This window comes from Trematomus bernacchii, unplaced genomic scaffold (assembly GCF_902827165.1).
Source record: "Trematomus bernacchii unplaced genomic scaffold, fTreBer1.1, whole genome shotgun sequence".
In the NCBI taxonomy this organism is placed as follows: domain Eukaryota; kingdom Metazoa; phylum Chordata; class Actinopteri; order Perciformes; family Nototheniidae; genus Trematomus; species Trematomus bernacchii.
The window spans coordinates 131,410-275,588 of NW_022987695.1; the positions used below are offsets into that span (position 1 = coordinate 131,410).

General features: G+C 39.6%; 4 protein-coding genes across 28 annotated transcripts in view; 3 read left to right on the forward strand and 1 right to left on the reverse strand.

The window, feature by feature from the left end:
- znf512 (zinc finger protein 512) overlaps positions 1-320 on the reverse strand; it is a 17,569-nt gene extending 17,249 nt beyond the window's left edge. For all 3 annotated transcript variants that reach the window (XM_034138406.1, XM_034138407.1, XM_034138405.1), the window contains exon 1: positions 133-320. The gene's annotated coding sequence lies outside the window, so the exon portion shown is untranslated. The remainder of the gene's footprint in view (positions 1-132) is intronic.
- A 1,919-nt stretch (positions 321-2,239) lies between these two features.
- LOC117489241 lies at positions 2,240-74,374 on the forward strand. 18 transcript variants are annotated; one of them, XR_004556591.1, is made up of 21 exons: positions 2,240-2,351; positions 2,541-2,569; positions 4,609-4,800; positions 5,545-5,747; positions 6,128-6,146; positions 6,837-6,920; positions 8,215-8,244; positions 17,545-17,747; positions 18,128-18,146; positions 19,823-19,916; positions 20,678-20,705; positions 31,548-31,563; positions 34,013-34,042; positions 37,388-37,579; positions 38,389-38,591; positions 38,972-38,990; positions 52,019-52,121; positions 52,884-52,899; positions 54,954-54,983; positions 67,798-67,978; positions 73,720-74,374. XR_004556591.1 is itself a non-coding variant. In XM_034138419.1 (20 exons), exons 1-20 carry the CDS (start codon positions 2,311-2,313, stop codon positions 73,741-73,743), a joined length of 1,575 nt encoding a protein of 524 aa, XP_033994310.1. In that variant the 5' UTR covers positions 2,240-2,310; the 3' UTR covers positions 73,744-74,374. The 18 variants fall into 18 exon arrangements, 13 of the variants coding, with proteins under 13 accessions (XP_033994310.1, XP_033994306.1, XP_033994308.1 ...); XR_004556590.1 differs by lacking the exon at positions 54,954-54,983 and adding an exon at positions 66,308-66,337 and having other exon boundaries at positions 67,798-67,982; XR_004556589.1 differs by lacking the exon at positions 54,954-54,983 and adding an exon at positions 66,308-66,337.
- Positions 74,375-79,516: 5,142 nt separating this feature from the next.
- LOC117489245 lies at positions 79,517-118,683 on the forward strand. Of its 2 annotated transcripts, none has more exons than XM_034138435.1 (13): positions 79,517-79,613; positions 79,803-79,831; positions 81,501-81,692; positions 82,463-82,665; positions 87,083-87,101; positions 87,337-87,528; positions 88,245-88,447; positions 97,672-97,690; positions 99,359-99,461; positions 100,224-100,239; positions 115,193-115,222; positions 116,679-116,801; positions 118,041-118,683. In XM_034138435.1, exons 1-12 carry the CDS (start codon positions 79,576-79,578, stop codon positions 116,733-116,735), a joined length of 1,101 nt encoding a protein of 366 aa, XP_033994326.1. In that variant the 5' UTR covers positions 79,517-79,575; the 3' UTR covers positions 116,736-116,801; positions 118,041-118,683. The 2 variants fall into 2 exon arrangements, with proteins under 2 accessions (XP_033994326.1, XP_033994325.1); XM_034138434.1 differs by having other exon boundaries at positions 79,523-79,688.
- A 1,652-nt stretch (positions 118,684-120,335) lies between these two features.
- The window catches only part of LOC117489247, a 24,117-nt gene continuing 273 nt past the window's right edge, over positions 120,336-144,179 (forward strand). Inside the window, exons 1-9 of one of the 5 annotated variants that reach the window (XM_034138438.1) lie at positions 120,336-120,458; positions 120,648-120,676; positions 122,330-122,521; positions 123,284-123,486; positions 123,867-123,885; positions 125,557-125,659; positions 126,422-126,437; positions 128,492-128,521; positions 134,986-135,370. In XM_034138438.1, the coding sequence (XP_033994329.1) occupies positions 120,421-120,458; positions 120,648-120,676; positions 122,330-122,521; positions 123,284-123,486; positions 123,867-123,885; positions 125,557-125,659; positions 126,422-126,437; positions 128,492-128,521; positions 134,986-135,132 (777 nt within the window). In that variant the 5' untranslated portion in view covers positions 120,336-120,420 and the 3' untranslated portion in view covers positions 135,133-135,370. Of the gene's footprint in view, positions 120,534-120,647; positions 120,677-122,329; positions 122,522-123,283; positions 123,487-123,866; positions 123,886-125,556; positions 125,660-126,421; positions 126,438-128,491; positions 128,522-134,985; positions 135,371-138,174; positions 138,250-144,179 lie in introns of those variants that run through there. The other 4 variants (XM_034138437.1, XM_034138439.1, XM_034138440.1 and 1 more) reach the window with 4 other exon arrangements.

Sequence of the window (144,179 nt, forward strand, 5' to 3'; positions counted from 1 at the left end):
GAAAAGATAAAATAAAACAAAAACATGTTTCTTTTTCGGGATGCATGAAACAGCTGAAGCATACAGTGTTTTTCCCGCACACCATAACCTGCTCTTCGTGGTTTTTCTTCACCAAATGAGAGGAGATCTTACCGTCCTACAGCTCTTTCCTCTGCAGAGCCTCCATGTCTGAGTCCGGCCTCCTCGGAAGCCTTTTCCCCGGCTTTGACACCCTCAGGACGGCTAAGCTGCACAGCGAGGCCCGGTCCTGGAGCTACACAGAGTCTGGAGAAACAAACATGTACAGTATCTGCATGTGGAGCATAATTCACCACTCTGTATTTGTGTTTGTGAGCGGAACGCCCTCCTGCTGGAGAACAAATAAGACCCGCATCTGCTGCTGCCTTCACGGGCTGTGGGAAATACCGCGATTTACAGGATCAGTGGTAAAAAATAAAAATAATTACTCCGATCTTCCATTAAGTAAAAGTACCAATATCACTTTATATAAATATTTAGTTACAAGCAAAACAATTCATGCCTGATCTCAAGTTAGATTAAAAGATTCATGATTCAATGGTTGTATTGTCATTATGCACAAAGCTACAGTGTAGAAATGGCAATGCAAGTATTATGACCAATCCAACATATATAATAAAATACAAAAATACAAATTAAAAAGTAGTCCAAAAAGTATATATATATTAAAGTACAACAGTAACTTATTATACTAAAAACTCGTGTTGCAGAATGACCCATTTTAGTATCTCTATTTTTGTCAGTGTATTATTATTATTGATGCATTAATGTGTTCATCACAGCTGGTTTTGAAATTAAATTATATGCATGATAATCTTTAGATGATTGTATAAAAAATATGAATCTGCAAGGAATTTAAAAACGAGTATTATCGGATACATGTCATTGAAGCAACACAATGTTTGCCCCTGAGATGTAATGCACAGGAAGTAAAGGCTGATCAAATGGAAATATTTAAGTTGTAGGAGTTTACGAACAGACCTTGAATGCAGCATTAGAGGGGGCGTGTCCTCTTGACAGCAACCTGCCTCTGCTGATAGGCTGCATCAGGGGAGTGGGATATAAGTAGACATTTAATACAAATAATGAAAAGCTTAAAATGAAATCAAGTTTGAGGGTCAAGCTGTAAGACTGAGTAGGTTTAAATGTAAAAGGACAAATAATTAAAGTTGCATTTTTATATATTTATGTATTATTACATTAAACACGATTTAATTCCTGTACATTATTTAATTGTACTTTCTGTGTTTAGCTCATCTTATTCTATTTTACATGTATATAGTTGACTTTTGATTATAATGATTGATCTTTAAAGAGTTATCAAAGCTGGTAAAGGTGCAGCTAGTTTGAATGACTTTGTATACTGCAGGGTAGCTTGTGAATTTACTCCAGGTGGAACTAAAGTCTGATTTAACACTTGATTAGATTTCACATCATTCATCCAGATCTGTAAAGTAACTAAAAGTATTAAATACATGTAGTGGAGTACAAGTACAAAGTAGCATAAAGGGAAATATTCAAGTACAGGTATCTCAAAGTTGTACTTAAGTACTGTACTTTAGTACATCTACTAGTTACTTCCCTCTTCTGCTACTTTGTACTTTTACTCCACTACATGTATTTAATACCTTTAGTGACTTTACAGATATGGATGAATGATGTGAAATATAATCAAGTGTTAAATCAGACTTTAGTTCCACCTGGAGTAAATTCACAAGCTACCCTGCAGTATACAAAGTCATTCAAACTAGCTGCACCTTGACCAGCTTTGATAGCACCTTATCTCTGAGTACTTCTACTTTTACTCAAGTACAAGATCTGAGTACTTCTACTTGAACTCAAGATCTGAGTACTTCTTTAACTCAAGATCTGAGTACTTCTACTTTTACTCAAGTACAAGATCTGAGTACTTCTACTCTAACTCAAATACAAGATGTGACTACTTCTACTTTTACTCAAGTACAAGATCTAGGAAACCCTGCAGAAAGCAGCGTTAACACAGAGTAGAGGGAACATTACAGTGTGGTATTTCACAAAATTCAACCTATAAACACACAGATCAGATGGACACAGACTATAATATTTTTAATTGTCCATAAATACCAAACAGATGAAAGTCTATAATCACTTTGGGAGTAGGCCTACTTCTACTTTAACTCAAGTACAAGACCTGAGTACTTCCCACCTCTGTCACATGTTATCTGGATGAACTCAGTGTCTCCTCTCCTCTTCATGCAGCGGTCACCAAAGAGCACGTAGCCGCAGAAAGGGAAAGTGAAAGAGCAGAGCAACATGCAAGAGTCAGGCCAGAGAAGAAGCTATCAGTCTGTTCAGTAAGTACTCTTCTTTTAAGGCTGCTGCATATCTACCATGAAACTGGGTAACTCTGCAGGTTATACAAATCTAAGGTAATTTTAATTAAGTCTCATGGACTAACGCACGCTTTTTTAAGAGACAGAGGAGAGTGTTTGTGACGCATGTTTGAAGTGTGTGTACTAAAGGTTTCCATTTATCTTCCTCAGAAACATGGACGGCCAGGGACAGACAAAGGGTAAGAAGTGTCTTTAGAAATGAACTACATGTACACATTTACTCATCATTTTTGCAACTTTGTACACATTTCAGAGGTGACCTATTTTTTTACGACATTTTTAATGACTTTACAGATTACAATTCGTCCTTCCTGTCTAAAGAAAAGCATGTGTCTCTAAATGTGATGACTTTACATGTCAATTTATCCGTCAAATGTAAGGATTAGCAGGATATACAGCCTGTGTTATACATTATAACAGTAACACCCTAAGAGGGGCCATTTTACTGCAAGATGAATACTTTCACTTTCAAAATTCAAAGCTTGCTGCTAATACTCACACACAGCTTTAAATATAAGATGTAATTTAGTTTCAGGGTGTGGGCACTTTAACTTGAAGGACCTATGTGTAGAACAGGGCGGAATTATTGTCAGAAATTGAATATAATATTTACACAATCACATGATTATGAAAAAGGTTGTGCTTTTATCTTGCTGGACTACATTTATAACCATCATAACGTTGTGTTTGCTACGAAGCTTCTCCCCAATATTCATAATTCCAATGGAAACCCTCAATTGGCTTTTTTTGAGGCTTTTTTCTTCTTGGTTGGCATCGAAAAATGATACTAATTCTTGCAGCACTTAGTTGCAATCTGCATTTTCACCACTAGATGTCACTAAAGCTGGTCCTTTAAGTCAGTGGTTCCCAACCCTAGAGGTGCTTGAGGGTATTGCAGGGGATAGAAGAAAGATTAGGGGTGCAATATACCGTATTTCCTCACAAAAAAACATTTTAAAAATCAATTTTCTTAAGCCTGGTGTCCCTCACCCAGAACTATCAAAGCTTATAGAAGAAAAGCAAGTGTCAAGTGTCTCAATAAAAGCTCTTAACATAGATGTTGAAACTGCTAGAAGTGAGTCTTAATATTATTATTTTTCACTCACAATAAGTGTAAATGTCAAGTTTAAATGCATTTGTATTAAGGGTGAGTTATACAAGTGATTTTCATCTAAGGAGCAGTTGGGTTAAATACAATAACAAAAGGTTTAACATAAGAAACATAAAAAAAAAACACATGTTGAATTACTGTAAATTGATATTTCAACGTATATTTTTTACTTTTTTAATGCTTTTCTTTTTATATTTTGAGATGTTTACATTTTAGAATTGTTTGTTTCTACCCTTTTAATTTATCTTATGTGCAACGCCTTGTCTTTTATGCTGCTGCCACGCAAACATTTCTCAAATTGGGATCAAGAGAGTACATCTTATCTTATTTAATAGATAAGTGATTCTTATAGAATGGCGAGCAGCGCAAGGGGAACACGAGACAAAAAAGTTGGCTCTAATGGCGCATTAGAGCCCGTTTTTGGTTGCGTTTCCACTTGGCGTAGTACCGGCTAGTGGTACTATTTCACAGTTTTTCTGGCCCCATAAATTCGAGGTTCTTAGCGGGCAAACAACCAGGCTGTGTCGGACTGAGTATGCTAAACTAGAGAGAGAGAATCGCTGGCAAGGGGGCTACAACTACAACAAGATGAACATTTTTGACTGTGATTTAATTGTAATACACATTTCAAAATGATGCCGAAGTAACAACATACTGATACCGGTTAGTAAAAACCATGAATTAATGCTTTGACAAGTCTGCAGACAGACGGCAGGCGAAAAACCTTTTAAAATGCGTGTTTTCTGAATGGAGATCGGCTAAGCTAACGCAGTATATGCTCCGACCGTCCACACTCACAACAACGGCCTATTAACTGATCAAATGCAGTGAGATAGGAGTTGGTTGTTGTGATAAACCAACAGAGACAATTATACAACTGGATCTCTAGTCGTTAATAATGACATAGAGGTAAAAACAGAACAAAAGCAAGCATATTGGTCCGTTATATTATGGGAAGATGTGAAAACTTTACTTCTGTATTTTTACAATGGAGTCTGGTGGCTTTTGAGACTTTTAAGTCACACTTTTGGACACGGTTCTTCTGCATCTGGGTTTGTGGTATGAAGCTAAACAAAATTACTCAAAACAAATCTTCTCTGTGTTTAGTGCCGGGGAGGAAATTCCATGTCTCCGTGGCAGGATGTACCAACGGTGCTCATCAGACCTATGTTAATGACCTCAAAGGGATGGGTCAAATCGAGGTGGTCTCTCCTGAACAAAGTGACTACTTGGTGCTTTTCTGTCCCATCGCGTCTCGAGTTGGAAAAGACATCGGAGAGGCAATGGACAAAATCCCAGGTAGGAAATGTCTAGGACGATGATTGGCCGATTTCCCACTGGTTATTCAAAGGTACACAGGGAAATGTTAAAAAACGTTGTGTTATCTGTTAGAAGAATCTCACTCGTCACCGGCTTGAGCTTCAATATTAGGATCCATGTATTTATTATCCTCTCAGGAATGGAAGTAGTCAAAACAAAAAGAGAATTTGTTGGTATCTTTGTCAAAATGTCACAATTCTGACTTTTGGTCAAAATATCAAAATTCTGACTTTTTCTCAAAATTCTGACTTTTTCTCAAAAATCTCAAAATTCGGACTTTTCTCAAAATGTTAATAATCACTGGTCACCGGCTTGAGCTTCAATAATCAGGATCCATGTGTTTGTGATCCTCTCCAGAATGGAAGTAGTCATCTCATACAGAGCATCAACTAGTTCCTGAGCAGTGTCCTTCACATGCTGATATACAAGAGAGGGAGTTACACAGTCACAAGATGGAGGAATATAAAGCAGTATTCAATGTTTACTTCAGATTAGCTCCACGTCAGAAATGATCATGCTTGTCATATGTCTATCTCCATAGAGGCTGAATCATCATGTTAATCACATAGCTATCATATGCCTCAAACAGTCCTGATGCTCTTCTAGGTAATCATACATCCTGTCATGTCCACAGCTACAGTTGGGATACCTTTGTTATCACGTGTACTCTGATATTGGAAGAGTACCTTCAGTATTTTCCCAACATTATCTCTGTGCTCACAGGTGGGAAACCAATCGTTCTGGTGGTGATGCATCACACCTACGACAAAGATCATTTTGTGCCTGAAAGCAGGAGACTCGTGGAAAACCCGGATGTCATCGTCACCGTAGACGTTCTGTTCCATGAGAGCAAAATGCTGATCTGCAACCGCAATGACACGGCCTGGTTTCAGGTCAAGGATGTTCTTGGAGTTTCCCCTGCACAGGTAATTCATTTCACACACAATCAGTGTGAAGAGAACTGATCATGTGACTTTAAAGGGCTAGTTTGGATGTTTAGAAGTGGGGTTGTATGAGGTGTTTATCTATAGGCATTGTATCAGTTACAGTAGATGGCGGAGCGCACCTCAAAAAAGGGAAACCCAACGGAAATAATGAAAGATAATTCTAAGTGTACGGTATATTTGGAATATCTTCAGTGCTTAACCTTGCCATAAGCTCTAACTATACCTTATAAATACCTCAATAAACCCCAACCAATAACATTCAAACTATCCCTTCAAGAGGTTAGGAATCATTGCTGTGGTTTACCTCTGAATGGATGAATTTCTTCTGAATGACACTCGTTTTTTTTCTTCTCTTTCAGGACAGCAGCTGGCTATCTTGTAAGTATGGCTTTAATAATAACCTTCTATTTTCAGATGACAGTTTTCCAATATCTACATTAATAAGCCATTGCCATGTGAAAACCTTCTGTCTATAGTGGCTGTGAAGTGATATTTACCTAGTAGTACTCACGTGTAAAAAAGAGAAGCTATTAGGAGGTTAAAACCGGTGTTTTTTAAAGTTAGAATCCATTTAGTAACATATTATATCATAATACCCAAAATATCCTAATTCGTATTTTCTTAAGAAGCTGCAAATCAATTTGTATCTTGACGCTGAACTGCAGATCAACAATTGATAAAACTAAACTAATGAATGTTGCTCACTCTAGGATCAAATTCTAAACGTGCCGTACAGTTATTTGACTATTATATGATGCTAACGATTAGCTGGTTTAAAAACCCCAACAAAAAGCAATGTGGGTAGGTGTGTTGAAACGTAGTGTGGTGACTATTGCCACTCAATATCACAGAGGGATTGGCTGAACTGGGTAAACTAGTTGGACGCGTGTGATCTCCATTGCTTTCAATACCATTCATTTTCCAACAAACACGGTCAAAAAACTGTTTGCTCTTCCCAGTCCCAGATCACCCACCTGTACCAGGGACATCAATTATATCCTGTGGCCCCATTACGCCATCTAGTGTGCAAAATATAACAAATAACATATGTTTATGTTTATCTTTAAGGGACGTGTGTGCTGCAGAGGGTTGGACGTTGTTTTATGTCGTTGTGTTCCTGGACACTTCATCTCATATTGGCTACAGTATTGAGTAAGTATGTCGCTTTGGATAAAAGCGTCTAACAAGTAACATGTAATGTATGTTTATTTAGGATCCCCATTAGCTTTTGCTCTTGACAAAAGCTACTCTTCCTGGGGTCCGACACTTAAAACAATACAACAATACTCAACAGCATTCAAGACATAAGTCCTGACATCATTAACAACATCACCAACATCATGAACAATCTCATCCACTTTCAACATCAAACTCAGCCAAGGATGAGTGCACAAGACACCCACTAGTACAAAGCATGAAATTAAATTAAATTAGGGTTCACAGTTCACAAGGGGTACATGCTCATTAGTAGATGGCACTTCAATCTCTTCTTGAAAGAGGCTCTGGACTCTATGTCAGCAAGGTAGTTTGGCAATGAGTTCCATTGTAGCTCTCTAAGTCACAGAAGAGTTCAGAAGATGTGTCCTGGGTGTAGGTGCCAGCAGATGGCCTGATGTAGCTTGTCTAGTCTGATGGTCATGCTCGTCTCTTGTGTAAAATATTTGATCATAAAAATACAGTGTTTTTTTTGCCAAATTGGACATTTCTGAGAAAAGTGATAACACGAGATTGCAGACGTTTCTCAACCAGAAGCCGTGATAGATTTCTATGCATAACTCCAATATGAGTGTAATGGCTGCAACACGTAGTATAGATTCAAGATTCAAGGGTTTTATTATCACGTGCACAGCAGCTACAGTGTAGCTATGGCAATGCAAATCTTAGGTTCCTCCAACAATGCAACATATTATATATACAGGACATAAGACAAAAAAATATATATAATAAAAAACTTGAAATAGTGCAAATGAAACGGAGTACAATCAATTTGAATAAAATAGTGCAGGTGAAAGAAGAGAATGTAAGGTTAAACATTGTACAGAGAAATGCAATTAACTATAACTACTAACATATAGTTAATACCTATGGGTTTTATGAAATGGCACGTTAACTTCTATTTGTTCTTGAAATTACTCATGAAGACGTCATATTCTTCATTATATGATATTTTAAGATTGAGGTACTACAGTTTTACTAACGCTGGTGGTGGCCATCATTTGTATCGGAAAAGTAGGAACATGTGATTCCTAGCAAGATGCCAACCAGGCTTTAAAAAAAAAAAGTATATTGAAAATGACTAAATGGACAAATGGCCAAAGCTGTAAAAAAACAGATTGTAAAAAAGTGTATTTTATTTCCTTTGTAATAAGAAAAAACCCATGTGATCTAAATCATGTTGTGCACGCTGTTGATATGAGATGACTGATTGATCTTTTCTTTCTTTCAGACATCGGAGAGGCAATGGACAAAATCTCAGGTAGGAAATGTCTAGGACGATGATTGGCCGATTTCCCACTGGTACAGGGAAATGTTTAAAAAAACGTTGTGTTATCTGTTAGAAAAATCTCTTGAGCTTCAATATCAGGATCCATGTATTTATTATCCTCTCAAGAATGGAGGTAGTCAAAACAAAAAAAGAGAATATGTTGGTATTTTTGTCAAAATCTCAAAATTCGGACTTTTTCAAAATTCTGACTTTTTTCTCAAAGTTCTGACTTTTTCTCAAAATTCTGACTTTTTCTCAAAATTCTGACTTTTTCTCAAAAATCTCAAAATTATGACTTTTCTCAAAAATCTCAAAATTATGACTTTTTCTCAAAATGTTAATAATCACTGGTCACCGGCTTGAGCTTCAATCTCAGGATACATGTGTTTGTGATCCTCTCAAGAATGGAAGTAGTCATCACATACAGAGCATCAACTAGTTCCTGAACAGGGGGGGGGGGTGCTAGGTGGAGCCTCGCAGTGGCGAAACCGTGCCGCGCCACACTAATTGCGCCAGTCTGCGTGATCCGCCTGTAGGGAGGCACGGCCCTGATCTCACGTATCTACTATAATGCATAGCTGATTGTGTTTTATATATAAAATATGAATCTGCAAGGAATTTAAAAAGGAGTATTATCTGATACATGTAATTGAAGCAACACAATGTTTGCCCCTGAGATGTAATGCACAGGAAGTAAAGGCTGATGAAATGGAAATATTTAAGTTGTAGGAGTTTACGAGCAGACTTTGAATGCAGCATTAGGGGGGGTGCGTCCTTCTAGGTTGGCATTGAAACATGATACTAATTCTTGCAGCACTTAGTTGCAATCTGCATTTTCACCACTGGATTTCACTAAAGCTGGTTCTTTAAGTCAGTGGTTCCCAACCCTAGAGGTGCTTGAGGGTATTGCAGGGGATAGGAAGAAAGATTAGGGGTGCAATATACAGTATTTCCTCACAACAACAAAAAAATTAAAATCATTCATAAGCTTTTCTTAAGAAGCTGCAAATCAATTTGTATCTTGACGCTGAACTGCAGATCAACAATTGATAAAACTAAACTAATGAATGTTGCTCACTCTAGGATCAAATTCTAAACGTGCCGTACAGTTATTTGACTATTATATGATGCTAATGATTAGCTGGTTTAAAAACCCCAACAAAAAGCAATGTGGGTAGGTGTGTTGAAACGTAGTGTGGTGACTATTGCCACTCAATATCACAGAGGGAATGGCTGAACTGGGTAAACTAGTTGGACGCGTGTGATCTCCATTGCTTTCAATACCATTTATTTTCCAACAAACACGGTCAAAAAACTGTTTGCTCTTCCCATTCCCAGATCACCCACCTGAACCAGGGACATCAATTATATCCTGTGGCCCCATTACGCCATCTAGTGTTCAAAATATAACAAATAACATATGTTTATGTTTATGCTTAAGGGATGCCTGCGGTGCAGAGGTTTATGTTTTGGTGCGGTTTCATCAGTTCGTGTGTGACGTCGTGCGGTTGGTGCATGAAGTTGTGTGGTTGGTGCATGAAGTTGTGCGGTGGTGCATGACGTTATGGTCCAAGACACTTCACCCCAGATCGGCTACAGTATCGAGTAAGTAAGTCGCTTTGGATAAAAGTGTCTAACAAGTGACATGTAATGTATGTTTATTTAGGATCCCCATTAGCTTTTGCTCTTGACAAAAGCTACTCTTCCTGGGGTCCGACACTTAAAACAATACAACAATACTACTCAACACAACAACATTCAAGACATAAGTCCTGACATCATTAACAACACCAACATCATCAACAATCTCATCCACTTTCAACATCAAACTCAGCCAAGGATGAGTGCACAAGACACCCACCAGTACAAAGCATGAAATAAAATTAAATTAGGGTTCACAGCTCACAAGGGGTACATGCTCATTAGTAGATGGCACTTCAATCTCTTCTTGAAAGAGGCTCTGGACTCTATGTCAGCAAGGTAGTTTGGCAATGAGTTCCATTGTAGCTCTCTAAGTCACAGAAGAGTTCAGAAGATGTGTCCTGGGTTTAGGTGCCAGTAGATGGCCTGATGTAGCTTGTCTAGTCTTATGGTCATGCTCGTCTCTTGTGTAAACTATTTGATCATAATTGGACATTTTCCAATTTTTCATTTCTCAACCAGAAGCCATGATAGATTTCTATGCATAACTCCAATATGAGTGTAATGGCTGCAACACGTAGTATAGATTCAAGATTCAAGGGTTTTATTATCACATGCACAGCAGCTACAGTGTAGTTATGGCAATGCAAAGCTTAGGTTCCTCCAACAATGCAACATATTATATATACAGGACATAAGACAACATTTTTTATAATAATACAAAAATAAAAATAGTGCAAATGAAACAAAGTACGATACATTTGAATAAAATAGTGCAGGTGAAAGAAAAGATTGTAAGGTTAAATAGTGTACAGTGAAATAAAATAATATAACTACTAACATATAGGTAATACCTGTGGGTTTCATGAAATTACACGTTAACTTCTATTTGTTCTTGAAATGACTCATATTCTTCATTATATGATATTTTTAGATTGAGGTACTATAGTTTTACTAACGCTGGTGGTGGCCATCTTTTGTATCAGAAAAAATTATGAACATGTGACTCCTAGCAAGATGCCAACCAGGCTTTAAAAAATATATATATTGAAAATGACTGAATGGACAAATGGCCAAAGCTGTAAAAAAACAGATTGTAAAAAAGTGTATTTTATTTCCTTTGTAATAAGAAAAAACCCATGTGATCTAAATCATGTTGTGCTTGCTGTTGATATGAGATGACTGATTGATCTTTTCTTTCTTTCAGACTGGAGGATTATTGGACGAATTGTTGTTGTTGTTGTTGTTGTTGTCAAAATCATGTCGCATACACAGAAGTAAGAAGACCTCAGGGGTTTATTATTCCAATAAATGCATTTTGAAGGGACAAAAGTGCATGTGCAATGCATTTGCAATCAACGGGAAATGAAGGATGCTATTAAACTATTAACATAGATGCTTTTGAGCTGAAGCTTTGGATCACTGATGTTTTATCTAAGGTGCATTAGAGAAGAATAGATGGAAGAATAACAAACCTGCTTTAAGTAAATGACACTTACAAATTCAAATGAAATTCAAGTTAAACTTATAAGACAAACCTGCCATTCGTTGAAAAGTCTTTAAAGTCTACAGTATTATTAATAAAGTTCCTCCTGGCACTGAAGAAATCTTTTAAACAGAGATTTTAATGTAGGTGAATGGGTACAAACGTGTTAAATGAGAATGTTAATTCAGTGTGCTTTTGAGATATACAGATTTGTTAACATAATGTTTAAATGTGTGCCGTAGAGAAGTGTGTGATCAAATCTTATCAAGTTTAACATATCCTAAAATATCTGTAAAACCCTGCTGCAGCTGCTTTGTGCTCATTAAAACATCAACATAATAAATACAAATCAATCAATCACAGTGTCTGTGTACATGTGTCTCATTGTGGATGAACATGTTTCCAGGGCCGTCCCTGGCCAACATGAGGCCCCACGCAAAGATATATGATGAGGCCCTCTGTTTCGCGGGCGTCGACGGGGGACGGGGGACGGGGGACGGGGGACGGGGGACGGGGGACGGGCGTCGGCGTGCTAGGTGGAGCCTCGCAGTGGCGAAACCGTGCCGCGCCACACTAATTGCGCCAGTCTGCGTGATCGGCCTGTAGGGAGGCACGGCCCTGATCTCACGTATCTACTATAATGCAAAGCTGATTGTGTTTTATATATAAAATATGAATCTGCAAGGAATTTAAAAACGAGTATTATCTGATACATGTAATTGAAGCAACACAATGTTTGCCCCTGAGATGTAATGCACAGGAAGTAAAGGCTGATGAAATGGAAATATTTAAGTTGTAGGAGTTTACGAGCAGACTTTGAATGCAGCATTAGGGGGGGCGCGTCCTCCTGACAGCCTGCCTCTGAGAGCTGATAGGCTGCATCAGGGGAGTGGGATATAAGTAGACATTTAATACAAATAATGAAAAGCTTAAAGTGGACCTATCATGCTATATTTAAATGATATATTGTAGGGCCATACCTATATAAGGTATATTTATACGTTTCTGTTTTCAAAATACCAAACAGATCATGCATTTTAGCCATGCCTCATTTCGCTCTATGTGCTGTTTGCTGTCTACGGGGCTGATTCTGTGACTGCAGCTGACCACGCCCCCCTGCAGGAGAGGGGAGCCGTGCTCTGATCAAGTCAAGAGGGGGAGAAAAAGAGATCTCCGTCCTCCGTGTTTTATTATATAGAGTCGTTATTCATTTGTTTTAAAGCTCAATAAATAACAAAGAAGACCTTTGACCGGCACTTTTCTAATTTTGTCCGGAAGATTTCAACTTTAACGGACATCTTGACAGGCGAAAGAAACTGAAACTGAAACTGCCGCACGGTCCCCTCGTTCCTTGGAAGAGGCGGAGAGGTGGGTGTTTGTTATCTGCTGGTGGACTAACCGGAGAGAATTACAGTGCTTGCCTCGACGGGGAGGGATTGCATTGAATTAAAGCAGCGGGAGCAAACGCTTGCCTCGGGGAGGGAGAAAAAAAGCCACAGCGGAGAATAAACAGAAGGGTAACCATGGTAACTATGGGCGGGAAGTCTTCTTCGCTGCTTTTGTGGCAGACTACAGCGCCACTTACAGGCCTGGCATATGTACTACAGCGTCTCCAGCGCTTTCGAGCGGCAATGGCCGGCCGTGGCCCAACCCCACATTCCCCTGATAGGTGGCCCAATAGCCGTAGCGCCACTTCTGTGACGACATAGAAGTGTTCAAATCTGGATCAGTTTTTATCAGATCCGTTGCAGCCCCTTTTTTAGAGATTTGGGTATGGAGGAAAATAGAGAGGGTTGTGTTTTCTGACACTTGGTGAGTTCCCTGGAACACCGGGGACACATATTCATGTATACAAGACGTACAAAAGTGCATTTTGCATGATAGGTCCCCTTTAAATTAAATCAAGTTTGAGGGTCAAGCTGTAAGTCTGAGTAGATTTAAATGTAAAAGGACGAATAATTAAAGTTGCATTTAAGATCTTCATTCCTGTACATTATTTAATTTTCTCATCTTATTCTATTTGACATGTACAGTTTATTTCACCTTTGATTATAATGATTGATCATGAAAGTGTTCTCAAAGCTGGTAAAGGTGCTGATAGTTTGAATGACTTTGTATACTGCAGGGTAGCTTGTGAATTTACTCCAGGTGGAACTAAAGTCTGATTTAACACTTGATTATATTTCACATCATTCATCCACATCTGTAAAGTAACTAAAGGTATTAAATACCATTTACCTCTGAATTGTAGAGGAGTAGAAGTACAAAGTAGCATTAAGGGAAATACTCAAGTATAGTACAAGTACCTCAAATGTGTACTTAAGTACTGTACTTGAGTAAATACTTTTAAACCTTTAGTTGCTTTAGTGATCTGGATGAATGATGTGAAATATAATCAGCTCTTAAATCAGACTTTAGTTCCACCTGGAGTAAATTCACAAGCTACCCTGCAGTATACAAAGTCATTCAAACTAGCTGCACCTTTACCAGCTTTGAGAACACTTTCATGATCAATCATTATAAAACATATCATATATATTATTCTGAAATGGACCAATCTGCACAATGAGTACTTTTACTGTCGCTACTTCAACTATATTTTGATGATAATACTTTTCTACTTTTACTTGAGTAACATTTTGAATGCAGGACTTTTAGTTGTAACAGAGTATTCCTACTCTGGTAGATCTGAGTACTTATACTCAAGTCAAATATCTGAGTACTTCTAGCCTTCTTTTACTCAAGTACAAGATCTGAGTACTTCTACTCTAACTCAAATACAAGATGTAACTACTTCTACTCTAACTCAAGTACAAGATCTGAGTACTTCTACTCTAACTCAAATACAAGATGTGACTACTTATACTTTTACTCAAGTACAAGATCTAGGAAACCCTGCAGAAAGCAGCGTTAACACAGAGTAGAGGGAACATTACAGTGTGGTATTTCACAAAATGCAACCTATAAACACACAGATCAGATGGACACAGACTATAATATTTTTAATTGTCCATAAATACCAAATAGATGAAAGTCGATAATCACTTTGGGAGTACTTCTACTTTAACTCAAGTACAAGACCTGAGTACTTCCCACCTCTGTCACATGTTATGAGAGGAGACACAGTGTCTCCTCTCCTCTTCCTGCAGCGGTCACCAGAGAGCGCGTAGCCGCAGAAAGGGAAAGTGAAAGTGCAGAGCAACATGCAAGAGTCAGGCCAGATAAACTATCAGTCTGTTCAGTAAGTACTCTTCTTTTAAGGCTGCTGCATATCTACCATGAAACTGGATAACTCTGCAGATTATACAATTCTAAGGTAATTTTAATTAAGTCTCAAGGACCAACGCACGCTTTTTTAAGAGACAGAGAAGAGTGTTTGTGACGCATGTTTGAAGTGTGTGTACTAAAGGTTTCCATTTATCTTCCTCAGAAACATGGACGGCCAGGGACAGAGACAGGGTAAGAAGTGTCTTTAGAAATGAACTACATGTACACATTTACTCATCATTTTTGCAACTTTATACACATTTCAGAGGTGACCTATTTTTTTACGACATTTTTAATGACTTTACAGATTACAATTCGTCCTTCCTGTCTAAAGAAAAGCATGTGTCTCTAAATGTGATGACTTTACATGTCAATTTATCCGCGTCAAATGTAAGGATTAGCAGGATATACAGCCTGTGTTATATAACAGTAACACCCTAAGAGGGGCCATTTTACTGCACAATGAATACTTTCACTTTCAAAATTCAAAGCTCAGTTGCTGCTAATACTCACACACAGCTTTAAATATACGACTTTAATTTAGTTTCAGGGTGTGGGCACTTTAACTTGAAGGACCTATGTGTAGAACAGGGCGGAATTATTGTCAGAAATGGAATATAATATTTACACAATCACATGATTATGAAGAAGGTTGTGCTTTTATCTTGCTGGACTAAACTTATAACCATCATAACGTTGTGCTTGCTACGAAGCTTCTCCCCAATATTCATAATTCCAATGGAAACCCTCAATTGGCTTTTTTTTAGGCTTTTTTCTTCTTGGTTGGCATCGAAAAATGATAATAATTCTTGCAGATCATAGTTGTAATCTGCATTTTCACCACTAGATGTCACTAAAGCTACACACTGGTCCTTTCAGTCAGTGGTTCCCAACCCTAGAGGTGCTTAAGGGTATTGCAGGGGATAGGAAGAAAGATTAGGGATTGAAATATACAGTATTTCCACACAAAAAAACATTTTAAAATCAATTTTCATAAGCCTGGTGTCCCGCCCCCAGAACTATCAAAGCTTATGAAAGACAAGCAAGTGTCAAGTGTCTCAATAAAAGCTCTTAACATAGATGTTGAAACTGCTAGAAGTGAGTCTTAATATTATTATTTTCACTCACAATAAGTGTAAATGTCAAGTTTAAATGCATTTGTATTAAGGGTGAGGTATACAAGTGATTTTCATCTAAGGAGCAGTTGGGTTAAATACAATAACAAAACGTTTAACATAAGAAACATTAAAAAAACACACATGTTGAATTACTGTAAATTGATATTTCAACATGTATATATATATATTTTTTAATGCTTTTCTTTTTCTATTTTGAGATGTTTACATTTTAGAATTGTTTATTTCTACCCTTTTAATTTCTCTTATGTGCAACGCCTTGTCTTTTATGCTGCTGCCACGCAAACATCTCCCAAATTGGGATCAAGAGAGTACATCTTATCTTATTTAATCAAAATAACAGTGATTCTTATAGAATAGTGACCAGCGCAAGGAGAACACGAGACAAAAAAGTTCGCTTTAAGTGAACAAAATAAGTACTTTTCCACCATGGTGGACAAGACTGCAATATTCCAGTATTATAGACACTACACTACATTTAGTCATTAAAATAAAGCTGCTTTGCTAATATTTCTGATACTTTTTTAATGGTTTAACTGATCAAATGTAGTGAAACAATTATACAACTGGATCTCTGGTCGTTATTAATGACAGAGAGGTAAAAACAGAACAAAAGCAAGCATATTGGTCCGTTATATTATGGTGGTGGTTTTTGGGAAGATGTGAAAACTTTACTTCTGTATTTTTACAATGGAGTCTGGTGGCTTTTGAAACTTCAGTCACACTTTTGGACACGGTTCTTCTGCATCTGGGTTTGTGGTATGAAGCAAAAAAAAAGGACTCAATACAAATCTTCTCTGTGTTTAGTGCCGGGGAGGAAATTCCATGTCTCCGTGGCAGGATGTACCAACGGTGCTCATGAGACCTATGTTAATGACCTCAAAGGGTCGGGTCAAATCGAGGTGATCTCTCCTGAACAAAGTGACTACTTGGTGCTTTTCTGTCCCATCGCGTCTCGAGTTGGAACAGACATCGGAGAGGCAATGGACAAAATCCCAGGTAGGAAATGTCTAGGACGATGATTGGCCGATTTCCCACTGGTTATTCAAAGGTACACAGGGAAATGTTAAAAAACGTTGTGTTATCTGTTAGAAGAATCTCACTCGTCACCGGCTTGAGCTTCAATATCAGGATCCATGTATTTATTATCCTCTCAGGAATGGAAGTAGTCAAAACAAAAAGAGAATTTGTTGGTATTTTTGTCAAAATTCTGACTTTTGGTCAAAATCTCAAAATTCTGACTTTTTCTCAAAAATCTCAAATTTTGACTTTTTTTCCAAAATCTGACTTTTTCTCAAAAATCTCAAAATTCTGACTTTTCTCAAAATGTTAATAATCACTGGTCACCGGCTTGAGCTTCAATCTCAGGATCCATGTATTTGTGATCCTCTCCAGAATGGAAGTAGTCATCACATACAGAGCATCAACTAGTTCCTGAACAGTGTCCTTCACATGCTGATATCCAAGAGAGGGAGTTACACAGTCACAAGATGGAGGAATATAAAGCAGTATTCAATGTTTACTTCAGATTAGCTCCACGTCAGAAATGATCATGCTTGTCATATGTCTATCTCCATAGAGGCTGAATCATCATGTTAATCACATAGCTATCATATGCCTCAAACAGTCCTGATGCTCTTCTAGGTAATCATACATCCTGTCATGTCCACAGCTACAGTTGGGATACCTTTGTTATCATGTGTACTCTGGTATTGGAAGAGTACCTTCAGTATTTTCCCAACATTATCTCTGTGCTCACAGGTGGGAAACCAATCGTTCTGGTGGTGATGCATCACACCTACGACAAAGATCATTTTGTGCCTGAAAGCAGGAGACTCGTGGAAAACCCGGATGTCATCGTCGCCGTAGACGTTCTGTTCCATGAGAGCAACATGCTGATCTGCAACCGCAATGACACGGCCTGGTTTCAGGTCAAGGATGTTCTTGGAGTTTCCCCTGGACCGGTAATCCATTTCACACACAATCAATAAGAAGAAAACTGATCATGTGACTTTAAAGGGCTTGTTTGGATGTTTAGAAGTGGGGTTGTATGAGGTGTTTATCTATAGGCATTGTATCAGTTACAGTAGATGGCGGAGCGCACCCCAAAAAAGGGAAACCCAACGTAAATAATGAAAGATAATTCTAAGTGTACGGTATATTTGGAATATCTTCAGTGCTTAACCTTGCCATAAGCTCTAACTATACCTTATAAATACCTCAATAAACCCCAACCAATAACATTCAAACTATCCCTTCAAGAGGTTAGGAATCATTGCTGTGGTTTACCTCTGAATGGATGAATTTCTTCTGAATGACACTCGTTTTTGTTCTTCTCTTTCAGGTCTTCAGCTGGCTATCTTGTAAGTATGGCTTTAATAATAACCTTCTATTTTCAGATGACAGTTTTCCAATATCTACATTAATAAGCCATTGCCATGTGAAAACCTTCTGTCTATAGTGGCTGTGAAGTGATATTTACCTAATAGTACTCACGTGTAAAAAAGAGAAGCTATTTGGAGGTTAAAACCGGTGTTTTTTAAAGTTAGAATCCATTTAGTAACATATTATATCATAATACCCAAAATATCCTAATTCGTATTTTCTTAAGAAGCTGCAAATCAATTTGTATCTTGACGCTGAACTGCAGATCAACAATTGATAAAACTAAACTAATGAATGTTGCTCACTCTAGGATCAAATTCTAAACGTGCCGTACAGTTATTTGACTATTATATGATGCTAACGATTAGCTGGTTTAAAAACCCCAACAAAAAGCAATGTGGGTAGGTGTGTTGAAACGTAGTGTGGTGACTATTGCCACTCAATATCACAGAGGGAATGGCTGAACTGGGTAAACTAGTTGGACGCGTGTAATCTCCATTGCTTTCAATACCATTTATTTTCCAACAAACACGGTCAAAAAACTGTTTGCTCTTCCCAGTCCCAGATCACCCACCTGTACCAGGGACATCAATTATATCCTGTGGCCCCATTACGCCATCTAGTGTGCAAAATATAACAAATAACATATGTTTATGTTTATGGTTATTTAGGATCCCCATTAGCTTTTGCTCTTGACAAAAGCTACTCTTCCTGGGGTCCGACACTTAAAACAATACAACAATACTCAACACAACAACATTCAAGACATAAGTCCTGACATCATTAACAACATCACACACATCATGAACAATCTCATCCACTTTCAACATCAATCTCAGCCAAGGATGAGTGCACAAGACACCCACCAGTACAAAGCATGAAATTAAATTAAATTAGGGTTCACAGTTCACAAGGGGTACATGCTCATTAGTAGATGGCACTTCAATCTCTTCTTGAAAGAGGCTCTGGACTCTATGTCAGCAAGGTAGTTTGGCAATGAGTTCCATTGTAGCTCTATAAGTCACAGAAGAGTTCAGAAGATGTGTCCTGGGTGTAGGTGCCAGTAGATGGCCTGATGTAGCTTGTCTAGTCTGATGGTCATGCTCGTCTCTTGTGTAAACTATTTGATCATAATTGGACATTTTCCAATTTTTCATTTCTCAACCAGAAGCCAAGATAGATTTCTATGCATAACTCCAATATGAGTGTAATGGCTGCAACACGTAGTATAGATTCAAGATTCAAGGGTTTTATTATCACGTGCACAGCAGCTACAGTGTAGTTATGGCAATGCAAAGCTTAGGTTCCTCCTAGGGTTTTATGAAATGACACGTTAACTTCTATTTGTTCTTGAAATGACTCATATTCTTCATTATATGATAATTTAAGATTGAGGTACTATAGTTTTACTTTTCCCTTCTGGCAACGCTGGTGGTGACCATCTTTTGTATCGGAAATGTAACTCCAAGCAAGATGCCAACCAAACTTTAAAAAATACATATATATATATTGAAAATAACTGAATGGACAAATGGCCAAAGCTGTAAAAAAGAGTATTTTATTTCCTTTGTAATAAGAAAAAACCTCCATGTGATCTAATTCATGTTGTGTTTGCTGTTGATGAGATGACTGATTGATCTTTTCTTTCTTTCAGACTGGAGGAAATACCGAAAGATGATTATTATTACAGTAATTGTTGTTGGAGGTGTCATTGTGTCCGTGGAAGCGTCAGTGCACTATCCACAGAAGTAAGAAGACCTCAGGGGTTTATTATTCCAATAAATGCATTTTGAAGGGACTAAAGTGCATGTGCAATGCATGTGCAATCAACGGGAAATGAAGGATGCTATTCAACTATTAACATAGATGCTTTTGAGCTGAAGCTTTGGATCACTGATGTTTTATCTAAGGTGCATTAGAGAAGAATAGATGGAAGAATAACAAACCTGCTTTAAGTAAATGACACTTACAAATTCACACAAAATTCAAGTTAAACTTATAAGACAAACCTGCCATTCGTTGAAAAGTCTTTAAAGTCGACTCTCCAGTATTATTGATAAAGTTCCTCCTGTCAAAATTGACACGGCCTGGTTTCAGGTCAAGGATGTTCTTTTGGTTTCCCCTGGACCGGTAATCCATTTCACACACAATCAATGTGAAGAGAACTGATCATGTGACTTTAAAGGGCTAGTTTGGATGTTTAGAAGTGGGGTTGTATGAGGTGTTTATCTATAGGCATTGTATCAGTTACAGTAGATGGCGGAGCGCACCCCAAAAAGGGAAACCCAACGTAAATAATGAAAGATAATTCTAAGTGTACGGTATATTTGGAATATCTTCAGTGCTTAACCTTGCCATAAGCTCTAACTATACCTTATAAATACCTCAATAAACCCCAACCAATAACATTCAAACTATCCCTTCAAGAGGTTAGGAATCATTGCTGTGGTTTACCTCTGAATGGATGAATTTCTTCTGAATGACACTCGTTTTTTTTCTTCTCTTTCAGGTCAGCAGCTGTTGCAGTTGTTGCTGTTGTAAGTATGGCTTTAATAATAACGTGCCGTACAGTTATTTGACTATTATATGATGCTTGTTCTACGACATTAAATACATCAGCAGTGACCCCACTGGGGATTTTTGAAGAGTTTACGTGTCTGAAAAACGATGGTTGTTAACAAGTGGCTGAATAGGACTACAGAAGTTGTGGAGGCCGTTGTACGTCATTACGCCGAACACGTGAACACTCCTCTAAGTTTGTTTGCCCTGTTCTGCTTGAAAGCAAGTACCTGCCTCCTGCAAACTGTTCAAACAAACGCTTCAACTTGAACCATTTTGAATCTGTATTTTTGAATATGGATCTTAAGTTGGCGTGACGTCGGCAAAATGCTAACTCACTTCTGGGTTTTAGGACTCGTCACTGCACCACTCTATTAGCTGGTTTAAAAACCCCAACAAAAAGCAATGTGGGTAGGTGTGTTGAAACGTAGTGTGGTGACTATTGCCACTCAATATCACAGAGGGAATGGCTGAACTGGGTAAACTAGTTGGACGCGTGTAATCTCCATTGCTTTCAATACCATTCATTTTCCAACAAACACGGTCAAAAAACAGTTTGCTCTTCCCAGTCCCAGATCACCCACCTGTACCAGGGACATCAATTATATCCTGTGGCCCCATTACGCCACCTAGTGTTCAAAATATAACAAATAACATATGTTTATCTTTAACGGAGGCGTGTGGTGCAGTGGGTTGTGCGTTGGTGCATGTCGTTGTGTCCCTGAGACACTTCACCCCAGATTGCTCCTGTGGGGATTGGCCACAGCATTGAGTAAGTAAGTCGCTTTGGATAAAAGCGTCTAACAAATAACATGTAATCTATGTTTATTTAGGATCCCCATTAGCTTTTGCTCTTGACAAAAGCTACTCTTCCTGGGGTCCGACACTTAAAACAATACAACAATACTCAACAACATTCAAGACATAAGTCCTGACATCATTAACATCACACACATCATGAACAATCTCATCCACTTTCAACATCAAACTCAGCCAAGGATGAGTGCACAAGACACCCACCAGTACAAAGCATGACATTAAATTAAATTAGGGTTCACAGTTCACAAGGGGCAACCTGGTCTCACCAGAGTGCGTGACTCCACCACGACTCCTTAACACCGCATTGCGTGGTGGAGTCACGAACTTTGCTACATTTACGTGTCTGCACCACGCAAACAACCCCAATGTAAAGTGAATGAGGCTCCTTTGTCGTGGTGCACACACACATTTCTACAACGTCCAGCAGTGAGCTTTTATTCTATAAAACGTTTTTAAAATCTACTTTATAGCTTGTAGTAACTCACAGGAGGCTTCTTTTATTTTATTTGTATTCATAATAATTTTTATTTTTCGTCAGAATGTATTATGGTGCATTATTCACCAATGTTTGTTCTCAAAAAACAGTGCATTGTGTGTAATACAACTGTGATTTTTATTAAATTAGTTCGTTTTTAAGGAAGGCCAGAGCTTCAGCTGTGTCAAAGAGATTGTTCCCTTTAGTTAACGTTATTTAAAAGATAATTATATTCCTATTTGATCAAGTCCACTTTATTGTATTACGGACCCAAAGAGCGATGAGCGTCCATTCCCATTGGATAACAGAGCATTTTACACCCGGAAGTAAGTATTCTCCTTACTGTCCATTGATTTTATTTACAGTGATATCTGCACTACTCATCGACTCAAAAACACCAGATTATCCTTGTTAATTACACAACATTGATTGGTTTAAATTGTGTACAATGCTTTTGTATTTTCCCCTTTCGATTCGGAGAAACAAATATTTTTTCGGAGTGTGTGGATGGCAGAAGACACTACACTACCCAGAATCTTCAGCTATGGGACTACACCATGTGCTTAGAACGTGTCCTATCCCCCCCCCCCCCCCCCCCCCCTTAGGTCACAGGCTCCTCCAACAGTGCAACACAATAAAACAGATAGGCTCCACAGAACAAATAGTGCAAGTAAATACAAAAAGAAAAATAGTAAAATAGTAAAAAGTGAAATAGTGCAATAAGAGTCTATATACAAGTGATTGGAATATGATATATTAGATAAATAATTTCTAAGTAGCAGCCAGATGAATGGTATGGATGTTGTTTCTAAGTTCAGGTGTTTAATAGTCTTATGGCCTGTGGGATGAAACTGTCCCTGAGTCTGGTGGTTTTAGTCCGGATGCTGCGGTACCGCCTGCCAGACGGCAGCAGACAGAACAGTTTGTGGGGTGATGGGGGTCTTTTATAATCCTGAGGGCTTTCTTTAAGGTTAACCTGGTATTTTTACTCCACTACATTTATTTTAGTTACTTTACAGATTTGGATTAATGATGTGAAATATGAACAACCCTTAAATCAGACTTTAGTTACACCTGAGTAAAATTCAGTGAATTCAGCCAACAATCAGGCGAGATATTTGGTAGTGGGTGCTTGAGAAGACTAAATATTTATCTGCAGATCCCTATAAAGCATATTCATTACTCGTTATTCTCTACTAATAGTTAATTAAAAACTGTATATAATGGCTATTTTGCACATCCCTTTCAAGATTTCAAGATTTTCTAAGGTTTATTGACATATCATATACACAACTACGGTGTAGTTATGCAATGAATGAAACACTTGGGTCACAGGTTCATCAACAGTGCATTACAAGACATCTATCGATATCTGTGTACCTCCACCATTAAACATATTCTGCACATTTCTTATACTATCTACATACATCTTATAAGAGTATAATTAATATGTATAATATCAGTTAAAATAAGTGCTTCAACATAGTTAACATTGCAGGAAAGTTGATTGTCAAGTTCCAAAACAAACCATGCAATATATTAGACGTTAAGTACTTTGTCAGGCTTAATATCTGTAGATACCCCCAAAGCTTTTTTCTTATTTAAAAGAAGACCTTAACCTAAAGTATTCTTTAATGTTTAAATAAAGCCTTATTAGTTTGTCTGTTTTGCACATCCTCCTATCAGGCACTAAACTGTTTTATTGTAGAGATCACTTACAGTATCTTCTTGATATTTTCTATTCTATATTATTTATATCATTGACCTTCCACTTTCCCACTATATTAAGAGTATGTACTCTTAATATTTAAATGTTTTCATCAAATATAACACATTCAAAAGTGCTTTACAAAAATGAAAGACATTAAGAAAAAGGCATTTTAAAACAGTCATTAAAAAGCAACACCTGCATTGCATTACTCTAAACGTGTAATAACGTGCTTTAACCAGTAGGAGGTGCGGGTTAAAAAGCTGTCAAGTTTACAGTGTTAACAAAATAAAATATACTGCTGTTTCTGGTTTAGTTTACGACGGATATATTCTGTTATTGTTTTGATATTTGTAATACAAAAGCGATGTAAAAAAAACCACAGCAACACAGAAAAGATGGTCTTAACATGACCCAGCGGTCTAGTAGTTAATAAAAAACAATAATATCAAAACAAATTATTACTACTAACTTTATTGTGAAATTAAAATAGAACGGTAAAAGAATAGTTTCCGGTCCATTCTGAGGCCCGATCTCTGTAGATAAATAAAGAACTACGACAGATGTGTAATGTTTAATGCAGCCAAACCATTCATTACAATGCATTCATGTGATGACTTTCAAAGAGTAAAGCAAGCACTGCTGAATAAAGTATGATTTGATCTTTTACGAAACGTTTTTTTCATTGGAATGCAGTTGGAGGTCAACCAATCACAGAGCTTGAGGTAAAGCGGAACAATAGCTGAGGATTCTGGGTAGTGTAGTGTCTTCTGCCATCCACACACTCCGAAAAAATATTTGTTTCTCCGAATCGAAAGGGGAAAATACAAAAGCATTGTTCACAATTTAAACCAATCAATGTTGTGTAATTAACAAGGATAATCTGGTGTTTTTGAGTCGATGAGTAGTGCAGATATCACTGTAAATAAAATCAATGGACAGTAAGGAGAATACTTACTTCCGGGTGTAAAATGCTCCGTTATCCAATGGGAATGGACGCTCAGCTCTTTGGGTCCGTAATACAATAAAGGGTACTTGATCAAATAGGAATATAATTATCTTTTAAATAACGTTAACTAAAGGGAATAATCTCTTTGACACAGCTGAAGCTCTGGCCTTCCTTAAAAACGAACTAATTTAATAAAAATCACAGTTGTATTACACACAATGCACTGTTTTTTGAGAACAAACATTGGTGAATAATGCACCATAATACATTCTGACGAAAAATAAAAATTATTATGAATACAAATAAAATAAAAGAAGCCTCCTGTGAGTTACTACAAGCTATAAAGTAGATTTTAAAAACGTTTTATAGAATAAAAGCTCACTGCTGGACGTTGTAGAAATGCGTGTGTGCACCACGACAAAGGAGCCTCATTCACTTTACATTGGGGTTGTTTGCGTGGTGCAGACACGTAAATGTAGCAAAGTTCGTGACTCCACCACGCAATGCGGTGTTAAAGGGCCCATGTCATGGCCATTTCCACTGATCATAATTACATTGTTGAGGTATACTAAAATAGATTTATACTGTGCAATTTTCCAACTCACATTGGTTTCGCATACAGCATCTCTGTCAAGCATGTGTATTCAGCAGTATTCACTCTCTCCACTAAACGACTCGTTGGAGCTCTTGCCCCCCCTCCCTGTGAGCCTAGTGTGCTCCGATTGGTCAGCTCGGCCACTCTGTTCTGATTAGTCAACCACCAGAGAGGCTCCGCCCGCTTTTTTCGGGGAACATCAGTGTAATACTGGCGTCAGTACAGCTGATATTTTATACGCTAACTAACCGAACTGAACCTACAACTGTTGTTATAGAAGAGTGTGACGGCCCCAGGGCCTTTGTGCAGGTGTGTTGCAGGGCTTACGGTGGGGTGGAGCTGAAGAGGGTAATCAGCGCGATCACGGACACCTCCGTAGCCGGTGCTATTAATCCCAGCGGCCCGGCGATTCTCTCCCCGACCACCTATAGTTTTGTAAACTCGTGTATGTCTCCTTGCTTTTCCGTTGTGGCCTACGAGCCGGTCATAACAAAGAGTACGTTATTTTTACCTGTAATAAACTACGACTGTTTGATGAGAAATCAAATCATGGTTTGCTATATATGAATGATATGTTATAGGAGCAAATAATTCAGGGAAGAAAGGATAGGCCTACTAAGTATTTCCATTAAACTTTATTTTTAGAAATGTACAAAATGAACATAAATATACATATATACACGGTATATCATCCATTCCTCCTCGCATCTTGCCTGGGGCAGCCGGTGCCTTTTAGCACGAGGCCTCAGTAGTAGTAGAAGTCCCGTCCCCGTCATGGATTGTCCGCCAGGATCTGGCTGGACGAAATCAAATGCAAATCACAAAATATTAGAGAAACTTAGTTGTTTTAGATTCGTTAGTAGTAGTTGTGGTAGGAGTGTAATGAACAGCTTGCCTGCTAATATGCTAACCTAGCTTTGTTTACCTTGGTAGCTAACACGATATGAACGTTAGCTTGGAGGAAAGGCAACTATAATGCAGTGTAATAAAACTACTATGAACAAAAGCCAGTGGTTCATATTAGGCTAGCAATAACGTGTTTATAATTGCAATCGTATACGGGTATTCTGCTACGTTCGGTCATACAATGTACCTTGCATGAATACATTGTTTTGCGCTAGCATACAGCTAGCCTCGTTAGCTATACATGCAGTATATGTACTGTCACAATGTACGGTAAATCACCCGGAGTATACTGTATGAGTATTCCGTGTGTGTGACTGCAGACATTCTCCTGCCATGACAAACATGTAAGGCCATCTGCTGACATTGTAGTTGATATATTTAAACGCTAGCAACGTAGCATAACAAAAATGTTTTTCCGACCAAACCTAGCTCTAGCTCCGTGGGTTATATCGGTAGCATACACGCTACGCCAGCTATAATGTAATTACGTTTCGCGACTGACCGCACGGCAAATCACCCGGAGTATACTGTCAATAGGTATTTTGTGTGTCAATGCAGACATTCTCCTGCTATGAGATACATGTATGCAAGGCCATCTGCTGATATTAGAGTTGATATATGGAAACGCTAGCAACTTAGTTAGCACAGTTAGCACTGTGTCAATGGCTTAGCAGTCCAACACACAGTGGCGTTTTTATATGTACAAAAGTGGTGGGGCACAAAAAACTTAGATGTCTATATATAAGCTTCTGCAGTGACGTGCAGTGAGGTTCATGGCTGGTGAGGCACTGGCACTGACTCTTCAGGTTTACAAATATTATATTTTGACCTAAACCAAAATATAATATTATTTTCAAAAGCTTTTTTTGTCTGATGCTTCGATTAATTTTAAACAGACAGTTCAACAAAAGGATACCCAAAAAATGTCATTTTATCATTTAAATATTGAATTGTTCTCTCTTAGTAAGATCCCATTTTCAATAAAATGGCGGTCTTACCTTGACTTGAAGATGAAGTCCATTTGCCTATCCTTCTGGACAAACATTTCTATTACTTTTTTGTAAAAGTCCTCCTTATGTTCTTGTAGTTTCAAAAGTCTATCATAAATCTAATCCATAGATTTATGATAAAAAAATTATATAAGTAGGGTAGACATGTGGATATTATCCGGCTAATCAAAACGTGCATTTATCAAACAGGTACGTTTCCCACAGATCTTATTTCGAGCTATTTTCTAAAATCCTCTGGAGAAATCTCATTGCTTTTTTGTGCTTACTTCCTGGTTTTAGGACGCGTCACTGCAGCTCTCTCGTCTCCTCTTCAAGCACCACACTTTTCGCGGCACACGTACTTACAGCCAATCAGCTCTGAATGATTTGAGATGACGTATGGTGGGGATGGTAGCTCCATGCCCCTCTGGTCATTATTTTTTTGCCACACACATTTCATTACAAAACACTCTGAGCATGCGCAGTGAAGTTTTTACAGTCACCGTTGACTTCACAGCGAGAGGAAGGGGCATAATCAGGTTTTGTCCCACATGGCTCTAAACAGCTCAATAGGCACACACTGTGACTGTAGACACACTAATTAGAAGAACACAGACTAAAACAGCAATGTACAGACGAATCAGATGATTAAACATGATCTTAAAATATATTTTATATTTTTTTTTATTTATTTTTTTGCATTTTTGTAATCATTATTTGTAATACTTTCTGCTGACACTAGATGGGGCTGTGCCCCACCTGCCCCTAATGACCAGTCGCCACTGCCAACACAGTTTACACATTTAAACAGTCTTGTTTGATAAATACACAAATAACAATGCAAACTTACAGGTTGTGTACCCGAATCTTCCCCTGCTCCAAACGGTCCAAACAAGCTGTGCATATCCGGCCTCAAACTGGGCAATGTTTTGGAAGCTTTCGTCTGTGAAATGCCGGTTCTTCGAACCTCTGAAGGAACAGTGTTAAAAAGAAATTTCAACCACTGACTTCGTCGTGGTTCTTCCGTCGGTAGGACAAACAGCTCAGATTTCTCCTCACATTTCAGGAAACAGGTCCTTGGCAGTGGCATGACTGGATGATTGTGAACTGAACCAGAGCTTCCAACAGTAAATGTTAGGCTGGCAGAGGGTGCGGCCAGCGCCGCTGGGTGTGGCCATAGCTCTTCGGGATTGGTCCATTTCGTTCCGGGTACCGCATGACATCAGGCCGTACCCGTAAGACTCAAATGGGCAGTGACGTATCTCCAACGAGGCGTTTTGGGGAGGTATTTTCTGTGTTAGAGTTTTACTCGCTACAGGGTGTACTTTGAGGGTTTTGACTCTGCACACCGTTTACATGCATAAAAACCTTCATAACACACAAGGGGACGGGTAATAACCGGAAAAGCATGACATGGGAGCTTTAAGGAGTCGTGGTAGAGTCACGCATTCTGGTGAGACCAGGTTGACAAGGGGTACATGCTCATTAGTAGATGGCACTTCAATCTCTTCTTGAAAGAGGCTCTGGACTCTATGTCAGCAAGGTAGTTTGGCAATGAGTTCCATTGTAGCTCTATAAGTCACAGAAGAGTTCAGAAGATGTGTCCTGGGTGTAGGTGCCAGTAGATGGCCTGATGTAGCTTGTCTAGTCTTATGGTCATGCTCGTCTCTTGTGTAAACTATTTGATCATAAAAATACAGTGTTTTTTTTGCCAAATTGGACATTTCTGAGAAAAGGGATAACACCAGATTGCAGACGTTTCTCAACCGGAAGCCATGATAGATTTCTATGCATAACTCCAATATGAGTGTAATGGCTGCAACACGTAGTATAGATTCAAGATTCAAGGGTTTTATTATCACATGCACAGCAGCTACAGCAGGCATGGGCAAACTAAGGCCCGCGGGCCATATACGGCCCGTTGGGCTTTTTAATCCGGCCCGCCGAATATTGGTACAAAATTGTCCAAATTATAGTAAAGACCGCATTCATTTAGCCTTTTTCCTGCAATACCCAGCATTTCAGTTGATCCCACTAGATGGCGCACTCTAGACACAAATTACCTTTTGCTGGAGTCGGCAACCCACCAAATACGTCATGCTTACATTGGAGGGGGTCAGTTCACGGTTAGTAGTACAGCGAATACAAATTGTAACAAGCAGTAGCGCTGAAAAAGGGGACTAGAATGCGACCACACACTTACGCACACTTATATAAAGTCAGGCAACACTAACCAGCTTAGTGTGATTCTGTTTATTTTGTGTAGAAAACGGCTTATGCCACAATATGATAGCAACAAGTAGTCGAGATAGTCTGATTAGCTTCGGTTGCTATGCTAACATCACCTGTAGAATGCCAGAGAAACTTTCATAACAGCGTTGTGATGCCAAACAGCGTCAATTCATACTGAAACACATTCACTGATGGGGATGGGGGATATGTATCAGCTGCTTGTGTGACAGTCGGACAGTGAATACTTCACAGCGGCCGCTGCCTTGAATTAACAGTAGAATACACTCCGGTGCACGAGCAGCACTGCAGCGGGCGGTAATACCGGCGCTGAATCACATTAATAAACAATGTACCACGGCACTCTGGAGAAAGTAAGGTTGGAGAAGTAGTTATTTAATCTAATCTGGCTTCGTATGATTAAAAACGACCCGACGCAGTCCTCTATTGATGTTGTTGTGAGCGGTGTTGCGGAGAAAATCAGCGACGTAAAACTCTGTGTGGGTCATAAGAAGGCACGTAAACGATTACGTCATGACGCAAACGATGACGCAATGACGCAATAACTCACCTTTGAACCTAATTCACCTTTGAACCTGCATCTGTAACAATGAGTGGACCAAAGAAAAGAAAAGTCGACAATGAGTGCCGAGTGTTTAATAAGGAGTGGACAGCTAAATATTTTTTCACCGATCTGCTACTGGCCCAGCCCGTCTGTTACATTTTAAAACTCATAGTGGCCCCCGAGCCAAAAAGTTTGCCCACCCCTGAGCTACAGTGTAGTTATGGCAATGCAAAGCTTAAGTTCCTCCAACAATGAAATAGTGCAAATGAAACTGAGTTTCAATTTGAATAAAATAGTGCAGGTGAAAGAAGAGAATGTAAAGTTAAATATTGTACAGTGAAATGCAATTAACTATAACTACTAACATATAGTTAATACCTATGGGTTTTATGAAATGGCACGTTAACTTCGATATGTTCTTGAAATGACTCATGTTCTTCATTATATGATATTTTAAGATTGAGGTACTATAGTTTTACTTCTCCCTTCTGGCAACGCTGGTGGTGGCCATCTTTTGTATCGGAAACAATTATGAACATGTGACTCCTAGCAAGATGCCAACCAGGCTTTAAAAAATATATATATTGAAAATGACTAAATGGACAAATGGCCAAAGCTGTAAAAAAACAGATTGTAAAAAAGTGTATTTTATTTCCTTTGTAATAAGAAAAAACCCATGTGATCTAAATCATGTTGTGCTTGCTGTTGATATGAGATGACTGATTGATCTTTTGTTTCTTTCAGACTGGAGGATTATTGGAGGAATTGTTGTTGTAGTTGTTGTAGTAATCATTGTGTCTGTGGCAGTGCACTATGCACAGAAGTAAGAAGACCTCTGGGGTTTATTATTCCAATAAATGCATTTTGAAGGGACTAAAGTGCATGTGCAATGCATGTGCAATCAACGGGAAATGAAGGATGCTATTCAACTATTAACATAGATGCTTTTGAGCTGAAGCTTTGGATCACTGATGTTTTATCTAAGGTGCATTAGAGAAGAATAGATGGAAGAATAACAAACCTGATTTAAGTAAATGACACTTACAAATTCACACAAAATTCAAGTTAAACTTATAAGACAAACCTGCCATTCGTTGAAAAGTCTTTAAAGTCGGCTCTCCAGTATTATTGATAAAGTTCCTCCTGTCCAAATTGACACGGCCTGGTTTCAGGTCAAGGGGGTTCTTTTGGTTTCCCCTGGACCGGTAATCCATTTCACACACAATCAATGTGAAGAGAACTGATCATGTGACTTTAAAGGGCTAGTTTGGATGTTTAGAAGTGGGGTTGTATGAGGTGTTTATCTATAGGCATTGTATCAGTTACAGTAGATGGCGGAGCGCACCCCAAAAAAGGGAAACCCAACGTAAATAATGAAAGATAATTCTAAGTGTACGGTATATTTGGAATATCTTCAGTGCTTAACCTTGCCATAAGCTCTAACTATACCTTATAAATACCTCAATAAACCCCAACCAATAACATTCAAACTATCCCTTCAAGAGGTTAGGAATCATTGCTGTGGTTTACCTCTGAATGGATGAATTTCTTCTGAATGACACTCGTTTTTTTTCTTCTCTTTCAGGCCATCAGCCTATATTGTAAGTATGGCTTTAATAATAACCTTCTATTTTCAGATGACAGTTTTCCAATATCTACATAAATAAGCCATTGCCATGTGAAAACCTTCTGTCTATAGTGGCTGTGAAGTGATATTTACCTAGTAGTACTCACGTGTAAAAAAAAGAAGCTGTTAGGAGGTTAAAACCGGGGTTTTTTAAAGTTAGAATGCATTTAGTAACATATTATATCATAATACCCAAAATATCCTAATTCGTATTTTCTTAAGAAGCTGCAAATCAATTTGTATCTTGACGCTGAACTGCAGATCAACAATTGATAAAACTAAACTAATGAATGTTGCTCACTCTAGGATCAAATTCTAAACGTGCCGTACAGTTATTTGACTATTATATGATGCTAACGATTAGCTGGTTTAAAAACCCCAACAAAAAGCAATGTGGGTAGGTGTGTTGAAACGTAGTGTGGTGACTATTGCCACTCAATATCACAGAGGGAATGGCTGAACTGGGTAAACTAGTTGGACGCGTGTGATCTCCATTGCTTTCAATACCATTTATTTTCCAACAAACACGGTCAAAAAACTGTTTGCTCTTCCCAGTCCCTGATCACCCACCTGAACCAGGGACATCAATTATATCCTGTGGCCCCATTACGCCATCTAGTGTTCAAAATATAACAAATAACATATGTTTATGTTTATGTTTATTTAGGATGCCCGTTAGCTTTTGCTCTTGAAGAAAGCTACTCTTCCTGGGGTCCGACACTTAAAACAATACAACAATACTCAACACAACAACATTCAAGACATAAGTCCTGACATCATTAACAACATCACACACATCATGAACAATCTCATCCACTTTCAACATCAAACTCAGCCAAGGATGAGTGCACAAGACACCCACCAGTACAAAGCATGAAATTAAATTAAATTAGGGTTCACAGTTCACAAGGGGTACATGGTCATTAGTAGATGGCCCTTCAATCTCTTCTTGAAAGAGGCTCTGGACTCTATGTCAGCAAGGTAGTTTGGCAATGAGTTCCATTGTAGCTCTATAAGTCACAGAAGAGTTCAGAAGATGTGTCCTGGGTGTAGGTGCCAGTAGATGGCCTGATGTAGCTTGTCTAGTCTTATGGTCATGCTCGTCTCTTGTGTAAACTATTTGATCATAAAAATACAGTGTTTTTTTGCCAAATTGGACATTTCTGAGAAAAGTGATAACACGAGATTGCAGACGTTTCTCAACCAGAAGCCATGATAGATTTCTATGCATAACTCCAATATGAGTGTAATGGCTGCAACACGTAGTATAGATTCAAGATTCAAGGGTTTTATTATCACGTGCACAGCAGCTACAGTGTAGTTATGGCAATGCAAATCTTAGGTTCCTCCAACAATGCAACATATTATATATACAGGACATAAGACAAAAAAATATATATAATAAAAAACTTGAAATAGTGCAAATGAAACAGAGTACAATCAATTTTAATAAAATAGTGCAGGTGAAAGAAGAGAATGTAAGGTTAAACATTGTACAGAGAAATGCAATTAACTATAACTACTAACATATAGTTAAAACCTATGGGTTTTATGAAATGGCACGTTAACTTCTATTTGTTCTTGAAATTACTCAAGAAGACGTCATATTCTTCATTATATGATATTTTAAGATTGAGGTACTACAGTTTTACTTACGCTGGTGGTGGCCATCATTTGTATCGGAAAAGTAGGAACATGTGATTCCTAGCAAGATGCCAACCAGGCTTTAAAAAATATATATATTGAAAATGACTGAATGAACAAATGGCCAAAGCTGTAAAACAACAGATTGTAAAAAAGTGTATTTTATTTCCTTTGTAATAAGAAAAAACCCATGTGATCTAAATCAGTAGTTCTCAAAAGTTCCCACTTTTGGGTCGCGGACCCGTTTCGAGTGGGTCGCGGATGTGTGAGTGAAGAAACAAAAGTTGGAAATGAAAAATTGGAATTTATTTATTTTTTGGGGGGAAAAAGTCAAACTTTTATTTTGAAGGCCCGATTTTCTTCTCAGAGTGTACCAGAATGCGTAATTTATGTTAGTATTTCTAAAAATCTCCTGGGGGAGAATCCCCCCAGACCCCTCTGCTGGGGTTGGGTTTCAGCATGTGTGCCTTTTTATATAGTTCAGCTTTGATTCCATCATCTCATTAAACCTTTTTTAAAAGCATACTTTAGTTCTGTGAAGGGATATAAGGGATATATGCACTGTACTTCACTTTTATTAATATTGTATGCTCAAAAGCGTATATATTACAGCACGATTTTTTGTTGAATAGATTTGAGTGCTTCAAAATGTTGGGTCGCGATGTATTGACCAAGTAAAAAGTGGGTCCCGAGGCCTGACCAGTTGAGAACCACTGATCTAAATCATGTTGTGCTTGCTGTTGATATGAGATGACTGATTGATCTTTTCTTTCTTTCAGACATCAGAGAGGCAATGGACAAAATCTCAGGTAGGAAATGTCTAGGACGATGATTGGCCGATTTCCCACTGGTACAGGGAAATGTTTAAAAAAACGTTGTGTTATCTGTTAGAAAAATCTCTTGAGCTTCAATATCAGGATCCATGTATTTATTATCCTCTCAAGAATGGAGGTAGTCAAAACAAAAAAAGAGAATTTGTTGGTATTTTTGTCAAAATCTCAAAATTCTGACTTTTTCAAAATTCGAACTTTTTTCTCAAAATTATGACTTTTTCTCAAAATTATGACTTTTCTCAAAAATCTCAAAATGATGACTTTTTCTCAAAATGTTAATAATCACTGGTCACCGGCTTGAGCTTCAATCTCAGGATACATGTGTTTGTGATCCTCTCAAGAATGGAAGTAGTCATCACATACAGAGCATCAACTAGTTCCTGAACAGGGGGGGGGGGGGTGCGAGGTGGAGCCTCGCAGTGGCGAAACCGTGCCGCGCCACACTAATTGCGCCAGTCTGCGTGATCCGCCTGTAGGCAGGCACGGCCCTGATCTCACGTATCTACTATAATGCATAGCTGATTGTGTTTTATATATAAAATATGAATCTGCAAGGAATTTAAAAACGAGTATTATCTGATACATGTAATTGAAGCAACACAATGTTTGCCCCTGAGATGTAATGCACAGGAAGTAAAGGCTGATAAAATGGAAATATTTAAGTTGTAGGAGTTTACGAGCAGACTTTGAATGCAGCATTAGGGGGGGCGCGTCCTTCTAGGTTGGCATTGAAACATGATACTAATTCTTGCAGCACTTAGTTGCAATCTGCATTTTCACCAATGGATGTCACTAAAGCTGGTTCTTTAAGTCAGTGGTTCCCAACCCTAGAGGTGCGTGAGGGTATTGCAGGGGATAGGAAGAAAGATTAGGGGTGCAATATACAGTATTTCCTCACAACAACAAAAACATTAAAATCATTCATAAGCCTGGTGTCCCTCACCCAGAACTATCAAAGCTTATAGAAGAAAAGCAAGTGTCAAGTGCCTCAATAAAAGCACTTAACATAGATGTTGAAACTGCTAGAAGTGAGTCTTAATATTATTATTTTTCACTCACAATAAGTGTAAATGTCAAATTTAAATGCATTTGTATTAAGGGTGAGTTATACAAGTGATTTTCATCTAAGGAGCTGTTGGGTTAAATACAATTACAAAAGGTATATAAGAACATAAAAAAAAACATGTTGAATTATTGTAAATTGGTATCTCAACATGTATATTTTTAATTTTTTGTAATGCTTTTCTTTTTCTATTTTGAGATGTTTACATTTTTTAATTCTTTATTTCTACCCTTTTAATTTCTCTTATGTGCAACGCCTTGTCTTTTATGCTGCTGCCACGCAAAAATGTCAGATAAGTGATTCTTATAGAGCGCAAGGGGAATATGAGAAAAACAAGTTGGCTTTAAGTGAACAAAATAAGTACTTTTCCACCATGGTGTTCTTTCAAGACTGCGATATTCCAGTATTATAGACACTACACTACATTTAGTCATTAAAATAAAGCTGCTTTACTGATATTTCTGATACTTTTTTAATGGTTTAACGCAGGGGTTCCCAACCCCCGGTCCGCGGACCGGTACCGGGCCGTGGAGGTGTTACTGCCGGGCCGCGAAATAGCTGTGAGTTTATTGTAATATTTGCAGAATTATAAATATATAAAAATATTTTATCATAATATTTTTTTCAAAAAGTGTTTAATTTTCGCACCTATGCCACCAGTCATATTATTTCATCCAGTAGCTAGTTAATCTTTCACCAGAAAACTGTTGAAAATGGCTTTTATGATGTTCCGAGGGATTCGGCGGCTCAGCCTAAGGTCTCAGCCTCTTGTGCGCACGAGCATGTTACCGGTGCGCCAAGTAGGAAGAGGAGCGCACAGGAGACAACCGTTTGATTGCAGACTGTTATGTTTATGTGGGGAAATGGTGGTGCATACATTATTTGAGATAGATTTCAAACTCGGACTTAATTTTAAGGACATGTCGGCCAGGGGTGTAGAGCTATTTGTTTAAGCACCGGATTGGCAAAACAGGAGAGTAAACCAGTCTGCCTTGATCTATGAATTAATGTCCGGGACTCTCACGGTATCTGCTGCCCGCAGCTGTTTTATAGAAGGAAACCCTCCTTCACTTCATGACATGGCTGCAGCATCAGGAGGCAGCGGGACGTATACTCGGTAAAGAGCTGTGCCTTTTTACGCACCGCCTTCGCTGTGTTTAACTTAATCAGAACAGTTTAAGAGTGACTGCAGGCTGCTACGTGTTAACCACACACACATCTACACACATCGAACTGCCCGATTACTCCCCCTTTTATTAGTTTTATGAAGGAGATGTCCAGTCAGTCACCAAGGCGCATGATGTGTGTGTGTATGTGCTCTGCTCAGCTCAGCTCTGTGTGTTTGTGTCTGTCCGACACCGGCATATATGCGGCTGTTCCCAAAATAAATTTGTTTAAACTTAATCTCGATGTAGTGCTAAATGCTGTCGGGAGTGCACCGGAACGAACGACACTATCATAATATCTTCTGAAAACAAATGCCAGTGACACACACACACACACACACACACACACACACACACACACACACACACACACACACACACACACACACACACACACACACACACACACACACACACACACACACACACACACACAGGCGACCGGACATCTCCTTCATAATGCGCCTTCTCCTCGTTTTCTCAGCATTCACTGGATTATCCGTAAATCAATCAAACAAAACCAAAAAGTTGATTTATTATTTATTTATAAAAACTGAAAAACATCGGTTTTTTGGTTTTCCGAAAAACCAAAAAACAACACCGGTTCTTTTTTAAACTTTGTTAATATGTTTTGGATGCATAGTGTTCTAGTATTTGTTCAGGCTGTTACATACAATTAGCCTCTGTTGCTACCTGCTGGTGGTGAGTAAATATTAAAATCAGTTAAAATTGACAACCGGTCCGCGATTTTTTTTTAATGTCCGGTCCTTGGCACAATAAACGTTGGGAACCCCTGGTTTAACGGATAAAATGCAGTGAGATAGGAGTTGGTTATTGTGATAAACCAACATACACCTTTACAACTGGATCTCTGGTCGTTAATAATGACATAGAGGTAAAAACAGAACAAAAGCAAGCATATTGGTCCGTTATATTATGGGAAGATGTGAAAACTTTACTTCTGTATTTTTGCAATGGAGTCTGGTGGCTTTTGAAACTTTAAGTCACACTTTTGGACACGGTTCTTCTGCATCTGGGTTTGTGGTATGAAGCTAAACAAAATTACTCAAAACAAATCTTCTCTGTGTTTAGTGCCGGGGAAGAAATTCCATGTCTCCGTGGCAGGATGTACCAACGGTGCTCATGAGACCTATGTTAATGACCTCAAAGGGATGGGTCAAATCGAGGTGATCTCTCCTGAACAAAGTGACTACTTGGTGCTTTTCTGTCCCATCGCGTCTCGAGTTGGAACAGACATCGGAGAGGCAATGGACAAAATCCCAGGTAGGAAATGTCTAGGACGATGATTGGCCAATTTCTCACTGGTTATTCAAAGGTACACAGGGAAATGTTAAAAAACGTTGTGTTATCTGTTAGAAAAATCTCACTCGTCACCGGCTTGAGCTTCAATATCAGAATCCATGTATTTATTATCCTCTCAAGAATGGAAGTAGTCAAAACAAAAAGAGAATTTGTTGGTATTTTTGTCAAAATGTCAAAATTCGGACTTTTGGTCAAAATATCAAAATACTGACTTTTTCTAAAAATTCGGACTTTTTCTCAAAATTCTGACTTTTTCTCAAAAATGTCAAAATCTGACTTTTTTTTCCAAAATCTGACTTTTCTCAAATATCTCAAAATTCGGACTTTTCTCAAAATGTTAATAATCACTGGTCACCGGCTTGAGCTTCAATAATCAGGATCCATGCGCTTGTGATCCTCTCCAGAATGGAAGTAGTCATCACATACAGAGCATCAACTAGTTCCTGAACAGTGTCCTTCACATGCTGATATCCAAGAGAGGGAGTTACACAGTCACAAGATGGAGGAATATAAAGCAGTCTTCAATGTTTAGTTCAGATTAGCTCCACGTCAGAAATGATCATGCTTGTCATATGTCTATCTCCATAGAGGCTGAATCATCATGTTAATCACATAGCTATCATATGCCTCAAACAGTCCTGATGCTCTTCTAGGTAATCATACATCCTGTCATGTACACAGCTACAGTTGGGATACCTTTGTTATCATGTGTACTCTGATATTGGAAGAGTACCTTCAGTATTTTCCCAACATTATCTCTGTGCTCACAGGTGGGAAACCAATCGTTCTGGTGGTGATGCATCACACCTACGACAAAGATCATTTTGTGCCTGAAAGCAGGAGACTCGTGGAAAACCCGGATGTCATCGTCACCGTAGACGTTCTGTTCCATCAGAGCAAAATGCTGATCTGCAACCGCAATGACATGGCCTGGTTTCAGGTCAAGGATGTTCTTGGAGTTTCCCCTGGACCGGTAATCCATTTCACACACAATCAATAAGAAGAAAACTGATCATGTGACTTTAAAGGGCTAGTTTGGATGTTTAGAAGTGGGGTTGTATGAGGTGTTTATCTATAGGCATTGTATCAGTTACAGTAGATGGCGGAGCGCACCTCAAAAAAGGGAAACCCAACGGAAATAATTAAAGATAATTCTAAGTGTACGGTATATTTGGAATATCTTCAGTGCTTAACCTTGCCATAAGCTCTAACTATACCTTATAAATACCTCAATAAACCCCAACCAATAACATTCAAACTATCCCTTCAAGAGGTTAGGAATCATTGCTGTGGTTTACCTCTGAATGGATGAATTTCTTCTGAATGACACTCGTTTTTGTTCTTCCCCTTCAGGTCAGCAGCTGGCGACCTTGTAAGTATGGCTTTAATAATAACCTTCTATTTATTTAACATATTATATCATAATACCCAAAATATCCTAATTCGTATTTTCTTAAGAAGCTGCAAATCAATTTGTATCTTGACGCTGAACTGCAGATCAACAATTGATAAAACTAAACTAATGAATGTTGCTCACTCTAGGATCAAATTCTAAACGTGCCGTACAGTTATTTGACTATTATATGATGCTAACGATTAGCTGGTTTAAAAACCCCAACAAAAAGCAATGTGGGTAGGTGTGTTGAAACGTAGTGTGGTGACTATTGCCACTCAATATCACAGAGGGAATGGCTGAACTGGGTAAACTAGTTGGACACGTGTAATCTCCATTTCTTTCAATACCATTTATTTTTCAACAAACACGGTCAAAAAACAGTTTGCTCTTCCCAGTCCCAGATCACCCACCTGTACCAGGGACATCAATTATATCCTGTGGCCCCATTACGCCATCTAGTGTTCAAAATATAACAAATAACATATGTTTATGTTTATGCTTAAGGGATGCGTGTGCCGCAGAGGGTTGGACGTTGGTGCATGTCGTTGTGTTCCAAGACACTTCATCTCATATCGGCTACAGTATTGAGTAAGTAAGTCGCTTTGGATAAAAGTGTCTAACAAGTAACATGTAATCTATGTTTATTTAGGATCCCCATTAGCTTTTGCTCTTGACAAAAGCTACTCTTCCTGGGGTTCGACACTTAAAACAATACAACAATACTACTCAACACAACAACATTCAAGACATAAGTCCTGACATCATTAACAACATCACACACATCATGAACAATCTCATCCACTTTCAACATCAAACTCAGCCAAGGATGAGTGCACAAGACACCCACCAGTACAAAGCATGAAATAAAATTAAATTAGGGTTCACAGTTCACAAGGGGTTCATGCTCATTAGTAGATGGCACTCCAATCTCTTCTTGAAAGAGGCTCTGGACTCTATGTCAGCAAGGTAGTTTGGCAATGAGTTCCATTGTAGCTCTATAAGTCACAGAAGAGTTCAGAAGATGTGTCCTGGGTGTAGGTGCCAGCAGATGGCCTGATGTAGCTTGTCTAGTCTGATGGTCATGCTCGTCTCTTGTGTAAAATATTTGATCATAAAAATACAGTGTTTTTTTGGCCAAATTGGACATTTCTGAGAAAAGGGATAACACCAGATTGCAGACGTTTCTCAACCAGAAGCCGTGATAGATTTCTATGCATAACTCCAATATGAGTGTAATGGCTGCAACACGTAGTATAGATTCAAGATTCAAGGGTTTTATTATCACGTGCACAGCAGCTACAGTGTAGTTATGGCAATGCAAATCTTAGGTTCCTCCAACAATGCAACATATTATATATAGGACATAAGACAAAAAATAAATAAATAGTGCAAATGAAACAGAGTACGATACATTTGAATAAAATAGTGCAGTTTTACTAACGCTGGTGGTGGCCATCATTTGTATCGGAAAAGCACGAAAATGTGACTTCTAGCAAGATGCCAACCAGGCTTTAAAATAATATATATATTGAAAATTACTAAATGGACAAATGGCCAAAGCTGTAAAAAAACAGATTTTAAAAAAGTGTATTTTATTTCCTTTGTAATAAGAAAAAACCCATGTGATCTAAATCATGTTGTGCTTGCTGTTGATATGAGATGACTGATTGATCTTTTGTTTCTTTCAGACTGGAGGATTATTGGAGGAATTGTTGTTGTTGTTGTTGTTGTTGTCAAAATCATGTCGCATACACAGAAGTAAGAAGACCTCAGGGGTTTATTATTCCAATAAATGCATTTTGAAGGGACAAAAGTGCATGTGCAATGCATTTGCAATCAACGGGAAATGAAGGATGCTATTAAACTATTAACATAGATGCTTTTGAGCTGAAGCTTTGGATCACTGATGTTTTATCTAAGGTGCATTAGAGAAGAATAGATGGAAGAATAACAAACCTGATTTAAGTAAATGACTCTTACAAATTCACACAAAATTCAAGTTAAACTTATAAGACAAACCTGCTATTCGTTGAAAAGTCTTTAAAGTCTATTATTGATAAAGTTCCTCCTGTCCAAATTGGCACCGAAGAAATCTTTTAAACAGAGATTTTAATGTAGGTGAATGGGTACAAACGTGTTAAATGAGAATGTTAATTCAGTGTGCTTTTGAGATATACAGATTTGTTAACATAATGTTTAAATGTGTGCCGTAGAGAAGTGTGTGATCAAATCTTATCAAGTTTAACATATCCTAAAATATCTGTAAAACCCTGCTGCTGCTGCTGCTGCTTTGTGCTCATTAAAACATCAACATAATAAATACAAACCAACCAATCACAGTGTCTGTGTACCTGTGTCTCATTGTGGATGAACATGTTTCCAGGCCCGTCCCTGGCCAACATGAGGCCCCACGCAAAGATATATGATGAGGCCCTCTGTTTCGCGGGCGTCGGCGTGCTAGGTGGAGCCTCGCAGTGGCGAAACCGTGCCGCGCCACACTAATTGCGCCAGTCTGCGTGATCGGCCTGTAGGGAGGCACGGCCCTGATCTCACGTATCTACTAAAATGCATAGCTGATTGTGTTTTATATATAAAATATGAATCTGCAAGGAATTTAAAAGCGAGTATTATCTGATACATGTAATTGAAGCAACACAATGTTTGCCCCTGAGATGTAATGCACAGGAAGTAAAGGCTGATCAAATGGAAATATTTAAGTTGTAGGAGTTTACGAGCAGACTTTGAATGCAGCATTAGGGGGGGTGCGTCCTCCTGACAGCCTGCCTCTGAGAGCTGATAGGCTGCATCAGGGGAGTGGGATATAAGTAGACATTTAATACAAATAATGAAAAGCTATATATCATGCTATATTTAAATGTTATATTGTAGGGCCATACCTATATAAGGTATATTTATACGTTTCTGTTTTCAAAATACCAAACAGATCATGCATTTTAGCCATGCCTCATTTCGCTCTATGTGCTGTTTGCTGTCTACGGGGCTGATTCTGTGACTGCAGCTGACCACGCCCCCCTGCAGGAGAGGGGAGCCGTGCTCTGATCAAGTCAAGAGGGGGAGAAAAAGAGATCTCCGTCCTCCGTGTTTTATTATATAGAGTCGTTATTCATTTGTTTTAAAGCTCAATAAATAACAAAGCAGACCTTTGACCGGCACTTTTCTAATTTTGTCCGGAAGATTTCAACTTTAACGGACATCTTGACCGGCGAAAGAAACTGAAACTGAAACTCTGCCGCACGGTCCCCTCGTTCCTTGGAAGAGGCGGAGAGGTGGGTGTTTGTCATCTGCTGGTGGACTAACCGGAGAGAATTACAGTGCTTGCCTCGACGGGGAGGGATTGCATTGAATTAAAGCAGCGGGAGCAAACGCTTGCCTCGGGGAGGGAGAAAAAAAAGCCTCAGCGGAGAATAAACAGAAGGGTAACCATGGTAACTATGGGCAGGAAGTCTTCCTCGCTGCTTTTGTGGCAGACTACAGCGCCTCTTACAGGCCTGGCATATGTACTACAGCGTCTCCAGCGCTTTCGAGTGGCAATGGCCGGCCGTGGCCCCAACCCCACATTCCCCTGATAGGTGGAGAGTTGGCCCAATAGCCATAGCGCCACTTCTGTGACGTCATTGAAGTGTTCAAATCTGGATCAGTTTTTATCAGATCTGTTGCAGCCCCTTTTTTAGAGATTTGGGTATGGAGGAAAATAGAGAGGGTTTGTGTTTTCTGCAACCCGGTATCACGGCAAGACGTGAACATGTGACGATCTACCATGCTGGGAGACGTGAATATGTCACGGTTTCGTCCCTTCAAACGTGACAGTTACACGGTATTGTTAACATGGCCCAACCAGTGGAGAAATACCCGGAAGTGCCAAGCAAATGGTCTCCCGCGCCTATTGGTCGGTTTTTATTGTCAAAATGAGATGTTTTTTAATTTATTTTTTAATCGTCACACTTGATTTCGCCGATTTTCTTGTTGCCCTAGCTGGTCGACACCTCTTTTAGCAGAAACAAAGGCTACATTAATGTATTAAATCAATGTTAATCCATGTGTGTGGATCATAGACTGGTGTGGATGTGGAATTAACGGACGTGACGTTGTGCGATTGCGTTGCCAGACAACGCAATTTACAAACTCTTCAACTACAACCCTAATTATATTTAAAAACATTTTAGAAGGCCTCACGAAATACTTTAATGTAAATTAAAATGTAAATGTGAAGGGGTGTGTGTAATGCTTTATATATACAGTCTATGGTGTAATGTGGTGATTGACATTATTCACCCACGGATCTATGGGTTGGGGGTATTGTTCCGCACGGACATTTTAGTTAACCGGACTTACTGTTGATGTGAAATCCGAAAAAACAATTAAAAATAAAATAATACTTTATTCCGAGTTTGCTTGCTTTTCTCTTTGGAGGTCATTACATAACGGCATTGTAATACACGGTTCGGCTGCATTAAATATTACATATCTGCCGTTGTTCTGTATTTATAGAGCCCTGATGAGAAGACTTCTGGACAAACAGGAAGCACTGCCGCCAAAACTGAAAACGTGACGTAGATCATAAATATATCAGCAATTAAACAACATCTTCCATTTATTTTCACACAATACGTCTCCTTGCAGTATCAATACTAATTCGGCTGACTTTTATATTTGATCCAATTGGTAGATACGCTGTATTTACACCATAAACGGTGCACAGCTGATAGAAAGGCACATCTAGTGGTTAAAGCACGTTATTGAATTGTATTATGTTATTATTTTTCACAAAAATGAAACCATCAATAGCAGAAACAGAATTAACTGTCATTAGTAAACCACCCAAAAAAAAAGATCATAAATGGTTTTGTTTTATATATATTTTAAGGATAATAATAGCAATGTAACACTGTCTATGACACTTAGCCTACTGTATAACACTGATTTGAAAAACATACAGAAAAAACGAATTCACTGCCCTTAATAAAGTATTTAAATATACATTTCAGGTGTGCTGTTTTGTTTAGATCATTGACATCTGGAGCTCGTCCTTTTTGATTATTGTTACACCAGGTCTTGTCAAAACCTTTATTCCATATTCAATATCCATTACTAAACAAAACAGCAATTCTACTCCACTACAATTCAGAGGTTAACCTGGTATTTTTACTCCACTACATTTATTTTAGTTACTTTGCAGATTCTGATTAATGATGTGAAATATAAACAACCCTTAAATCAGGCTTTAGTTACACCTGAGAAATTCAGGGAAAGGTGATTGTCAAGTGCCAACAATCAGGAGAGATATTTGATAGTTGCTGCTTGAGAAGACTAAACATTTATCTGCAGATCCCTATAAAGTATATTCATTACTCGTTATTCTCTACTAATAGTTAATTAAAGACTGTATATAATGGCTATTTTGCATATCCCTTTCAAGATTTCAAGATTTTCTAAGGATCATTGACATATCATATACACAACTAATTCAATAACGTGCTTTAACCACTAGGCGGTGCACACAAGGTACACACAGCCATAATAACTTTGTATTATTAGTGTAGGACACTTGTGTATGTATAACATCTGAAGATGTGTAGTTTTATTCATGTTTTCACATAATTGTACAGGATATTGCTATATTATTTCACATGTTTTACTTATAATATCTGATTTGTAAAACATCACAGACAGAAAGGTATATCCGTCATTTAACAGTAAGCTATTGAAATTCTGAATCCATAGATGTGTCTCCCATCACCCAAATCCCCTGACTATTCTCTCAACTCAGTATTTACATTCTTATATTCAAAGAAAATCAGTAATATCTTTAAAAACGACAAGTTATTTTATATCAGCTGTGCACCGTTATGGTGTATAACGTATTTTTTTTCGGATTTCACATCAACAGTAAGTCCGGTTAATTAAAATGTCCGTGCGGAACAATACCCCCCAACCCATAGATCCGTGGGTGAATAATGTCAATCACCACATTACACACACCCCTTCACTTTACATTTTAATTTACATTAAAGTATTTCGTGAGGCCTTCTAAAATGTTTTTAAATATAATTAGGGTTGTAGTTGAAGAATTTGTAAATTGCGTTGCCTGGCAACGCAATCGCACAACGTCACGTCCGTTAATTCCACATCCACACCAGTCTATGATCCACACACATGGATTAACATCGATTTAATACATTAATGTAGCCTTTGTTTCTGCTAAAAGAGGTGTCGACCAGCTAGGGCAACAAGAAAATTGGCGAAATCAAGTGTGACGATTAAAAAATAAATTAAAAACATCTCATTTTGACAATAAAAACCGACCAATAGGCGCGGTAGACCATTTGCTTGGCACTTCCGGGTATTTCTCCACTGGTTGGGCCATGTTAACAATACCGTGTAACTGTCACGTTTGAAGGGACGAAACCGTGACATATTCACGTCTCCCAGCATGGTAGATCGTCACATGTTCACGTCTTGCCGTGATACCGGGTTGGTTTTCTGACACTTGGTGAGTTCCCTGGAACACCGGGGACACATATTCATGTATAAAAGACGTACAAAAGTGCATTTTGCATGATAGGTTCCCTTTAAATTAAATCAAGTTTGAGGGTCAAGCTGTAAGACTGAGTAGATTTAAATGTAAAAGGACGAATAATTAAAGTTGCATTTAAGATCTTCATTCCTGTACATTATTTAATTTTCTCATCTTATTCTATTTGACATGTACAGTTTATTTCACCTTTGATTATAATGATTGATCATGAAAGTGTTCTCAAAGCTGGTAAAGGTGCTGATAGTTTGAATGACTTTGTAGGGTAGCTTGTGAATTTGCTCCAGGTGGAACTAAAGTCTGATTTAACACTTGATTATATTTCACATCATTCATCCAGATCTGTAAAGTAACTAAAGGTATTAAATACCATTTACCTCTGAATTGTAGAGGAGTAGAAGTACAAAGTAGCATTAAGGGAAATACTCAAGTATAGTACAAGTACCTCAAATGTGTACTTAAGTACTGTACTTGAGTAAATACTTTTAAACCTTTAGTTGCTTTACTGATCTGGATGAATGATGTGAAATATAATCAAGTGTTAAATCAGACTTTAGTTCCACCTGGAGTAAATCCACAAGCTACCCTGCAGTATACAAAGTCATTCAAACTAACTGCACCTTTACCAGCTTTGAGAACACTTTAATGATCAATCATTATAAAACATATCATATATATTATTCTGAAATGGACCAATCTGCACGATGAATACTTTTACTGTCGCTACTTTAACTATATTTTGATGATAATACTTTTCTACTTTTACTTGAGTAACATTTTGAATGCAGGACTTTTAGTTGTAACAGAGTATTCCTACTCTGGTAGATCTGAGTACTTATACTTATACTCAAGTCAAATATCTGAGTACTTCTAGCCTACTTTTACTCAAGTACAAGATCTGAGTACTTCTACTCTAACTCAAGTACAAGATCTGAGTACTTCTACTCTAACTCAAATATAAGATGTGACTATACTTCTACTTTTACTCAAGAACAAGATCTAGGAAACCCTGCAGAAAGCAGCGTTAACACAGAGTAGAGGGAACATTACAGTGTGGTATTTCACAAAATTCAACCTATAAACACACAGATCAGATGGACACAGACTATAATATTTTTAATTGTCCATAAATACCAAACAGATGAAAGTCTATAATCACTTTGGGAGTACTTCTACTTTAACTCAAGTACAAGACCTGAGTACTTCCCACCGCTGTCACATGTTATGAGAGGAGACACAGTGTCTCCTCTTCCTGCAGCGGTCACCAGAGAGCACGTAGCCGCAGAAAGGGAAAGTGAAAGAGCAGAGCAACATGCAAGAGCCAGGCCAGATAAACTATCAGTCTTTTCAGTAAGTACTCTTCTTTTAAGGCTGCTGCATATCTACCATTTAACGGGGTAACTCTGCAGGTTCTAAGTTCACTTTAATATACTCTCACGGACTAACGCACGCTTTTTTAAGAGATAGAGAAGAGTGTTTGTGACGCATGTTTGAAGTGTGTGTACTAAAGGTTTCCATTTATCTTCCTCAGAAACATGGACGGCCAGAGACAGAAACAGGGTAAGAAGTGTCTTTAGAAATGAACTACATGTACACATTTACTCATCATTCTTGCAACTTTGTACACATTTCAGAGGTGGCCTATTTTTTTACGACATTTTTAATGACTTTACAGATTACAATTCGTCCTTCCTGTCTAAAGAAAAGCATGTGTCTCTAAATGTGATGACTTTACATGTCAATTTATCCGCGTCAAATGTAAGGATTAGCAGGATATACAGCCTGTGTTATATAACAGTAACACCCTAAGAGGGGCCATTTTACTGCACGATGAATACTTTCACTTTCAAAATTCAAAGCTCAGTTGCTGCTAATACTCACACACAGCTTTAAATATACGACTTTAATTTAGTTTCAGGGTGTGGGCACTTTAACTTGAAGGACCTATGTGTAGGACAGGGCGGAATTATTGTCAGAAATGGAATATAATATTTACACAATCACATGATTATGAAGAAGGTTGTGCTTTGATCTTGCTGGACTAAATTTATAACCATCATAACGTTGTGCTTGCTACGAAGCTTCTCCCCAATATTCATAATTCCAATGGAAACCCTCAATTGGCTTTTTTTTAGGCTTTTTTCTTCTTGGTTGGCATCGAAAAATGATAATAATTCTTGCAGATCATAGTTGTAATCTGCATTTTCACCACTAGATGTCACTAAAGCTACACACTGGTCCTTTCAGGCAGTGGTTCCCAACCCTAGAGGTGCTTAAGGGTATTGCAGGGGATAGGAAGAAAGATTAGGGATTGAAATATACAGTATTTCCACACAAAAAAACATTTTAAAATCAATTTTCATAAGCCTGGTGTCCCGCCCCCAGAACTATCAAAGCTTATGAAAGACAAGCAAGTGTCAAGTGTCTCAATAAAAGCTCTTAACATAGATGTTGAAACTGCTAGAAGTGAGTCTTAATATTATTATTTTTCACTCACAATAAGTGTAAATGTCAAGTTTAAATACATTTGTATTAAGAGTGAGGTATACAAGTGATTTTCATCTAAGGAGCAGTTGGGTTAAATACAATAACAAAACGTTTAACATAACATTTTAAAATTCTTTATTTCTACCCTTTTAATTTCTCTTATGTGCAACGCCTTGTCTTTTATGCTGCTGCCACGCAAACATCTCCCAAATTGGGATCAAGAGAGTACATCTTATCTTATTTAATCACAGATAACAGTGATTCGTATAGAATAGTGACCAGCACAAGGGGAACACGAGACAAAAAAGTTGCCTTTAAGTGAACAAAATAAGTACTTTTCCACCATGGTGTTCTTTCAAGACTGCAATATTCCAGTATTATAGACAATACACTACATTTAGTCATTAAAATAAAGCTGCTTTGCTAATATTTCTGATACTTTTTTAATGGTTTAACGGATAAAATGCAGTGAGATAGGAGTTGGTTGTTGTGATAAACCAACATACACCTTTACAACTGGATCTCTGGTCGTTAATAATGACATAGAGGTAAAAACAGAACAAAAGCAAGCATATTGGTCCGTTATATTATGGGAAGATGTGAAAACTTCACTTCTGTATTTTTGCAATGGAGTCTGGTGGCTTTTGAAACTTTAAGTCACACTTTTGGACACGGTTCTTCTGCATCTGGGTTTGTGGTATGAATCTAAACAAAATTACTCAAAACAAATCTTCTCTGTGTTTAGTGCTGGGGAGGAAATTCCATGTCTCCGTGGCAGGATGTACCAACGGTGCTCATCAGACCTATGTTAATGACCTCAAAGGGATGGGTCAAATCGAGGTGATCTCTCCTGAACAAAGTGACTACTTGGTGCTTTTCTGTCCCATCGCGTCTCGAGTTGGAACAGACATCGGAGAGGCAATGGACAAAATCCCAGGTAGGAAATGTCTAGGACGATGATTGGCCGATTTCCCACTGGTTATTCAAAGGTACACAGGGAAATGTTAAAAAACGTTGTGTTATCTGTTAGAAAAATCTCACTCGTCACCGGCTTGAGCTTCAATATCAGGATCCATGTATTTATTATCCTCTCAGGAATGGAAGTAGTCAAAACAAAAAGAGAATTTGTTGGTATTTTTGTCAAAATTCTGACTTTTGGTCAAAATCTCAAAATTCTGACTTTTTCTCAAAATCTCAAATTTTGACTTTTTTTCCAAAATTCTGACTTTTTCTCAAAATCTCAAAATTCTGACTTTTCTCAAAATGTTAATAATCACTGGTCACCGGCTTGAGCTTCAATCTCAGGATCCATGTATTTGTGATCCTCTCCAGAATGGAAGTAGTCATCACATACAGAGCATCAACTAGTTCCTGAACAGTGTCCTTCACATGCTGATATCCAAGAGAGGGAGTTACACAGTCACAAGATGGAGGAATATAAAGCTGTATTCAATGTTTAGTTCAGATTAGCTCCACGTCAGAAATGATCATGCTTGTCATATGTCTATCTCCATAGAGGCTGAATCATCATGTTAATCACATAGCTATCATATGCCTCAAACAGTCCTGATGCTCTTCTAGGTAATCATACATCCTGTCATGTTCACAGCTACAGTTGGGAAACCTTTGTTATCATGTGTACTCTGATATTGGAAGAGTACCTTCAGTATTTTCCCAACATTATCTCTGTGCTCACAGGTGGGAAACCAATCTTTCTGGTGGTGATGCATCACACCTACGACAAAGATCATTTTGTGCCTGAAAGCAGGAGACTCGTGGAAAACCCGAATGTCATCGTCACCGTAGACGTTCTGTTCCATGAGAGCAAAATGCTGACCTGCAACCGCAATGACATGGCCTGGTTTCAGGTCAAGGATGTTCTTGGAGTTTCCCCTGCACAGGTAATTCATTTCACACACAATCAATGTGAAGAGAACTGATCATGTGACTTTAGAGGGTTAGTTTGGATGTTTAGAAGTGGGGTTGTATGAGGTGTTTATCTATAGGCATTGTATCAGTTACAGTAGATGGCGGAGCGCACCCCAAAAAAGGGAAACCCAACGTAAATAATGAAAGATAATTCTAAGTGTACGGTATATTTGGAATATCTTCAGTGCTTAACCTTGCCACAAGCTCTAACTATACCTTATAAATACCTCAATAAACCCCAACCAATAACATTCAAACTATCCCTTCAAGAGGTTAGGAATCATTGCTGTGGTTTACCTCTGAATGGATGAATTTCTTCTGAATGACACTCGTTTTTTTTCTTCTCTTTCAGGTCTTCCGCTGGCGACCTTGTAAGTATGGCTTTAATAATAACCTTCTATTTTCAGATGACAGTTTTCCAATATCTACATTAATAAGCCATTGCCATGTGAAAACCTTCTGTCTATAGTGGCTGTGAAGTGATATTTACCTAGTAGTACTCACGTGTAAAAAAGAAGAAGCTATTAGGAGGTTGAAACCGGTGTTTTTTAAAGTTAGAATCCATTTAGTAACATATTATATCATAATACCCAAAATATCCTAATTCGTATTTTCTTAAGAAGCTGCAAATCATTTTGTATCTTGACGCTGAACTGCAGATCAACAATTGATAAAACTAAACTAATGTTGCTCACTCTAGGATCAAATTCTAAACGTGCCGTACAGTTATTTGACTATTATATGATGCTAACGATTAGCTGGTTTAAAAACCCCAACAAAAAGCAATGTGGGTAGGTGTGTTGAAACGTAGTGTGGTGACTATTGCCACTCAATATCACAGAGGGAATGGCTGAACTGGGTAAACTAGTTGGACGCGTGTGATCTCCATTGCTTTCAATACCATTTATTTTCCAACAAACACGGTCAAAAAACTGTTTGCTCTTCCCAATCCCAGATCACCCACCTGTACCAGGGACATCAATTATATCCTGTGGCCCCATTACGCCATCTAGTGTTCAAAATATAACAAATAACATATGTTTATGGTTATTTAGGATCCCCGTTAGCTTTTGCTCTTGAAGAAAGCTACTCTTCCTGGGGTCCGACACTTAAAACAATACAACAATACTCAACACAACAACATTCAAGACATAAGTCCTGACATCATTAACAACATCACACACATCATCAACAATCTCATCCACTTTCAACATCAAACTCAGCCAAGGATGAGCGCACAAGACACCCACCAGTACAAAGCATGAAATTAAATTAAATTAGGGTTCACAGTTCACAAGGGGTTCATGCTCATTAGTAGATGGCACTTCAATCTCTTCTTGAAAGAGGCTCTGGACTCTATGTCAGCAAGGTAGTTTGGCAATGAGTTCCATTGTAGCTCTCTAAGTCACAGAAGAGTTCAGAAGATGTGTCCTGGGTTTAGGTGCCAGTAGATGGCCTGATGTAGCTTGTCTAGTCTGATGGTCATGCTCGTCTCTTGTGTAAACTATTTGATCATAATTGGACATTTTCCAATTTTTCATTTCTCAACCGGAAGCCGTGATAGATTTCTATGCATAACTCCAATATGAGTGTAATGGCTGCAACACGTAGTATAGATTCAAGATTCAAGGGTTTTATTATCACGTGCACAGCAGCTACAGTGTAGTTATGGCAATGCAAATCTTAGGTTCCTCCTAGGGTTTTATGAAATGACACGTTAACTTCTATTTGTTCTTGAAATGACTCATATTCTTCATTATATGATATTTTAAGATTGAGGTACTATAGTTTTACTTTTCCCTTCTGGCAACGCTGGTGATGACCATCTTTTGTATCGGAAATGTAACTCCAAGCAAGATGCCAACCAGACTTTAAAAAATACATATATATATTGAAAATAACTGAATGGACAAATGGCTAAAGCTGTAAAAAAAGAGTATTTTATTTCCTTTGTAATAAGAAAAAACCCATGTGATCTAATTCATGTTGTGTTTGCTGTTGATGAGATGACTGATTGATCTTTTCTTTCTTTCAGTCTGGATGAAATACCGAAAGATGATTATTATTATAATAATTGTTTTTGCAGTTGTTGTAGTAATCATTGTGTCCGTGGAAGCGTCGGTGCCGCATACACAGAAGTAAGAAGACCTCTGGGGTTTATTATTCCAATAAATGCATTTTGAAGGGACAAAAGTGCATGTGCAATGCATGTGCAATCAACAGGAAATGAAGGATGCTATTAAACTATTAACATAGATGCTTTTGAGCTGAAGCTTTGGATCACTGATGTTTTATCTAAGGTGCATTAGAGAAGAATAGATGGAAGAATAACAAACCTGCTTTAAGTAAATGACACTTACAAATTCACACAAGATTCAAGTTAAACTTATAAGACAAACCTGCCATTCGTTGAAAAGTGTTTAAAGTCTACTCTCCAGTATTATTGATAAAGTTCCTCCTGTCCAAATTGACACGGCCTGGTTTCAGGTCAAGGATGTTCTTTTGGTTTCCCCTGGACCGGTAATCCATTTCACACACAATCAATGTGAAGAGAACTGATCATGTGACTTTAAAGGGCTAGTTTGGATGTTTAGAAGTGGGGTTGTATGAGGTGTTTATCTATAGGCATTGTATCAGTTACAGTAGATGGCGGAGCGCACCCCAAAAAAGGGAAACCCAACGTAAATAATGAAAGATAATTCTAAGTGTACGGTATATTTGGAATATCTTCAGTGCTTAACCTTGCCATAAGCTCTAACTATACCTTATAAATACCTCAATAAACCCCAACCAATAACATTCAAACTATCCCTTCAAGAGGTTAGGAATCATTGCTGTGGTTTACCTCTGAATGGATGAATTTCTTCTGAATGACACTCGTTTTTTTTCTTCTCTTTCAGGCCATCAGCCAATATTGTAAGTATGGCTTTAATAATAACGTGCCGTACAGTTATTTGACTATTATATGATGCTTGTTCTACGACATTAAATACATCAGCAGTGACCCCACTGGTGATTTTTGAAGAGTTGACGTGTCTGAAAAACGATGGTTGTTAACAAGTGGCTGAATAGGACTACAGAAGTTGTGGAGGCCGTTGTACGTCATTACGCCGAACACGTGAACACTCCTCTAAGTTTGTTTGCCCTGTTCTGCTTGAAAGCAAGTACCTGCCTCCTGCAGACTGTTCAAACAAACGCTTCAACTTGTACCATTTTGAATCTGTATTTTTGAATATGGATCTTAAGTTGGCGTGACGTCGGCAAAATGCTAACTCACTTCTGGGTTTTAGGACTCGTCACTGCACCACTCTATTAGCTGGTTTAAAAACCCCAACAAAAAGCAATGTGGGTAGGTGTGTTGAACACGTAGTGTGGTGACTATTGCCACTCAATATCACAGAGGGAATGGCTGAACTGGGTAAACTAGTTGGACGCGTGTGATCTCCATTGCTTTCAATACCATTCATTTTCCAACAAACACGGTCAAAAAACTGTTTGCTCTTCCCAGTCCCAGATCACCCACCTGAACCAGGGACATCAATTATATCCTGTGGCCCCATTACGCCATCTAGTGTTCAAAATATAACAAATAACATATGTTTATTTTTAACGGAGGCGTGTGGTGCAGTGGGTTGTGCGTTGGTGCATGTCGTTGTGTCCCTGAGACACTTCACCCCAAATTGCTCCTGTGGGGATTGGCCACAGTATTGAGTAAGTAAGTCGCTTTGGATAAAAGTGTCTAACAAGTGACATGTAATCTATGTTTATTTAGGATCCCCGTTAGCTTTTGCTCTTGACAAAAGCTACTCTTCCTGGGGTCCGACACTTAAAACAATACAACAATAATACTCAACACAACAACATTCAAGACATAAGTCCTGACATCATTAACAACATCACACACATCATGAACAATCTCATCCACTTTCAACATCAAACTCAGCCAAGGATGAGTGCACAAGACACCCACCAGTACAAAGCATGACATTATATTAAATTAGGGTTCACAGTTCACAAGGGGTACATGCTCATTAGTAGATGGCACTCCAATCTCTTCTTGAAAGAGGCTCTGGACTCTATGTCAGCAAGGTAGTTTGGCAATGAGTTCCATTGTAGCTCTCTAAGTCACAGAAGAGTTCAGAAGATGTGTCCTGGGTTTAGGTGCCAGTAGATGGCCTGATGTAGCTTGTCTCGTCTTATGGTCATGCTCGTCTCTTGTGTAAACTATTTGATCATAATTGGACATTTTCCAATTTTTCATTTCTCAACCAGAAGCCATGATAGATTTCTATGCATAACTCCAATATGAGTGTAATGGCTGCAACACGTAGTATAGATTCAAGATTTAAGGGTTTTATTATCACGTGCACAGCAGCTACAGTGTAGTTATGGCAATGCAAAGCTTAGGTTCCTCCAACAATGCAACATATTATATATACAGGACATAAGACAAAAAAATATATATAATAAAAAACTTGAAATAGTGCAAATGAAACGGAGTACAATCAATTTGAATAAAATAGTGCAGGTGAAAGAAGAGAATGTAAGGTTAAACATTGTACAGAGAAATGCAATTAACTATAACTACTAACATATAGTTAATACCTATGGGTTTTATGAAATGGCACGTTAACTTCTATTTGTTCTTGAAATGACTCATGAAGACGTCATATTCTTCATTATATGATATTTTAAGATTGAGGTACTACAGTTTTACTAACGCTGGTGGTGGCCATCATTTGTATCGGAAAAGTAGGAACATGTGATTCCTAGCAAGATGCCAACCAGGCTTTAAAAAAAAAAAAGTATATTGAAAATGACTGAATGGACAAATGGCCAAAGCTGTAAAAAAACAGATTGTAAAAAAGTGTATTTTATTTCCTTTATAATAAGAAAAAACCCATGTGATCTAAATCATGTTGTGCTTGCTGTTGATATGAGATGACTGATTGATCTTTTCTTTCTTTCAGACATTGGAGAGGCAATGGACAAAATCTCAGGTAGGAAATGTCTAGGACGATGATTGGCCGATTTCCCACTGGTACAGGGAAATGTTTAAAAAAACGTTGTGTTATCTGTTAGAAAGATCTCTTGAGCTTCAATATCAGGATCCATGTATTTATTATCCTCTCAAGAATGGAGGTAGTCAAAACAAAAAAAGAGAATTTGTTGGTATTTTTGTCAAAATCTCAAAATTCTGACTTTTTCAAAATTCTGACTTTTTCTCAAAATCTCAAAATTATGACTTTTTCTCAAAAATCTCAAAATTATGACTTTTTCTCAAAATGTTAATAATCACTGGTCACCGGCTTGAGCTTCAATCTCAGGATCCATGTGTTTGTGATCCTCTCAAGAATGGAAGTAGTCATCACATACAGAGCATCACTAGTTCCTGAACAGGGGACGGGGGGTGCTAGGTGGAGCCTCGCAGTGGCGAAACCGTGCCGCGCCACACTAATTGCGCCAGTCTGCGTGATCGGCCTGTAGGGAGGCACGGCCCTGATCTCACGTATCTACTATAATGCATAGCTGATTGTGTTTTATATATAAAATATGAATCTGCAAGGAATTTAAAAACAAGTATTATCTGATACATGTAATTGAAGCAACACAATGTTTGCCCCTGAGATGTAATGCACAGGAAGTAAAGGCTGATCAAATGGAAATATTTAAGTTGTAGGAGTTTACGAGCAGACTTTGAATGCAGCATTAGGGGGGGTGCGTCCTTCTAGGTTGGCATTGAAACATGATACTAATTCTTGCAGCACTTAGTTGCAATCTGCATTTTCACCACTGGATGTCACTAAAGCTGGTCCTTTAAGTCAGTGGTTCCCAACCCTAGAGGTGCTTGAGGGTATTGCAGGGGATACGAAGAAAGATTAGGGGTGCAATATACAGTATTTCCTCACAACAACAAAAAAATTAAAATCATTCATAAGCTTTTCTTAAGAAGCTGCAAATCAATTTGTATCTTGACGCTGAACTGCAGATCAACAATTGATAAAACTAAACTAATGAATGTTGCTCACTCTAGGATCAAATTCTAAACGTGCCGTACAGTTATTTGACTATTATATGATGCTAATGATTAGCTGGTTTAAAAACCCCAACAAAAAGCAATGTGGGTAGGTGTGTTGAAACGTAGTGTGGTGACTATTGCCACTCAATATCACAGAGGGAATGGCTGAACTGGGTAAACTAGTTGGACGCGTGTGATCTCCATTGCTTTCAATACCATTTATTTTCCAACAAACACGGTCAAAAAACAGTTTGCTCTTCCCAGTCCCAGATCACCCACCTGTACCAGGGACATCAATTATATCCTGTGGCCCCATTACGCCATCTAGTGTTCAAAATATAACAAATAACATATGTTTATGTTTATCTTTAACGGAGGCGTGTGGTGCAGTGGGTTGTGCGTTGGTGCATGTCGTTGTGTCCTTGAGACACTTCACCCCAAATTGCTCCTGTGGGGATTGGCCACAGTATTGAGTATGTAAGTCGCTTTGGATAAAAGCGTCTAACAAGTGACATGTAATGTATGTTTATTTAGGATCCCCGTTAGCTTTTGCTCTTGACAAAAGCTACTCTTCCTGGGGTCCGACACTTAAAACAATACAACAATACTACTCAACACAACAACATTCAAGACATACAGTAAGTCCTGACATCATTAACAACATCACACACATCATGAACAATCTCATCCACTTTCAACATCAAACTCAGCCAAGGATGAGTGCACAAGACACCCACCAGTACAAAGCATGAAATTAAATTAAATTAGGGTTTACAGTTCACAAGGGGTACATGCTCATTAGTAGATGGCACTTCAATCTCTTCTTGAAAGAGGCTCTGGACTCTATGTCAGCAAGGTAGTTTGGCAATGAGTTCCATTGTAGCTCTCTAATACCCCTTTCACACCGGCGCTTTTCCAGCTCCTGCTAGGAGCTAGAGCCTGAAAAGCGCCGGTTTTTCCTGTTCACACCGCAGCGGCGGCGCGTCATAGCTCCGGAATGCGGTTCACTTCCAGCTCCAAAAAATTGGCGGTCCAGAGGCAAGAGCTTCGGAGCTATGACGCGGCGTCGCTTACGTCTCTTACGTCGAGGCGTGCAGGAAACCTTACTTTGACCATCCGTTCGCTGTTATTGATCATTGTGGAGATACATTGGCTATACAGGTTGTCATGTCCGACTATCAGAAGTAGAATCATAATGAGAAATACGCCGGTAAAATGTGCCTATAGGAAACGGCTTAGCAAGTAGTCAGTTTAGCTTCGGTTGCTATGCTAACATCACCCATGTTATACCAGAGAAACTTTCATAACAGCGTTGTGATGCCAAACAGCGTCAATTCAGACTGACACACATTCACTTAAGGGGAACTGGGGATATGTATCAGCTGCTTGTGTGACAGTCAGACAGTGAATATTTTAGAGCCGTGTGAGCTAACCCGGAGCTAACGGGAAAATAAACTCCCGTGGAAGAGCAGCCAGCACTGCAGCGGTCGGTAAATGCCGCTGAAACACATTAATAAACAATGAACCACGGCACTCTGGAGAAAAGTATAAGGTTGGAGAAGTCGTTATTTAATTTAATCTGGCTTCGTATGATTAAAAGCAACACGATCATCGACCCGATGCAGTCCCCGGCCCGTTGTTGTTGTGGGAGAAAATCAGCGACGTAAACTGTGACGTCATGACGCAGCAGCGGCAGCTCTGGGCAGTGTGAAGAGAGCGGGAGCTGAAAAGGGAAACGGGAGCTGAACCAGAAAAGCTCTCGCGAGGAGCTAGAAAGTGAAAAGCGCCGGTGTGAAAGCCGCATAAGTCACAGAAGAGTTCAGAAGATGTGTCCTGGGTGTAGGTGCCAGTAGATGGCCTGATGTAGCTTGTCTAGTCTTATGGTCATGCTCGTCTCTTGTGTAAAATATTTGATCATAAAAATACAGTCTTTTTTTTGCCAAATTGGACATTTCTGAGAAAAGTGATAACACCAGATTGCAGACGTTTCTCAACCAGAAGCCATGATAGATTTCTATGCATAACTCCAATATGAGTGTAATGGCTGCAACACGTAGTATAGATTCAAGATTCAAGGGTTTTATTATCACGTGCACAGCAGCTACAGTGTAGTTATGGCAATGCAAATCTTAGGTTCCTCCAACAATGCAACATATTATATATACAGGACATAAGACAAAAAAATATATATAATAAAAAACTTGAAATAGTGCAAATGAAACAGAGTACAATCAATTTTAATAAAATAGTGCAGGTGAAAGAAGAGAATGTAAGGTTAAACATTGTACAGAGAAATGCAATTAACTGTAACTACTAACATATAGTTAATACCTATGGGTTTTATGAAATGACACGTTAACTTCTATTTGTTCTTGAAATGACTCATGAAGACGTCATATTCTTCATTATATGATATTTTAAGATTGAGGTACTACAGTTTTACTTACGCTGGTGGTGGCCATCATTTGTATCGGAAAAGTAGGAACATGTGATTCCTAGCAAGATGCCAACCAGGCTTTAAAAAAAAAAAAGTATATTGAAAATGACTGAATGGACAAATGGCCAAAGCTGTAAACAAACAGATTGTAAAAAAGTGTATTTTATTTCCTTTGTAATAAGAAAAAACCCATGTGATCTAAATCATGTTGTGCTTGCTGTTGATATGAGATGATCATGCGGCTTTCACACCGGCGCTTTTCACTTTCTAGCTCCTCGCGAGAGCTTTTCTGGTTCAGCTCCCGTTTCCCTTTTCAGCTCCCGCTCTGTTCACACCGCTCACCAATATGGTCTAGCTGCGGCCGCGGCCAGTACACGACACTACACGACACGCCCACTACACGACACGCCCACCTGACACGACACTACGGTGGCTGAGAGACATTACCGTACATGGCAGATTAAAAGCGAATTGCAAATGTTATTGTAGCATTTTAAGCAACTATTAGGCAAATAAATGAATAACCTAGTCTATCCGTTTGAGACACAACAGTATAACTTTCAACCCAAATCATTTTGTCAACAAACGGTGGTTTAGTAAACTTTTTTTAATATATAAAATAGGTATTAATGAGATAATCTATTGATTATGTTTGTCTAACTGCTACACATGTATTTTATACATAAATGTAGATATTTGTGAACATCTAAATATAGTTGTTAAAGGTTTTAAGATATACATAATCACATCATGGGGTCATTAAGGAACAAATTAGTAGGGCCAGTCAGGCCACTAATGAGCTTATTATTACATGTATTATTATTACTTTATAAATTAAAAGTACTAGGGGTCTATTACAAAACCTTTGAAGGAATCGCATCAATTAAAATAAATGTATGGCAAGTATGATCAAATTAACATAATGTCAAGATATAGCCAATAGACAATCAACATGCTTTGAATATAAAGGAAGAAGAACAATAAACAGATGAACATTTAGGTTTTATGTGTAAATTGTGAACAAACCATCTTAATACATCTGGCAGTCTAAGACAGCAAACTAAGCTTCTTTAACTGCTGCTAGAACACAGTTTTACCATGGGGTATTTCTAACAAGACCAAAAAGATATACAAGGCTTCCAAAACAGAAGAAACCAACTCAATACAGTATTTTAATTTCCTTCAAAACGACAAAAGCACTAATAAAAACCAAATAACAATAACATAAAGGAAAAGTAATTGAAGTGGTTGCCTGTTGTAAATACCTTGGTATCTGGCTTGATGATTGTCTCTTCTCTTGCATTCGGTCATACCCCCCTTCCCATACTATTATCGGTTAAAATTGGCCGGTGTCTTTTGCACAGTGATATTTCTGGAACCCCTTATCCCATTTTGATGGTTGACATCTCATTTGAACAGTCAAAGCCAGAATGACAGCAGGGGTGAATTTCATTTTATAATTTTGCAATAAGTCAAAGATATGTTTTCTGTATATTATAAAAATACTTGTCATGTAGGCATACTGGAGATGGGAAGGCTTTAGTCAGTGTTGTAGCTGAGATTCTTACCGTTCCAATGATGTATTAATAATAACTTGGATTTATATAGCGCCTTTCATGAGACCCAAGGTCGCTTTAAAAAGAACAGGAGTAGAAACAAACATAACAAAAGGCAGTCAGACGAACAGTTACTTCTTACCCTGTCTCTGTCCCTGGCCGTCCATGTTTTGGCGCAGTTCCACTACAGCGCGGAGCTCGCTTTAAGCGTGCCGTGTCGTGCCGTGCCCGTTTTTGGTTGCGCTTCCACTAGGCCTAGTTCCGGCCCGGCCCGGCTCGGGCCACTTTTTCACGTCTTTTCTGGCCCGAGAAAATTGTGGTTCTATCGAGGCCAACAAACAGGGCTGAGTCGGGCTGAGTATGCTAAACTAGAGAGAGGAGCGCTGGCAAGGGGCTACAACTACAACAAGATGGACATATTTGACCGTGATTTAATTGTAATACACGTTTCAAAATGATGCCGAAGTAACAACATACTGATACCGGTTAGTAAAAACCATGAATTAATGCTTTGTCAAGTCTGCAGACAGACGGCAGGCGAAAAACCTTTTAAAATGGGTGTTTTTCTAGATGGAGATTGGCTAAGCTAACGCAGTATATGCTCCGACCGTCCACACTCACAACAACGGCCTATACAGACATACATAAAGCAGCGACTGTATTCACCATGACACAGGCAGTCTGTGGTGTGTACTTGTTTAACTTTTGTCTAGTTTCTGAACATATATAAGGAGCTGTGAGCTCTGAGTGCTAACAGCTAACGGCTGTGTTGTGTTTCTGGAGTTCTCATTGAAGATGACGTCACGGCTCCGCCTACACTGCGTTACTATTGTAACTACCCCAGTTCCTAAACTGTAATGGAAGCGCAGCATGAAGTGAGTCGGCCCTGTTAAGGCCAAGCCGTACCGAGCCGTACCGAGCGTGGCCGAGGCCGACCGTGTAGTGGAAATGTGCCATTAGACAGACAAAACAAATAGATTTGGGGCCAAAGACCTTGGCAGACTTGAGGGCCCTTTTGAAGGCGGCAAGCGTGGGGATGTTGCAGATCTCCGCAGGGAGAGCGTCCCAGAGAGTGGGGGCTGCCATACTGAAGGCTCTGTCCCCGAAGGATCGCAGGTTGGTGCGGGGGGCCAGAGTCTGAAGACCGCAGGTTCCGGGGTAGGGCATGTGGGAATTGTATTGATTTAATACAAGCAAGCCAGTGTTTCATTGTGTACTTTCAACTACAGTATATGGTCCGGCAAGTTCAGCATTCACTGTGATGAATATACAATAAGACACTGATACCGTTTTCCTCAATGAACATTTATTGAACAGAACATCATGTGAAAAATGTTCCTTTTTAGTTGTAGGCTACAAAAATAACATGTTGTGGTTTTGCGCTTTGACATCAAAATGTTGGGGGCTGTGGAAATATTGTGCCATGTTGCTGCAGCAGCCGGAGCCATCACTGGAGCGGCCGTCGGAGCCATCACTGGAGCGGCCGTCGGAGCCATCACTGGAGCGGCCGTCTGGGCCATCACTGGAGCGGTCGTCGGGGCCATCACTGGAGGAGTCGTCGGGGCCATCACTGGAGTAGTCGTTGTGGTTGCTGGGGCCGCCGCCAACGTAGTTGGATGTTCAGTGCAGCAGTTTTTAAAGTGACTAATAAACATCTCCTTTCTCCCAATGATTCTTGGGCAAAAGCCACAGTGATAATGGCTGCTGGCCACACATTTGAGATGGCATTTATAAACATTATAACCTAAAAAGAGACAGAAAGTGGTTTAGAGGATTCTAGAAACAAACCAACATGAATTTCTTGTAAATATGCAATTTGAAACAAGGTGTTTGTGCGAGAGCAATAAATAATCATGTCACCAACAATAATATTTTTGCCTATAAACTGAATTTTTGCAGATTGAATGTGTGATTATGCTTATATTGTGCCTACCCCAAATAAGGATACTTTTCCAGCATTATTAACACTTCATAACCTGAATATAAATCAAATTTTTAATGTTCAATTTATAATTCAAAATTAATTTACACCAAGGATGTCCTGGGGCACAGAAATAACACATGTATCCATAATGTGTGAGGCATTAAACACATCTAACAAGTAACATGTAATGTAATGTGATGAAGTATACAATGATCATATAGGATTATAGATGTACTTACCTCCATATTTCACAAGTGCCCTCTGGTGGCTCTGCAAATGAGCCATCAGACCAGGGTATGACCCGGTCCTTTCACAAAATGGACACTGGAAGGTGTCCGAGTCCAATTTGTTGAGCTCTGGGCGTGCTCCATCACGGAGTGTTGTGTTGTTTGTCTATAGGTGAATAAAATAGAATACAATTTCAGTGACTTTAATATTGGAAATAGTTAACTTCTTAAACAAGCAGCAATGGACTGGCCTGTATAATCCTATGGGACAAAGCTGGTCATACTTCCTCACTTTCAGAAGGTAACCCTTTAACTGCCAGCGCCACCATTTGGTAGAGCACATTTTGTGTCTTGATATCTTGTTGGAAAAAAAAAAAGTTTAACTCCATCTGATTCAGCCAGCTCTACCCTTTTGGTTGACATGTTATGCACAAAACAACCTCTAGATGTCACTGTGGTTCGAACAGAAAGCCCTTCAGCTAGTTTAAATCTTTATATATACAGTCTATGGTTTAAATGTCAGGCCTACAGCATGGCCACAAACCCCATCTAAAAACAGAGGCCTGATTGCATCCACCTGGGTTACTTGGCTCTACCCAATAACTATATATCATTTAACTTTAAACCACACTTAAAATAATAATATAATTATACATATGTGCATGTCAGTATAGCAGCTAATACATGTTTGTTTTTTTTTAAACATTCAAATGTGAAAGACACCTTCAATGAATATTTAAAACGTACACAAAATCAGATTCTTGTAAAAATGCGAGTACATGCATTGTTCCATCTGTCAAGCTAAAATATATACATATATCTTAGCTCTTAGCTTGACATGCTAACTGAACGAGCATGTTCAGTTAGCATATATGCTAACTGAACATCGAGCATGTCAAGCTAAGAGCTAAGATATATATATATATATATATGTATTCCATTTAGGGCTGTCAAGTTAACGCGTTAATAACGCGTTAACGCAAAAAAAAATTAACGCCACTAATTATTTTAACGCGATTAACGCATGTGTATTTTTTGTCCTCGACCGCCCCGTAGTTTCAGAGCGCATCGAGTTTAAAATACCATCTACAAGCTGATGCTGACAGCCCCGCTCCTGCCACATTTCCACGCTCACCGGCAGGCCCGGACTGGCCATCGGGAGGACCGGGACGGTGTGTGTATGTGTGGCGCGACTCGCGCAAGCGAGGCACACCTTACGTGTTGTTGTTGTTAGCATCTGGTGCTAGCTAGCTGCGCTAACGGATATAAGGAGCTGTTTCAATGACATTTCGCCGACAACTGCGCCGAGCACTTGACTTTATGCAGGTAGCCAGACAGTGGGACATTGTACGAAAAGTCAGCACACTCAACATGCAACATGATTGCAGCTCCCGTTCAAGCATATATGCCTTGAGCTGCACATAGCTCCAACGATCCATCACAGTGTGTCTCTCTCCACACACACACACACACACACACACACACACACACACACACACACACACACACACACACACACACACACACACACACACACACACACACACACACACACACACACACACACACACACACACACCACACACACACACACACACACACACACACACACACACACACACACACACACACACTGTATTATTGTATGAGAGAGGTTCCAGGTTGAATTGAGGCGAATATTTGTAATGTTCAGAGGTTGTTGTGTTTAATATTCATGAGAATATTTGTCATTGTTCAAATGATAATAAACAAACATATAAAGCATATTTGTCCACTCATATCTTGATAAGAGTATTCAAAACTTGAAAAATATCCCTCTAAGGTACAGATAAAAAATGTGCGATTGATTTGCGATTAATCGCGATTAACTATGGACAATCATGCGATTAATCGCGATTAAATATTTTAATCGACTGACAGCCCTAATTCCATTCCTTTACATTTAATATTTAAAATACAAATTAGCAAAATAAACACAATTACACTGCGCCTGTACTCGGTGCGCCATGAATGAATGAATGAATGAAAAGTTTATTAACAGCTTGTATATTGGGTACAGTACAGTACAGCTCAAAACATACAATTGTTAAGGGGATGCAGACCAGAGAAAGACTTTCGTCTTGTTTACATCAGGGTCCCCCATTTCCAATTCATCATATCATTTAAGACATATTTGACATACAGATGGCTTATTTACAATATACATACAGGTGGTTTTTTACATACAGATGGCTTATTTACAATTTTCATTTTAGATTTCGTTCTAATACATCCTAACCGGACATTTAAGACATACCAAGTCTACAGATATACAGTTAGTAACAGAGTCTAAAATGCGAGTATATACATAGATGGGGGGGGGAAGCTGTCCATTGTACGACAGGTTGAGATTTGTACAATTACCGGGGCCAGTTTTGCAATGCTTTCCCCCGAAGGTGCTCTTTAAGAGAGGTTTTGAAGGTAAGTATAGTTTTACTTTCCTTTACAGTTGTGGGAAGAGCGTTCCACCTTGATGTGGCATAATTGCGAAACGTGTATTCCCCTTTTTTTGTGCCAAATCTGGGTTTTACATGATTTGTGGAGCTCCCTCTGGTGTTATGATCATGGTATTCCTTGACCTTTGGGAAGAATTTTATGACTCTGAGTTGTATAGAAAGTCAGAGGTGTATAAGGTGAACAGGAAAGGAGACAGCACAGTCCCCTGTGGGGCTCCAATACTACCAACCACCACATCAGACAGCACACTGCCCAGCCGGACGTACTGTGGTCTGTCCGTGAGGTAGTTAGTAATCCAGGAGATGGTGGACGAGTTTACCCTCATAGCCTGCAGCTTGTCACTCAGTAGCCGAGGCTGGATCGTGTTGAATGCACTGGAGAAATCAAAAAAGGTGATTCTCACAGTGCAACCCGATCCATTCAGGTATGAGTGAGCACGCTGCAGCAGGTAAATAATGGCATCGTCCACCCCCAGGTGAGGCTGGTAGGCAAATTGCAGAGGGTCAAGGAATGATCTCACCTGCGGTCTGAGATGGGCCAAGACCAGTCTCTCAAGCACCTTCATCACATGAGATGTGAGTGCTACAGGGCGATAGTCATTGAGCCCAGAAGGAGTTGTCTTTTTAGGGACCGGAACAACGCATGATGTCTTCCACAGCACCGGGATGGTCTCCAGGTGCAGGCTCAGGTTGAATATATACTGGAGAACAGGAGCCAGCTGGCGTGCACAGGTCCTCAGGACCCTGGGGCTGATACCATCAGGGCCAGCAGCCTTGCCTTGGTGGAGTTTTTCCATCTGACTCTGGACCTGTCCTGTGCTCACAGTGAAGCGGGGGGGGGGGGGCTTGATGGCAGGGGGGATAGAGGGGGGGGGGGGTCTGAGGCAAGATGAGCAGAGAGGGGGGGGGGGGGGGTCAGCGGCAATGTGAGCAGAGGGGGGGTGCAGAAGCCAGGCTGGGTGGTGGAGGAGAGGTGTGAAGTGTAGGTGGTGAGCAGAGGGGGGATGTTGACGCCAGGCTGAGAGGAGGAGGTGAGGTGAGAAGAGGAAGTGGAGGAGACAGCAGCGGGCGGAGAGCTAAACCTATTGAAGAAGGTGTTCAGCTCGTTGGCCCTCTCCAGGGTGCCCACAGTCAGTCTGTCTCTCCCTTTGAAGACAAAGCGAATTCACGGTGCATCCCACACCACTCGTCGGTCTGTCTCCGAGGACCGAGTTTAGCAAGTCAAAATGTGGACTTGTTTTCGTACGACCGCTGCCACTCCGTCCGAGCTCTTTCTTTTGGTCCCGATAATCCTTTTTGTGTTTTGAGGTCTTCCATCGTTGTGTACAAACTGGATAAAATGCAGGCATTTTGTTGTTGTTCAGGAGGTTGACCCCGCCCATGCCCCTGCCCCCGCCTCCGCCTCGACGGACGTAAGAGAGACGTAAGAGAGACGTAAGCGACGCCGCGTCATAGCTCCAAAGCTCTTGCCTCTGGACCGACAACTTTTTGGAGCTGGAAGTGAACCGCATTCCGGAGCTATGACGCGCCGCCGCTGCGGTGTGAACAGGAAAAACCGGCGCTTTTCAGGCTCTAGCTCCCAGCAGGAGCTGGAAAAGCGCCGGTGTGAAAGGGGCATGATGCCCCTTTCACACCGGCGTGCCATTTCATCTTTTCTTTCTTTCAGACATCGGAGAGAAAATGGACAAAATCTCAGGTAGGAAATGTCTAGGACGATGATTGGCCGATTTCCCACTGGTACACAGGGAAATGTTTAAAAAAACGTTGTGTTATCTGTTAGAAAAATGTCTTGAGCTTCAATATCAGGATCCATGTATTTATTATCCTCTCAAGAATGGAGGTAGTCAAAACAAAAAAAGAGAATTTGTTGGTATTTTTGTCAAAATCTCAAAATTCTGACATTTTCAAAATTCTGACTTTTTTCTCAAAATTCTGACTTTTTCTCAAAATTCTGACTTTTCTCAAAATCTCAAAATTATGACTTTTTCTCAAAAATCTCAAAATTATGACTTTTCTCAAAAATCTCAAAATTATGACTTTTTCTCAAAATGTTAATAATCACTGGTCACCGGCTTGAGCTTCAATCTCAGGATACATGTGTTTGTGATCCTCTCAAGAATGGAAGTAGTCATCACATACAGAGCATCACCTAGTTCCTGAACAGGGGGGGGGGGGTGCGAGGTGGAGCCTCGCAGTGGCGAAACCGTGCCGCGCCACACTAATTGCGCCAGTCTGCGTGATCGGCCTGTAGGGAGGCACGGCCCTGATCTCACGTATCTACTATAATGCATAGCTGATTGTGTTTTATATATAAAATATGAATCTGCAAGGAATTTAAAAACAAGTATTATCTGATACATGTAATTGAAGCAACACAATGTTTGCCCCTGAGATGTAATGCACAGGAAGTAAAGGCTGATCAAATGGAAATATTTAAGTTGTAGGAGTTTACGAGCAGACTTTGAATGCAGCATTAGGGGGGGTGCGTCCTTCTAGGTTGGCATTGAAACATGATACTAATTCTTGCAGCACTTAGTTGCAATCTGCATTTTCACCACTGGATGTCACTAAAGCTGGTCCTTTAAGTCAGTGGTTCCCAACCCTAGAGGTGCTTGAGGGTATTGCAGGGGATAGGAAGAAAGATTAGGGGTGCAATATACAGTATTTCCTCACAACAACAAAAACATTAAAATCATTCATAAGCTTTTCTTAAGAAGCTGCAAATCAATTTGTATCTTGACGCTGAACTGCAGATCAACAATTGATAAAACTAAACTAATGAATGTTGCTCACTCTAGGATCAAATTCTAAACGTGCCGTACAGTTATTTGACTATTATATGATGCTAACGATTAGCTGGTTTAAAAACCCCAACAAAAAGCAATGTGGATAGGTGTGTTGAAACGTAGTGTGGTGACTATTGCCACTCAATATCACAGAGGGAATGGCTGAACTGGGTAAACTAGTTGGACGTGTGTGATCTCCATTGCTTTCAATACCATTTATTTTTCAACAAACACGGTCAAAAAACTGTTTGCTCTTCCCAGTCCCAGATCACCCACCTGAACCAGGGACATCAATTATATCCTGTGGCCCCATTACGCCATCTAGTGTTCAAAATATAACAAATAACATATGTTTATGTTTATGTTTAAGGGATGCGTGTGGCGCAGAGTGTTGTGCAGTTGTGCAGTTGTTGCGTGAAGTTGTGCGGTTGGTGCATGAAGTTGTGCTGTTGGTGCATGAAGTTGTGCGGTTGGTGCATGAAGTTGTGGTCCAAGACATGACGTGGTGTCCCTGGGCAAGACCCTTCACCCCAGATCGGCTACAGCATTGAGTAAGTAAGTCGCTTTGGATAAAAGTGTCTAACAAATAACATGTAATCTATGTTTATTTAGGATCCCCATTAGCTTTTGCTCTTGACAAAAGCTACTCTTCCTGGGGTCCGACACTTAAAACAATACAACAATACTCAACAGCATTCAAGACATAAGTCCTGACATCATTAACAACATCACACACATCATGAACAATCTCATCCACTTTCAACATCAAACTCAGCCAAGGATGAGTGCACAAGACACCCACCAGTACAAATCATGAAATTAAATTAAATTAGGGTTCACAATTCACAAGGGGTACATGCTCATTAGTAGATGGCACTTCAATCTCTTCTTGAAAGAGGCTCTGGACTCTATGTCAGCAAGGTAGTTTGGCAATGAGTTCCATTGTAGCTCTCTAAGTCACAGAAGAGTTCAGAAGATGTGTCCTGGGTTTAGGTGCCAGTAGATGGCCTGATGTAGCTTCTCTAGTCTTATGGTCATTCTCGTCTCTTGTGTAAAATATTTGATCATAAAAATACAGTGTTTTTTTTGCCAAATTGGACATTTCTGAGAAAAGTGATAACACGAGATTGCAGACGTTTCTCAACCGGAAGCCATGATAGATTTCTATGCATAACTCCAATATGAGTGTAATGGCTGCAACACGTAGTATAGATTCAAGATTCAAGGGTTTTATTATCACATGCACAGCAGCTACAGTGTAGTTATGGCAATGCAAATCTTAGGTTCCTCCAACAATGCAACATATTATATATACAGGACATAAGACAAAATAATATATATAATAAAAAACTTGAAATAGTGCAAATGAAACAGAGTACAATACATTTTAATAGAATAGTGCAGGTGAAAGAAGAGAATGTAAGGTTAAACATTGTACAGAGAAATGCAATTAACTATAACTCCTAACATATAGTTAATACCTATGGGTTTTATGAAATGACACGTTAACTTCTATTTGTTCTTGAAATTACTCATGAAGACGTCATATTCTTCATTATATGATATTTTAAGATTGAGGTACTACAGTTTTACTAACGCTGGTGGTGGCCATCATTTGTATCGGAAAAGTAGGAACATGTGATTCCTAGCAAGATGCCAACCAGGCTTTAAAAAAAAAAACGTTGTGTTATCTGTTAGAAAAATCTCTTGAGCTTCAATATCAGGATCCATGTATTTATTATCCTCTCAAGAATGGAGGTAGTCAAAACAAAAAAAGAGAATTTGTTGGTATTTTTGTCAAAATCTCAAAATTCTGACTTTTTCTCAAAATTCTGACTTTTTCTCAAAATCTCAAAATTATGACTTTTTCTTAAAATGTTAATAATCACTGGTCACCGGCTTGAGCTTCAATATCAGGATCCATGTATTTGTGATCCTCTCCAGAATGGAAGTAGTCATCACATACAGAGCATCAACTAGTTCCTGAACAGTGTCCTTCACATGCTGATATCCAAGAGAGGGAGTTACACAGTCACAAGATGGAGGAATATAAAGCAGTATTCAATGTTTAGTTCAGATTAGCTCCACGTCAGAAATGATCATGCTCGTCATATGTCTATCTCCATAGAGGCTGAATCATCATGTTATTCACATAGCTATCATATGCCTTCTTCATTATATGATATTTTAAGATTGAGGTACTACAGTTTTACTAACGCTGGTGGTGGCCATCATTTGTATCGGAAAAGTAGGAACATGTGACTCCTAGCAAGATGCCAACCAGGCTTTAAAAACAAAAATGTAAATACAGATGGAGCATCTTATTTCAGACTCCAGCTTACTGCTTCCTGCCTACTACCAGCCAGTTACCTGCCTAAGACCTGCCAAAGACCAGTATCTGGGAATGTTAAGCCCTCCCACTATTTTCCAAGAGGGCGTTGCCAGATTTTCAATTTCAGGATTTAACCAGAAGATGGCGCTATATATTAAATAACTATGGCCAAACTAAGACTTAGTTTTTCACAAGAGAAAATGCAGATATTATATAAAAAACTAAAGTTAAAATCTTGTTTTTAATGCCCCAAGAGCAATAAAAACACTTGTTAAAAAAATCCTGAGTGAGGCTTTCATAAATTGCATTTAGCTGACGCTTTTATCCAAAGCGACTTACTATTTAATAAATGATAAATGATTATTCATAACAAATATGAGTGATGTGTGATTATTATTCATGCTATATACTGATATAGGGCTAAGTAAGCAATCAATCCTGCAAATTAACTCTTAGTTGTTCAATATATTTATTCAGACAATGTGAGTAGAAATACAGAAATTCTGCTCCCACCTAAGGCCAACGTTGCAATATTACAACATTTCCCTAAAAACTTACCAAAACGTAAACATTTTTAAAACTCTTTCATTTCTGCTCCAGAGGCCAGGGGTTAAATTGGGATTTGATATGTGGGGGGGGCTCTGTTAGAAGGTGCGACGGGGGAGGGGGGTGAGAGTTAGACGCTCGTGAATTGTCAACGGGGGGGGGTTGACATCAGAGCATCGTCCTATGGGCTTAGCCCCGGACAGGTACAACAGGTATTCACTCAGAGGGGGGTAGGTACTAAATGCCAGCCATTTACATGTAGGCAAACAAAATCAACATACAGTAGGGGGGTGGGGGATGGTGAACGGTATGGTCAATGTTTGTAAACACAATCCCCAGGATGTGTCCTTATCAAACCAAAATAGAAAATGCAGATATTACACTCAGACATTGGAAAAGTCTATGTTAAAAAGCCTCAGTCACCTTAATTCATGTAATAAAAACATCTCAGGTCAGTAACACTGAAAGCTAAATGTGCAATACCATGTTCAGCTATGTTACTATTTATAATGTTATTGTTGTTACAACAGAAGATGTTTTTCTTTATATTGAAGTTAAATGCATCAATCTGGTGCACTTTGAGGTCAAAATTAAGAGATTTATGGATACCGCTGGAAAAAGCTGCATATGCCGAGCCTGTACGTAGCGCTGTAACTTCCTCCACAAAAGCAGCCTTCTGTTTATTCAACGTGGTGGGGGCCGAGGGAACCGGGCAGAGTATTTCGCCAGTCAACGTGTGTGAAAGTTTAAATCTTCCTTATTGAGCTTTAAAACAAATGAATAACGACTATATATAATAATAAAATAAACACCGGCTGTTGTTATGCCTGCTGTAACGTTAAATTACTCCGTTCTCCGCTTAAGTAATTATGCCGTTACAAGCTTCATAGTTGTATTTATCATCTAAATTTGCCGAAACAAGTTTAATATTCTAAAAGCCAAGACTTTGTTTATTTGAAATCAGATGAAAACAAACTGTAACGGACCCTGCCGTGTTATCTTCATATTTCCGGCACAGACCCTTTCATACCGGCAATGCGCGATAGAAACAACAGGAACTGCGACAGCATAAATATGCGAACACAAACCTACAGACTGCTGGAGAAGAGATATCACAGGGGGGGGGGTTGGGACACACACATTCCGATGGCCAATTAGTTTTAAACAAAGACTATAGCCTACTCAACATAGGGGGGTGGGGGCTGGTGAACGGTATGGTCAATGTTTGTAAACACTGTGACATTTTGACTTTATTTGATCATTTCAGTTAAAAACTAACGTTCATATTTCTCTTTTTGAGAAGAGAAATATGAATATGTTAGTGGCTGACCCAGCCCCATGGTCTGTCACAGTAGTGCGGGAAAGAGAAGTGCACTGTTTTGCCTGGCTGGACCTGTAATTTACAGGAAAGGAGTGCACGCTACTAAAGAGACACGCTACCATGGAAACCAAACAATGGTGTTGCTGTATTGAAGTCCGAGTGGAAACAGTCATATTTGGAGCGTTATGTTAGAATGCAACAGCCAGGTCGTGACTCACAAAAAAAAAGTGTTACTTCACTAACTGTAAGCTTGTCACTCAGGCGCCGTTTACACGAGGACAAAACTGCTTGTATCTGCATAGTTTCGCGTGCGTATAGCCCTATTATTTACACGAGGCCGATAGAAACGGACCCCACAAACGATAACGGGTCCCAAGGTGGATAGATTTGCAAACGAAACGCTCTGGGGGGTCAACCGAGTCCGTGTAATCACCTCTATACGAATATTTCCTGAAAAAATAACGATAGCCCCACCTCTCCCCACCTCTCCCCATCTCTCCCCACCTCTCCTGCTCACTGCTGTAGCATGGCCAGTAGCCATCTGTAACGATCAACTATCAAAAATAGCTGTGTTAATTAAACGCACAAGGGGTTCTTGAATGAAATAATATTATAAAAGGCAAACCAGAATTGTTAACGCCCAATATACTCCTTAAACAAAATAAACAGAGTCAGATTTCATGCATTGATCCATTATATTGACAATTTTCCAGCCAAACAACACAAACAAAATTAAACAGTCCGCTCTGCGATACACCAAAATTGTCTTTACTGCCTAATCCAGGCCATTATTGTTCATTGCTCCTGCGCCCGTCGGCGGCAAAAAGAGAAATGTTTATAATCCACACAAAAAAAGGAAACACGAGGACCGGTGTGTCCCAGAGGAGCGATCTCACCCGGTGTTTGTAGAGAATATCTCTCTTTCTGAGCGCGTCCTCTCCACGGAGACATGCTTCTTGGTCGGTCGATGCAATATCCACAGATTCGGTTTCTTTCAGTTAACTTCCCCGTTGCATTTATCCATATATTTACATGCTGAGGAAATTACTATATGCCGCTGAATACCAGCAATCGCCACACACACTTCCTCCTGTCAGTAGCCACTGCTAGTGCTACTGCTACTGACCATGCTACAGATATTAGTGCAAAATCTACAGCTCCTCTACCACAACCATCAGCAACAAGTGGACATGGAGAATTACATGAACTACATGTTGCTAAATCCACCGCGGGGCATAAACAGAAGGGTAGCCATGGCAACATTGCTGCAGGGCTGCTCCGGAGTCTTCTTCAAGATCCCTCCGCTACGCGGATCTTGATCTGCCTGACAAGGCTCCATTAATATATAAATATTTTTAGTGAATTACTGAGTTTAGGCAAGTTAATAACATTTTAATGAAGTTGAATACAGTATATTCATATTTGTCAGTGATTTCATGTCAATTCGGCGAACATAAACATAAATGATCGTGGTGAAGATGATGATTAAATTAGGATTAAAAATCGAGAGCCGGCTGCATTTCCTCTCGTTCGTTTTTTTCGACTAAACAACATTATTTTGTTAAATAACAACATGGTGATGTTTTGTAAATGATTACATGTCTTATTTAGCACAGACTATGATCCTATCCGTGACATATGGATCTTAACAAAGATCCGCTATACATTAGTACCAGACATACTGTACATCCAGTTTACTGTATCGAAGTTGATTTCACATGAGCTCCAGTGTGGAACCCCACTGCACCCCCTGGTGGATCAATGATCCATTGCAGCTGGCTTCACAATAATTAAATGTATTTATCACGGGGGCGGTATCAAGTCAGACTGGCTCTTCATCACGAACCGATCACGGGCCGATCACGGACCAATCACGGACCAATCACGACCCTCGCGTTTCAAACTGTCTGAAATAAGATGCTCCATCTGTATAATGAAAATGACTGAATGGACAAATGGCCAAAGCTGTAAAAAAACAGATTGTAAAAAAGTGTATTTTATTTCCTTTGTAAAAAGAAAAAACCCATGTGATCTAAATCATGTTGTGCACGCTGTTGATATGAGATGACTGATTGATCTTTTCTTTCTTTCAGTGTGGGGGAAAGACAAACAGCTGATGTGTGTGACTGTAGCGGTAATTGTGACCTTGGTAGTGGTCTATACACAGATTTAAGAAGACCTCTGGGGTTTATTATTCCAATAAATGCATTTTGAAGGGACAAAAGTGCATGTGCAATGCATTTGCAATCAACGGGAAATGAAGGATGCTATTAAACTATTAACATAGATGCTTTTGAGCTGAAGCTTTGGATCACTGATGTTTTATCTAAGGTGCATTAGAGAAGAATAGATGGAAGAATAACAAACCTGCTTTAAGTAAATGACACTTACAAATTAACACGAAATTCAAGTTAAACTTATAAGACAAACCTGCCATTCGTTGAAAAGTCTTTAAAGTCGACTCTACAGTATTATTGATAAAGTTCCTCCTGTCAAAATTGGCACAGAAGAAATCTTTTAAACAGAGATTGTAATGTAGGTGAATGGGTACAAACGTGTTAAATGAGAATGTTGATTCAGTGTGCTTTTGAGATATACAGATTTTTTACCTAATGTTTAAATGTGTGCCGTAGAGAAGTGTGTGATCAAATGTTATCAAGTTTAACATATCCTAAAATATCTGTAAAACCCTGCTGCTGCTGCTTTGTGCTCATTAAAACATCAACATAATAAATACAAATCAATCAATCACAGTGTCTGTGTACATGTGTCTCATTGTGGATGAACATGTTTCCAGGGCCGTCCCTGGCCAACATGAGGCCCCACGCAAAGACATATTGTGAGGCCCTCTGTTTCGCGGGCGTCGACGGGGGGAGTGGGATATAAGTAGACATTTAATACAAATAATGAAAAGCTTAAAGTGGACCTATCATGCTATATTTAAATGATATATTGTAGGGCCATACCTATATAAGGTATATTTATACGTTTCTGTTTTCAAAATACCAAACAGATCATGCATTTTAGCCATGCCTCATTTCGCTCTATGTGCTGTTTGCTGTCTACGGGGCAGATTCTGTGACTGCAGCTGACCACGCCCCCCTGCAGGAGAGGGGAGCCGTGCTCTGATCAAGTCAAGAGGGGGAGAAAAAAAGATCTCCGTCCTCCGTGTTTTATTATATTGTTACAGGCCTATAGAGTCGTTATTCATTTGTTTTAAAGCTCAATAAATAACAAAGAAGACCTTTGACCGGCACTTTTCTAATTTTGTCCGGAAGATTTCAACTTTAACGGACATCTTGACCGGCGAAAGAAACTGAAACTGAAACTCTGCCGCACGGTCCCCTCGTTCCTTGGAAGAGGCGGAGAGGTGGGTGTTTGTCATCTGCTGGTGGACTAACCGGAGAGAATTACAGTGCTTGCCTCGACGGGGAGGGATTGCATTGAATTAAAGCAGCGGGAGCAAACGCTTGCCTCGGGGAGGGAGAAAAAAAGCCTCAGCGGAGAATAAACAGAAGGGTAACCATGGTAACTATGGGCAGGAAGTCTTCTTCGCTGCTTTTGTGGCAGACTACAGCGCCTCTTACAGGCCTGGCATATGTACTACAGCGTCTCCAGCGCTTTCGAGTGGCAATGGCCGGCCGTGGCCCAACCCCACATTCCCCTGATAGGTGGAGAGTTGGCCCAATAGCCATAGCGCCACTTCTGTGACGTCATTGAAGTGTTCAAATCTGGATCAGTTTTTATCAGATCTGTTGCAGCCCCTTTTTTAGAGATTTGGGTATGGAGGAAAATAGAGAGGGTTGTGTTTTCTGCAACCCGGTATCACGGCAAGACGTGAACATGTGACGATCTACCATGCTGGGAGACGTGAATATGTCACGGTTTCGTCCCTTCAAACGTGACAGTTACACGGTATTGTTAACATGGCCCAACCAGTGGAGAAATACCCGGAAGTGCCAAGCAAATGGTCTCCCGCGCCTATTGGTCGGTTTTTATTGTCAAAATGAGATGTTTTTAATTTATTTTTTAATCGTCACACTTGATTTCGCCGATTTTCTTGTTGCCCTAGCTGGTCGACACCTCTTTTAGCAGAAACAAAGGCTACATTAATGTATTAAATCAATGTTAATCCATGTGTGTGGATCATAGACTGGTGTGGATGTGGAATTAACGGACGTGACGTTGTGCGATTGCGTTGCCAGACAACGCAATTTACAAACTCTTCAACTACAACCCTAATTATATTTAAAAACATTTTAGAAGGCCTCACGAAATACTTTAATGTAAATTAAAATGTAAATGTGAAGGGGTGTGTGTAATGCTTTATATATACAGTCTATGGTGTAATGTGGTGATTGACATTATTCACCCACGGATCTATGGGTTGGGGGTATTGTTCCGCACGGACATTTTAGTTAACCGGACTTACTGTTGATGTGAAATCCGAAAAAACAATTAAAAATAAAATAATACTTTATTCCGAGTTTGCTTGCTTTTCTCTTTGGAGGTCATTACATAACGGCATTGTCATACACGGTTCGGCTGCATTAAATATTACATATCTGCCGTTGTTCTGTATTTATAGAGCCCTGATGAGAAGACTTCTGGACAAACAGGAAGCACTGCCGCCAAAACTGAAAACGTGACGTAGATCATAAATATATCAGCAATTAAACAACATCTTACATTTATTTTCACACAATACGTCTCCTTGCAGTATCAATACTAATTCGGCTGACTTTTATATTTGATCCAATTGGTAGATACGCTGTATTTACACCATAACGGTGCACAGCTGATAGAAAGGCACATCTAGTGGTTAAAGCACGTTATTGAATTGTATTATGTTATTATTTTTCACAAAAATGAAACCATCAATAGCAGAAACAGAATTAACTGTCATTAGTAAACCACCCAAAAAAAAAGATCATAAATGGTTTTGTTTTATATATATTTTAAGGATAATAATAGCAATGTAACACTGTCTATGACACTTAGCCTACTGTATAACACTGATTTGAAAAACATACAGAAAAAACGAATTCACTGCCCTTAATAAAGTATTTAAATATACATTTCAGGTGTGCTGTTTTGTTTAGATCATTGACATCTGGAGCTCGTCCTTTTTGATTATTGTTACACCAGGTCTTGTCAAAACCTTTATTCCATATTCAATATCCATTACTAAACAAAACAGCAATTCTACTCCACTACAATTCAGAGGTTAACCTGGTATTTTTACTCCACTACATTTATTTTAGTTACTTTGCAGATTCTGATTAATGATGTGAAATATAAACAACCCTTAAATCAGGCTTTAGTTACACCTGAGAAATTCAGGGAAAGGTGATTGTCAAGTGCCAACAATCAGGAGAGATATTTGATAGTTGCTGCTTGAGAAGACTAAACATTTATCTGCAGATCCCTATAAAGTATATTCATTACTCGTTATTCTCTACTAATAGTTAATTAAAGACTGTATATAATGGCTATTTTGCATATCCCTTTCAAGATTTCAAGATTTTCTAAGGATCATTGACATATCATATACACAACTAATTCAATAACGTGCTTTAACCACTAGGCGGTGCACACAAGGTACACACAGCCATAATAACTTTGTATTATTAGTGTAGGACACTTGTGTATGTATAACATCTGAAGATGTGTAGTTTTATTCATGTTTTCACATAATTGTACAGGATATTGCTATATTATTTCACATGTTTTACTTATAATATCTGATTTGTAAAACATCACAGACAGAAAGGTATATCCGTCATTTAACAGTAAGCTATTGAAATTCTGAATCCATAGATGTGTCTCCCATCACCCAAATCCCCTGACTATTCTCTCAACTCAGTATTTACATTCTTATATTCAAAGAAAATCAGTAATATCTTTAAAAACGACAAGTTATTTTATATCAGCTGTGCACCGTTATGGTGTATAACGTATTTTTTTTCGGATTTCACATCAACAGTAAGTCCGGTTAATTAAAATGTCCGTGCGGAACAATACCCCCAACCCATAGATCCGTGGGTGAATAATGTCAATCACCACATTACACACACCCCTTCACTTTACATTTTAATTTACATTAAAGTATTTCGTGAGGCCTTCTAAAATGTTTTTAAATATAATTAGGGTTGTAGTTGAAGAATTTGTAAATTGCGTTGCCTGGCAACGCAATCGCACAACGTCACGTCCGTTAATTCCACATCCACACCAGTCTATGATCCACACACATGGATTAACATCGATTTAATACATTAATGTAGCCTTTGTTTCTGCTAAAAGAGGTGTCGACCAGCTAGGGCAACAAGAAAATTGGCGAAATCAAGTGTGACGATTAAAAAATAAATTAAAAACATCTCATTTTGACAATAAAAACCGACCAATAGGCGCGGTAGACCATTTGCTTGGCACTTCCGGGTATTTCTCCACTGGTTGGGCCATGTTAACAATACCGTGTAACTGTCACGTTTGAAGGGACGAAACCGTGACATATTCACGTCTCCCAGCATGGTAGATCGTCACATGTTCACGTCTTGCCGTGATACCGGGTTGGTTTTCTGACACTTGGTGAGTTCCCTGGAACACCGGGGACACATATTCATGTATAAAAGACGTACAAAAGTGCATTTTGCATGATAGGTTCCCTTTAAATTAAATCAAGTTTGAGGGTCAAGCTGTAAGACTGAGTAGATTTAAATGTAAAAGGACGAATAATTAAAGTTGCATTTAAGATCTTCATTCCTGTACATTATTTAATTTTCTCATCTTATTCTATTTGACATGTACAGTTTATTTCACCTTTGATTATAATGATTGATCATGAAAGTGTTCTCAAAGCTGGTCAAGGTGCAGCTAGTTTGAATGACTTTGTATACTGCAGGGTAGCTTGTGAATTTACTCCAGGTGGAACTAAAGTCTGATTTAACACTTGATTATATTTCACATCATTCATCCAGATCTGTAAAGTAACTAAAGGTATTAAATACCATTTACCTCTGAATTGTAGAGGAGTAGAAGTACAAAGTAGCATTAAGGGAAATACTCAAGTATAGTACAAGTACCTCAAATGTGTACTTAAGTACTGTACTTGAGTAAATACTTTTAAACCTTTAGTTGCTTTACTGATCTGGATGAATGATGTGAAATATAATCAAGTGTTAAATCAGACTTTAGTTCCACCTGGAGTAAATCCACAAGCTACCCTGCAGTATACAAAGTCATTCAAACTAACTGCACCTTTACCAGCTTTGAGAACACTTTAATGATCAATCATTATAAAACATATCATATATATTATTCTGAAATGGACCAATCTGCACGATGAATACTTTTACTGTCGCTACTTTAACTATATTTTGATGATAATACTTTTCTACTTTTACTTGAGTAACATTTTGAATGCAGGACTTTTAGTTGTAACAGAGTATTCCTACTCTGGTAGATCTGAGTACTTATACTTATACTCAAGTCAAATATCTGAGTACTTCTAGCCTACTTTTACTCAAGTACAAGATCTGAGTACTTCTACTCTAACTCAAGTACAAGATCTGAGTACTTCTACTCTAACTCAAATATAAGATGTGACTATACTTCTACTTTTACTCAAGTACAAGATCTAGGAAACCCTGCAGAAAGCAGCGTTAACACAGAGTAGAGGGAACATTACAGTGTGGTATTTCACAAAATTCAACCTATAAACACACAGATCAGATGGACACAGACTATAATATTTTTAATTGTCCATAAATACCAAACAGATGAAAGTCTATAATCACTTTGGGAGTACTTCTACTTTAACTCAAGTACAAGACCTGAGTACTTCCCACCGCTGTCACATGTTATGAGAGGAGACACAGTGTCTCCTCTTCCTGCAGCGGTCACCAGAGAGCACGTAGCCGCAGAAAGGGAAAGTGAAAGTGCAGAGCAACATGCAAGAGTCAGGCCAGATAAACTATCAGTCTGTTCAGTAAGTACTCTTCTTTTAAGGCTGCTGCATATCTACCATGAAACTGGATAACTCTGCAGATTATACAATTCTAAGGTAATTTTAATTAAGTCTCATGGACCAACGCACGCTTTTTTAAGAGATAGAGAAGAGTGTTTGTGACGCATGTTTGAAGTGTGTGTACTAAAGGTTTCCATTTATCTTCCTCAGAAACATGGACGGCCAGAGACAGAAACAGGGTAAGAAGTGTCTTTAGAAATGAACTACATGTACACATTTACTCATCATTCTTGCAACTTTGTACACATTTCAGAGGTGGCCTATTTTTTTACGACATTTTTAATGACTTTACAGATTACAATTCGTCCTTCCTGTCTAAAGAAAAGCATGTGTCTCTAAATGTGATGACTTTACATGTCAATTTATCCGCGTCAAATGTAAGGATTAGCAGGATATACAGCCTGTGTTATATAACAATAACACCCTAAGAGGGGCCATTTTACTGCACGATGAATACTTTCACTTTCAAAATTCGAAGCTCAGTTGCTGCTAATACTCACACACAGCTTTAAATATACGACTTTAATTTAGTTTCAGGGTGTGGGCACTTTAACTTGAAGGACCTATGTGTAGGACAGGGCGGAATTATTGTCAGAAATGGAATATAATATTTACACAATCACATGATTATGAAGAAGGTTGTGCTTTGATCTTGCTGGACTAAATTTATAACCATCATAACGTTGTGCTTGCTACGAAGCTTCTCCCCAATATTCATAATTCCAATGGAAACCCTCAATTGGCTTTTTTTTAGGCTTTTTTTCTTCTTGGTTGGCATCGAAAAATGATAATAATTCTTGCAGATCATAGTTGTAATCTGCATTTTCACCACTAGATGTCACTAAAGCTACACACTGGTCCTTTCAGTCAGTGGTTCCCAACCCTAGAGGTGCTTAAGGGTATTGCAGGGGATAGGAAGAAAGATTAGGGATTGAAATATACAGTATTTCCACACAAAAAAACATTTTAAAATCAATTTTCATAAGCCTGGTGTCCCGCCCCCAGAACTATCAAAGCTTATGAAAGACAAGCAAGTGTCAAGTGTCTCAATAAAAGCTCTTAACATAGATGTTGAAACTGCTAGAAGTGAGTCTTAATATTATTATTTTTCACTCACAATAAGTGTAAATGTCAAGTTTAAATACATTTGTATTAAGGGTGAGGTATACAAGTGATTTTCATCTAAGGAGCAGTTGGGTTAAATACAATAACAAAACGTTTAACATAACATTTTAAAATTCTTTATTTCTACCCTTTTAATTTCTCTTATGTGCAACGCCTTGTCTTTTATGCTGCTGCCACGCAAACATCTCCCAAATTGGGATCAAGAGAGTACATCTTATCTTATTTAATCACAGATAACAGTGATTCGTATAGAATAGTGACCAGCACAAGGGGAACACGAGACAAACAAGTTGCCTTTAAGTGAACAAAATAAGTACTTTTCCACCATGGTGTTCTTTCAAGACTGCAATATTCCAGTATTATAGACAATACACTACATTTAGTCATTAAAATAAAGCTGCTTTGCTAATATTTCTGATACTTTTTTAATGGTTTAACGGATAAAATGCAGTGAGATAGGAGTTGGTTGTTGTGATAAACCAACATACACCTTTACAACTGGATCTCTGGTCGTTAATAATGACAGAGAGGTCAAGAACAAAAGCAAGCATATTGGTCCGTTATATTATGGGAAGATGTGAAAACTTCACTTCTGTATTTTTGCAATGGAGTCTGGTGGCTTTTGAAACTTTAAGTCACACTTTTGGACATGGTTCTTCTGCATCTGGGTTTGTGGTATGAAGCTAAACAAAATTACTCAAAACAAATCTTCTCTGTGTTTAGTGCCGGGGAGGAAATTCCATGTCTCCGTGGCAGGATGTACCAACGGTGCTCATCAGACCTATGTTAATGACCTCAAAGGGATGGGTCAAATCGAGGTGATCTCTCCTGAACAAAGTGACTACTTGGTGCTTTTCTGTCCCATCGCGTCTCAAGTTGGAAAAGACATCGGAGAGGCAATGGACAAAATCTCAGGTAGGAAATGTCTAGGACGATGATTGCCCGATTTCCCACTGGTTATTCAAAGGTACACAGGGAAATGTAAAAAAACGTTGTGTTATCTGTTAGAAAAATCTCACTCGTCACCGGCTTGAGCTTCAATATCAGGATCCATGTATTTATTATCCTCTCAAGAATGGAAGTAGTCAAAACAAAAAAAGTGAATTTGTTGGTATTTTTGTCAAAATGTCAATATTCTGACTTTTTCTCAAAATCTCAAAATTCTGACTTTCTCAAAAATATGTATTTTTCTCAAAATTTCAAAAATATGTATTTTTCTCAAAATCTCAAAATTATGATTTTTTCTCAAAATGTTAATAATCACTCGTCACCGGCTAGAGCTTCAATATCAGTATCCATGTATTTGTGATCCTCTCCAGAATGGAAGTAGTCATCACATACAGAGCATCAACTAGTTCCTGAACAGTGTCCTTCACATGCTGATATCCAAGAGAGGGAGTTACACAGTCACAAGATGGAGGAATATAAAGCAGTATTCAATGTTTAGTTCAGATTAGCTCCACGTCAGAAATGATCATGCTTGTCATATGTCTATCTCCATAGAGGCTGAATCATCATGTTAATCACATAGCTATCATATGCCTCAAACAGTCCTGATGCTCTTCTAGGTAATCATACATCCTGTCATGTACACAGCTACAGTTGGGATACCTTTGTTATCATGTGTACTCTGATATTGGAAGAGTACCTTCAGTATTTTCCCAACATTATCTCTGTGCTCACAGGTGGGAAACCAATCGTTCTGGTGGTGATGCATCACACCTACGACAAAGATCATTTTGTGCCTGAAAGCAGGAGACTCGTGGAAAACCCGGATGTCATCGTCACCGTAGACGTTCTGTTCCATGAGAGCAACATGCTGATCTGCAACCGCAATGACACGGCCTGGTCTAAGGTCAAGGATGTTCTTGTGGTTTCCCCTGGACCGGTAATCCATTTCACACACAATCAATGTGAAGAGAACTGATCATGTGACTTTAAAGGGCTAGTTTGGACGTATAGAAGTGCGGTTGTATGAGGTGTTTATCTATAGGCATTGTATCAGTTACAGTAGATGGCGGAGCGCACCTCAAAAAAGGGAAACCCAACGTAAATAATGAAAGATAATTCTAAGTGTACGGTATATTTGGAATATCTTCAGTGCTTAACCTCTTAAGCCCGGCGATCCCCCCATTGGACCCCTCCCACTTTTTTTTTTTTAGATAATGTCTCAGGGCTTCTTAAATTTATGAAACTATTAATGTGTAGCACTCTCATAATAATAATAATCTCAGCTAACTGAAGATATGAACCATTTTTAGCTAAAAGAAACACAACAGTAATACCAAGCCTTAGAATTAGCATTTTGCGAAAAAATGCTAACTAATGCTAACGGAGTTTTGCACAGCACTCACTCTCAAAATGCCCTTATTACTTATCGTAACTGCACAAACAAGATATCCGATTAAAGCTGAGACTCCACATATTCCATACATGTAGTGTCATCACTGTACGACCCCGAATTTGCGGAGCTTTCAGCCAGAAAAGAGAAAGTAAACAACATCCGGTTTCAAAAATATTACAATAATTACATCTTACCTTTTTTGATTTGTGATCAAAAGTTGTGTTCAACGGAATAAAAACGCCGCTCAAGGTTAATCCAATGTGTCTGTGTCACGTAGAATTTTTTACTGATAATACATCATCATATTTATGGCAATAAACTGGGTATAAAGTTTTGCAGTCAAGGCTTGTACTTTCAGATGTGCTTCCTTTGTTTCTCTATTACCTCCGCAATGGTAATGTTTACGTAGATTTTGGAACTGCCCATCGGATTCTATTGGATCTAATGGTTAAGAAAAAGGTGTAAATCACTCAAATCGACCAATGGGTTCCATAGATATGCTCCTGCGTAAAGTATAAATTGTGAATCCCAGCGGCACACACATTACGCAGCAGACTCTACGCAGTGTTTACTACGTAAAGAAGAGGAATTGCAGCAGCACCCAGAGCGCACAGAGCGGACAGCAGATAACGGAGCAGACTACAAGATTGGCGTTTAGGACTTTTGCTATACTTGCTCTATACTTGTAATAATGGCTTGCAGGAAAGAGATGCTTACGACTTTACAGGCAATGGAAATGGTGACTAATGCTGACAGCGATGCAGACATGTTACCTGTTGATTCTGAGTCAGACGACGAGGACCTCTTGCAGCCAGAACGGAACCCGGAGCGTTGTGACTCTGATGATGAAATTCCACCACGGGAAAGGTATGTAATCTCTCTGTTTTTATCTATTACTTAGTTATTTGGTGTACGATTATTCATATAGTTAATAAATAATAATACAGCGCTATAATAAAACTATTATTTTCTGCCTTGCTCATGAGAGTAACAGCTGGCGAAATTACAGCCTCGCCTACTGATTTTAATTTAACCATATATCGATCGTCGATTTCAAATGTGTGCTCTAAAATGGTGTTTATAAATGACTATTATCATTATTATAAGCAAGACAATAAATGGCAAACATATGTAGAAAATAAACGTATTTAGTTGGAGTTTAGTTCTGTGGGAACATCATTTTTAGGAGACAGGGTTGGCATGTTTACTGCCAAGGAAACAGGAATTACAGGAATTAATCTAATCTCTTGGTTTTTCCACATTTCTTTTCAAAGTGATGTAGATGAGAATGAAATGGCTCTATAGTCACTAGATGTGTTGCCTTCACACATTCAAAATGGCATGTTTACTGCCAAGGAAACAGGAATTACAGGAATTAATCTAATCTCTTGGTTTTTCCACATTTCTTTTCAAAGTGATGTAGATGAGGATGAAATGGCTCTATAGTCACTAGATGTATTGCATTCACACATTCAAAATGGCATGTTTACTGCCAAGGAAACAGGAATTACAGGAATTAATCTAATCTCTTTGTTTTTCCACATTTCTTTTCATAGTGATGGAGATGAGGATGAAATGGCTTCACCACTGCCTACTTTCACCCAGCCCACACCTGCCACACCTGCATCACCATCACATTCCTCCAGAAAGAGATCTGCACCAGTATTGGCCACTCAGCCTGCATCCAAAAAGCCCTCACTTCCAAAGCTACCATCGTCTGGTTTCTACCAGCTTTCTGCAGCGTCAGATGCATCTGTAAACCAAAGGAAGCGTGGCCGAGGTGGGGCTCCCGCTCCTCAGCCAGGAAAAGGAAAAGCATCAGATAAATGTGTAAAACGCAGGAAGCGTGGCCGAGGTTCTTCCTCTTCCAGAATGACAGAAGAAGAACTCGGGTGGCACAACAGAGAGGAGAATGACCAAACACCAGAGCCACTGAATTTCACACCAGCCAGGGTCCCAGGCCCAGCGCTCGACCCCACTGTAGCATGGTCTCCCCTCTCCATTTTCAGACTTTTTTTTAGCGCTTCAGTGGTTCATACAATCATTTCCAACACGAACGCCAACGCCCTGAAAAGACTGCAGGCTGGAAAGAAGCATGTTTGGAAAATGCTGACTGTGAGGGATTTCTATGTTTTCCTGTCCATTATAATTTTCTCAGGCCTCGTCACCGTTCCCAACCGATCGGACTACTGGAGGAAGAAATGGCCATATAACTTCAAATTCCCAGGTGATTCGATGTCCCGGGACCGCTTCGGAGCCATCATGTGGTCACTGCACCTGAGCAACCCTGAAGAAGACGAGGAAAACGTTCGCAAAAGGAACACCGCTGAGTACGACAGACTTTTCAAAATAAAGCCCCTGTACACGGACATCGTTACTGCCTGCAAAGCACATTTCCAGCCCCATCAAAACATTTCAATAGATGAGAGGATGGTCGCCTCAAAGGCCCGCATCAGCATCTACACTAGCCCTGCCCTCTTTGGGGATTTGGCCAAAAGAAACATTGGCTGTTGTGGGACCATTCGAAAAAATCGAGTTGGTTTCCCACAGACTGAGTTGAATGGCCTACCAAAGAAGGCTGAAAGGGGAGAACTGCGGTGGATAAGGGAAGGCAAACTCCTATTCATAAAGTGGATGGACAGCCGTGAAGTGACCATGTGCTCCACAGTGCACGAGGCCTTCAGCGGTCAGACGGTCCAGCGGAAAGTGAAACAGGCTGGTGTGTGGCAGACTAAGACTGTTCCCGTTCCTGACGCTGTGTTGGACTACAACAGAAGCATGGGCGGCGTGGATGTGTCTGACGCTTTGATCGGGTACTACAGCGTTCTCCACAAAACTATGAAATGGTACAAGACTTTTTTTTACCATTTTGTGGACATTGCAGTGGTGAACAGCTTCATTCTCCACAAGGAGCTGCACAAGATGACGAGTGACCCCAGCAGGACAAAGCCACACACCCAGAAGACTTTCAGGGAGCAGCTTGCTGCAGAAATGTTGGAATTTGGAACACCTCCACCCCCACCACCACTCACATGCGGGCCCAAGTTTTATGGGAAAGATGTCCGGATCAGGAAGAACTGCAGGAACTGCCATGATGCTGGCAAAAAGAAGGTGAAGACAGCTGTGTACTGCAGGAAGTGTGAGGTCCCTCTGTGCTTCACTTCCAAAAAAAATTGTTACGAGGAATGGCATGCTAAATTGTAAAGTTTTAAATAAATCTGCTCCAGTTGGAGTCAAACTTCATTTTGTATATTTTTTTTTCTTTTTTCTTTTTTTTTTACAACAGTTGTATTTGGATGGAATGAATACCTATAGTGATAATTCAAAGTAATAAAATGATTTTTACAGTGAAAAAGGTCAAATGGAACTGATGGTTCCCAAATTACCCAGAGGTGAGTCCGCCTGGACTTTATTTTTCTAAATCTCTCTAAAAAGGTCAAATGTATCTTGTTTTGCATCAATCTTGATACAGGGTACTTATTATATTTTGTACTTTGGATTCCTAAAGCTTTTAGTCTACTAACCCATCATCCAAGGGTGGTTTTCACTATCTGTAATGGGTTTTTTTTAGGCGGAGATAGAATTTACATGTTTTTACTATGTTCCATATGAATTTATTTTAAAATAAAAACATCTATATTGATTTCTGACACTACTTCATCCAACTCACAGATGTAACCTTGCTTTGAGAAAAAAGATTATTAATTTCCCCCTTTTAGAAGTGAAGATATAGTCTTTGTTGTGTAAGTGGCATTTTCGAGCCTGAAAGCTGAAAAACAGGCTCAGGGCTTAACAGGTTAACCTTGCCATAAGCTCTAACTATACCTTATAAATACCTCAATAAACCCCAACCAATAACATTCAAACTATCCCTTCAAGAGGTTAGGAATCATTGCTGTGGTTTACCTCTGAATGGATGAATTTCTTCTGAATGACACTCGTTTTTTTTCTTCTCTTTCAGGACAGCAGCTGGCTATCTTGTAAGTATGGCTTTAATAATAACCTTCTATTTTCAGATGACAGTTTTCCAATATCTACATTAATAAGCCATTGCCATGTGAAAACCTTCTGTCTATAGTGGCTGTGAAGTGATATTTACCTAGTAGTACTCACGTGTAAAAAAGAGAAGCTATTAGGAGGTTAAAACCGGTGTTTTTTAAAGTTAGAATCCATTTAGTAACAAAATTACTCAAAACAAATCTTCTCTGTGTTTAGTGCCGGGGAGGAAATTCCATGTCTCCGTGGCAGGATGTACCAACGGTGCTCATCAGACCTATGTTAATGACCTCAAAGGGATGGGTCAAATCGAGGTGATCTCTCCTGAACAAAGTGACTACTTGGTGCTTTTCTGTCCCATCGCGTCTCAAGTTGGAACAGACATCGGAGAGGCAATGGACAAAATCCCAGGTAGGAAATGTCTAGGACGATGATTGGCCGATTTCCCACTGGTTATTCAAAGGTACACAGGGAAATGTAAAAAAACGTTGTGTTATCTGTTAGAAAAATCTCACTCGTCACCGGCTTGAGCTTCAATATCAGGATCCATGTATTTATTATCCTCTCAAGAATGGAAGTAGTCAAAACAAAAAGAGAATTTGTTGGTATTTTTGTCAAAATGTCAAAATTCTGACTTTTGGTCAAAATATCAAAATTCTGACTTTTTCTCAAAATTCTGACTTTTCTCAAAATGTTAATAATCACTCGTCACCGGCTTGAGCTTCAATAATCAGGATCCATGTGTTTGTGATCCTCTCCAGAATGGAAGTAGTCATCACATACAGAGCATCAACTAGTTCCTGAGCAGTGTCCTTCACATGCTGATATCCAAGAGAGGGAGTTACACAGTCACAAGATGGAGGAATATAAAGCAGTATTCAATGTTTACTTCAGATTAGCTCCACGTCAGAAATGATCATGCTTGTCATATGTCTATCTCCATAGAGGCTGAATCATCATGTTAATCACATAGCTATCATATGCCTCAAACAGTCCTGATGCTCTTCTAGGTAATCATACATCCTGTCATGTACACAGCTACAGTTGGGATACCTTTGTTATCATGTGTACTCTGATATTGGAAGAGTACATTCAGTATTTTCCCAACATTATCTCTGTGCTCACAGGTGGGAAACCAATCGTTCTGGTGGTGATGCATCACACCTACGACAAAGATCATTTTGTGCCTGAAAGCAGGAGACTCGTGGAAAACCCGGATGTCATCGTCACCGTAGACGTTCTGTTCCATGAGAGCAAAATGCTGATCTGCAACCGCAATGACATGGCCTGGTTTCAGGTCAAGGATGTTCTTGGAGTTTCCCCTGCACAGGTAATCCATATCACACACAATCAATGTGAAGAGAACTGATCATGTGACTTTAAAGGGCTTGTTTGGATGTTTAGAAGTGGGGTTGTATGAGGTGTTTATCTATAGGCATTGTATCAGTTACAGTAGATGGCGGAGCGCACCCCAAAAAAAGGAAACCCAACGGAAATAATGAAAGATAATTCTAAGTGTACGGTATATTTGGAATATCTTCAGTGCTTAACCTTGCCATAAGCTCTAACTATACCTTATAAATATCTCAATAAACCCCAACCAATAACATTCAAACTATCCCTTCAAGAGGTTAGGAATCATTGCTGTGGTTTACCTCTGAATGGATGAATTTCTTCTGAATGACACTCGTTTTTTTTCTTCTCTTTCAGGACAGCAACTGGCTATCTTGTAAGTATGGCTTTAATAATAACCTTCTATTTTCAGATGACAGTTTTCCAATATCTACATTAATAAGCCATTGCCATGTGAAAACCTTCTGTCTATAGTGGCTGTGAAGTGATATTTACCTAGTAGTACTCACGTGTAAAAAAGAGAAGCTATTAGGAGGTTAAAACCGGTGTTTTTTAAAGTTAGAATCCATTTAGTAACATATTATATCATAATACCCAAAATATCCTAATTCGTATTTTCTTAAGAAGCTGCAAATCAATTTGTATCTTGATGCTGAACTGCAGATCAACAATTGATAAAACTAAACTAATGAATGTTGCTCACTCTAGGATCAAATTCTAAACGTGCCGTACAGTTATTTGACTATTATATGATGCTAACGATTAGCTGGTTTAAAAACCCCAACAAAAAGCAATGTGGGTAGGTGTGTTGAAACGTAGTGTGGTGACTATTGCCACTCAATATCACAGAGGGAATGGCTGAACTGGGTAAACTAGTTGGACGCGTGTGATTGCTTTCAATACCATTTATTTTCTAACAAACACGGTCAAAAAACTGTTTGCTCTTCCCAGTCCCAGATCACCCACCTGAACCAGGGACATCAATTATATTCTGTGGCCCCATTACGCCATCTAGTGTTCAAAATATAACAAATAACATATGTTTATGTTTATCTTTAAGGGACGGGTGTGCCGCAGAGGGTTATGCGCATGACGTGGTCGTCCTTGGCAAGACCCTTCATCCCAGATCGGCTACAGTATTGAGTAAGTAAGTCGCTTTGGATAAAAGTGTCTAACAAGTGACATGTAATGTATGTTTATTTAGGATCCCCATTAGCTTTTGCTCTTGAAGAAAGCTACTCTTCCTGGGGTCCGACACTTAAAACAATACAACAATACTCAACACAACAACATTCAAGACATAAGTCCTGACATCATTAACAACATCACACACATCATCAACAATCTCATCCACTTTCAACATCAAACTCAGCCAAGGATGAGTGCACAAGACACCCACCAGTACAAAGCATGAGATAAAAATAAATTAGGGTTCACAGTTCACAAGGGGTACATGCTCATTAGTAGATGGCACTTCAATCTCTTCTTGAAAGAGGCTCTGGACTCTATGTCAGCAAGGTAGTTTGGCAATGAGTTCCATTGTAGCTCTCTAAGTCACAGAAGAGTTCAGAAGATGTGTCCTGGGTTTAGGTGCCAGGAGATGGCCTGATGTAGCTTGTCTAGTCTGATGGTCATGCTCGTCTCTTGTGTAAACTATTTGATCATAATTGGACATTTTCCAATTTTTCATTTCTCAACCAGAAGCCGTGATAGATTTCTATGCATAACTCCAATATGAGTGTAATGGCTGCAACACGTAGTATAGATTCAAGATTCAAGGGTTTTATTATCACGTGCACAGCAGCTACAGTGTAGCTATGGCAATGCAAAGCTTAGGTTCCTCCAACAATGCCACATATTATATATACAGGACATAAGACAACATTTTTTATAATAATAAAAAAATAAAAATAGTGCAAATGTAACAGAGTACGATACATTTGAATAAAATAGTGCAGGTGAAAGAAAAGATTGTAAGTTTAAATAGTGTACAGAGAAATAAAATAATATAACTACTAACATATAGTTAATACCTGTGGGTTTCATGAAATGACACGTTAACTTCTATTTGTTCTTGAAATGACTCATATTCTTCATTATATGATATTTTAAGATTGAGGTACTATAGTTTTACTAACGCTGGTGATGGCCATCTTTTGTATTAGAAAAAATTATGAACATGTGACTCCTAGCAAGATGCCAACCAGGCTTTAAAAAATATATATATTGAAAATGACTAAATGGACAAATGGCCAAAGCTGTAAAAAAACAGATTGTAAAAAAGTGTATTTTATTTCCTTTGTAATAAGAAAAAACCCATGTGATCTAAATCATGTTGTGCTTGCTGTTGATATGAGATGACTGATTGATCTTTTCTTTCTTTCAGTGTGGATGATTATTGGAGGAATTGTTGTTGTTGTTGTTGTTGTCAAAATCATTGTGTCCGTGGTAGCGTCGGTGTCGCGTACACAGAAGTAAGAAGACCTCTGGGGTTTATTATTCCAATAAATGCATTTTGAAGGGACTAAAGTGCATGTGCAATGCATTTGCAATCAACGGGAAATGAAGGATGCTATTAAACTATTAACATAGATGCTTTTGAGCTGAAGCTTTGGATCACTGATGTTTTATCTAAGGTGCATTAGAGAAGAATAGATGGAAGAATAACAAACCTGCTTTAAGTAAATGACACTTACAAATTCAAATGAAATTCAAGTTAAACTTATAAGACAAACCTGTCATTCGTTGAAAAGTCTTTAAAGTCTATTATTGATAATGTTCCTCCTGTCAAAATTGGCACCGAAGAAATCTTTTAAACAGAGATTTTAATGTAGGTGAATGGGTACAAAAGTGTTAAATGAGAATGTTAATTCAGTGTGCTTTTGAGATATACAGATTTGTTAACATAATGTTTAAATGTGTGCAGTAGAGAAGTGTGTGATCAAATCTTATCAAGTTTAACATATCCTAAAATATCTGTAAAACCCTGCTGCAGCTGCTGCTGCTTTGTGCTCATTAAAACATCAACATAATAAATACAAATCAATCAATCACAGTGTCTGTGTACCTGTGTCTCATTGTGGATGAACATGTTTCCAGGGCTGTCCCTGGCCAACATGAGGCCCCACGCAAAGATATATGATGAGGCCCTCTGTTTCGCGGGCGTCGACGGGGACGGGGGGGACGGGGGGGACGGGGGGGACGGGGGCGGGGACGGGGGGGACGGGGACGGTGGGGGACGGGGACGGGTGCTAGGTGGAGCCTGGCAGTGGCGAAACCGTGCCGCGCCACACTAATTGCGCCAGTCTGCGTGATCGGCCTGTAGGGAGGCACGGCCCTGATCTCACGTATCTACTATAATGCATAGCTGATTGTGTTTTATATATAAAATATGAATCTGTAAGGAATTTAAAAGCGAGTATTATCTGATACATGTAATTGAAGCAACACAATGTTTGCCCCTGAGATGTAATGCACAGGAAGTAAAGGCTGATCAAATGGAAATATTTAAGTTGTAGGAGTTTACGAGCAGACTTTGAATGCAGCATTAGGGGGGGTGCGTCCTCCTGACAGCCTGCCTCTGAGAGCTGATAGGCTGCATCAGGGGAGTGGGATATAAGTAGACATTTAATACAAATAATGAAAAGCTATATATCATGCTATATTTAAATGATATATTGTAGGGCCATACCTATATAAGGTATATTTATACGTTTCTGTTTTCAAAATACCAAACAGATCATGCATTTTAGCCATGCCTCATTTCGCTCTATGTGCTGTTTGCTGTCTACGGGGCTGATTCTGTGACTGCAGCTGACCACGCCCCCCTGCAGGAGAGGGGAGCCGTGCTCTGATCAAGTCAAGAGGGGGAGAAAAAGAGATCTCTGTCCTCCGTGTTTTATTATATAGAGTCGTTATTCATTTGTTTTAAAGCTCAATAAATAACAAAGCAGACCTTTGACCGGCACTTTTCTAATTTTGTCCAGAAGATTTAAACTTTAACGGACATCTTGACCGGGGAGGGAGAAAAAAAGCCACAGCGGAGAATAAACAGAAGGGTAACCATGGTAACTATGGGCGGGAAGTCTTCTTCGCTGCTTTTGTGGCAGACTACAGCGCCACTTACAGGCCTGGCATATGTACTACAGCGTCTCCAGCGCTTTCGAGTGGCAATGGCCGGCCGTGGCCCAACCTCACATTCCCCTGATTGGTGGAGAGTTGGCCCAATAGTCGTAGCGCCACTTCTGTGACGTCATTGAAGTGTTCAAATCTGGATCAGTTTTTATCAGATCCGTTGCAGCCCCTTTCTTAGAGATTTGGGTATGGAGGAAAATAGAGAGGGTTGTGTTTTCTGACACTTGGTGAGTTCCCTGGAACACCGGGGACAAATATTCATGTAGAAAAGACGTACAAAAGTGCATTTTGCATGATAGGTCCCCTTTAAATTAAATCAACTTTGAGGGTCAAGCTGTAAGACTGAGTAGATTTAAATGTAAAAGGATGAATAATTAAAGTTGCATTTAAGATCTTCATTCCTGTACATTATTTAATTTTCTCATCTTATTCTATTTGACATGTACAGTTTATTTCACCTTTGATTATAATGATTGATCATGAAAGTGTTCTCAAAGCTGGTCAAGGTGCAGCTAGTTTGAATGACTTTGTATACTGCAGGGTAGCTTGTGAATTTACTCCAGGTGGAACTAAAGTCTGATTTAACACTTGATTATATTTCACATCATTCATCCACATCTGTAAAGTAACTAAAGGTATTAAATACCATTTACCTCTGAATTGTAGAGGAGTAGAAGTACAAAGTAGCATTAAGGGAAATACTCAAGTATAGTACAAGTGTACTTAAGTACTGTACTTGAGTAAATACTTTTAAACCTTTAGTTGCTTTACTGATCTGGATGAATGATGTGAAATATAATCAAGTGTTAAATCAGACTTTAGTTCCACCTGGAGTAAATTCACAAGCTACCCTGCAGTATACAAAGTCATTCAAACTAGCTGCACCTTTACCAGCTTTGAGAACACTTTAATGATCAATCATTATAAAACATATCATATATATTATTCTGAAATGGACCAATCTGCACAATGAATACTTTTACTGTCGCTACTTTAACTATATTTTGATGATAATACTTTTCTACTTTTACTTGAGTAACATTTTGAATGCAGGACTTTTAGTTGTAACAGAGTATTCCTACTCTGGTAGATCTGAGTACTTATACTTATACTCAAGTCAAATATCTGAGTACTTCTAGCCTACTTTTACTCAAGTACAAGATCTGTGTACTTCTACTTTAACTCAAGTACAAAATGTGAGTACTTCTTCTTTTACTCAAGTACAAGATCTGAGTACTTCTACTCTAACTCAAGTACAAGATCTGAGTACTTCTACTAACTCAAATATAAGATGTGACTATACTTCTACTTTTACTCAAGTACAAGATCTAGGAAACCCTGCAGAAAGCAGCGTTAACACAGAGTAGAGGGAACATTACAGTGTGGTATTTCACAAAATTCAACCTATAAACACACAGATCAGATGGACACAGACTATAATATTTTTAATTGTCCATAAATACCAAACAGATGAAAGTCTATAATCACTTTGGGAGTACTTCTACTTTAACTCAAGTAAAAGACCTGAGTACTTCCCACCGCTGTCACATGTTATGAGAGCAGACACAGTGTCTCCTCTTCCTGCAGCAGTCACCAGAGAGCACGTAGCCGCAGAAAGGGAAAGTGAAAGAGCAGAGCAACATGCAAGAGCCAGGCCAGATAAACTATCAGTCTTTTCAGTAAGTACTCTTCTTTTAAGGCTGCTGCATATCTACCATTTAACGGGGTAACTCTGCAGGTTCTAAGTTCACTTTAATATACTCTCACGGACTAACGCACGCTTTTTTAAGAGATAGAGAAGAGTGTTTGTGACGCATGTTTGAAGTGTGTGTACTAAAGGTTTCCATTTATCTTCCTCAGAAACATGGACGGCCAGAGACAGAAACAGGGTAAGAAGTGTCTTTAGAAATGAACTACATGTACACATTTACTCATCATTCTTGCAACTTTGTACACATTTCAGAGGTGGCCTATTTTTTTACGACATTTTTAATGACTTTACAGATTACAATTCGTCCTTCCTGTCTAAAGAAAAGCATGTGTCTCTAAATGTGATGACTTTACATGTCAATTTATCCGCGTCAAATGTAAGGATTAGCAGGATATACAGCCTGTGTTATATAACAATAACACCCTAAGAGGGGCCATTTTACTGCACGATGAATACTTTCACTTTCAAAATTCAAAGCTCAGTTGCTGCTAATACTCACACACAGCTTTAAATATACGACTTTAATTTAGTTTCAGGGTGTGGGCACTTTAACTTGAAGGACCTATGTGTAGGACAGGGCGGAATTATTGTCAGAAATGGAATATAATATTTACACAATCACATGATTATGAAGAAGGTTGTGCTTTGATCTTGCTGGACTAAACTTATAACCATCATAACGTTGTGCTTGCTACGAAGCTTCTCCCCAATATTCATAATTCCAATGGAAACCCTCAATTGGCTTTTTTTTAGGCTTTTTTCTTCTTGGTTGGCATCGAAAAATGATAATAATTCTTGCAGATCATAGTTGTAATCTGCATTTTCACCACTAGATGTCACTAAAGCTACACACTGGTCCTTTCAGTCAGTGGTTCCCAACCCTAGAGGTGCTTAAGGGTATTGCAGGGGATAGGAAGAAAGATTAGGGATTGAAATATACAGTATTTCCACACAAAAAAACATTTTAAAATCAATTTTCATAAGCCTGGTGTCCCGCCCCCAGAACTATCAAAGCTTATGAAAGACAAGCAAGTGTCAAGTGTCTCAATAAAAGCTCTTAACATAGATGTTGAAACTGCTAGAAGTGAGTCTTAATATTATTATTTTTCACTCACAATAAGTGTAAATGTCAAGTTTAAATACATTTGTATTAAGGGTGAGGTATACAAGTGATTTTCATCTAAGGAGCAGTTGGGTTAAATACAATAACAAAACGTTTAACATAACATTTTAAAATTCTTTATTTCTACCCTTTTAATTTCTCTTATGTGCAACGCCTTGTCTTTTATGCTGCTGCCACGCAAACATCTCCCAAATTGGGATCAAGAGAGTACATCTTATCTTATTTAATCACAGATAACAGTGATTCGTATAGAATAGTGACCAGCACAAGGGGAACACGAGACAAAAAAGTTGGCTTTAAGTGAACAAAATAAGTACTTTTCCACCATGGTGTTCTTTCAAGACTGCAATATTCCAGTATTATAGACAATACACTACATTTAGTCATTAAAATAAAGCTGCTTTGCTAATATTTCTGATACTTTTTTAATGGTTTAACGGATAAAATGCAGTGAGATAGGAGTTGGTTGTTGTGATAAACCAACATACACCTTTACAACTGGATCTCTGGTCGTTAATAATGACAGAGAGGTCAAGAACAAAAGCAAGCATATTGGTCCGTTATATTATGGGAAGATGTGAAAACTTCACTTCTGTATTTTTGCAATGGAGTCTGGTGGCTTTTGAAACTTTAAGTCACACTTTTGGACATGGTTCTTCTGCATCTGGGTTTGTGGTATGAATCTAAACAAAATTACTCAAAACAAATCTTCTCTGTGTTTAGTGCTGGGGAGGAAATTCCATGTCTCCGTGGCAGGATGTACCAACGGTGCTCATCAGACCTATGTTAATGACCTCAAAGGGATGGGTCAAATCGAGGTGATCTCTCCTGAACAAAGTGACTACTTGGTGCTTTTCTGTCCCATCGCGTCTCGAGTTGGAACAGACATCGGAGAGGCAATGGACAAAATCCCAGGTAGGAAATGTCTAGGACGATGATTGGCCGATTTCCCACTGGTTATTCAAAGGTACACAGGGAAATGTTAAAAAACGTTGTGTTATCTGTTAGAAAAATCTCACTCGTCACCGGCTTGAGCTTCAATATCAGGATCCATGTATTTATTATCCTCTCAGGAATGGAAGTAGTCAAAACAAAAAGAGAATTTGTTGGTATTTTTGTCAAAATTCTGACTTTTGGTCAAAATCTCAAAATTCTGACTTTTTCTCAAAAATCTCAAATTTTGACTTTTTTTCCAAAATTCTGACTTTTCTCAAAATGTTAATAATCACTGGTCACCGGCTTGAGCTTCAATCTCAGGATCCATGTATTTGTGATCCTCTCCAGAATGGAAGTAGTCATCACATACAGAGCATCAACTAGTTCCTGAACAGTGTCCTTCACATGCTGATATCCAAGAGAGGGAGTTACACAGTCACAAGATGGAGGAATATAAAGCAGTATTCAATGTTTACTTCAGATTAGCTCCACGTCAGAAATGATCATGCTTGTCATATGTCTATCTCCATAGAGGCTGAATCATCATGTTAATCACATAGCTATCATATGCCTCAAACAGTCCTGATGCTCTTCTAGGTAATCATACATCCTGTCATGTTCACAGCTACAGTTGGGAAACCTTTGTTATCATGTGTACTCTGATATTGGAAGAGTACCTTCAGTATTTTCCCAACATTATCTCTGTGCTCACAGGTGGGAAACCAATCTTTCTGGTGGTGATGCATCACACCTACGACAAAGATCATTTTGTGCCTGAAAGCAGGAGACTCGTGGAAAACCCGAATGTCATCGTCACCGTAGACGTTCTGTTCCATCAGAGCAAAATGCTGATCTGCAACCGCAATGACACGGCCTGGTTTCAGGTCAAGGATGTTCTTGGAGTTTCCCCTGCACAGGTAATTCATTTCACACACAATCAATGTGAAGAGAACTGATCATGTGACTTTAGAGGGTTAGTTTGGATGTTTAGAAGTGGGGTTGTATGAGGTGTTTATCTATAGGCATTGTATCAGTTACAGTAGATGGCGGAGCGCACCCCAAAAAAGGGAAACCCAACGGAAATAATGAAAGATAATTCTAAGTGTACGGTATATTTGGAATATCTTCAGTGCTTAACCTTGCCATAAGCTCTAACTATACCTTATAAATACCTCAATAAACCCCAACCAATAACATTCAAACTATCCCTTCAAGAGGTTAGGAATCATTGCTGTGGTTTACCTCTGAATGGATGAATTTCTTCTGAATGACACTCGTTTTTTTTCTTCTCTTTCAGGACAGCAGCTGGCTATCTTGTAAGTATGGCTTTAATAATAACCTTCTATTTTCAGATGACAGTTTTCCAATATCTACATTAATAAGCCATTGCCATGTGAAAACCTTCTGTCTATAGTGGCTGTGAAGTGATATTTACCTAGTAGTACTCACGTGTAAAAAAGAAGAAGCTATTAGGAGGTTGAAACCGGTGTTTTTTAAAGTTAGAATCCATTTAGTAACATATTATATCATAATACCCAAAATATCCTAATTCGTATTTTCTTAAGAAGCTGCAAATCAATTTGTATCTTGACGCTGAACTGCAGATCAACAATTGATAAAACTAAACTAATGAATGTTGCTCACTCTAGGATCAAATTCTAAACGTGCCGTACAGTTATTTGACTATTATATGATGCTAACGATTAGCTGGTTTAAAAACCCCAACAAAAAGCAATGTGGGTAGGTGTGTTGAAACGTAGTGTGGTGACTATTGCCACTCAATATCACAGAGGGAATGGCTGAACTGGGTAAACTAGTTGGACGCGTGTGATCTCCATTGCTTTCAACACCATTTATTTTCCAACAAACACGGTCAAAAAACTGTTTGCTCTTCCCAATCCCAGATCACCCACCTGAACCAGGGACATCAATTATATCCTGTGGCCCCATTACGCCATCTAGTGTTCAAAATATAACAAATAACATATGTTTATGGTTATTTAGGATCCCCGTTAGCTTTTGCTCTTGAAGAAAGCTACTCTTCCTGGGGTCCGACACTTAAAACAATACAACAATACTCAACACAACAACATTCAAGACATAAGTCCTGACATCATTAACAACATCACACACATCATCAACAATCTCATCCACTTTCAACATCAAACTCAGCCAAGGATGAGCGCACAAGACACCCACCAGTACAAAGCATGAAATTAAATTAAATTAGGGTTCACAGTTCACAAGGGGTTCATGCTCATTAGTAGATGGCACTTCAATCTCTTCTTGAAAGAGGCTCTGGACTCTATGTCAGCAAGGTAGTTTGGCAATGAGTTCCATTGTAGCTCTCTAAGTCACAGAAGAGTTCAGAAGATGTGTCCTGGGTTTAGGTGCCAGTAGATGGCCTGATGTAGCTTGTCTAGTCTGATGGTCATGCTCGTCTCTTGTGTAAACTATTTGATCATAATTGGACATTTTCCAATTTTTCATTTCTCAACCGGAAGCCATGATAGATTTCTATGCATAACTCCAATATGAGTGTAATGGCTGCAACACGTAGTATAGATTCAAGATTCAAGGGTTTTATTATCACGTGCACAGCAGCTACAGTGTAGCTATGGCAATGCAAAGCTTAGGTTCCTCCTAGGGTTTTATGAAATGACACGTTAACTTCTATTTGTTCTTGAAATGACTCATATTCTTCATTATATGATATTTTAAGATTGAGGTACTATAGTTTTACTTTTCCCTTCTGGCAACGCTGGTGGTGACCATCTTTTGTATCGGAAATGTAACTCCAAGCAAGATGCCAACCAGACTTTAAAAAATACATATATATATTGAAAATAACTGAATGGACAAATGGCTAAAGCTGTAAAAAAAGAGTATTTTATTTCCTTTGTAATAAGAAAAAACCCATGTGATCTAATTCATGTTGTGTTTGCTGTTGATGAGATGACTGATTGATCTTTTCTTTCTTTCAGTCTGGATGAAATACCGAAAGATGATTATTATTATAATAATTGTTTTTGCAGTTGTTGTAGTAATCATTGTGTCCGTGGAAGCGTCGGTGCCGCATACACAGAAGTAAGAAGACCTCAGGGGTTTATTATTCCAATAAATGCATTTTGAAGGGACTAAAGTGCATGTGCAATGCATGTGCAATCAACAGGAAATGAAGGATGCTATTAAACTATTAACATAGATGCTTTTGAGCTGAAGCTTTGGATCACTGATGTTTTATCTAAGGTGCATTAGAGAAGAATAGATGGAAGAATAACAAACCTGCTTTAAGTAAATGACACTTACAAATTCACACAAGATTCAAGTTAAACTTATAAGACAAACCTGCCATTCGTTGAAAAGTGTTTAAAGTCTACTCTCCAGTATTATTGATAAAGTTCCTCCTGTCCAAATTGACACGGCCTGGTTTCAGGTCAAGGATGTTCTTTTGGTTTCCCCTGGACCGGTAATCCACTTCACACACAATCAGTGTGAAGAGAACTGATCATGTGACTTTAAAGGGCTAGTTTGGATGTTTAGAAGTGGGGTTGTATGAGGTGTTTATCTATAGGCATTGTATCAGTTACAGTAGATGGCGGAGCGCACCCCAAAAAAGGGAAACCCAACGTAAATAATGAAAGATAATTCTAAGTGTACGGTATATTTGGAATATCTTCAGTGCTTAACCTTGCCATAAGCTCTAACTATACCTTATAAATACCTCAATAAACCCCAACCAATAACATTCAAACTATCCCTTCAAGAGGTTAGGAATCATTGCTGTGGTTTACCTCTGAATGGATGAATTTCTTCTGAATGACACTCGTTTTTTTTCTTCTCTTTCAGGCCATCAGCCAATATTGTAAGTATGGCTTTAATAATAACGTGCCGTACAGTTATTTGACTATTATATGATGCTTGTTCTACGACATTAAATACATCAGCAGTGACCCCACTGGTGATTTTTGAAGAGTTGACGTGTCTGAAAAACGATGGTTGTTAACAAGTGGCTGAATAGGACTACAGAAGTTGTGGAGGCCGTTTTACGTCATTACGCCGAACACGTGAACACTCCTCTAAGTTTGTTTGCCCTGTTCTGCTTGAAAGCAAGTACCTGCCTCCTGCAAACTGTTCAAACAAACGCTTCAACTTGTACCATTTTGAATCTGTATTTTTGAATATGGATCTTAAGTTGGCGTGACGTCGGCAAAATGCTAACTCACTTCTGGGTTTTAGGACTCGTCACTGCACCACTCTATTAGCTGGTTTAAAAACCCCAACAAAAAGCAATGTGGGTAGGTGTGTTGAACACGTAGTGTGGTGACTATTGCCACTCAATATCACAGAGGGAATGGCTGAACTGGGTAAACTAGTTGGACGCGTGTGATCTCCATTGCTTTCAATACCATTCATTTTCCAACAAACACGGTCAAAAAACTGTTTGCTCTTCCCAGTCCCAGATCACCCACCTGAACCAGGGACATCAATTATATCCTGTGGCCCCATTACGCCATCTAGTGTTCAAAATATAACAAATAACATATGTTTATTTTTAACGGAGGCGTGTGGTGCAGTGGGTTGTGCGTTGGTGCATGTCGTTGTGTCCCTGAGACACTTCACCCCAAATTGCTCCTGTGGGGATTGGCCACAGTATTGAGTAAGTAAGTCGCTTTGGATAAAAGTGTCTAACAAGTGACATGTAATCTATGTTTATTTAGGATCCCCGTTAGCTTTTGCTCTTGACAAAAGCTACTCTTCCTGGGGTCCGACACTTAAAACAATACAACAATAATACTCAACACAACAACATTCAAGACATAAGTCCTGACATCATTAACAACATCACACACATCATGAACAATCTCATCCACTTTCAACATCAAACTCAGCCAAGGATGAGTGCACAAGACACCCACCAGTACAAAGCATGACATTATATTAAATTAGGGTTTACAGTTCACAAGGGGTACATGCTCATTAGTAGATGGCACTTCAATCTCTTCTTGAAAGAGGCTCTGGACTCTATGTCAGCAAGGTAGTTTGGCAATGAGTTCCATTGTAGCTCTCTAATACCCCTTTCACACCGGCGCTTTTCCAGCTCCTGCTAGGAGCTAGAGCCTGAAAAGCGCCGGTTTTTCCTGTTCACACCGCAGCGGCGGCGCGTCATAGCTCCGGAATGCGGTTCACTTCCAGCTCCAAAAAATTGGCGGTCCAGAGGCAAGAGCTTCGGAGCTATGACGCGGCGTCGCTTACGTCTCTTACGTCGAGGCGTGCAGGAAACCTTACTTTGACCATCCGTTCGCTGTTATTGATCATTGTGGAGATACATTGGCTATACAGGTTGTCATGTCCGACTATCAGAAGTAGAATCATAATGAGAAATACGCCGGTAAAATGTGCCTATAGGAAACGGCTTAGCAAGTAGTCAGTTTAGCTTCGGTTGCTATGCTAACATCACCCATGTTATACCAGAGAAACTTTCATAACAGCGTTGTGATGCCAAACAGCGTCAATTCAGACTGACACACATTCACTTAAGGGGAACTGGGGATATGTATCAGCTGCTTGTGTGACAGTCAGACAGTGAATATTTTAGAGCCGTGTGAGCTAACCCGGAGCTAACGGGAAAATAAACTCCCGTGGAAGAGCAGCCAGCACTGCAGCGGTCGGTAAATGCCGCTGAAACACATTAATAAACAATGAACCACGGCACTCTGGAGAAAAGTATAAGGTTGGAGAAGTCGTTATTTAATTTAATCTGGCTTCGTATGATTAAAAGCAACACGATCATCGACCCGATGCAGTCCCCGGCCCGTTGTTGTTGTGGGAGAAAATCAGCGACGTAAACTGTGACGTCATGACGCAGCAGCGGCAGCTCTGGGCAGTGTGAAGAGAGCGGGAGCTGAAAAGGGAAACGGGAGCTGAACCAGAAAAGCTCTCGCGAGGAGCTAGAAAGTGAAAAGCGCCGGTGTGAAAGCCGCATAAGTCACAGAAGAGTTCAGAAGATGTGTCCTGGGTGTAGGTGCCAGTAGATGGCCTGATGTAGCTTGTCTAGTCTTATGGTCATGCTCGTCTCTTGTGTAAAATATTTGATCATAAAAATACAGTCTTTTTTTTGCCAAATTGGACATTTCTGAGAAAAGTGATAACACCAGATTGCAGACGTTTCTCAACCAGAAGCCATGATAGATTTCTATGCATAACTCCAATATGAGTGTAATGGCTGCAACACGTAGTATAGATTCAAGATTCAAGGGTTTTATTATCACGTGCACAGCAGCTACAGTGTAGTTATGGCAATGCAAATCTTAGGTTCCTCCAACAATGCAACATATTATATATACAGGACATAAGACAAAAAAATATATATAATAAAAAACTTGAAATAGTGCAAATGAAACAGAGTACAATCAATTTTAATAAAATAGTGCAGGTGAAAGAAGAGAATGTAAGGTTAAACATTGTACAGAGAAATGCAATTAACTGTAACTACTAACATATAGTTAATACCTATGGGTTTTATGAAATGGCACGTTAACTTCTATTTGTTCTTGAAATGACTCATGAAGACGTCATATTCTTCATTATATGATATTTTAAGATTGAGGTACTACAGTTTTACTTACGCTGGTGGTGGCCATCATTTGTATCGGAAAAGTAGGAACATGTGATTCCTAGCAAGATGCCAACCAGGCTTTAAAAAAAAAAAAGTATATTGAAAATGACTGAATGGACAAATGGCCAAAGCTGTAAACAAACAGATTGTAAAAAAGTGTATTTTATTTCCTTTGTAATAAGAAAAAACCCATGTGATCTAAATCATGTTGTGCTTGCTGTTGATATGAGATGATCATGCGGCTTTCACACCGGCGCTTTTCACTTTCTAGCTCCTCGCGAGAGCTTTTCTGGTTCAGCTCCCGTTTCCCTTTTCAGCTCCCGCTCTGTTCACACCGCTCACCAATATGGTCTAGCTGCGGCCGCGGCCAGTACACGACACTACACGACACGCCCACTACACGACACGCCCACCTGACACGACACTACGGTGGCTGAGAGACATTACCGTACATGGCAGATTAAAAGCGAATTGCAAATGTTATTGTAGCATTTTAAGCAACTATTAGGCAAATAAATGAATAACCTAGTCTATCCGTTTGAGACACAACAGTATAACTTTCAACCCAAATCATTTTGTCAACAAACGGTGGTTTAGTAAACTTTTTTTTAATATATAAAATAGGTATTAATGAGATAATCTATTGATTATGTTTGTCTAACTGCTACACATGTATTTTATACATAAATGTAGATATTTGTGAACATCTAAATATAGTTGTTAAAGGTTTTAAGATATACATAATCACATCATGGGGTCATTAAGGAACAAATTAGGAGGGCCAGTCAGGCCACTAATGAGCTTATTATTACATGTATTATTATTACTTTATAAATTAAAAGTACTAGGGGTCTATTACAAAACCTTTGAAGGAATCGCATCAATTAAAATAAATGTATGGCAAGTATGATCAAATTAACATAATGTCAAGATATAGCCAATAGACAATCAACATGCTTTGAATATAAAGGAAGAAGAACAATAAACAGATGAACATTTAGGTTTTATGTGTAAATTGTGAACAAACCATCTTAATACATCTGGCAGTCTAAGACAGCAAACTAAGCTTCTTTAACTGCTGCTAGAACACAGTTTTACCATGGGGTATTTCTAACAAGACCAAAAAGATATACAAGGCTTCCAAAACAGAAGAAACCAACTCAATACAGTATTTTAATTTCCTTCAAAACGACAAAAGCACTAATAAAAACCAAATAACAATAACATAAAGGAAAAGTAATTGAAGTGGTTGCCTGTTGTAAATACCTTGGTATCTGGCTTGATGATTGTCTCTTCTCTTGCATTCGGTCATACCCCCCTTCCCATACTATTATCGGTTAAAATTGGCCGGTGTCTTTTGCACAGTGATATTTCTGGAACCCCTTATCCCATTTTGATGGTTGACATCTCATTTGAACAGTCAAAGCCAGAATGACAGCAGGGGTGAATTTCATTTTATAATTTTGCAATAAGTCAAAGATATGTTTTCTGTATATTATAAAAATACTTGTCATGTAGGCATACTGGAGATGGGAAGGCTTTAGTCAGTGTTGTAGCTGAGATTCTTACCGTTCCAATGATGTATTAATAATAACTTGGATTTATATAGCGCCTTTCATGAGACCCAAGGTCGCTTTAAAAAGAACAGGAGTAGAAACAAACATAACAAAAGGCAGTCAGACGAACAGTTACTTCTTACCCTGTCTCTGTCCCTGGCCGTCCATGTTTTGGCGCAGTTCCACTACAGCGCGGAGCTCGCTTTAAGCGTGCCGTGTCGTGCCGTGCCCGTTTTTGGTTGCGCTTCCACTAGGCCTAGTTCCGGCCCGGCCCGGCCCGGGCCACTTTTTCACGTCTTTTCTGGCCCGAGAAAATTGTGGTTCTATCGAGGCCAACAAACAGGGCTGAGTCGGGCTGAGTCGGGCTGAGTATGCTAAACTAGAGAGAGGAGCGCTGGCAAGGGGCTACAACTACAACAAGATGGACATATTTGACCGTGATTTAATTGTAATACACGTTTCAAAATGATGCCGAAGTAACAACATACTGATACCGGTTAGTAAAAACCATGAATTAATGCTTTGTCAAGTCTGCAGACAGACGGCAGGCGAAAAACCTTTTAAAATGGGTGTTTTTCTAGATGGAGATTGGCTAAGCTAACGCAGTATATGCTCCGACCGTCCACACTCACAACAACGGCCTATACAGACATACATAAAGCAGCGACTGTATTCACCATGACACAGGCAGTCTGTGGTGTGTACTTGTTTAACTTTTGTCTAGTTTCTGAACATATATAAGGAGCTGTGAGCTCTGAGTGCTAACAGCTAACGGCTGTGTTGTGTTTCTGGAGTTCTCATTGAAGATGACGTCACGGCTCCGCCTACACTGCGTTACTATTGTAACTACCCCAGTTCCTAAACTGTAATGGAAGCGCAGCATGAAGTGAGTCGGCCCTGTTAAGGCCAAGCCGTACCGAGCCGTACCGAGCGTGGCCGAGGCCGACCGTGTAGTGGAAATGTGCCATTAGACAGACAAAACAAATAGATTTGGGGCCAAAGACCTTGGCAGACTTGAGGGCCCTTTTGAAGGCGGCAAGCGTGGGGATGTTGCAGATCTCCGCAGGGAGAGCGTCCCAGAGAGTGGGGGCTGCCATACTGAAGGCTCTGTCCCCGAAGGATCGCAGGTTGGTGCGGGGGGCCAGAGTCTGAAGACCGCAGGTTCCGGGGTAGGGCATGTGGGAATTGTATTGATTTAATACAAGCAAGCCAGTGTTTCATTGTGTACTTTCAACTACAGTATATGGTCCGGCAAGTTCAGCATTCACTGTGATGAATATACAATAAGACACTGATACCGTTTTCCTCAATGAACATTTATTGAACAGAACATCATGTGAAAAATGTTCCTTTTTAGTTGTAGGCTACAAAAATAACATGTTGTGGTTTTGCGCTTTGACATCAAAATGTTGGGGGCTGTGGAAATATTGTGCCATGTTGCTGCAGCAGCCGGAGCCATCACTGGAGCGGCCGTCGGAGCCATCACTGGAGCGGCCGTCGGAGCCATCACTGGAGCGGCCGTCTGGGCCATCACTGGAGCGGTCGTCGGGGCCATCACTGGAGGAGTCGTCGGGGCCATCACTGGAGTAGTCGTTGTGGTTGCTGGGGCCGCCGCCAACGTAGTTGGATGTTCAGTGCAGCAGTTTTTAAAGTGACTAATAAACATCTCCTTTCTCCCAATGATTCTTGGGCAAAAGCCACAGTGATAATGGCTGCTGGCCACACATTTGAGATGGCATTTATAAACATTATAACCTAAAAAGAGACAGAAAGTGGTTTAGAGGATTCTAGAAACAAACCAACATGAATTTCTTGTAAATATGCAATTTGAAACAAGGTGTTTGTGCGAGAGCAATAAATAATCATGTCACCAACAATAATATTTTTGCCTATAAACTGAATTTTTGCAGATTGAATGTGTGATTATGCTTATATTGTGCCTACCCCAAATAAGGATACTTTTCCAGCATTATTAACACTTCATAACCTGAATATAAATCAAATTTTTAATGTTCAATTTATAATTCAAAATTAATTTACACCAAGGATGTCCTGGGGCACAGAAATAACACATGTATCCATAATGTGTGAGGCATTAAACACATCTAACAAGTAACATGTAATGTAATGTGATGAAGTATACAATGATCATATAGGATTATAGATGTACTTACCTCCATATTTCACAAGTGCCCTCTGGTGGCTCTGCAAATGAGCCATCAGACCAGGGTATGACCCGGTCCTTTCACAAAATGGACACTGGAAGGTGTCCGAGTCCAATTTGTTGAGCTCTGGGCGTGCTCCATCACGGAGTGTTGTGTTGTTTGTCTATAGGTGAATAAAATAGAATACAATTTCAGTGACTTTAATATTGGAAATAGTTAACTTCTTAAACAAGCAGCAATGGACTGGCCTGTATAATCCTATGGGACAAAGCTGGTCATACTTCCTCACTTTCAGAAGGTAACCCTTTAACTGCCAGCGCCACCATTTGGTAGAGCACATTTTGTGTCTTGATATCTTGTTGGAAAAAAAAAAAGTTTAACTCCATCTGATTCAGCCAGCTCTACCCTTTTGGTTGACATGTTATGCACAAAACAACCTCTAGATGTCACTGTGGTTCGAACAGAAAGCCCTTCAGCTAGTTTAAATCTTTATATATACAGTCTATGGTTTAAATGTCAGGCCTACAGCATGGCCACAAACCCCATCTAAAAACAGAGGCCTGATTGCATCCACCTGGGTTACTTGGCTCTACCCAATAACTATATATCATTTAACTTTAAACCACACTTAAAATAATAATATAATTATACATATGTGCATGTCAGTATAGCAGCTAATACATGTTTTTTTTTTTTTAAACATTCAAATGTGAAAGACACCTTCAATGAATATTTAAAACGTACACAAAATCAGATTCTTGTAAAAATGCGAGTACATGCATTGTTCCATCTGTCAAGCTAAAATATATACATATATCTTAGCTCTTAGCTTGACATGCTAACTGAACGAGCATGTTCAGTTAGCATATATGCTAACTGAACATCGAGCATGTCAAGCTAAGAGCTAAGATATATATATATATATATATGTATTCCATTTAGGGCTGTCAAGTTAACGCGTTAATAACGCGTTAACGCAAAAAAAAATTAACGCCACTAATTATTTTAACGCGATTAACGCATGTGTATTTTTTGTCCTCGACCGCCCCGTAGTTTCAGAGCGCATCGAGTTTAAAATACCATCTACAAGCTGATGCTGACAGCCCCGCTCCTGCCACATTTCCACGCTCACCGGCAGGCCCGGACTGGCCATCGGGAGGACCGGGACGGTGTGTGTATGTGTGGCGCGACTCGCGCGAGCGAGGCACACCTTACGTGTTGTTGTTGTTAGCATCTGGTGCTAGCTAGCTGCGCTAACGGATATAAGGAGCTGTTTCAATGACATTTCGCCGACAACTGCGCCGAGCACTTGACTTTATGCAGGTAGCCAGACAGTGGGACATTGTACGAAAAGTCAGCACACTCAACATGCAACATGATTGCAGCTCCCGTTCAAGCATATATGCCTTGAGCTGCACATAGCTCCAACGATCCATCACAGTGTGTCTCTCTCCACACACACACACACACACACACACACACACACACACACACACACACACACACACACACACACACACACACACACACACTGTATTATTGTATGAGAGAGGTTCCAGGTTGAATTGAGGCGAATATTTGTAATGTTCAGAGGTTGTTGTGTTTAATATTCATGAGAATATTTGTCATTGTTCAAATGATAATAAACAAACATATAAAGCATATTTGTCCACTCATATCTTGATAAGAGTATTCAAAACTTGAAAAATATCCCTCTAAGGTACAGATAAAAAATGTGCGATTAATTTGCGATTAATCGCGATTAACTATGGACAATCATGCGATTAATCGCGATTAAATATTTTAATCGACTGACAGCCCTAATTCCATTCCTTTACATTTAATATTTAAAATACAAATTAGCAAAATAAACACAATTACACTGCGCCTGTACTCGGTGCGCCATATTGTTTGTCTGTTCTCTGTAAACCTCATGTCTCCTTAAATATCCTTGCGTCAGCGTCAGTGTCGTCAATTCGCTTTTAATCTGCCACGTACGGTAATGTCTCTCAGCCACCGTAGTGTCGTGTCAGGTGGGCGTGTCGTGTAGTGGGCGTGTCGTGTAGTGTCGTGTACTGGCCGCGGCCGCAGCTAGACCCTTCTCCCGCTCACACCGCTCAAGAGCCGGGATGGTACTGCGTCATTGCCTCATCGTTTGCGTCATGACGTAACCGTTTACGTGCCTGCTTCCTAAAACCCAAACCGCGCGGAAATCACAACAACAATGGCCGATTGTATTGAAGCGCTGTTCGCTGTGGTTATCCTCTTACGAGACGAAATGGAAGGCATCGGACGACTTTTCAAGGGACGACTTTACTTGGAACTTTACAAACATCACATGCGAAATACAAGACTTCTTTGTGGTCTTCAGGGTCTACTTCAACAACGATTCCGTAGGAAACGGGAGGTAAATATACATCCTATTCGATGACAAGAAGACAAGAAGAAGAAGGAGCTGACGTTAGATCTGCATTGATGGAGTATTTCAACATGGGGGACCACTAATATTACTGCAGTTAAACCTGATCTATTTTGTATCATGCCTCTTACAATAAAATCACTGGATCAGACTTGAATTGTGTTTTCTTTTGTATACAAATCACAGAATGTAAACAGATAAACAGGTATGAACAATATTCTTATAAAAATAGTGCATACCCAAAAGGTTTAGACCAGAGGCCTGTACTACGAAGCTGGTTCAATTTAACCTGGATATGTTGGAGTTAGCCGGTTGGCGTAATCCAAAACATACGCGCTGGCGCTAAACTGTACTACGACGCTGGATATCAAGTGGATCGCTCAAGCCGCCGTGTCCTATCTAGTTAGGTGCGCGTTCACATGAAAGGGGTGGTATTTGGAGCATTCGACCAATCTCAAACACGGAGAAGCGTACTGACAGCGATACTTCCTGAATGAAAAGTGAACTTTAATATTAGTCAAATATGAGGACGTTAAACTTTAAACATCCATGACTTAAACACTTTACCCAGGATAAAAGCCACATAGCTGCACCTGCAAGGTGAATACAGCTGGTAAAAGAAAAAGTGTTTGAATGCGTACATTAACAGGTTTATGAAATCACTGCCCCGTCCAAGACACGAGTGGATCTGACTTTAATTAGGAGAATTTGACTCGAGTGTTTCGTCAATTTAATGTGTTGCTTAAAATAATACTTCTGCATACAGTATGTGACACTGTGAGTGTTGCACGGCCAGATACGGCTCAAGAAGCTGACTCAAATAAGGAAATATATGATACATTATGATGTGATATGATATGAATGATAATGGGACACATCTACGTCTGCACTCACAGTGCCGCGGACTGTACTTAATGTTACTCTGATCCGGTTACTTATGTCGTGGCAGATATTTAAGTAAGCTTTCTTAACGCTAATGTTATAATAGTCAGATTGCTCTGAAGATGGGAGGGGATATTCTATTAATTTTCACGTTCACACAGTCAGTTGATTTTGGCCGGTCGTCTTTCCTGCAACGGCAGTTTAAACTGTATTTCCTTTCTCCTCCTGTCATATGAATTGATCGCTTTAAACTCCGCACACGGAGCTCTGATTGGTCAGCAGGCAGTGCTTTCACTGAGTTGATCTCTTAGCCTTCCACCTAACCTGCTCCGGAGCAGGTTTGCCGCTCAGCATAAGTTACCATGGAAATCTAGCCTGCTAAAAAGAGAACCAGCGTCGTAGGACCGGAAAGCCCGAGATTTTCCTGAATTTAGCTGGCTAAGCGAAAATCCAGCTTCGTAGTACAGGCCTCTGGGGTCTCCAACCTTTCTTCACCTGAGAGCTACATTTATTGACATAGTAGTCATAGGTTGAATTAAGCTACTTTTGTAAACATGTGAAATTGCAATCCCCAAAGCTTATCAAAAATCAATACTTCTCATTAAGGTCAAAGACAACGACAATTTCTCACATTATTATGGCCCACATACAGTAAGTACATCACTGAAAATTCACATAAATGTCCAAGAGAAAAATAAAATGTTATAAGACTTGACTTATGTTTATTTTACATACAAATCAAAGAATGTATGAACAATATTCTTATAAAAATAGTGCATACCCAAAAGGTTTAGACCAGGGGTCTCCAACCTTTCTTCACCTGAGAGCTACATTTATTAAGCTACTTTTGTAAACGTGTGAAATTGCAATACCCAAAGCGTATAAAAATAAAATGTGTGTGAGTGTGTGCAGTCACCTGAGCTGCTGTGCAGATACAGCTGTGCTCAACATTCATCAGGGATTGGTCGCTCTCTCTTTGGATGTGTTATGAACAATTTAGTGCTAACCTCAGCTTTATGTCATTACATTTGTGCTGGGTAAGGGCACAGTACATTTGAGTTTGTTTCCTTCACTTAGATTTATGTCAGTATTTTATATCCTAACTTCTTTCTAAAGAGAAATAGGAATAAAATAAATGGTGTGCCTTGCTCCAGCTTGACAATGACACATTTATTTTAGATAACACAGGTAACGATTCCATTTAGCATCATTTTGTTTAAAGAATGCATGGCAGAATCAGACTTAGCATACAAGTAGTCATACTTGTCATCTACCACTGTTTTAGTTCAGTGTTTTATCATAGTGACATTAGCTAGTTTGCAGTGGATCACTGAAAAAATAAAATGTAATAAGACATGACTTTTGAGTTATGTTTATTTTACATACAAATCAAAGAATCAGAAGTATGGACAATATTTGTACTGTATATTATATAATAGAGTATTTAAAAAATAATGTATACAAAGTATTCACAAAAAGGTGTGGAGAACATACGGTATATACTATAACTAAGTGTATTTAAAAAAGAATGTATACAAGTATTCACAAAAAAGTGTGGAGAACATACTGTATATATTATATAACTAAGTGTATTTAAAAATTATGTACACAAAAGGGGCATGAACAATGGAGATACAAAAATAATGTCATTGTTTGCTGTTGGCCTCCATCACCTTCACCATCCTGTCTAACAAGCCAAGCATGTGGCTGTCATGCTCGGCCTTTGCGATTCTGGCGAGTCCGTCGATCCGGCTCTGCTCGATTCTGCTCTGCTCTGTGACGTTGAAGATCCGTAGGAACTCAGCATTGCCGTTCTGCACCTCCTGAAGCATCGCCCGGCTATGCTCCAGTAGCTCTTCGTCCCTGGCTTCACTCCTCTCCATTAACGGGACAAGGCCAGATGACGAATCCCGCTTCCTTTTAACTACAAAGGGAAAAATAATAATGAGGTCAACACCGTGTTCATGGCATTCTATGAGGTGTAAATTATATACTGTGTAATGAAATGTTTTATTGTTATTATGGCTGCAGTTGCATAACTTCAACAACTACTACAATGACAATGCCATGATAAATGGCAACAGGGAACAGTATTACCATTATGAACACTGTAAACCTTACCCTGTTTGTTACGGCCCACTGGCTGGGTTAGGGTCACCAGAGATTCCTGGGAAGAGCTGCTTGTTGTGGCAAGAGACCCAAGCATGTGCACGGGCGAGCTACACGCCGAAGGTGGTGGTGGTTCCGACTCACTGCACTCCAAACGAGATATGCCTGTAAACACAATATAAACACAATGAACAAAAGTAGCCCTTCAACAAATCATACATCGTTAGTGAGAAGAAAGAAGATACATTGGAGGCGTTCGCTGTCTTTGCCATGGGGATACCTTTGTTTATTATTGTTAGCATTAGCATGCTAGCGCATGGGTGCCCACCCGGTAGCTGTAGTAGGTAAACTTTAGCTATTATTGCCAGGTCTGTCTATAGCTACATGGTTTAGTTTATGTTGTAAAACAAAAAGGCACAAATAACACAAATCAGTAATGCATAACTCACCAGCATTAAATGACTCGCCCTCCAACCCAATTGACGAGAGATAGATAGATAGATAGATCGTACTTTATTGATCCCAAATTGGGAAATTGTTTTTGTTACAGCAGCATAAAAGGCATTTTACAATAAAACAAAATATACAAGAATAGAAATAAAATAAAATAAAATATAAAATAAAATATAAAATATACATGTCAAAATACAAAATAGAAAATATACATACAGATATTATATATATATATATATACAAATATATATATATTCAAAATATATGGAATTATGGAGTATTAAATATGAAACAGATTATGTGTGAGTAAAATGTACAAGGTGGTTTAATTTCTAGAGAAACTATGGAGCAGAGAGTTCTCTTCCAGCCAGAGGTGATTTATTGTACAGTGTTATTGCAGTGGGCAGGAATGTTTTCCAGTATCTGTCCTTGTGGCAGGGGAGCTGCAGCAGTCTGTTGGAGAAGGAGCTGCAGCAGTCTGTTGGAGAAGGAGCTCCTCTGACTGTCCAGCTGCAGGTGGAGAGGATGGCTGGGGTTATCCATAATGGACAACAGCCTGTTCAGTGTCCTCCTCTCCACCACAGCTTCAAAGGGGTCCAGCTTGATGCCGATGACTGACCCAGCTTTCCTGATCAGTTTATTGATCCTGCTGGTGTCACCGGCTCTGATGCTGCCCCCCCAGCAGACTGCAGCAAAGAAGAGTGCACTAGCCACCACAGACTGATAGAAGATCTCCAGCATCTTACTGCATACGTTGAAGGATCTCAGCTTCCTCAGAAAATAGAGTCGGCTCATCCCCTTCTTGTACACAGCGTCAGTGTTGATCCTCCAGTTCAGCCCATTGTCTAAGTGCACTCCCAGGTACTTGTAGACCTCCACAACTGCCACATCCTCTCCCAGAATGCACAGGGGCAGAGGAGGAGATGTCCTCTTCCTCCTGAAATCAATGACCATCTCTCTGGTCTTGGCCACATTCAAAAGCAGATGATTTCTTCCAGTCCACTCAACAAAATCACCCACCAGCGCTCTGTACTCCTCCTCCCGTCCATCCCTTATACACCCTACCACTGCAGAGTCATCCGAAAACTTCTGCAGATGGCATGACTCTGAGTTGTATAGAAAGTCAGAGGTGTATAAGGTGAACAGGAAAGGAGACAGCACAGTCCCCTGTGGGGCTCCAATACTACCAACCACCACATCAGACAGCACACTGCCCAGCCGGACGTACTGTGGTCTGTCCGTGAGGTAGTTAGTAATCCAGGAGATGGTGGACGAGTTTACCCTCATAGCCTGCAGCTTGTCACTCAGTAGCCGAGGCTGGATCGTGTTGAATGCACTGGAGAAATCAAAAAAGGTGATTCTCACAGTGCAACCCGATCCATTCAGGTATGAGTGAGCACGCTGCAGCAGGTAAATAATGGCATCGTCCACCCCCAGGTGAGGCTGGTAGGCAAATTGCAGAGGGTCAAGGAATGATCTCACCTGCGGTCTGAGATGGGCCAAGACCAGTCTCTCAAGCACCTTCATCACATGAGATGTGAGTGCTACAGGGCGATAGTCATTGAGCCCAGAAGGAGTTGTCTTTTTAGGGACCGGAACAACGCATGATGTCTTCCACAGCACCGGGATGGTCTCCAGGTGCAGGCTCAGGTTGAATATATACTGGAGAACAGGAGCCAGCTGGCGTGCACAGGTCCTCAGGACCCTGGGGCTGATACCATCAGGGCCAGCAGCCTTGCCTTGGTGGAGTTTTTTCCATCTGACTCTGGACCTGTCCTGTGCTCACAGTGAAGCGGGGGGGGGGGGGCTTGATGGCCGGGGGGATAGAGGGGGGGGGGGGGTCTGAGGCAAGATGAGCAGAGAGGGGGGGGGGGGTCAGCGGCAATGTGAGCAGAGGGGGGGTGCAGAAGCCAGGCTGGGTGGTGGAGGAGAGGTGTGAAGTGTAGGTGGTGAGCAGAGGGGGGATGTTGACGCCAGGCTGAGAGGAGGAGGTGAGGTGAGAAGAGGAAGTGGAGGAGACAGCAGCGGGCGGAGAGCTAAACCTATTGAAGAAGGTGTTCAGCTCGTTGGCCCTCTCCAGGGTGCCCACAGTCAGTCTGTCTCTCCCTTTGAAGACAAAGCGAATTCACGGTGCATCCCACACCACTCGTCGGTCTGTCTCCGAGGACCGAGTTTAGCAAGTCAAAATGTGGACTTGTTTTCGTACGACCGCTGCCACTCCGTCCGAGCTCTTTCTTTTGGTCCCGATAATCCTTTTTGTGTTTTGAGGTCTTCCATCGTTGTGTACAAACTGGATAAAATGCAGGCATTTTGTTGTTGTTCAGGAGGTTGACCCCGCCCATGCCCCTGCCCCCGCCTCCGCCTCGACGGACGTAAGAGAGACGTAAGCGACGCCGCGTCATAGCTCCAAAGCTCTTGCCTCTGGACCGACAACTTTTTGGAGCTGGAAGTGAACCGCATTCCGGAGCTATGACGCGCCGCCGCTGCGGTGTGAACAGGAAAAACCGGCGCTTTTCAGGCTCTAGCTCCCAGCAGGAGCTGGAAAAGCGCCGGTGTGAAAGGGGCATGATGCCCCTTTCACACCGGCGTGCCATTTCATCTTTTCTTTCTTTCAGACATCGGAGAGAAAATGGACAAAATCTCAGGTAGGAAATGTCTAGGACGATGATTGGCCGATTTCCCACTGGTACACAGGGAAATGTTTAAAAAAACGTTGTGTTATCTGTTAGAAAAATGTCTTGAGCTTCAATATCAGGATCCATGTATTTATTATCCTCTCAAGAATGGAGGTAGTCAAAACAAAAAAAGAGAATTTGTTGGTATTTTTGTCAAAATCTCAAAATTCTGACATTTTCAAAATTCTGACTTTTTTCTCAAAATTCTGACTTTTTCTCAAAATTCTGACTTTTTCTCAAAATCTCAAAATTATGACTTTTTCTCAAAAATCTCAAAATTATGACTTTTCTCAAAATCTCAAAATATGACTTTTTCTCAAATAATAATCACTGGTCACCGGCTTGAGCTTCAATCTCAGGATACATGTGTTTGTGATCCTCTCAAGAATGGAAGTAGTCATCACATACAGAGCATCACCTAGTTCCTGAACAGGGGGGGGGGGGGTGCGAGGTGGAGCCTCGCAGTGGCGAAACCGTGCCGCGCCACACTAATTGCGCCAGTCTGCGTGATCGGCCTGTAGGGAGGCACGGCCCTGATCTCACGTATCTACTATAATGCATAGCTGATTGTGTTTTATATATAAAATATGAATCTGCAAGGAATTTAAAAACAAGTATTATCTGATACATGTAATTGAAGCAACACAATGTTTGCCCCTGAGATGTAATGCACAGGAAGTAAAGGCTGATCAAATGGAAATATTTAAGTTGTAGGAGTTTACGAGCAGACTTTGAATGCAGCATTAGGGGGGGTGCGTCCTTCTAGGTTGGCATTGAAACATGATACTAATTCTTGCAGCACTTAGTTGCAATCTGCATTTTCACCACTGGATGTCACTAAAGCTGGTCCTTTAAGTCAGTGGTTCCCAACCCTAGAGGTGCTTGAGGGTATTGCAGGGGATAGGAAGAAAGATTAGGGGTGCAATATACAGTATTTCCTCACAACAACAAAAACATTAAAATCATTCATAAGCTTTTCTTAAGAAGCTGCAAATCAATTTGTATCTTGACGCTGAACTGCAGATCAACAATTGATAAAACTAAACTAATGAATGTTGCTCACTCTAGGATCAAATTCTAAACGTGCCGTACAGTTATTTGACTATTATATGATGCTAATGATTAGCTGGTTTAAAAACCCCAACAAAAAGCAATGTGGGTAGGTGTGTTGAAATGTAGTGTGGTGACTATTGCCACTCAATATCACAGAGGGAATGGCTGAACTGGGTAAACTAGTTGGACGCGTGTGATCTCCATTGCTTTCAATACCATTTATTTTCCAACAAACACGGTCAAAAAACTGTTTGCTCTTCCCATTCCCAGATCACCCACCTGTACCAGGGACATCAATTATATCCTGTGGCCCCATTACGCCATCTAGTGTTCAACATATAACAAATAACATATGTTTATGTTTATGCTTAAGGGAGGCGTGTGGCGCAGAGGGTTGAACGTTGGTGCGGTTTGTGCAGTTGTTGCGTGATGTTGTGCGGTTGGTGCAAGAAGTTGTGGCCCTGGACAGTTCACCCCAGATTGGCTACAGTATTGAGTAAGTAAGTCGCTTTGGATAAAAGTGTCTAACAAGTAACATGTAATCTATGTTTATTTAGGATCCCCATTAGCTTTTGCTCTTGACAAAAGCTACTCTTCCTGGGGTCCGACACTTAAAACAATACAACAATACTACTCAACACAACAACATTCAAGACATAAGTCCTGACATCATTAACAACATCACACACATCATGAACAATCTCATCCACTTTCAACATCAAACTCAGCCAAGGATGAGTGCACAAGACACCCACCAGTACAAAGCATGAAATACAAATTAAATTAGGGTTCACAGTTCACAAGGGTACATGCTCATTAGTAGATGGCACTTCAATCTCTTCTTGAAAGAGGCTCTGGACTCTATGTCAGCAAGGTAGTTTGGCAATGAGTTCCATTGTAGCTCTCTAAGTCACAGAAGAGTTCAGAAGATGTGTCCTGGGTTTAGGTGCCAGTAGATGGCCTGATGTAGCTTGTCTAGTCTGATGGTCATGCTCGTCTCTTGTGTAAACTATTTGATCATAATTGGACATTTTCCAATTTTTCATTTCTCAACCAGAAGCCGTGATAGATTTCTATGCATAACTCCAATATGAGTGTAATGGCTGCAACACGTAGTATAGATTCAAGATTCAAGGGTTTTATTATGCACAGCAGCTACAGTGTAGCTATGGCAATGCAAAGCTTAGGTTCCTCCAAGAATGCCACATATTATATATAGGACATAAGACAACATTTTTTATAATAATACAAAAATAAAAATAGTGCAAATGTAACAGAGTACGATCAATTTGAATAAAATAGTGCAGGTGAAAGAAAAGATTGTAAGGTTAAATAGTGTACAGTGAAATAAAATAATATAACTACTAACATATAGTTAATACCTGTGGGTTTCATGAAATGACACGTTAACTTCTATTTGTTCTTGAAATGACTCATATTCTTCATTATATGATATTTTAAGATTGAGGTACTATAGTTTTACTAACGCTGGTGGTGGCCATCATTTGTATCTGAAACAATTATGAACATGTGACTCCTAGCAAGATGCCAACCAGGCTTTAAAAAATATATATATTGAAAATGACTAAATGGACAAATGGCCAAAGCTGTAAAAAAACAGATTGTAAAAAAGTGTATTTTATTTCCTTTGTAATAAGAAAAAACCCATGTGATCTAAATCATGTTGTGCTTGCTGTTGATATGAGATGACTGATTGATCTTTTCTTTCTTTCAGATTGGATGAATATTGGAAGAATTGTTGTTCTTGTTGTCACAATCATTGTGTCCGTGGTAGCGTCGGTGTCGCGTACACAGAAGTAAGAAGACCTCAGGGGTTTATTATTCCAATAAATGCATTTTGAAGGGACTAAAGTGCATGTGCAATGCATGTGCAATCAACGGGAAATTATGCTATTAAACTATTAACATAGATGCTTTTGAGCTGAAGCTTTGGATCACTGATGTTTTATCTAAGGTGCATTAGAGAAGAATAGATGGAAGAATAACAAACCTGCTTTAAGTAAATGACACTTACAAATTCAAATGAAATTCAAGTTAAACTTATAAGACAAACCTGCCATTCGTTGAAAAGTCTTTAAAGTCTACAGTATTATTGATAAAGTTCCTCCTGGCACTGAAGAAATCTTTTAACAGAGATTGTAATGTAGGTGAATGGGTACAAACGTGTTAAATGAGAATGTTAATTCAGTGTGCTTTTGAGATATACAGATTTGTTAACATAATGTTTAAATGTGTGCAGTAGAGAAGTGTGTGATCAAATCTTATCAAGTTTAACATATCCTAAAATATCTGTAAAACCCTGCTGCTGCTGCTTTGTGCTCATTAAAACATCAACATAATAAATACAAATCAATCAATCACAGTGTCTGTGTACATGTGTCTCATTGTGGATGAACATGTTTCCAGGGCCGTCCCTGGCCAACATGAGGCCCCACGCAAAGATATATGATGAGGCCCTCTGTTTCGCGGGCGTCGACGGGGACGGGGACGGACGGGGACGGGGGTGCTAGTGGAGCCTGGCAGTGGCGAAACCGTGCCGCGCCACACTAATTGCGCCAGTCTGCGTGATCGGCCTGTAGGGAGGCACGGCCCTGATCTCACGTATCTACTATAATGCATAGCTGATTGTGTTTTATATATAAAATATGAATCTGCAAGGAATTTAAAAACGAGTATTATCTGATACATGTAATTGAAGCAACACAATGTTTGCCCTTGAGATGTAATGCACAGGAAGTAAAGGCTGATCAAATGGAAATATTTAAGTTGTAGGAGTTTACGAGCAGACTTTGAATGCAGCATTAGGGGGGGCGTGTCCTCCTGACAGCCTGCCTCTGAGAGCTGATAGGCTGCATCAGGGGAGTGGGATATAAGTAGACATTTAATACAAATAATGAAAAGCTTAAAATGAAATCAAGTTTGAGGGTCAAGCTGTAAGACTGAGTAGGTTTAAATGTAAAAGGACAAATAATTAAAGTTGCATTTTTATATATTTATGTATTATTACATTAAACACGATTTAATTCCTGTACATTATTTAATTGTACTTTCTGTGTTTAGCTCATCTTATTCTATTTTACATGTATATAGTTGACCTTTGATTATAATGATTGATCTTTAAAGTGTTCTCAAAGCTGGTCAAGGTGCAGCTAGTTTGAATGACTTTGTATACTGCAGGGTAGCTTGTGAATTTACTCCAGGTGGAACTAAAGTCTGATTTAACACTTGATTAGATTTCACATCATTCATCCAGATCTGTAAAGTAACTAAAAGTATTAAATACATGTAGTGGAGTACAAGTACAAAGTAGCATAAAGGGAAATATTCAAGTACAAGTATCTCAAAGTTGTACTTAAGTACTGTACTTTAGTACATCTACTAGTTACTTCCCTCTTCTGCTACTTTGTACTTTTACTCCACTACATGTATTTAATACCTTTAGTTACTTTACAGATGTGGATGAATGATGTGAAATATAATCAAGTGTTAAATCAGACTTTAGTTCCACCTGGAGTAAATTCACAAGCTACCCTGCAGTATACAAAGTCATTCAAACTAGCTGCACCTTGACCAGCTTTGATAGCACCTTATCTCTGAGTACTTCTACTTTTACTCAAGTACAATATCTGAGTATTTCTACTTGAACTCAATATCTGAGTACTTCTTTAACTCAAGATCTGAGTACTTCTACTTTTACTCAAGTACAAGATCTGAGTACTTCTACTCTAACTCAAATACAAGATGTGACTACTTCTACTTTTACTCAAGAACAAGATCTAGGAAACCCTGCAGAAAGCAGCTTAACACAGAGTAGAGGGAACATTACAGTGTGGTATTTCACAAAATTCAACCTATAAACACACAGATCAGATGGACACAGACTATAATATTTGTAATTGTCCATAAATACCAAACAGATGAAAGTCTATAATCACTTTGGGAGTAGGCCTACTTCTACTTTAACTCAAGTACAAGACCTGAGTACTTCCCACCTCTGTCACATGTTATGAGAGGAGACACAGTGTCTCCTCTTCCTGCAGCGGTCACCAGAGAGCACGTAGCCGCAGAAAGGGAAAGTGAAAGAGCAGAGCAACATGCAAGAGCCAGGCCAGATAAACTATCAGTCTGTTCAGTAAGTACTCTTCTTTTAAGGCTGCTGCATATCTACCATGAAACTGGGTAACTCTGGAGATTATACAATTCTAAGGTAATTTTAATTAAGTCTCATGGACCAACGCACGCTTTTTTAAGAGACAGAGAAGAGTGTTTGTGACGCATGGTTGAAGTGTGTGTACTAAAGGTTTCCATTTATCTTCCTCAGAAACATGGACTACCAGGGACAGACAAAGGGTAAGAAGTGTCTTTAGAAATGAACTACATGTACACATTTACTCATCATTTTTGCAACTTTGTACACATTTCAGAGGTGGCCTATTTTTTTACGACATTTGTAATGACTTTACAGATTACAATTCGTCCTTCCTGTCTAAAGAAAAGCATGTGTCTGACTTTACATGTCAATTTATCCGCGTCAAATGTAAGGATTAGCAGGATATACAGCCTGTGTTATATAACAGTAACACCCTAAGAGGGGCCATTTTACTGCACGATGAATACTTTCACTTTCAAAATTCAAAGCTCCGTTGGTGCTAATACTCACACACAGCTTTAAATATACGACTTTAATTTAGTTTCAGGGTGTGGGCACTTTAACTTGAAGGACCTATGTGTAGAACAGGGCGGAATTATTGTCAGAAATGGAATATAATATTTACACAATCACATGATTATGAAGAAGGTTGTGCTTTTATCTTGCTGGACTAAACTTATAACCATCATAACGTTGTGCTTGCTACGAAGCTTCTCCCCAATATTCATAATTCCAATGGAAACCCTCAATTGGCTTTTTTTTAGGCTTTTTTCTTCTAGGTTGGCATCGAAACATGATACTAATTCTTGCAGATCATAGTTGTAATCTGCATTTTCACCACTAGATGTCACTAAAGCTAAACACTGGTCCTTTATGTCAGTGGTTCCCAACCAGGTGCTTGAGGGTATTGCAGGGGATAGGAAGAAAGATTAGGGATTGAAATATACAGTATTTCCACACAAAAAAACATTTTAAAATCAATTTTCATAAGCCTGGTGTCCCGCCCCCAGAACTATCAAAGCTTATGAAACACAAGCAAGTGTCAAGTGTCTCAATAAAAGCTCTTAACATAGATGTTGAAACTGCTAGAAGTGAGTCTTAATATTATTATTTTTCACTCACAATAAGTGTAAATGTCAAGTTTAAATGCATTTGTATTAAGGGTGAGGTATACAAGTGATTTTCATCTAAGGAGCAGTTGGGTTAAATACAATAACAAAACGTTTAACATTACATTTTTAAATTCTTTATTTCTACCCTTTTAATTTCTCTTATGTGCAACGCCTTGTCTTTTATGTTGCTGCCACGCAAACATCTCCCAAATTGGGATCAAGAGAGTACATCTTATCTTATTTAATCACAGATAACAGTGATTCTTATAGAATAGTGACCAGCACAAGGGGAACACGAGACAAAAAAGTTCGCTTTAAGTGAACAAAATAAGTACTTTTCCACCATGGTGTTCTTTCAAGACTGCAATATTCCAGTATTATAGACACTACACTACATTTAGTCATTAAAATAAAGCTTCTTCACTAATATTTCTGATACTTTTTTAATGGTTTAATGGATAAAATGCAGTGAGATAGGAGTTGGTTGTTGTGATAAACCAACATACACCTTTACAACTGGATCTCTGGTCGTTAATAATGACAGAGAGGTCAAGAACAAAAGCAAGCATATTGGTCCGTTATATTATGGGAAGATGTGAAAACTTCACTTCTGTATTTTTGCAATGGAGTCTGGTGGCTTTTGAAACTTTAAGTCACACTTTTGGACACGGTTCTTCTGCATCTGGGTTTGTGGTATGAATCTAAACAAAATTACTCAAAACAAATCTTCTCTGTGTTTAGTGCTGGGGAGGAAATTCCATGTCTCCGTGGCAGGATGTACCAACGGTGCTCATCAGACCTATGTTAATGACCTCAAAGGGATGGGTCAAATCGAGGTGATCTCTCCTGAACAAAGTGACTACTTGGTGCTTTTCTGTCCCATCGCGTCTCGAGTTGGAACAGACATCGGAGAGGCAATGGACAAAATCCCAGGTAGGAAATGTCTAGGACGATGATTGGCCGATTTCCCACTGGTTATTCAAAGGTACACAGGGAAATGTTAAAAAACGTTGTGTTATCTGTTAGAAAAATCTCACTCGTCACCGGCTTGAGCTTCAATATCAGGATCCATGTATTTATTATCCTCTCAGGAATGGAAGTAGTCAAAACAAAAAGAGAATTTGTTGGTATTTTTGTCAAAATTCTGACTTTTGGTCAAAATCTCAAAATTCTGACTTTTTCTCAAAAATCTCAAATTTTGACTTTTTTTCCAAAATTCTGACTTTTTCTCAAAATCTCAAAATTCTGACTTTTCTCAAAATGTTAATAATCACTGGTCACCGGCTTGAGCTTCAATCTCAGGATCCATGTATTTGTGATCCTCTCCAGAATGGAAGTAGTCATCACATACAGAGCATCAACTAGTTCCTGAACAGTGTCCTTCACATGCTGATATCCAAGAGAGGGAGTTACACAGTCACAAGATGGAGGAATATAAAGCTGTATTCAATGTTTAGTTCAGATTAGCTCCACGTCAGAAATGATCATGCTTGTCATATGTCTATCTCCATAGAGGCTGAATCATCATGTTAATCACATAGCTATCATATGCCTCAAACAGTCCTGATGCTCTTCTAGGTAATCATACATCCTGTCATGTTCACAGCTACAGTTGGGAAACCTTTGTTATCATGTGTACTCTGATATTGGAAGAGTACCTTCAGTATTTTCCCAACATTATCTCTGTGCTCACAGGTGGGAAACCAATCTTTCTGGTGGTGATGCATCACACCTACGACAAAGATCATTTTGTGCCTGAAAGCAGGAGACTCGTGGAAAACCCGAATGTCATCGTCACCGTAGACGTTCTGTTCCATCAGAGCAAAATGCTGATCTGCAACCGCAATGACACGGCCTGGTTTCAGGTCAAGGATGTTCTTGGAGTTTCCCCTGCACAGGTAATCCATATCACACACAATCAATGTGAAGAGAACTGATCATGTGACTTTAGAGGGTTAGTTTGGATGTTTAGAAGTGGGGTTGTATGAGGTGTTTATCTATAGGCATTGTATCAGTTACAGTAGATGGCGGAGCGCACCCCAAAAAAGGGAAACCCAACGGAAATAATGAAAGATAATTCTAAGTGTACGGTATATTTGGAATATCTTCAGTGCTTAACCTTGCCATAAGCTCTAACTATACCTTATAAATACCTCAATAAACCCCAACCAATAACATTCAAACTATCCCTTCAAGAGGTTAGGAATCATTGCTGTGGTTTACCTCTGAATGGATGAATTTCTTCTGAATGACACTCGTTTTTTTTCTTCTCTTTCAGGTCTTCAGCTGGCGACCTTGTAAGTATGGCTTTAATAATAACCTTCTATTTTCAGATGACAGTTTTCCAATATCTACATTAATAAGCCATTGCCATGTGAAAACCTTCTGTCTATAGTGGCTGTGAAGTGATATTTACCTAGTAGTACTCACGTGTAAAAAAGAAGAAGCTATTAGGAGGTTGAAACCGGTGTTTTTTAAAGTTAGAATCCATTTAGTAACATATTATATCATAATACCCAAAATATCCTAATTCGTATTTTCTTAAGAAGCTGCAAATCATTTTGTATCTTGACGCTGAACTGCAGATCAACAATTGATAAAACTAAACTAATGAATGTTGCTCACTCTAGGATCAAATTCTAAACGTGCCGTACAGTTATTTGACTATTATATGATGCTAACGATTAGCTGGTTTAAAAACCCCAACAAAAAGCAATGTGGGTAGGTGTGTTGAAACGTAGTGTGGTGACTATTGCCACTCAATATCACAGAGGGAATGGCTGAACTGGGTAAACTAGTTGGACGCGTGTGATCTCCATTGCTTTCAACACCATTTATTTTCCAACAAACACGGTCAAAAAACTGTTTGCTCTTCCCAATCCCAGATCACCCACCTGAACCAGGGACATCAATTATATCCTGTGGCCCCATTACGCCATCTAGTGTTCAAAATATAACAAATAACATATGTTTATGGTTATTTAGGATCCCCGTTAGCTTTTGCTCTTGAAGAAAGCTACTCTTCCTGGGGTCCGACACTTAAAACAATACAACAATAATACTCAACACAACAACATTCAAGACATAAGTCCTGACATCATTAACAACATCACACACATCATGAACAATCTCATCCACTTTCAACATCAAACTCAGCCAAGGATGAGTGCACAAGACACCCACCAGTACAAAGCATGACATTATATTAAATTAGGGTTCACAGTTCACAAGGGGTACATGCTCATTAGTAGATGGCACTCCAATCTCTTCTTGAAAGAGGCTCTGGACTCTATGTCAGCAAGGTAGTTTGGCAATGAGTTCCATTGTAGCTCTCTAAGTCACAGAAGAGTTCAGAAGATGTGTCCTGGGTTTAGGTGCCAGTAGATGGCCTGATGTAGCTTGTCTAGTCTGATGGTCATGCTCGTCTCTTGTGTAAACTATTTGATCATAATTGGACATTTTCCAATTTTTCATTTCTCAACCGGAAGCCATGATAGATTTCTATGCATAACTCCAATATGAGTGTAATGGCTGCAACACGTAGTATAGATTCAAGATTCAAGGGTTTTATTATCACGTGCACAGCAGCTACAGTGTAGTTATGGCAATGCAAAGCTTAGGTTCCTCCTAGGGTTTTATGAAATGACACGTTAACTTCTATTTGTTCTTGAAATGACTCATATTCTTCATTATATGATATTTTAAGATTGAGGTACTATAGTTTTACTTTTCCCTTCTGGCAACGCTGGTGGTGACCATCTTTTGTATCGGAAATGTAACTCCAAGCAAGATGCCAACCAGACTTTAAAAAATACATATATATATTGAAAATAACTGAATGGACAAATGGCCAAAGCTGTAAAAAAAGAGTATTTTATTTCCTTTGTAATAAGAAAAAACCCATGTGATCTAATTCATGTTGTGTTTGCTGTTGATGAGATGACTGATTGATCTTTTCTTTCTTTCAGTCTGGATGAAATACCGAAAGATGATTATTATTATAATAATTGTTTTTGCAGTTGTTGTAGTAATCATTGTGTCCGTGGAAGCGTCGGTGCCGCATACACAGAAGTAAGAAGACCTCAGGGGTTTATTATTCCAATAAATGCATTTTGAAGGGACTAAAGTGCATGTGCAATGCATGTGCAATCAACAGGAAATGAAGGATGCTATTAAACTATTAACATAGATGCTTTTGAGCTGAAGCTTTGGATCACTGATGTTTTATCTAAGGTGCATTAGAGAAGAATAGATGGAAGAATAACAAACCTGCTTTAAGTAAATGACACTTACAAATTCACACAAGATTCAAGTTAAACTTATAAGACAAACCTGCCATTCGTTGAAAAGTGTTTAAAGTCTACTCTCCAGTATTATTGATAAAGTTCCTCCTGTCCAAATTGACACGGCCTGGTTTCAGGTCAAGGATGTTCTTTTGGTTTCCCCTGGACCGGTAATCCATTTCACACACAATCAGTGTGAAGAGAACTGATCATGTGACTTTAAAGGGCTAGTTTGGATGTTTAGAAGTGGGGTTGTATGAGGTGTTTATCTATAGGCATTGTATCAGTTACAGTAGATGGCGGAGCGCACCCCAAAAAAGGGAAACCCAACGTAAATAATGAAAGATAATTCTAAGTGTACGGTATATTTGGAATATCTTCAGTGCTTAACCTTGCCATAAGCTCTAACTATACCTTATAAATACCTCAATAAACCCCAACCAATAACATTCAAACTATCCCTTCAAGAGGTTAGGAATCATTGCTGTGGTTTACCTCTGAATGGATGAATTTCTTCTGAATGACACTCGTTTTTTTTCTTCTCTTTCAGGCCATCAGCCAATATTGTAAGTATGGCTTTAATAATAACGTGCCGTACAGTTATTTGACTATTATATGATGCTTGTTCTACGACATTAAATACATCAGCAGTGACCCCACTGGTGATTTTTGAAGAGTTGACGTGTCTGAAAAACGATGGTTGTTAACAAGTGGCTGAATAGGACTACAGAAGTTGTGGAGGCCGTTTTACGTCATTACGCCGAACACGTGAACACTCCTCTAAGTTTGTTTGCCCTGTTCTGCTTGAAAGCAAGTACCTGCCTCCTGCAAACTGTTCAAACAAACGCTTCAACTTGTACCATTTTGAATCTGTATTTTTGAATATGGATCTTAAGTTGGCGTGACGTCGGCAAAATGCTAACTCACTTCTGGGTTTTAGGACTCGTCACTGCACCACTCTATTAGCTGGTTTAAAAACCCCAACAAAAAGCAATGTGGGTAGGTGTGTTGAACACGTAGTGTGGTGACTATTGCCACTCAATATCACAGAGGGAATGGCTGAACTGGGTAAACTAGTTGGACGCGTGTGATCTCCATTGCTTTCAATACCATTCATTTTCCAACAAACACGGTCAAAAAACTGTTTGCTCTTCCCAGTCCCAGATCACCCACCTGAACCAGGGACATCAATTATATCCTGTGGCCCCATTACGCCATCTAGTGTTCAAAATATAACAAATAACATATGTTTATTTTTAACGGAGGCGTGTGGTGCAGTGGGTTGTGCGTTGGTGCATGTCGTTGTGTCCCTGAGACACTTCACCCCAAATTGCTCCTGTGGGGATTGGCCACAGTATTGAGTAAGTAAGTCGCTTTGGATAAAAGTGTCTAACAAGTGACATGTAATCTATGTTTATTTAGGATCCCCGTTAGCTTTTGCTCTTGACAAAAGCTACTCTTCCTGGGGTCCGACACTTAAAACAATACAACAATAATACTCAACACAACAACATTCAAGACATAAGTCCTGACATCATTAACAACATCACACACATCATGAACAATCTCATCCACTTTCAACATCAAACTCAGCCAAGGATGAGTGCACAAGACACCCACCAGTACAAAGCATGACATTATATTAAATTAGGGTTCACAGTTCACAAGGGGTACATGGTCATTAGTAGATGGCACTCCAATCTCTTCTTGAAAGAGGCTCTGGACTCTATGTCAGCAAGGTAGTTTGGCAATGAGTTCCATTGTAGCTCTCTAAGTCACAGAAGAGTTCAGAAGATGTGTCCTGGGTTTAGGTGCCAGTAGATGGCCTGATGTAGCTTGTCTCGTCTTATGGTCATGCTCGTCTCTTGTGTAAACTATTTGATCATAATTGGACATTTTCCAATTTTTCATTTCTCAACCAGAAGCCATGATAGATTTCTATGCATAACTCCAATATGAGTGTAATGGCTGCAACACGTAGTATAGATTCAAGATTTAAGGGTTTTATTATCACGTGCACAGCAGCTACAGTGTAGCTATGGCAATGCAAAGCTTAGGTTCCTCCAACAATGCAACATATTATATATACAGGACATAAGACAAAAAAATATATATAATAAAAAACTTGAAATAGTGCAAATGAAACGGAGTACAATCAATTTGAATAAAATAGTGCAGGTGAAAGAAGAGAATGTAAGGTTAAACATTGTACAGAGAAATGCAATTAACTATAACTACTAACATATAGTTAATACCTATGGGTTTTATGAAATGGCACGTTAACTTCTATTTGTTCTTGAAATGACTCATGAAGACGTCATATTCTTCATTATATGATATTTTAAGATTGAGGTACTACAGTTTTACTAACGCTGGTGGTGGCCATCATTTGTATCGGAAAAGTAGGAACATGTGATTCCTAGCAAGATGCCAACCAGGCTTTAAAAAAAAAAAAGTATATTGAAAATGACTGAATGGACAAATGGCCAAAGCTGTAAAAAAACAGATTGTAAAAAAGTGTATTTTATTTCCTTTATAATAAGAAAAAACCCATGTGATCTAAATCATGTTGTGCTTGCTGTTGATATGAGATGACTGATTGATCTTTTCTTTCTTTCAGACATCGGAGAGGCAATGGACAAAATCTCAGGTAGGAAATGTCTAGGACGATGATTGGCCGATTTCCCACTGGTACAGGGAAATGTTTAAAAAAACGTTGTGTTATCTGTTAGAAAAATCTCTTGAGCTTCAATATCAGGATCCATGTATTTATTATCCTCTCAAGAATGGAGGTAGTCAAAACAAAAAAAGAGAATTTGTTGGTATTTTTGTCAAAATCTCAAAATTCTGACTTTTTCAAAATTCTGACTTTTTCTCAAAATCTCAAAATTATGACTTTTTCTCAAAAATCTCAAAATTATGACTTTTTCTCAAAATGTTAATAATCACTGGTCACCGGCTTGAGCTTCAATCTCAGGATCCATGTGTTTGTGATCCTCTCAAGAATGGAAGTAGTCATCACATACAGAGCATCAACTAGTTCCTGAACAGGGGGGGGGGGGGTGCTAGGTGGAGCCTCGCAGTGGCGAAACCGTGCCGCGCCACACTAATTGCGCCAGTCTGCGTGATCGGCCTGTAGGGAGGCACGGCCCTGATCTCACGTATCTACTATAATGCATAGCTGATTGTGTTTTATATATAAAATATGAATCTGCAAGGAATTTAAAAACAAGTATTATCTGATACATGTAATTGAAGCAACACAATGTTTGCCCCTGAGATATAATGCACAGGAAGTAAAGGCTGATCAAATGGAAATATTTAAGTTGTAGGAGTTTACGAGCAGACTTTGAATGCAGCATTAGGGGGGGCGCGTCCTTCTAGGTTGGCATTGAAACATGATACTAATTCTTGCAGCACTTAGTTGCAATCTGCATTTTCACCACTGGATGTCACTAAAGCTGGTCCTTTAAGTCAGTGGTTCCCAACCCTAGAGGTGCTTGAGGGTATTGCAGGGGATAGGAAGAAAGATTAGGGGTGCAATATACAGTATTTCCTCACAACAACAAAAAAATTAAAATCATTCATAAGCTTTTCTTAAGAAGCTGCAAATCAATTTGTATCTTGACGCTGAACTGCAGATCAACAATTGATAAAACTAAACTAATGAATGTTGCTCACTCTAGGATCAAATTCTAAACGTGCCGTACAGTTATTTGACTATTATATGATGCTAATGATTAGCTGGTTTAAAAACCCCAACAAAAAGCAATGTGGGTAGGTGTGTTGAAACGTAGTGTGGTGACTATTGCCACTCAATATCACAGAGGGAATGGCTGAACTGGGTAAACTAGTTGGACGCGTGTGATCTCCATTGCTTTCAATACCATTTATTTTCCAACAAACACGGTCAAAAAACAGTTTGCTCTTCCCAGTCCCAGATCACCCACCTGTACCAGGGACATCAATTATATCCTGTGGCCCCATTACGCCATCTAGTGTTCAAAATATAACAAATAACATATGTTTATGTTTATCTTTAACGGAGGCGTGTGGTGCAGTGGGTTGTGCGTTGGTGCATGTCGTTGTGTCCTTGAGACACTTCACCCCAAATTGCTCCTGTGGGGATTGGCCACAGTATTGAGTATGTAAGTCGCTTTGGATAAAAGCGTCTAACAAGTGACATGTAATGTATGTTTATTTAGGATCCCCGTTAGCTTTTGCTCTTGACAAAAGCTACTCTTCCTGGGGTCCGACACTTAAAACAATACAACAATACTACTCAACACAACAACATTCAAGACATACAGTAAGTCCTGACATCATTAACAACATCACACACATCATGAACAATCTCATCCACTTTCAACATCAAACTCAGCCAAGGATGAGTGCACAAGACACCCACCAGTACAAAGCATGAAATTAAATTAAATTAGGGTTTACAGTTCACAAGGGGTACATGCTCATTAGTAGATGGCACTTCAATCTCTTCTTGAAAGAGGCTCTGGACTCTATGTCAGCAAGGTAGTTTGGCAATGAGTTCCATTGTAGCTCTCTAATACCCCTTTCACACCGGCGCTTTTCCAGCTCCTGCTAGGAGCTAGAGCCTGAAAAGCGCCGGTTTTTTCCTGTTCACAACCGCAGCGGCGGCGCGTCATAGCTCCGGAATGCGGTTCACTTCCAGCTCCAAAAAATTGGCGGTCCAGAGGCAAGAGCTTCGGAGCTATGACGCGGCGTCGCTTACGTCTCTTACGTCGAGGCGTGCAGGAAACCTTACTTTGACCATCCGTTCGCTGTTATTGATCATTGTGGAGATACATTGGCTATACAGGTTGTCATGTCCGACTATCAGAAGTAGAATCATAATGAGAAATACGCCGGTAAAATGTGCCTATAGGAAACGGCTTAGCAAGTAGTCAGTTTAGCTTCGGTTGCTATGCTAACATCACCCATGTTATACCAGAGAAACTTTCATAACAGCGTTGTGATGCCAAACAGCGTCAATTCAGACTGACACACATTCACTTAAGGGGAACTGGGGATATGTATCAGCTGCTTGTGTGACAGTCAGACAGTGAATATTTTAGAGCCGTGTGAGCTAACCCGGAGCTAACGGGAAAATAAACTCCCGTGGAAGAGCAGCCAGCACTGCAGCGGTCGGTAAATGCCGCTGAAACACATTAATAAACAATGAACCACGGCACTCTGGAGAAAAGTATAAGGTTGGAGAAGTCGTTATTTAATTTAATCTGGCTTCGTATGATTAAAAGCAACACGATCATCGACCCGATGCAGTCCCCGGCCCGTTGTTGTTGTGGGAGAAAATCAGCGACGTAAACTGTGACGTCATGACGCAGCAGCGGCAGCTCTGGGCAGTGTGAAGAGAGCGGGAGCTGAAAAGGGAAACGGGAGCTGAACCAGAAAAGCTCTCGCGAGGAGCTAGAAAGTGAAAAGCGCCGGTGTGAAAGCCGCATAAGTCACAGAAGAGTTCAGAAGATGTGTCCTGGGTGTAGGTGCCAGTAGATGGCCTGATGTAGCTTGTCTAGTCTTATGGTCATGCTCGTCTCTTGTGTAAAATATTTGATCATAAAAATACAGTCTTTTTTTGCCAAATTGGACATTTCTGAGAAAAGTGATAACACCAGATTGCAGACGTTTCTCAACCAGAAGCCATGATAGATTTCTATGCATAACTCCAATATGAGTGTAATGGCTGCAACACGTAGTATAGATTCAAGATTCAAGGGTTTTATTATCACATGCACAGCAGCTACAGTGTAGTTATGGCAATGCAAATCTTAGGTTCCTCCAACAATGCAACATATTATATATACAGGACATAAGACAAAAAAATATATATAATAAAAAACTTGAAATAGTGCAAATGAAACAGAGTACAATCAATTTTAATAAAATAGTGCAGGTGAAAGAAGAGAATGTAAGGTTAAACATTGTACAGAGAAATGCAATTAACTGTAACTACTAACATATAGTTAATACCTATGGGTTTTATGAAATGGCACGTTAACTTCTATTTGTTCTTGAAATGACTCATGAAGACGTCATATTCTTCATTATATGATATTTTAAGATTGAGGTACTACAGTTTTACTTACGCTGGTGGTGGCCATCATTTGTATCGGAAAAGTAGGAACATGTGATTCCTAGCAAGATGCCAACCAGGCTTTAAAAAAAAAAAAAGTATATTGAAAATGACTGAATGGACAAATGGCCAAAGCTGTAAACAAACAGATTGTAAAAAAGTGTATTTTATTTCCTTTGTAATAAGAAAAAACCCATGTGATCTAAATCATGTTGTGCTTGCTGTTGATATGAGATGATCATGCGGCTTTCACACCGGCGCTTTTCACTTTCTAGCTCCTCGCGAGAGCTTTTCTGGTTCAGCTCCCGTTTCCCTTTTCAGCTCCCGCTCTGTTCACACCGCTCACCAATATGGTCTAGCTGCGGCCGCGGCCAGTACACGACACTACACGACACGCCCACTACACGACACGCCCACCTGACACGACACTACGGTGGCTGAGAGACATTACCGTACATGGCAGATTAAAAGCGAATTGCAAATGTTATTGTAGCATTTTAAGCAACTATTAGGCAAATAAATGAATAACCTAGTCTATCCGTTTGAGACACAACAGTATAACTTTCAACCCAAATCATTTTGTCAACAAACGGTGGTTTAGTAAACTTTTTTTTAATATATAAAATAGGTATTAATGAGATAATCTATTGATTATGTTTGTCTAACTGCTACACATGTATTTTATACATAAATGTAGATATTTGTGAACATCTAAATATAGTTGTTAAAGGTTTTAAGATATACATAATCACATCATGGGGTCATTAAGGAACAAATTAGGAGGGCCAGTCAGGCCACTAATGAGCTTATTATTACATGTATTATTATTACTTTATAAATTAAAAGTACTAGGGGTCTATTACAAAACCTTTGAAGGAATCGCATCAATTAAAATAAATGTATGGCAAGTATGATCAAATTAACATAATGTCAAGATATAGCCAATAGACAATCAACATGCTTTGAATATAAAGGAAGAAGAACAATAAACAGATGAACATTTAGGTTTTATGTGTAAATTGTGAACAAACCATCTTAATACATCTGGCAGTCTAAGACAGCAAACTAAGCTTCTTTAACTGCTGCTAGAACACAGTTTTACCATGGGGTATTTCTAACAAGACCAAAAAGATATACAAGGCTTCCAAAACAGAAGAAACCAACTCAATACAGTATTTTAATTTCCTTCAAAACGACAAAAGCACTAATAAAAACCAAATAACAATAACATAAAGGAAAAGTAATTGAAGTGGTTTGCCTGTTGTAAATACCTTGGTATCTGGCTTGATGATTGTCTCTTCTCTTGCATTCGGTCATACCCCCCTTCCCATACTATTATCGGTTAAAATTGGCCGGTGTCTTTTGCACAGTGATATTTCTGGAACCCCTTATCCCATTTTGATGGTTGACATCTCATTTGAACAGTCAAAGCCAGAATGACAGCAGGGGTGAATTTCATTTTATAATTTTGCAATAAGTCAAAGATATGTTTTCTGTATATTATAAAAATACTTGTCATGTAGGCATACTGGAGATGGGAAGGCTTTAGTCAGTGTCGTAGCTGAGATTCTTACCGTTCCAATGATGTATTAATAATAACTTGGATTTATATAGCGCCTTTCATGAGACCCAAGGTCGCTTTAAAAAGAACAGGAGTAGAAACAAACATAACAAAAGGCAGTCAGACGAACAGTTACTTCTTACCCTGTCTCTGTCCCTGGCCGTCCATGTTTTGGCGCAGTTCCACTACAGCGCGGAGCTCGCTTTAAGCGTGCCGTGTCGTGCCGTGCCCGTTTTTGGTTGCGCTTCCACTAGGCCTAGTTCCGGCCCGGCCCGGCCCGGGCCACTTTTTCACGTCTTTTCTGGCCCGAGAAAATTGTGGTTCTATCGAGGCCAACAAACAGGGCTGAGTCGGGCTGAGTCGGGCTGAGTATGCTAAACTAGAGAGAGGAGCGCTGGCAAGGGGCTACAACTACAACAAGATGGACATATTTGACCGTGATTTAATTGTAATACACGTTTCAAAATGATGCCGAAGTAACAACATACTGATACCGGTTAGTAAAAACCATGAATTAATGCTTTGTCAAGTCTGCAGACAGACGGCAGGCGAAAAACCTTTTAAAATGGGTGTTTTTCTAGATGGAGATTGGCTAAGCTAACGCAGTATATGCTCCGACCGTCCACACTCACAACAACGGCCTATACAGACATACATAAAGCAGCGACTGTATTCACCATGACACAGGCAGTCTGTGGTGTGTACTTGTTTAACTTTTGTCTAGTTTCTGAACATATATAAGGAGCTGTGAGCTCTGAGTGCTAACAGCTAACGGCTGTGTTGTGTTTCTGGAGTTCTCATTGAAGATGACGTCACGGCTCCGCCTACACTGCGTTACTATTGTAACTACCCCAGTTCCTAAACTGTAATGGAAGCGCAGCATGAAGTGAGTCGGCCCTGTTAAGGCCAAGCCGTACCGAGCCGTACCGAGCGTGGCCGAGGCCGACCGTGTAGTGGAAATGTGCCATTAGACAGACAAAACAAATAGATTTGGGGCCAAAGACCTTGGCAGACTTGAGGGCCCTTTTGAAGGCGGCAAGCGTGGGGATGTTGCAGATCTCCGCAGGGAGAGCGTCCCAGAGAGTGGGGGCTGCCATACTGAAGGCTCTGTCCCCGAAGGATCGCAGGTTGGTGCGGGGGGCCAGAGTCTGAAGACCGCAGGTTCCGGGGTAGGGCATGTGGGAATTGTATTGATTTAATACAAGCAAGCCAGTGTTTTCATTGTGTACTTTCAACTACAGTATATGGTCCGGCAAGTTCAGCATTCACTGTGATGAATATACAATAAGACACTGATACCGTTTTCCTCAATGAACATTTATTGAACAGAACATCATGTGAAAAATGTTCCTTTTTAGTTGTAGGCTACAAAAATAACATGTTGTGGTTTTGCGCTTTGACATCAAAATGTTGGGGGCTGTGGAAATATTGTGCCATGTTGCTGCAGCAGCCGGAGCCATCACTGGAGCGGGCCGTCGGAGCCATCACTGGAGCGGCCGTCGGAGCCATCACTGGAGCGGCCGTCTGGGCCATCACTGGAGGCGGTCGTCGGGGGCCATCACTGGAGGAGTCGTCGGGGCCATCACTGGAGTAGTCGTTGTGGTTGCTGGGGCCCGCCGCCAACGTAGTTGGATGTTCAGTGCAGCAGTTTTTAAAGTGACTAATAAACATCTCCTTTCTCCCAATGATTCTTGGGCAAAAGCCACAGTGATAATGGCTGCTGGCCACACATTTGAGATGGCATTTATAAACATTATAACCTAAAAAGAGACAGAAAGTGGTTTAGAGGATTCTAGAAACAAACCAACATGAATTTCTTGTAAATATGCAATTTGAAAACAAGGTGTTTGTGCGAGAGCAATAAATAATCATGTCACCAACAATAATATTTTTGCCTATAAACTGAATTTTTGCAGATTGAATGTGTGATTATGCTTATATTGTGCCTACCCCCAAATAAGGATACTTTTCCAGCATTATTAACACTTCATAACCTGAATATAAATCAAATTTTTAATGTTCAATTATAATTCAAAATTAATTTACACCAAGGATGTCCTGGGGCACAGAAATAACACATTTATCCATAATGTGTGAGGCATTAAACACATCTAACAAGTAACATGTAATGTAATGTGATGAAGTATACAATGATCATATAGGATTATAGATGTACTTACCTCCATATTTCACAAGTGCCCTCTGGTGGCTCTGCAAATGAGCCATCAGACCAGGGTATGACCCGGTCCTTTCACAAAATGGACACTGGAAGGTGTCCGAGTCCAATTTGTTGAGCTCTGGGCGTGCTCCATCACGGAGTGTTGTGTTGTTTGTCTATAGGTGAATAAAATAGAATACAATTTCAGTGACTTTAATATTGGAAATAGTTAACTTCTTAAACAAGCAGCAATGGACTGGCCTGTATAATCCTATGGGACAAAGCTGGTCATACTTCCTCACTTTCAGAAGGTAACCCTTTAACTGCCAGCGCCACCATTTGGTAGAGCACATTTTGTGTCTTGATATCTTGTTGGAAAAAAAAAAAGTTTAACTCCATCTGATTCAGCCAGCTCTACCCTTTTGGTTGACATGTTATGCACAAAACAACCTCTAGATGTCACTGTGGTTCGAACAGAAAGCCCTTCAGCTAGTTTAAATCTTTATATATACAGTCTATGGTTTAAATGTCAGGCCTACAGCATGGCCACAAACCCCATCTAAAAACAGAGGCCTGATTGCATCCACCTGGGTTACTTGGCTCTACCCAATAACTATATATCATTTAACTTTAAACCACACTTAAAATAATAATATAATTATACATATGTGCATGTCAGTATAGCAGCTAATACATGTTTGTTTTTTTTTAAACATTTCAAATGTGAAAGACACCTTCAATGAATATTTAAAACGTACACAAAATCAGATTCTTGTAAAAATGCGAGTACATGCATTGTTCCATCTGTCAAGCTAAAATATATACATATATCTTAGCTCTTAGCTTGACATGCTAACTGAACGACGTTCAGTTAGCATATATGCTAACTGAACATCGAGCATGTCAAGCTAAGAGCTAAGATATATATATATATATATGTATTCCATTTAGGGCTGTCAAGTTAACGCGTTAATAACGCGTTAACGCAAAAAAAAATTAACGCCACTAATTATTTTAACGCGATTAACGCATGTGTATTTTTTGTCCTCGACCGCCCCGTAGTTTCAGAGCGCATCGAGTTTAAAATACCATCTACAAGCTGATGCTGACAGCCCCGCTCCTGCCACATTTCCACGCTCACCGGCAGGCCCGGACTGGCCATCGGGAGGACCGGGACGGTGTGTGTATGTGTGGCGCGACTCGCGCGAGCGAGGCACACCTTACGTGTTGTTGTTGTTAGCATCTGGTGCTAGCTAGCTGCGCTAACGGATATAAGGAGCTGTTTCAATGACATTTCGCCGACAACTGCGCCGAGCACTTGACTTTATGCAGGTAGCCAGACAGTGGGACATTGTACGAAAAGTCAGCACACTCAACATGCAACATGATTGCAGCTCCCGTTCAAGCATATATGCCTTGAGCTGCACATAGCTCCAACGATCCATCACAGTGTGTCTCTCTCCACACACACACACACACACACACACACACACACACACACACACACACACACACACACACACACCACACACACACACACACACACACACACACCACACACACACACACACACACACACCACACACACACACACACACACACACACACACACACACACACACACACACACACACACACACTGTATTATTGTATGAGAGAGGTTCCAGGTTGAATTGAGGCGAATATTTGTAATGTTCAGAGGTTGTTGTGTTTAATATTCATGAGAATATTTGTCATTGTTCAAATGATAATAAACAAACATATAAAGCATATTTGTCCACTCATATCTTGATAAGAGTATTCAAAACTTGAAAAATATCCCTCTAAGGTACAGATAAAAAATGTGCGATTAATTTGCGATTAATCGCGATTAACTATGGACAATCATGCGATTAATCGCGATTAAATATTTTAATCGACTGACAGCCCTAATTCCATTCCTTTACATTTAATATTTAAAATACAAATTAGCAAAATAAACACAATTACACTGCGCCTGTACTCGGTGCGCCATATTGTTTGTCTGTTCTCTGTAAACCTCATGTCTCCTTAAATATCCTTGCGTCAGCGTCAGTGTCGTCAATTCGCTTTTAATCTGCCACGTACGGTAATGTCTCTCAGCCACCGTAGTGTCGTGTCAGGTGGGCGTGTCGTGTAGTGGGCGTGTCGTGTAGTGTCGTGTACTGGCCGCGGCCGCAGCTAGACCCTTCTCCCGCTCACACCGCTCAAGAGCCGGGATGGTACTGCGTCATTGCCTCATCGTTTGCGTCATGACGTAACCGTTTACGTGCCTGCTTCCTAAAACCCAAACCGCGCGGAAATCACAACAACAATGGCCGATTGTATGAAGCGCTGTTCGCTGTGGTTATCCTCTTACGAGACGAAATGGAAGGCATCGGACGACTTTTCAAGGGACGACTTTACTTGGAACTTTACAAACATCACATGCGAAATACAAGACTTCTTTGTGGTCTTCAGGGTCTACTTCAACAACGATTCCGTAGGAAACGGGAGGTAAATATACATCCTATTCGATGACAAGAAGACAAGAAGAAGAAGGAGCTGACGTTAGATCTGCATTGATGGAGTATTTCAACATGGGGGACCACTAATATTACTGCAGTTAAAACCTGATCTATTTTGTATCATGCCTCTTACAATAAAATCACTGGATCAGACTTGAATTGTGTTTTCTTTTGTATACAAATCACAGAATGTAAACAGATAAACAGGTATGAACAATATTCTTATAAAATAGTGCATACCCAAAAGGTTTAGACCAGAGGCCTGTACTACGAAGCTGGTTCAATTTAACCTGGATATGTTGGAGTTAGCCGGTTGGCGTAATCCAAAACATACGCGCTGGCGCTAAACTGTACTACGACGCTGGATATCAAGTGGATCGCTCAAGCCGCCGTGTCCTATCTAGTTAGGTGCGCGTTCACATGAAAAGGGGTGGTATTTGGAGCATTCGACCAATCTCAAACACGGAGAAGCGTACTGACAGCGATACTTCCTGAATGAAAAGTGAACTTTAATATTAGTCAAATATGAGGACATTAAACTTTAAACATCCATGACTTAAACACTTTACCCAGGATAAAAAAGCCACATAGCTGCACCTGCAAGGTGAATACAGCTGGTAAAAGAAAAAGTGTTTGAATGCGTACATTAACAGGTTTATGAAATCACTGCCCCGTCCAAGACACGAGTGGATCTGACTTTAATTAGGAGAATTTGACTCGAGTGTTTCGTCAATTTAATGTGTTGCTTAAAATAATACTTCTGCATACAGTATGTGACACTGTGAGTGTTGCACGGCCAGATACGGCTCAAGAAGCTGACTCAAATAAGGAAATATATGATACATTATGATGTGATATGATATGAATGATAATGGGACACATCTACGTCTGCACTCACAGTGCCGCGGACTGTACTTAATGTTACTCTGATCCGGTTACTTATGTCGTGGCAGATATTTAAGTAAGCTTTCTTAACGCTAATGTTATAATAGTCAGATTGCTCTGAAGATGGGAGGGGATATTCTATTAATTTTCACGTTCACACAGTCAGTTGATTTTGGCCGGTCGTCTTTCCTGCAACGGCAGTTAAACTGTATTTCCTTCTCCTCCTGTCATATGAATTGATCGCTTTAAACTCCGCACACGGAGCTCTGATTGGTCAGCAGGCAGTGCTTTCACTGAGTTGATCTCTTAGCCTTCCACCTAACCTGCTCCGGAGCAGGTTGCCGCTCAGCATAAGTTACCATGGAAATCTAGCCTGCTAAAAAGAGAACCAAGCGTCGTAGGACCGGAAAGCCCGAGATTTTCCTGAATTTAGCTGGCTAAGCGAAAATCCAGCTTCGTAGTACAGGCCTCTGGGGTCTCCAACCTTTCTTCACCTGAGAGCTACATTTATTGACATAGTAGTCATAGGTTGAATTAAGCTACTTTTGTAAACATGTGAAATTGCAATCCCCAAAGCTTATCAAAAATCAATACTTCTCATTAAGGTCAAAGACAACGACAATTTCTCACATTATTATGGCCCACATACAGTAAGTACATCACTGAAAATTCACATAAATGTCCAAGAGAAAAATAAAATGTTATAAGACTTGACTTATGTTTATTTTACATACAAATCAAAGAATGTATGAACAATATTCTTATAAAAATAGTGCATACCCAAAAGGTTAGACCAGGGGTCTCCAACCTTTCTTCACCTGAGAGCTACATTTATTAAGCTACTTTTGTAAACGTGTGAAATTGCAATACCCAAAGCGTATCAAAATAAAAATAAAATGTGTGTGAGTGTGTGCAGTCACCTGAGCTGCTGTGCAGATACAGCTGTGCTCAACATTCATCAGGGATTGGTCGCTCTCTCTTTGGATGTGTTATGAACAATTTAGTGCTAACCTCAGCTTTATGTCATTACATTTGTGCTGGGTAAGGGCACAGTACATTTGAGTTTGTTTCCTTCACTTAGATTTATGTCGTATTTTATATCCTAACTTCTTTCTAAAGAGAAATAGGAATAAAATAAATGGTGTGCCTTGCTCCAGCTTGACAATGACACATTTATTTTAGATAACACAGGTAACGATTCCATTTAGCATCATTTTGTTTAAAGAATGCATGGCAGAATCAGACTTAGCATACAAGTAGTCATACTTGTCATCTACCACTGTTTTAGTTCAGTGTTTTATCATAGTGACATTAGCTAGTTTGCAGTGGATCACTGAAAAAATAAATGTAATAAGACAATGACTTTTGAGTTATGTTTATTTTACATACAAATCAAAGAATCAGAAGTATGGACAATATTTGTACTGTATATTATATAATAGAGTATTTAAAAAATAATGTATACAAAGTATTCACAAAAAAGTGTGGAGAACATACGGTATATACTATAACTAAGTGTATTTAAAAAAGAATGTATACAAGTATTCACAAAAAAGTGTGGAGAACATACTGTATATATTATATAACTAAGTGTATTTAAAAATTATGTACACAAAAGGGGCATGAACAATGGAGATACAAAAATAATGTCATTGTTTGCTGTTGGCCTCCATCACCTTCACCATCCTGTCTAACAAGCCAAGCATGTGGCTGTCATGCTCGGCCTTTGCGATTCTGGCGAGTCCGTCGATCCGGCTCTGCTCGATTCTGCTCTGCTCTGTGACGTTGAAGATCCGTAGGAACTCGCATTGCCGTTCTGCACCTCCTGAAGCATCGCCCGGCTATGCTCCAGTAGCTCTTCGTCCCTGGCTTCACTCCTCTCCATTAACGGGACAAGGCCAGATGACGAATCCCGCTTCCTTTTAAACTACAAAGGGAAAAAATAATAATGAGGTCAACACCGTGTTCATGGCATTCTATGAGGTGTAAATTATATACTGTGTAATGAAATGTTTTATTGTTATTATGGCTGCAGTTGCATAACTTCAACAACTACTACAATGACAATGCCATGATAAATGGCAACAGGGAACAGTATTACCATTATGAACACTGTAAACCTTACCCTGTTTGTTACGGCCCACTGGCTGGGTTAGGGTCACCAGAGATTCCTGGGAAGAGCTGCTTGTTGTGGCAAGAGACCCAAGCATGGTGCACGGGCGAGCTACAACGCCGAAGGTGGTGGTGGTTCCGACTCACTGCACTCCAAACGAGATATGCCTGTAAACACAATATAAACACAATGAACAAAAGTAGCCCTTCAACAAATCATACATCGTTAGTGAGAAGAAAGAAGATACATTGGAGGCGTTCGCTGTCTTTGCCATGGGATCCTTTGTTTATTATTGTTAGCATTAGCATGCTAGCGCATGGGTGCCCACCCGGTAGCTGTAGTAGGTAAACTTTAGCTATTATTGCCAGGTCTGTCTTAGCTTACATGGTTTAGTTTATGTTGTAAAACAAAAAGGCACAAATAAACACAAATCAGTAATGCATAACTCAACCAGCATTAAATGACTCGCCCTCCAACCCAATTGACGAGAGATAGATAGATAGATAGATCGTACTTTATTGATCCCAAATTGGGAAATTGTTTTTGTTACAGCAGCATAAAAGGCATTTTACAATAAAACAAAATATACAAGAATAGAAATTAAAATAAAATAAAATATAAAATAAAATATAAAATATACATGTCAAAATACAAAATAGAAAATATACATACAGATATTATATATATATATATATACAAATATATATATATTCAAAATATATGGAATTATGGAGTATTAAATATGAAACAGATTATGTGTGAGTAAAATGTACAAGGTGGTTTAATTTCTAGAGAAACTATGGAGCAGAGAGTTCTCTTCCAGCCAGAGGTGATTTATTGTACAGTGTTATTGCAGTGGGCAGGAATGTTTTCCAGTATCTGTCCTTGTGGCAGGGGAGCTGCAGCAGTCTGTTGGAGAAGGAGCTCCTCTGACTGTCCAGCTGCAGGTGGAGAGGATGGCTGGGGTTATCCATAATGGACAACAGCCTGTTCAGTGTCCTCCTCTCCACCACAGCTTCAAAGGGTTCCAGCTTGATGCCGATGACTGACCCAGCTTTCCTGATCAGTTTATTGATCCTGCTGGTGTCACCGGCTCTGATGCTGCCCCCCCAGCAGACTGCAGCAAAGAAGAGTGCACTAGCCACCACAGACTGATAGAAGATCTCCAGCATCTTACTGCATACGTTGAAGGATCTCAGCTTCCTCAGAAAATAGAGTCTGCTCATCCCCTTCTTGTACACAGCGTCAGTGTTGATCCTCCAGTTCAGCCCATTGTCTAAGTGCACTCCCAGGTACTTGTAGACCTCCACAACTGCCACATCCTCTCCCAGAATGCACAGGGGCAGAGGAGGAGATGTCCTCTTCCTCCTGAAATCAATGACCATCTCTCTGGTCTTGGCCACATTCAAAAGCAGATGATTTCTTCCAGTCCACTCAACAAAATCACCCACCAGCGCTCTGTACTCCTCCTCCCGTCCATCCCTTATACCCTACCACTGCAGAGTCATCCGAAAACTTCTGCAGATGGCATGACTCTGAGTTGTATAGAAAGTCAGAGGTGTATAAGGTGAACAGGAAAGGAGACAGCACAGTCCCCTGTGGGGCTCCAATACTACCAACCACCACATCAGACAGCACACTGCCCAGCCGGACGTACTGTGGTCTGTCCGTGAGGTAGTTAGTAATCCAGGAGATGGTGGACGAGTTTACCCTCATAGCCTGCAGCTTGTCACTCAGTAGCCGAGGCTGGATCGTGTTGAATGCACTGGAGAAATCAAAAAAGGTGATTCTCACAGTGCAACCCGATCCATTCAGGTATGAGTGAGCACGCTGCAGCAGGTAAATAATGGCATCGTCCACCCCCAGGTGAGGCTGGTAGGCAAATTGCAGAGGGTCAAGGAATGATCTCACCTGCGGTCTGAGATGGGCCAAGACCAGTCTCTCAAGCACCTTCATCACATGAGATGTGAGTGCTACAGGGCGATAGTCATTGAGCCCAGAAGGAGTTGTCTTTTTAGGGACCGGAACAACGCATGATGTCTTCCACAGCACCGGGATGGTCTCCAGGTGCAGGCTCAGGTTGAATATATACAGGAGAACAGGAGCCAGCTGGCGTGCACAGGTCCTCAGGACCCTGGGGCTGATACCATCAGGGCCAGCAGCCTTGCCTTGGTGGAGTTTTTCCATCTGACTCTGGACCTGTCCTGTGCTCACAGTGAAGCGGGGGGGGGGGGGCTTGATGGCAGGGGGGATAGAGGGGGGGGGGGTCTGAGGCAAGATGAGCAGAGAGGGGGGGGGGGTCAGCGGCAATGTGAGCAGAGGGGGGGTGCAGAAGCCAGGCTGGGTGGTGGAGGAGAGGTGTGAAGTGTAGGTGGTGAGCAGAGGGGGGATGTTGACGCCAGGCTGAGAGGAGGAGGTGAGGTGAGAAGAGGAAGTGGAGGAGACAGCAGCGGGCGGAGAGCTAAACCTATTGAAGAAGGTGTTCAGCTCGTTGGCCCTCTCCAGGGTGCCCACAGTCAGTCTGTCTCTCCCTTTGAAGACAAAGCGAATTCACGGTGCATCCCACACCACTCGTCGGTCTGTCTCCGAGGACCGAGTTTAGCAAGTCAAAATGTGGACTTGTTTTCGTACGACCGCTGCCACTCCGTCCGAGCTCTTTCTTTTGGTCCCGATAATCCTTTTGTGTTTTGAGGTCTTCCATCGTTGTGTACAAACTGGATAAAATGCAGGCATTTTGTTGTTGTTCAGGAGGTTGACCCCGCCCATGCCCCTGCCCCCGCCTCCGCCTCGACGGACGTAAGAGAGACGTAAGCGACGCCGCGTCATAGCTCCAAAGCTCTTGCCTCTGGACCGACAACTTTTTGGAGCTGGAAGTGAACCGCATTCCGGAGCTATGACGCGCCGCCGCCGTGTGTGAACAGGAAAAAACCGGCGCTTTTCAGGCTCTAGCTCCCAGCAGG

Coding starts and splice junctions, on each gene's coding strand:
- LOC117489241 (XM_034138415.1), top strand. CDS start 2,311: ATGCAAGAGTCAGGCCAGAGAAGAAGCTATCAGTCTGTTCA. Junction 2,352..2,540: donor AGAAGCTATCAGTCTGTTCA/GTAAGTACTCTT, acceptor TATCTTCCTCAG/AAACATGGACGGCCAGGGAC. Junction 34,043..37,387: donor GGCAATGGACAAAATCTCAG/GTAGGAAATGTC, acceptor CTCTGTGTTTAG/TGCCGGGGAAGAAATTCCAT.
- LOC117489245 (XM_034138435.1), top strand. CDS start 79,576: ATGCAAGAGTCAGGCCAGATAAACTATCAGTCTGTTCA. Junction 79,614..79,802: donor ATAAACTATCAGTCTGTTCA/GTAAGTACTCTT, acceptor TATCTTCCTCAG/AAACATGGACGGCCAGAGAC. Junction 87,529..88,244: donor GGCAATGGACAAAATCCCAG/GTAGGAAATGTC, acceptor CTGTGCTCACAG/GTGGGAAACCAATCGTTCTG.